This window comes from Manis pentadactyla, chromosome 4 (genome assembly GCF_030020395.1).
Source record: "Manis pentadactyla isolate mManPen7 chromosome 4, mManPen7.hap1, whole genome shotgun sequence".
NCBI classification, from domain to species: domain Eukaryota; kingdom Metazoa; phylum Chordata; class Mammalia; order Pholidota; family Manidae; genus Manis; species Manis pentadactyla.
Genome location: NC_080022.1, coordinates 165,098,705 through 165,217,761, shown reverse-complemented (window position 1 = coordinate 165,217,761; position 119,057 = coordinate 165,098,705). Strand labels below are relative to the sequence as shown.

Here is a 119,057-nt window from a genome sequence, read left to right as displayed (position 1 = left end):
ATATTAAGCAATCAAACAGCTCTGCCCCCATGTGTATCCTAAATCCTTTTTTATAAATTCCTATATATGTGTACATACATAGAAATATAGTTAAAAAAATAGTCAAATGTGTAAATGGTTGTTTTAATTTACATTTTAAAGTTTAGCAAGATTAAACATTCCCCCATTAAACATTTGTTTACTAATTATTGTCCTGTGGATATTTAAGCTCTTTGCTTATTTAGCCAATTAAAGCCTTGATTTCCTGATCGAGTTGAATGAATTATCTGGACAGATAAGGTAGATGTTACAAGTATACTCACTCTTTGTCCTATTTACTGCAAGCATTGCTTCTAGTATGTTATCCCTTTTATCTTCATGGATTTTTGGAAAGTTTTATATAAATTTCAAGTATTTGTATGTTGAACCTATTTTTTGCCTTGTGACTTTTTCTATCAGTTCCAGGCTCCAGAAATATGGTCAACCTTCAAGTTGGCTCTCTCCTCACAGGAGACGCAGCCACGCAGCCTGATTGGTGGCTGGGCCTGCCTGGGTGTGAACCTCCCCTCTGCCACTTCCTACCTGTATGACCGTGGGCACGACACTTCCCTCATCTGAGATCTAGTTTTCTCAACTGCTTAGAGAAGAAGTTGCACGAGCCCCAGGTTCTCAAACCTGTTTCTGCATCAGAACCACCAGCAGCTCCATAAAAGGCACATTCCTGGGAGCCCCTTAGATCTACAGAATCCAAATCTTTGTATGCAGGAATCTATTTTCAAAGGCTCCCCAGTGAGTCTGATGCTCAGACATGTTTCAGAACTACTGGGCCAGCCAATGTCTGCGATTGCCTCCTGCACTGGGTTCCCTAAGTTGTGAGTGAGAGCAGGACACAGCCCTTGGCCACTGTGCCTGCTGAAGCCAGTCAGCCCTACTTCTTCCTCCTGGTTCACAGCTCCCATTTCACGTCCAGCCCGATCAGAAGCTCATTATTGCGGGGAGTGGGTGAGGGCAGTGGTCTGGCTCCTGGGAGGGGGACTGAGTGGCTGTCACAGTGAGACAGGGACCATGGGCTTAGAGTAGGGTGAGGGCCTCTGGAAAAAGCAAGGCAGGATATTTACAGTCAGAGCAATGTAACTGCATGCAAGGAAACCCCCTACCAAAACTCTGTGTTGAACATTAAGCTCTAGAGTCATTCTTCAGTGAGATCAATTAATATTCCCCAGATAAAGAAGAGTAGCACATGTTTTTATTATGCTAATCATTTGTAATCATGTGTAAGATTCACTTTAGCATGCTGAAGGCCCCAGGCCTATGTGCTGTCTTTCCTCTTTCAGATCTGATGAGGTGATTTTGCAAACTGGGCAACTAATTTAGAATGCAGACCCAGCTGTAAACAATATAGTAAAAGGCAGGAAGGATTCTACCTTAAAGATAAGATTGCATTTTAACACTCAGAAAATTTAAGAAGTAAGATAATCTTAACTTACTCTTTAGCAAACAGACAATACCTCAGCCCACCTTGGGAGCTGGGCAGGCAACTTTTTGACATATTCCCAGACCAAGACGCCAGTATCCCCAAGAGGAATCAAGGCAGGAAATCCCTTATGTTAAGTTAATTCTAAATATTCACGGACCACTTAACAAGTCTACACCCCTAAGCTTTTTTTCCTGTTCCCAAATATCCTCAACTGCCTATAAAACCTCTAGACAACACACCACTAGGGGCTCTCTTGTGCCCTCCTGGCTCATGCCAGGAGCTCTGTCTGTCCTCTCGCTGTATCTCTCAATAAAAGTCTCCCTGGCTCTCCTACCTCGACTGTTTGCTAAGTTCATTCTTTGACTCAGCAAACAAGAACCCCGGCATCAACAGCAGTGCCCCTGGGAGGGGGCCAGTGTCACTTACTAGGTGGGTGACTTTAATGAAACCACTCACTCTATAAGTCCCCATTTCCTCACCTTTGAAAGCAGGGCCTGTGGCTTTCTCAAGGTTATGAGGTTGGTAATGATGGATGAATGGATGGATGGATGGATGGAAAGAGCTGGACGCAGTTCCTGGCATGAAATGTGCATTTGACAAATGTGCTAGTTACTACCATTAGTGTTTTCCTTGTGACTTACAGTGCTTGGTCATGCTATCCCTGAAGAAGGCAGGTCTCCAACAGGAATTCCTGGTGCCTGACAAGGCAAAGAGAGACCTGTCATTTCTCTGTGATGCTGAAACTTGTCAATAGGTAGCCTTGAGCTTCTGGGAAATTTTACCCCCAGTGTAGAGCTTGCCGCCTCCCAGGTAGCCAGGAGGGTGTGTACCACAGGGCCTACCGACAGCCTGCAGGCTGCTGCACCCACAGTGGAAGGAAGAGCCCCTGACTAGGTGACTCCTCATCGCTTGCTCCTTGCTCTCCCCTAGCAGGTCAGACAGGAACGGCCCCATTCTTCAAGTGGCTGACCTATGCACTCAGGGACTGTCCCCACCTGCCTCCCAGACCCCTGACGCCTGGGACATACTCCCAGAGTGTTCCTGTCCTTTGTCCCCACCTCTGGATTAGGTCTCTCATGGTGCCTGCTGCCCCTCATCCTTCCCTAGACCTTGGGCCTCCTTACCTCCATTCCTGCTGATCCTGACTCAGCCTGCGGCTTCCTGCTGCCTTGAACCTGACCAACTTACACAGGTTTCACTTTACTTGCTGAGCTTTCTTATTATGATTAAGACCTCCATGAGAGGCCAGAACCCTCTTCTGAGGGCCCTGGCAGCACTGCTGTGGGACAAGGTGGGCAGGGCCTCAGCTGCTGCAGGCTGCTGTAAATAATTTAGACAATGCCCCTTCTCCCAGTCACTATCCCACACTGACCCTTCAGATTAATTTGTGAATAATGAAGTGAGCTAAGAACACTGTTAAGCAGGCAATCCTAATCTCGAACAATATCTGGAGGTCCAAGAACAATTTAAGGATCCTACTCATGTGCACCAATTTGGGTACAGGAGTGTGAGTAATGGTATTTAGATCCCAGCTCTGCTCCTGGTAGCTTCTTAATCTCAGGCAAGGCACCTAAACTTTCTATGCCTCAATTTCTTCATCTGTAAAATGGGGATGCTAATGGTATTCTCTACTCATGTCATTGTTGTAAACATTCAAGGAGTTAGCATACACAGTTAAAACAACCAAAGAAAAATAGATAAACTAGATGTCATCAAAACTAACAACTTTTGTGCATCAAGGGACACTCAAGAAAGTGAAAGGAAAACCCTCAGAATGGGATAAAATATTTGCAAGTCATATATCAGATAAAGGTTTAATATCCAACATAGAGAAAAAATTCCTATAACTCAGCAATAAAAAAGACAACTGAAAAACAGACAAAGGATGTGAATAGACATTTCTCAAAAAAATATACAAATGGACAATAAGTACATGAAAAGCTGCTCAACATCATTACAACCATGAAGGAAATGCAAATCAAAACCACAATGAGATACCACTTCACCCGACAAGGATAGTCACAGTTTGTTTTTTTTTAAGAAAAATAACAAGTGTTGGTGAGTTTGTAGAGAAGTTAGAACCCTCATCCCCTGTTAATGGGAATGTAAAATGGTACAGCTGCTGTGGAAAACAGTCTGGCAGGTCCTCAAAAAAGTTAAATGTAGAGTTACCATATCACCCAGCAATTCCACTCAGGTATATATGTAAGAGAATTGAAAGCATGTTCACACAAACACACAAATGTTCATAGCAGCCACCAAGTGGAAACCATACAAATGCCCATCAGCTGATAAACAGATAAATAAAATGTGGTATATTCGTACAATGAAATGTTCAGCAATAAAAAGAGTAGAGTACTGATACACGTCACGTGGATGAATCTTGGTAGCAACATGCCAAGGGAAAGAAACCAAACACAAAAGGCCACATACTGCCTGATTTCATGTAAATGAAATGTCCAGACAGGCAAGCTGTTAGAAACAGAAAGTATATTAGCGTTTGCCAGGGACTGGGGGAGAGGGAATTAGGGAGTGACTGTCAATGGATAGGAGGTTCCTTTCTGGGTGATGGAAATGTTCTGGAACAAGATAGTGGTGATGGTTATACAACCTTGTGTACACTGCATTGTACACTTTAAATGGCAAATGTTATGTTATATAAAGTGTTATGTGAATTCTATCTCAATTAAAAAAAAAGAGATCAGTATATACAATGTGCTTAGGAAGCTACCCAGTCCATGGTAAGCCCTCAGTAAGGTTAGTTGCCATTTAGTTTAAACTCCACTGGAATTGTGGTTGGCCCAGATCAGGCAGTAAGAAAAAAATTCTAAGTGTTTAAAGATGAAATTCACATATTTAATAAATGCTAAAGCATTTATTTGCATGTAGTTTTTCTTTTACCTATGTTCATACTCATGTTTTATTTTAGATACTTTATACACATGTATAGATACATAATATATGTAAGAATTTGTTTTTGGTTTTTTACATTTTATGTTCGCAAACACTTTAGACATTTAAAAAATATGAAATGTGTTTCTAAGGCTCAGACTGGATTTATTTTTGAAGTCTCAATTGAGTTGCGAGTCCAGGGCTGCTATGTGGCTCAAATAATCTACTCAAGGCCAGGCCTGTGATGGAGCAGGTGGTCACTGAACTTGGCACTGAAACATCTGAGATGGAGGCTAAACTTTGTTGCTTACAAGCTATGGGACCTAAAATAAGACTAAGGTTGCCAGATTTAACAAATAAAAATATAGAGTCCAAGTTACATTTGAATTTCAGAAACACAATGAGTTAAGTTTTTAGTGTATGCCCCAAATATAGCATGGGACATACTTATATTAACAATTTCATCTTATCTGAAATTTTAATTTAACTGGGCATTCTCTATTTTATTGGGCAACCCTGGACATGACCCTTAATTTCTGTGAAAGTTATTGAGAGGAATCATATTTAATTCTCACATTTTTGCCAGAAGAGATTGACTCAGAGAGATTAAGTGACCTAACCCAAGGTCACCCAGCTAGAAAATCACTGAGCTGGGATTTGAACTCAGTTGTGTTGAATTTGGATTCTCTGTTAAAATGGAACTCAAGACAGATAAGCAATAATCCTACTGATAACATGGGAGGCATGAGCTAACTAGGCAATAACAGAAGCTTTCACTGACTGAGGAGGAATACTGAAAAAGTGAGTTGGAGAATCAGATTAGAAACAGCATTCATATGACCCTGTTGACGTTAGTTTGCTATTCCTGATGTAACAAATCACTACAAAGCCACTTAGTGGCTTAAAACAACACAGACTTAGGATCTTACAGTTCTGGAGCTCAGAAGCCTGAAGTGGCTAAAATTAAGGTGTCAGCAGAGCTGTGGTCCTCCTAGAGGCTCTGGGAAAGAAGCCATTCCCTTCCTTTTCCAGCTTCTGAAGGGAAGACTGTGCCATTTCTTGGTTCAGGGTCACAACACTTGACTCTCACCCTCCTGCCTCCCTCTTATAAGGACCCTGTGATTACATTGGGCCCATCTGGAAAATTTGGGGTAATCAGCCCCTCTCAAAATCCTTAATCACACCTGCAAAGTCTCTTCCCTTATGTAAGGTAACAAATTCACAGCTTCTGGTGATGAGGACGTGGACATCCTTGGGGAGCCATTATTCTGCCTACCAAACTGTCTGAGAGAGAAATTAGCTCGTGGGTTTGAGTGTCCTGGGCCTTGACTATAATCCCTTTCATCTGTTCAGTATTCAGAGTACTTAAGCACAACTTTTTTTTCTCCTTGCATTGATCCTGGGAAGTCGGTGAAAGAAGGCAGCATAGAGTGCATTCCATAAGGGAAATAGAGACTGGACCCAGGGCTTTTCATTCAGCCTCATCCCCCAGCCCTGCTCCAGTCCTGCTCCAGCCCTGCCCCTGCCCTGCGCATCTCAGCCACATGCTGCCAGAACAGTGTTCTCACTGGTGGAGCTGGGCAACACCCCGGGTACCTCCCCCGATCTAGAGGAAGGTGCCCCCGAGGTGAGCCAGCTGCCAGAGCCCTGATTATGCCCTCAGCAAGCAGCCTTCCCCTGACCAGGACAGGGAGGGAGGGAGGGTGAGAGGGATGACATGGGCGGAGAACCTTCTTTCAGTGGAGAGTCTCAACACAGAGCCCCAGAACTCCATGTCCATCCATCTCGGCCACGTCTTTGACAGCAGCCCAGGCAGATGGTCCAAGGTCTGTTCTGGAACCCCTGAACCACTCTGATTCTTAGAAAAGTCTTAGAGCGAGCCTCCCAGGAATGTGTCACTGTGGTCTACGGTTTTGCCCTGGAGCACGGCTGCGCAGGAGCGGCCAGGCTCTCTCCCTGCCCCTGCTTCTCCAGGCTTTCCCCTACCCATCTACTATTGCAGCCTTACACGTGCCAGACAGTGTTTCAGGAACTGGGATACAGCTGTGAATCTGACAGACATGCTCCCACCCCCCTGGACCTTACACTTCAGAGGGGGCAGACAGACCATACAAAGGTATGGGGTAAAGATTCTGAGGCTAGCTAAACAGGATGAGAAGATAGAAGGGGATGGCAGCGCTGTGAAGCTGGCACCATCCCCACTCTAAAGAGGAGGGAGAAAATGGTCTAAGAAGGGGCAACAGTGAGGTGCAAACCCACATTTTACTCCAAAGCTCCCCTTGGACCTAGTCCCTGTTTTTTGAGGCATCGGAAACATCAACACTTGTGTCCTTCTCCAGGGAAGAAGAGCAATTTGAGTTTGGGGGTGGTGCCAGGGGCTTCACATAATTCCTTAGGATAAAGTCAGTCCATTCTGGAAATAGTGTCCAGCTGTGGCCTGACTTCAAGGCCAAGAGGAATGGAGGATTCCTGCTGAGTGTTAGCAAGGCTCTAGGAAGGAGAATCGTGATGTAATGCCTCATTTAAGTGGAGTGGTGGCCAGATTCAGCAGAATGAGCTAGACAAGGAGAGTGAGCCAGGTGTGGATATGGAGGTGAGAAGGAAGCAGTGAGATGAACTGGGAGGAGGGAGCCAGAGGTGAGGGGGTGAGCAAGGTGTGAAGGGTTTGAGGACAGCCTCAGGCTTTGGGAGGGTGGCTGTCCTTGGAAAGGAATGAAGCGGCCTGTGGGGGAAACCCACCTTCTATTTAGGGAGTCTGTTTATACCTCAAAGAGTAGATGACAAGATGCTGGGCTCCTGGCGGGGTGTAAAGAGACAGACACGTGACACGGTAATTGATGTCGCGCCCTCTGTCAGCCTGCCGCCTCTCCCTCCCTGGGCTCAAGAAGGCTGCATGGGGTGGGAGACTGCTAGAGCGGTGCTGGCCAAACCATGCTCTTCCCTGAACTTGTCCTTTGTCCCCTTCGTGCCTCAGTTCCTGCTTCGTGCCTCAGTGTCCTCATAGGCAGTGCCTGCCTCCTGACCTGCCCACTGAACTCATCTTTAGTGGCCCATTTCAAATGCCACCTCCTCTAAGAAGGCCCCCCTCATATCCACTACCCACTGATAATCACCACCCCCAGGAGCACATATTAGGGTCACTTTCAGATGGCCCGCTCTGTGTCTGATGCACACTGACCTTAGACCACCCTATCCCAGGGGCCTGAGTTGATTGCAAAATATTATTCAGCCACAAAAAGGACTGAAGTAGTGATATGTGCTACAATCGGATGGAATCTTGAAAACGCTGTTAAGTGAAAGAAGGCAGACACAAGAGGTCCAATATTGCATGATTCCATTTATAGGAAATATCGAATAGGCAAATCAATAAAGACATAAAGTAGAGGAGTGGTTGCCAGAGGCTGGGAGGACTGCTAAATGTATAGAGGGTTTATTTTGGAATGATGAAAAAGTTCTGGAACTAGATAGTGGTAATGGTTGCACAATATTGTGAATGTACTAAATGCCCCTGAATTACATTCATTACAATGGTGAATTTTACCACACACACACCCAAATGCACGTTTCAAAGGAGAGGTTTCTTAGCTTTGATCAGATTCTCAAAAAGTTTAAGCAGCTCCAGTCTGACACCTTCAAGAAGCAGATGGTGATATTAAGATCACAGAAGGAATAAGACCTATCCAAGGTCACTTGGGGGTGGTGGCAAAGCCAAGCCAACTGTGTACCTGCCTGACTGGGCACCTCTCCCACCGCCTTCTTCCTTTGTCCTTTAACCTCCATTGAACCGTCTTTCAACCACCCTCAGGCCTCCATCCTGCTCCTCGCCAGTTGCACAAGCTGTGTACCTTCTTAAAGTAAAAGGCCTTCCGAAAGCTGGACGCTGAATTAGAGTTTCATGAATGTTTGCTTTTACTCTAGAATGGACTCTGAGCACCTAGGGGCAAAAGCAAATGTTTCTTATTTTCCTCCTTGTATCCCAGAGCTCCTGTGGTAGCCATGGAGGTGAGCTGTTCCTATCTTCCTTTAAGGAAGAACATCCTGCTCAGCTGCAAAGAGGGCAGTTAGCTGACAGCATCTAACGAACATTCTTTGCCCCAGAAAAGTCGGAGAGTCGGGAGCCAGGAGCGGCCCCGGAAACTGGCGGACAACCGGGACGCCCTCCTCGCCACGTGCTGGGCTAGGCAGGACGGGTCGCACAGCCGCTCCCGCCCACCTGCCCACTCCCGAGGCCTCGCCCCGCCCCCTGGCTGGTGACGCCACAGCGCTCGCTGGCGCCTCCCGTGACGTCACTGCCCGGGCCCCGAGGTTTTCTCAGAGTCCGTGCTCGTGAGCAGGCGGGCGAGTGGACGCGGCCTGATGAAAAAGGTGGCTTCTAAGCAGTCTCCGCCCAAGTTGTTGGGTGGGTGTGCGCCCCCGCGCCCGCCGCTGGTTGCTATGGACGCAGCGGCGGCCGCTGGCGGGAGGGAAAGGGGCGGGGCCGCTGGGGGGTTCCGCTCCTCCTCTTTATCCCGGGTGCCCTCCGTGCAGGGTCATGCTCGCAGCCCCGGTGGTACCATGAAGCCCCTAAAGAAGGAATCCGGCTTCAGAGTATCTCCAGGCAGATTATCGGAGGTTGAAGAAAACTTGAAAGGTTGGCTCTGGCTGCCTTGGGTGCTTGGGAGAGTCCGACAGGGGCAGGGGCTCTTGGGTGGGATTCACCGCACGGGGCCTGGAGGATGGGGTGACACCAGGATGGAGGTAAAGATCATGGGTGACTGGGGTACAGGACAAGGAATACCCCATGCCTGAGGGATGGTGGACAAAGTGGCGAGCCTTGAAGGGAGGGGGCACAGCGCACTTGGGCCTTAGGGCTAAGGACATAGGAATGGGGGACTGACAGAAGCTCCAGGGATCAATTGCTGGGGAAGATGGCCTTGGGCAGGTAGGCATAGGAGATCTTGACCTCTAACTGTATCTCGGGGTGGGACTCAGAAGGCATGATCCCCCCAACTGGCTGGGTTGCGGAAGAGCCAAGAAACAGTCTTTGGGAAAAACAAATTCATGAAAGAACTCAAGGAAATGTTAAGGTGCTGAAACCAACAACTTGGGAGGTGTCACTTGGGAGCCTTCTGCCCGAAGAACCCAGAAGAAATGCCTGACTTGGCTAGTTCTGTTTCCCACCTCCTTCTCCCACCGCATGCCCTTTCCAGTGGGATGACATCTGTCCCGCTTGTTGAACCTGGGCTAGGGTTAGACTGTCACAAGACAGACTGCTTCCTGGCCTCTGGTTCTGGGTAGGAGAGCCTGACAGTGTCTGACAGCAGACTGACCCCTATGGACATGTTCCCATTTGTAACCCACCCTCCATCTTTTTTTGCTGTTTCTGTTTATTGGGGGCCTGCTGTGTGTGGGCACTGTGTTGGGCAACAGAGCTATCAGTATTAACTGTGTGAACCCAGCCCTTAAGAAAGTCACTGTCTAGTGAACTCCCAGGTACTGTCTAGGGAACACCTGACCCAGGATGGTAGAAGAGGGTAGGTCTTGTGAAGAAGATGACATCTGTAGCCCATCAAAGGAAAAAAAAAAAAAGGAGCTGTTTGCTATTCCAGGTTTAGGAGCATCATAAGCTGAGGCATAGAACTGTGAACGTGTGTACCACTGGTGGCCTGGGCAGAGGTGCTGAGTGTGGAGGAGGGGGAAGGGAGACAAGGGGCTGCACAGGTGGGCAGGGCCAGACCATGAAAAGCCTTTGCATGCTAGGTCAGAAAGTCTGGGTGTGCTTTTGCAGGCTCTGGGGAGACTCAGCTGCAGAGTGAAAAGCTCAGTGTGAGAGGAGGGGCAGGCCTGCAGTCAGTGGGAGCCTATGGGAGGCCTGGTCTTCTTTAATGCATCTTTATAGTATAAAAAAGTCCGATTTAGGCTGGATTAAGATGCTGTTTCATGATATACTTTTTAACAGTTAAGAAAGAAAAACAGCCGATCTCCTTTCCCAAGGGCAGTCAAGGGTTTTCCTAGCTGCTACGTTCTGCACAGCTAGTTTCTAGAGATCTTATCAGATTTTAACTTTCTGCTGTAAATAAATCAAAGAAAGATTTTTTTTACTGCATATTTATTTTTAATAAGGGGAAATTTAGTTTGTTAAATAGCCCTTGAGTTAAGAGCATGCACCAGGATAAGGAGGAAAAAAAACAGTGTTTAGCATGCAAGATACTTTTTCCCCTAAGTATCTCAGAGGAAGCCTCTGATGCAGTAGGGCAATACTTTTCCCCTCTCAGTATAATGCTGCTAATCAACAACTGTAATCTTGTGCTATGTTTCTCCAGGGTCTCTGAATTATAAGCAAAAAAGCAAACAAATATTGTGACTATAAACCTGTTTAGGGACTTGAGCTCTTATAACTCCCAGGTTTCTCCCTGCTGTTGTTGCTAAGAAACTAGGAAGACTCCCAGCAGTATCAGATCCTCCCCGTCACCCCCACCAACTAAAGCACAGCCCCTCCCTTGGTTCCCCCAGCACAACCCTGAAGTGAGAATGTCCCAAAAACCTTTAGCAACTCTAAGAAAGAATCACATTTAGACAAAACAGCCAGCAGAAAAAGAGGCCCAGTTTCTTCTCACTCCATAGCTCCTCCCGTTTCCCCGCAGTGCTCCATCATACTGAGTGCCTTGCTTCCAGCTACCTGGCCTACCTCCAACAGAGGTGTCACCTGACTGCCCCCTGCAGGGGAACTGTTCTCTTTGAACCCCTCATAGCTGTCAGGACCAGGGAGAAATTCCAGATGTTGGGGCTCACCAGGAGCCCCACTTGCCTGGGTTTCCAGACCAAAGAATAGGAAATAGCTGACCTTCCACAGGCTTAGTAGTGTGCTCCCTCCAGAGTATTCCCACAGGTCCTGAAATGACCCCCATGTAGTCATCCTTCCTCCCTAGTCTCCCCAACTTGCCTCTGCCCCCACAAGTCCACCTGGTTTACCCTCATAGGATGAATCATCACTCTGAAATGCTGTTTTCTTCAACTCACTGTCCTGAACCAAACCTCCTGCTGACAGAGGAAGATCAGATGCTTCAGCCTTACTTTACAAAGCTGTTGTGCCCTGGTTTCTTCTTGTCCCCAATACCACCCCTACCTTCCCAGCAAGCCTGTGTCTCCATGCCTCACATATGCCATGCTCAGTCCTGCCTCCACCTGTCCCCTGACCATGACCTCACCTGGAATGCCTCTGTTGGCTGTTTCCCCTGTGCAGAGCCTTCCTACCCTTCAAGGCCTAACTTTTCCTCTGAAGCTGCCTCTGACCCCTGCAGCTGCTCTTCTGAACCTCTCTTTAGGGCCCTAAACTATATGATTCACCTCCATCTGTTCCTCCTTTGGTGTGTAGCCAAATCTATTGTCTGTGCCACTAACTTAGGCCCTTATGATTGGTGTGTGTTAGTGTCTGCTGCATTTTTCAGTTCCTCAAGAGAAGGAGTCATATCTTTTTTATTTTTATTTTATTGAGGTTCATACAATAAATGCACAAATCTTAGTATACAGGAGAAGGAACCATATCTTAACCTTTCATACCATCTTCTTTGTAGTTTATGGCACATAGAAGGTGAATATTCTCTAGGGTGAATTAAAGTTTAAAATCTATGTATCATTTTTATTAGTGTTTTATTAACTAGAACACACCATTCCCTGACTTTATCCAGTACCAGAGCATATATTGCACTGTAGTCAAGATAACCTCAGACCAGAGTTCCCCTATTTCAGAAATGTTCAGCAATTTTGAAGGTTTATAAATTGCACGTGGTAATTATACACCCACCAGTAAAAGCACAGATCTGGAAATATTTAATCCCTTGGGAAGATGTAGAACCAACCAAGTGATGGACAGAGAAAGGAAATGTCCTGGAAAAAATAAATACTACCAAAATATTTATAAAAGCAGACCTTCAACTGGTACCAGTTGTCTCTTGGGCTACCACCAACTTTGGTGACTTTGTGTAGAAGGGATTAGGGGAAGGGGAAGTCAAAACCTGAGGCTGCATCTCCCTGCACGGTGGCTGGTGGGGCTGGAACTCAGGTCAGGCTCTTCAACCCCATGTGTGTTTGCATAGAACTGTGTGGCCTAACCGACAGATAGGCCTGAGTTTCTGCTGACCCCACTGCTGAGGAGATGGACTTTGGGCAACAGGCTAAATTTAGAGTTATGTTTGGAATGATTCTGGCTTGAGTTTGTAGTGGCGGTTTTGTCCTTTTTTTTTTTTTTTTGGCCACTAACTATGTGGGTGTTTCCTAAAAAACAAAATGTGATTTTGCTAAGCAAGATACCTGCCTTGATGTTTTAGTGATAGTGCCTCTTAAAAATCAGAGTGCTGTGAGAAGCAGAGGACAAAGCCAAGTTCTGTTTTAAAGTCCCTGAAGGTAGGACTTAGGTTTTCTTTTGACTATTTTGTGAGGGCCTTACATCAAACTATTCTGAACCAGAGGGCAGCAGACAGGAGGGTGCCAGCCAAAGAAATGAGATGCATTTGCAACTGTTAACCCCCCTCTGAGGAAGGCAGGCAGGGAGCGTGTCCTCATTGGAGAATAATTAACTTCTGTCTCTGGAGCTCTCAGTGTTGTGCCCTGGCATGGTACATGAGAGAAACAGGCTCAGATCTCTTCATTTTCCTTCAGTCCCGTGAGCCACTTTCATCAGCCATTTTATTACTGCAGTAGACTCCCAAGAAATCTCATCCGTCCTCAGTCTTGCAACCCCCAATCCATTTCTTGCCATCTCATGGCCCATGGGGTAAAGCCTGAAGTTCTTTCTGTGGTTCACTAAGCTTTTCATGATAGGGCTTCCCCTTACCTCTCCAGGCACTGCTTCCCACAAACCCCCCACCTTGCTACACTCCAGCTATTTAAAAACACGTGCTTCGAGTTCCAGGTGTGCACTCAGGTCTCTCTTTCCTCTGGGCCTCTTCTTGCTATTCCCTTTGATATACGTGGTCCCAGTGCCCTTTCCCTTGTCTAAGTTCTTCTCTTCATCCTTCAGCTCTTCCTTAGATAGTGTTCCCTGACCACTCCACACAGTGGGCTGAGGCCCCCCCAGATAGTCTCATAGTAACCCTAGTTCAGTCTGTTTGACAGTCTTGTCTCCCATGGGTATGTGTTCTTAGAAGCCTGAGACTCTGCCTTATATCCCCAGACCCTAGCACAGTCCTGGCACATAAGAGATGCTTAAACAGTAATTATTAAATGGAAGAATGAAATAAATAGTGGTGGGTGTTCTGCATCCCCCAGGCCTTCTGCATTTTAACCAGTGTCTTAAGGAACCCGATGCCTTCACCCAGAATGGATCAGTGCCAGCTATGGAGGAGGCTGAGAGAGCATCTAGTCCAGTTGTCCCAAACCACTGTGTCAGAACACTGAGGGCATTTAAAAAAATACAGTTCCCCAGGCCCTGGCTCCATGCAGGAGCCAGGAAACTTACTTGTAAAATGTCCCAGAAGATTCTTAGGCAGACTAGTATTTGGAAACCACTGACTTACTCCAGTTTCTTCTTTTTACAATGGGGAAGACGGAGGCCGAGGGGGTTAAATGATAAATCCAAGGTTGTCCAGCTTAGTAGCACAGCCTGGAATGGCACGTCTGATCTCAGTTCTGGCTACAGAAGCCTTCATTACTGTGGCAGGCCAAGGGGAGTAGGAGAACCTTTAAGAAGGAATTCCAGACCACCTTGGAAACCTCTGCTGTCTGTCCAGATGGTCGGCTCTGCCCGCGACCATGGAATCCAGTATATATATTATGCACTTGTGACTTTGCTGCTCCTCAGAAAAGAAGCGGGCAAAGGTACCTGAACAGCCCACGCACCCCATTCAGGAAGAACCTGAGACTGTCAGTAACGTCCTACAAGGAGATGACATTCTTGCCTTAGCCATTAAGGAGGAAGACTTGAAGAAGGTAAGGATAATGTCCAGGGATCCTTCACTGCAGGAACTTTTCCCTGCCAGCCTGTATGGTCTAGAATATCAACCAGGTCCACCATCCACCACCTTCCTACTCAGAAGTAATTTCTAATTCCATGGATAAATCCACTGAACACAAATTCTTTTCACGTTTGCATCTGAAAGAATTTACTGTGTCATTTATTTGAACACTTCTGAGATTTGTATAGAACCACAGGGAAATGAGATGATGAGGCAAGCACCATCATCCCCATTTCATAGAGGGGAAAGGAATTTAAGATGCAAAGTTACAGATGTGGATAACCCCCATGTTTCTTTACCTGAAAGAGTCAGCCACTTCTCACCCGAGCTGTCTGGAGGCATATTATTTTTTTCCCCAGGACATTACTAAGTCTCCTGTCTGTTAGCTAGGCATTCCTAGACAGAACATGTGGACAGAGCTGGAGAAACAGATTTGTCAGACCTTCAGGAATTCCACCAAGAATTAGGACAGAGGAGATGGGTGGTGTTTTTCTTCCTCCCGATCTCAAGTAGAATTCTTCTGTTTTATTTCTTTTTAGCAACACATTCCTCACTTTATTAAAACAGAAGATAAACCTGTCATCACCCAGAAATTTATCATCCGTAAACTCAAACCCAAGGATCACAGGAAGAAGGTCTGCCACTTAGTAGCACGTCCTGCTACTCCAGAAGCAGCTGCAAAACCCCTGGACTATTCTGGTACGCCCAGCCTTCGTTGGCCTTGGCACCCCTGGTCTCTGAATTCATGGATCAGCCTGGAGAGACAGCTCAGTCTCCATCTGAAACCCCTTTGAATTGTTTACATCAGCTAGCTACAGCTTGCCTTTCCCCTCTTCTCTTTTTCTTCCCAGGTCCAGGTGACAGCTTACTTGGCAGGGATGAAATTCTGCCCCACCACATCTTGGGGAGTCTCCAAGATTTTAAGAGAATTGCAGTTGCTCGAGGGAACACCCAGGTTCGTTAGTACAAAGCTGCCTGGATAAGAGAAGTCCCTGAAGTCATTCAGTGTTCCCACCTGGCAGAGTCAAGCAGCACTGGGGTGGCAGGGGCAGTCCAGTCTCCTAGTCCCAGAGTCTGAGCTGGTAAGGGACTCTGCCCCAGAAATAGTGAAGCCAACTCCAGGTGCCTTAAGGAGCCCAGAGGCAAGAGTGCATCCCGCTCCAGTTTGACTGAATCCAGAAAGGCATCAGGTCAGGCCCAGTCCCACTGCCCTCTGCTTTGCTGTGGGCTTCATTTTCCCTTCTCCAAACACTGGCCTGCTTTCCACCTCATCTGCAGGTGGAGGAAGGTGGCTTCCCACAGCTCCCAGGGCAATATGAAATCTGTCTGTCTTTCCTACTTTCCCAGCATGCTTCTCTCTGCCTCAGTTCCTTTGCTTCCTGGTTGGAAGGCAAAGAATCTCTGATTGGTCAGGAGCTAAGAGGCCTGGGGTCATATAAACTGCCTCAGTCACCCTGTAGGTGAGGGCGTCTATTACCATCAGTTGTGAGAAGGGTGGATGCACTGAAAGATGTTGCCGGCAATATGAGAATAAAGTTCCATGCTGGGGGAGAGGGACCTGATGGAGGCTTCCAAGGCCCCCCATTTCTGAGATTTCTTTTCTGTCACCTGCTCCTTTAGTCCTGAAGAGGAGGGGTGCTCAGCAGGGTGGGAGGACGGCAGGGAGTTGGGCCTGGAGAAGTCTCAGCTCAGCCCAGGCTCAGCACCTTCTCACATGCACACCCTGTGCTTTCCAGGTGGCTGAGCTGATACCCACCCCGCCCTGTCTGATGACCCTCAACTCAGCTGAAGATGAGCCGAAGCAGCAAGCCCCAAAAGAAGCAAAGGCACAGCCCTGGGCACCACCTCCTCAGCACAACTTTCTGAAAAATTGGCAGCGAAACATAACCCTGCGGAAGAGGCAGCAGGAAGCTCTCAGCAGTGAGCAGAGCAGGCAGGCCTCCTGCCTGGCCTCACCTGGCACCAAGGCTCTGCTGCTGTCTTTTCTCCCCCTTCTTCTGCTCATAGCCTGGATTGTGGTGGTCAATCACGTTTGTGCTGTGTTCCCCCAAGTGCTTCCTGTGCTTAGTGGGTCCTAAAATGAACCCAGTGGTGGGCTGACCAGTGCAGAGTGTGAGGGCCCTGTTCTGATTTGGTGAAGGGGTTGCATCCTTGGCCCTCTCTCTCTAGAGCTCCTGAAGAAGCCGGTGGGCGAGCTGCTGATGCACAGCGGGGAGACCTACAGGCGCATCCAGGAGGAGCGGGAGCTCATTGACCGAGCGCTTCCCACAGTGCATGACGGGAAGGTAAGGACAGTGTTCTCAAGCGCCCTGGGAGAGGAGGGTCTGGAAACTGGGGGGACAAAAACATCTGTCCACTGCAAAGCATTGTTAAGCCCTCAAGGCCTTTACTAAATTCTATTCTTGGTCCTACTACTGGGTGTTTGGGGACTGGCCAGTTAGGTAATTTGGCCTGTCGTGGTCATTGGTAGTCAATCTGAGGAGAAAGGTATCACAGGTACTGAGTTACTAGCACGGTCTTAGCGTTGTCTCCTAAAAGCTGACGCTGCAGCTTTCCGACGACCCAGGGCACCATGCTGCATGGGGGTATGTCAGCGCAGTGCCCATAACAGCCCAGCCCGTCTGTCTGGGGTCAGGTAAAGGCTGCAACAGGGTATCCGGAAAGCAAGATGGGAGTGCTTCTCTGCTACTCTCAGGGCAGCTGTAGTCCCTCAGAGGGAGCATCTGCAGTCTATGGTGCTCTTGTCTTCCCAGGTGCCCTGTCAGCCTCTCTCCAAGATGATCTGACTCATCTGCCCTTTTTTGCCAGGCCTGTGAGGAGACCACTGGGTTCTGGGGTCGACTGGAATACCTGGGAGATGAAATGACGGGTCTGCTAATGACGAAGACAAAGTCCCAGCGTGGCTTAAGGGAACCGATCGCTCACGTGAGGAAGCCCCTCTCCATCCAGGAGGAGATGGGTGAGGAGCAGGCTGGCAATGAACCTGTGACTGGCCTAGGAGGTGGGACAGTGTGACCGGCCTGGGATGCAGTCCCTGAGCCCTCTGGAGGTCCAGCCCCATCTTCAGTAAGGCAGTGATAAAAGCAGTAGGAGTCGGGAGGGAGCCTAGGCTCTTGGGCCCTGATGACAGCTACGAGCCACTGTGGCTGTTGAACGCCAGGAAGGTGGCTGGGTTGAACTGAGACGTGCTGTAAGTGTAAACTACGTACTGGGTTCTGAAGATTGATATGAAATATATATTATTAACATGAAAAATTTCATTAATTTTTTTATTGATTACATGTTGAAATAGTATTTGCGATACATTGGATTCAGCTACATTACTAAAATTCCATGTTTCCTTTTGCCTTTCTAAACATAGTGCTGAGAAAATTTAAAGTTAGACACGTGGCTCCCATTTGTGATTTGCATATTTCTCTTGGGTGGCACTACTTTAAGAGACGCTGGCCTTCGGGGGTTCAGATCCCAGCTGTGTTGTATTTGTGAACTCCAGCAAGTTGCTTAACCTCTCTGGCCCTCAGTTTCCCCATAAGAGCTCATAAGAGGGTTAAAGGAGACACTGATGTGCATTAAGAGGTTCTGGTCCATTGTCACACACTCCGTGAAAGGTAGCTGCTATTGTTATTTTTATTATAATCCAAAGTTTGGCGGTTTGGAAGCTAATTTTGCAAGAGGCCTAACATAGGGCTGCTAAACAGTAGCTGTGGGGCAAGAGTATGGGCACCCTGTTGATGAGGGAAGCTGTATTTACACCTTTCTCAGAAATAACGCTGGGATGGGCACTGTCAGAGCCCTTGAGAGTGGGTAGGAAGGGGCAGGGCAGCAGCCTGTGCTGAGCACCCTGGGACCCTGCTCTAGGATTGAAGTTCCAGAAAGATGCTTGGTACCGCTACACGTGGGATCGGAGTCTGTTTCTGGTCTACCGGCGCAAGGAGCTGCAGAGCATCATGGCAGAGCTGGGTTTCAGTCAGCAGGTTGGTAATGCTCCCATGCCCAGGAGCCCCTTAGGGTGGTGCCTGTGTTCAGTCAGCTAATCTTGCCTTTCTCCCTCTTTCTGAGGATATTGATGGCCTGGAGGTGGTGGGCAGAGGGCAGGCTTTCTCGACAGTTGAAGTGGAAGACTATTCAGTGTTTGAAAGCAGCCAAGAAAGCCCCGCTGAGGACACGCTGAGCTTGTGAGTTGGGCTTGGGTCCTAGGCAGAGAAGTTGGAAAATGTGGCTTTCCCTGGCACCTACAGGTATTAAGGGTCAGGCTTCCTCTTCTGGAATCAGGGTACCTCCATCCCAGCCTTTCTCCAGTGGCTGCCACCTCCTCCTCCAGACCATTCCGATACCTGTGTTAGCTTTTCTATGACCCTCCGCTTCCTTCCAGCAACCAGCTCCTCATGGGTATCTCCCAGACGGTCCTCAATGGTAAATGTCCCCCCCAGACCCTCCCAGTGCTGTGCACACTGATGGCTGTGTGTAAAGAGTCTGTACATCTAAGAAGCTCCCACCTATAGGAACAGAGCAGGGTGAAGCTGAGCGCAAGTGGAGCTGACAATACTCCACTGGCGGCCAGAAACGGGCACTTCTCCAGACATCCTGGCAGCTATTTCCATAGGCCATGTGGCAATGACTGGGGCAGCCTCAGGGAAAATAAGTCACTGGTTTTTCTTACAGAGATTTATTAGCCAGCTGCCCTGATGCGGTTCCCATGCCTGTTCTTGGCCCTTCTCTGCTTTTCTGTGGGAAACCAGCTCGCTGGATCAGAGGCAGTAACCCACAGGACAAGGTAAAACTGGCTTCACCCTCACTCACCTGCTGGTAGGGCCTCCCTCGGGTGCAGTGCTGGGGGACCACAGCAGTCACAAGGAGCTTGCATGGCCACCTATTTGCGTTTTTATCTGGTCATGTATTTAGCATGTCTGAAAATGGTAACAGTGACACTAACTTGAGCCAGAGTAAAATCACAAGGCTGAAAAGAGTGTCACAAGCCACCCTCTTTGTACTAGCCCCCAAGCATGTAAATTAAGCAAATCTTCTCAAACAGGTATGGCTTTAAGAAGGTTCTAAAATATTCTTCAGTTGCTAAGGACCAGAAATGTTCATCAGATGTAAAATCAGTTTTATCTCATATTACCATTGATGGCAACCTCAGACACAGCCACGTACCCAGTGGTATCTGGGTATGACACCACTCTGTATGAGGGAGGCCAGGCTCTGGAGGCCTGCAACACAGGGCTTTTGTGCTGCACCCAGAAAAGCCCCTGGCAAACTGGGATGTTGGTCATCCTAGGCCAGAACCTCCCTCAAAGACATTTCTCATATCTCTTCCTTCCCTAGAAGCATGTTGGAATCGCTGTCCGCTTGACCTTTGAAACTCTAGAAGGGGAGAAAACGTCTTCAGAACTGACCGTGGTCAATAATGGCACGGTGGCCATTTGGTATGACTGGCGACGGCAGTCCCAGCTGGACTCTTTCCAAGACCTGAAAAGAAACAGGATGCAACGGTTTTACTTTAATAATCGGGAAGGTATCTAGGAGAAGCTGCCCTGCCCACCTGCTACTGTCTTTGATGTCTGTGAGGAGCAAAGTCTAGCCAGTGCCCAAGTTTGAACCCCTCTTCCCTATCTTGTCCCTCCCATTTTTTTCTGTGAATTTTGTCATCTCCTAACTATTCATATCTGTTGGGGGAATGGTGAGTTCTTAAGAACAGAGGGACATGAGCCACCAGTGAGCAGAAACTTTCTAGGGGTTCAGTGGCTTATATGCACAGGCCTGAGGCTAGGGTGACCAACTGTCTCTGTTTGCTTGGAACTGTCCTACTTACAGCACCGAAAGGCCCAGCTGCCAGGAAACCCCTCAGTTCTGGGCAAACAGGGATGGTTGGTTGCCCTACTGGGACTCAGCTAACTATATATGCATAGGCTTAGGGCTTAGTTAACTTTCTACTCCTACTTAGTGAAACCTCTGTTTCTGTCCCTCTTAGGTGTGATTCTGCCTGGAGAAACTAAAAGCTTTACCTTCTTCTTCAAGTCTTTGAATGCTGGCATCTTCAGGGAACACTGGGAGTTCAGAACCCACCCCACCCTATTAGGGGGTGCTATCCTGCAGGTCAATCTCCACGCAGTCTCTCTGACCCAGGACATTTTTAGGAAAGAGAGGAAGTTAATAGAGGTAAGGGACCCAGGATCTTGGCTCCTGAGGACACCAGATAGGTTACCCTGGTGTTCTTGGCACTGCCTGAGCGATCTTATTTCTCCCAGCCTAAGAGGTGAATTTTTCACAAGCATGAAGATCTTTTTGCTCCACAAACAGTTCCCAGGACTTTGTGATGTAAAAGATGGGTGGGCAGGCAAGAGGAGGGGCAGCTTTGAGCCCCACCTGCATGGCCCCCACTGTGTTAGAAGGAAACGAGCCAACCTTAAGGTACAGTCTCCATAGAAGTACTTCCACAGCCGAGGATGCTTTGCATGCCTACTCTATTTGTTCACTGCTGTCTGATGCTCTCCAGTGGAGTTGCATGTAACTGGTAAGGCTAGAGAGGACAATTTGACTAGTGGGGCTGACACCCGCGAGCATGTGGGGTGGGAACTGGGGAACCAGTCCCCAGTCCGTTTCATAGCTGGCCATTTGGTGCCATTGCTTTGGGGATTCTGTTGAAAGCTGTGCTTTTTTACTGTGGTCCCCAAACATGAGCCAGCTACTCCAGCTGGGGTTCCGTCTGCGGTGATCACAGGTAATTTTGACAAATGTCATGTCTACTTTACTTGGTGACTATAAGACCAACCTCTCACACAAGATATCCCTCCACTGTTCCTGAGACACCAACTATGGCCAAGCCACGTTCTTAGCAGGGCCCAGACCTTGTCCCTGTGCCTTGCCCTTCGTCCTAATCTTGGGGATATGCTGACTGTGTGACCTCCTGATCCCACGAAGGAGCAGCCTCTCTGGGACTGGGGCCTCCTCTGACTCCTTTCAGCCTCAACAAAGATATTTGGGGTTTTGAGTCTAGGAATAGGGGTGTGTATGTGTGTGAGAGAGACAGACAGACAGACAGGCAGACAATGGCACAAAGTCCCGAGAGATCTGGCTCTGCTCGAGGATGCAGCATGCATTTGAAAGCCTGCCATCTTGTCCACCGTCCTTTCCCCAGAACAAGCTAGCTGCCCATGAAGCAGTCACCATCGTGGAGAGCGTGCTGCAGGAGCTGCTGAGGGGGGTCCTGACCCCGGAGCGTGCGCAGTCACCTGTGGACGCCTACCTCACGGAGGAGGACTTGTTCCACCACAGGAATCCTCAGGTACAGGTCCCGTACCGGCTCCTGCCCCATCAGATGTGCCCGGGGTGAAAGTGGTAACAAACACTTCAACGTGCCAGGACCTGTTCTGAGCATCTTCCACCAGTAACTCACTTTCTCCTCAGAGCAGCCCTGTGAGATGGGTACTGTTTATATACCCATTTTCCATTGGGGAAACAGGCCCAGGGAGGTTAAGTCATTTGCCCGAGATAACTTAGCTAGTAAGCGGACATTTGGTGAGAAAAGAGCTTCACAAACTCCTTCGTTCAAACCCCAAATCTTACTTGGAAACCCAAATACAAAAAAAATACGTCAAGTTGGAGATACTCAGCTTGAAGGGGAAGTGGGGAGCCCCTCTGGCCTCAGCAGCTCCTGCTGGCTTCCTCCCTGCCTCCTCCGTCAGTGATCTCAAGGGAACAGGGGAAACAGAGCAGGCCCACTCGGGCTCTGGCCACCCCACACCCTGGCCCCGCCATCACGTCTTCCCTTACCTCTGCTGCAGCTGTATTACCAGCACCAAGTGGTGCAGAACCTGCATGGGCTGTGGCGCCAGTATGTGATGTTGCCTGCCAAGGCCGAGGAGGCCAGGCCAGATGAGGAGGAGCACGTGAGCCCCAGGCCCAGGGCTGCCATGGCCCAGTCGGCCTATCTGGAGAAGGCCTCAGTGAACGTCAAGCCTTCTGTGGCGCACTGTAAGAGCCCAGTCTTGGAAACCCAGCTGCCTGGGCAGGATAATGAGGCCCTCAGCGACTCCCAAGATTCTTTCAGGTCCCAGAAGCCTGGAATGGGGGTCAAGGGTTCTCAGTGGAAGAGCGTCATGGAGGAGATCCTGGTGGAGGGGAGCCCAGACCTGGAGAGGGCCAAGAGTCCCTGGGAGCTGGATGGCCTGCTGCCACCTGAGTGGAACCTCTGCCTGGAGACCTTCAGAAAGGTGCTCCCCTGACTCAGAAGGGGTTGGTGGAGTGGCCTTAGCATAGTGCCAGTGCTCCTGCACCAGCCAAGGGAGAGCCCCCACAGCCCCACATGCCCCTGTGGAAAAGGAGACAAACCTGAGGGCGCAGAGAAGGCAATCTCTTGCATCATCTTTGTCTCAGGTGCCTAGGCCAGTGCAGGAGAAGCTTCTGCTCTGACTCTGGCAAACCTTGGAGGAGGGGGTCAGGGGTACAGATTTCTGGGGGAGGTCCCAGGCTCCCACGGAAGGCACCCCAAACAGATTCTCCATGACTGCAGCCCCTCCTGGCCACCTGTCCTCACCACACCGTGTCCATCACTAGAGGACATGGATCCTTGGTATGCTGGACAGAACAGTTGCCTGTGGTACCTGTGATCCTACAGGCAATGATGGCACTTCCTGAGGAGAACCAGAGAGAAGATGCCCTCATCAGACTCAACAAAGCAACCCTGGAGCTGTACCAGGAGCAGAGGCCGTTGCAGTCAGACTTCCTGCACCAGACATGGTAGGTACCCCACCAGCAGAGCTGGCTCCACCTCCTTGCCTTTAGCAGCCGGCCAGGGGTTCTGGGCAGGCAGTCCCAGGACTCCCCTTGAACTCAGGTGCTAGAAGACGCTGCAGACACTCTATGCCCGCACATCTGCCTCAGCAGTCCCCACAGCTCCCTGCTGCTGTCTGGGGAGCCGTCGCAGCAGAGTAAGCTGTGTGTTTTCTCCCATCTTCTTTCCTTGCTCGTCTTCAGCTGAGGAGAAACCAGAGGGCTGTGAGAAGAGGGGCAGAGTCCATGGAAAGCCTCACTTCTCAGTTGTTAGCCTTCCCATCACCTGTTTGGAACTTGCTTGGATAGGCTTGAGAACCTTTTGTGAGGCCCTCAGGAAACCTTGTGCAGGGTCTAGCCATGGTGCCCAGCTGGAGTTTAGACTGGCCTAACCCTAGTCTTGGGCCATGTTGGCTGCTGCCTGAGGGAAGCCAGACTCCCATTCAAGCGCTTGCACAGGTGCTGGTGAGGATGCTGTCTGGACAGGAGCATAGCATTTCCATACAGTTCCTAGCACCAGTATCTTGGAAGGGAAGGACCCAAGCCTCTGCAGGTTTGAGGACAAATGAGGGGTGATGGCCTTTCTTCAGTACGTCTTGCCCTGTAGTTTGCAGCTGTGGCGGGATATGATTGACAGCCTGGTGAGCTATTCCCTGTGGCTGAGGGCTTTGCTGGGCCTGCCTGAGAAGGAGATCATCTATTTGGACATGCCAGAAGAGCAAGGTCAGCCACTGCACAGCCACATCCCCCTCATGGTCTTCCCCTTCCCTCTGCCCAGCTGGCAGGGGTGCCTCAGCCATGTGTACCCTTCTGGTGGAACTTCCATCAGGTTGATCCTGGGGTAGGTCCCTGCTACTCTTTCTCCTGCTCCTGGGTTTTGGCACCTAGGAGGGGCCTTAGTGATTATCATAGTTCTGCCCCCTTGTTTTACAGGTGGAGTCTCAAAGAGGTTAAATGACTTGTCCTTACCATACATGGGGGAGTGGCAGAGATGGGGCTAGAACCAGGCCTCTTCCCCCTGCACCCCTCTTTCTGTTCCACAAGGTCATGTGCCTGAACCAAGGGCTCTGCTCTTAGTCTGTGTGAGTTCTCTCAAAGCAGCTGAGAGCACTGTTGGCTCAGAACCCTTTGTGTTCTGACTCTTGCCTGTGGGACTAGCTAGGCCACAGGCCACATTGTCTTCAATTCACCTCCCTTAGATCGAAAATCGCCTCCTGTCACAGAGGTGAAGGTAGCTGCTGGGAGAGCTGGGAAGGAGGACCGCCGAGGGGCTGCCCAGGAAAAGAGGCATTTGGGGATCAGAGACAAAGAAGATACAAAAGGAGCCAAGTTGCCAGGGAAAGAGGCACGCTAGCATGGGCTGGCCTCGGGTGGAGCTGTGGGAGGGGGGCGCTCACCCCCACAGGATGCCCCAGCTCTCCCAGTGAGCTGCTCTTGAGAAAGTCCAGGACCTCCCACAGGAGCTCTTGAAGGCCATGCATGTCTCTGTCTCTCTAAGCAGGAACGTTTAAACAGCAAGAAGCTCAAGGCAAAGGATAACAAGAAACCGATGAAATCTTTGAGTCAGGACAGGCTTCTGGTGGAAGACCCTGTCCCTGACTGCACTACCCCTTCTCAGGAAGCTCCAGACCCTCTGGTCATGGAGAAATACACTGAGAGGCTGCACACTGAGGTGAGGGCGAGAGCCGGGCGCCATCCTCCCCTCCCCGGTCTTCCCACAATAATAAGCGCCTACCCAGCAGCGATGGGAGCAGAGCTGCCCTTGTGAAGGGCATCCTGATGTCTGAGACAGACCTCATGAATAAGTAACACATCTGTGTGTTCGGTGATGAGCAATGGAGGAGAGGCAGACCAGGGCCTGGGGGTGGGGAGGGTCCAGGTGGGGGCAGGGGGATCTCACCAAGAAGGTGACATTGAGCAGACTTGAAGGGAGGTGAGAGGTGTCCATGAGGACCTCCAAGGAGGAGTGTCCTGGAGAGAGCAATGAATGCAGGGAAGGGGCTGGGCCAGGAGGACAGAGAGCAGCCAGGACACCAGGAGGAAGTAGGCAGGTGGGGCTTTTTAGGCCATTGTGAGGATTTGGAGTTTTTCTGAGTGAAGTTAGAAGTCAGACAGGGTTTTGAATAGAGGAGTGATATGGACTGACTTAGGCTTTTGAAAAATCACACTCTGGCTGCAGTTTGGAAAATAGATAACAGGGGGACCAGAGCAGACGCCCTTCTCTTTCTCTTGCTTCCTCTGTGAGGTGCGTCTCAGCAAATGTGTTCCTTTGGGGAACGCCATGGAAAGTGAATTTCCAAGTGTCAGGGTTTTGAAGCACTGGAGAGACTTCATAGTGATAGCCTGTTCAGCAGTGGGTCCACAGGGATTCCTCCAGGTGCTGTGTTTTGTTCTTTGTTACTGTCTTTTGTTTGGGTGGGGAGAGCCACAGAGCCATGTTGGACCTGTCAGTGTGTCTAGTGGTGATGCTTGGCTTCCTCTGGTGTGGACAGCTGGGTAGCTGGGATTGCTTCACACGCTGTGGTAACACTCCGGACCTCATTTGATCAGAAGCTCCATTTGCCGCTGGTGACATCACTGAGATTTCTGAAGGTTGATGGAGTCTAGAAAGTAATCAGAGGACTCTGAGGACCATGGGGTAGACTCTCTGTTGGCTTTTTGAAATTAAGAATCAACTTACCAAGGCTGGTGTGGTCCAGCCCCACTGGAGGGTACAGTTTTGGAGACATTTCAGTAAGTGGATGTGTGAACTTACAGGAGGGAAAGTTGGCCTCTGGGCAGCCAGGGTGGAATTGGGGCACCCCCAGGGGCTAGTGGGCACTGCTCCCTGGCCTCCCTGAAATTGCCCCTTTAACCACTCTAAACTCTAATGTCCAAGGGGCAATGCAGGATTCCCTCCTAGACTTGTTTGAAAAATAAAACTATTTTCAAAAACAAAAGTCCTGCAGAAACACCCACACCTTTGGTTTTATTGTCCTCCAGCTGTTCCCTCTTATTATAGGTATGTTCCCTCTCAGCAGGGTGGGCACTTCTTGTGTACACACCTTGCACACAGCGAGCCCTTGCCTGTGATGTGTGTCCCCTTGTTCCAGGTCTATGCGCTGCTAGAGGCGCTGGTGACTGACCTGATGGTCCTGGCTGATGAGCTTAGCCCCACAAAGGATGTTGAAGAGCCTTTGCACCTTTGTACCTGACTGGCTTGCCCAAGACACCTTCTGGAAAACTGGTGAACAAATCAATAAGTCAATAAAGAACCTTTAAGTTCCTACCACCTCCAATATGCTTCAGGGTCTTAAGTGTCAGGTATTGGTAAGTCATCTCATGGCCAGGTCCTCCCCTGCCCTACCTGCCCTCAGATCCCCCTTCTCCCAGCTCCTGGAGCTGTCACAGGAGGTAGGAGAAACAGACCTGGTCGCTGGCCTGTGGGATGATGAATGGAATAGCAAGCTGATAGCAGGGCAGGGAATGAATCAGATGACAGCACAGACATCACCCCTTGCAGTCCCTGCCTCGGGCCTTCCTTGGCCCACACTTTGGGTCATGCTTCCTGGAGCCAGGTCTTCCCAAGTGTCCTCACCAAGTATGACAAAGTGTGAGACTAGGAGAACTAGAGCCACTGGGACCCGGCCCCCTGAGATCCCCCGACTCCAGCCAGGCCCAAGGGCATCATCCATTCCCTGAGGATCAGGTTCACCATAGCCTTAAACTCTAGAGGCCGGATCTCTTTGTCCTCAGCCAGAGATGGTTATTCTGGCTTCTAGTCTATCTCATCCCCCTCCTCATACCAAACCAGCTTGAGCCATTTTTCTGCCTTAAAAATGGCCCCTGGACTTTGTGCTGCCTCTCACGCTCTGAGAAATGTGAAGTAAGAGATGGATCTCGGGAAGAAAGGCGCTGTCAGCTCAAATTCAGTACTGAATTCTCTTCTGTCAACAATCATCATGCTGGGCCTGGCTTCCCATGCAGAATAGGCTCCAGGCTCCCAGAGTTTGACAAACAACTGTGCTAATGGTGGGCTTACTTGCCGTGGGTGCTGATGGAGCAGAGGTGTGGGCAGGAGACCAGGAGAGCGGCCACAGTCTCCCACCCATTTGGTTCTGCATTTGGCGCTCCTGAGAAGGACCTCATGGGCCTCAAGCATCCTCTAGTTGAGAGAAGGGAGAGAGCCAGTCGCTCCATTCCACTGGAGAGGCATAGAGGGGCTGTGCCTGGATCCTGATGCTCCCTTCAAGGTGGCCGAGGGGCCAGCTGTGAGCCCACAGATGGGAGAAACTCCATCAAAGGACCAGCCCCAGGGCATGGTCCTCCTGCCCCAGAGGAGGAGGGGCAGGAGAGGGGTGGGTATTGGAGCCCCCCAAGCCCCCACCCTGTGTCCCGTTGAGGAGGCAGGAGAAGGGTTAACTCACTTCAGGGTGGGAGCGGGCTGTTCGCTCGGTGTCTACACCTCCTGGGGACAGCCAGGGCAGACAGGCCTCCCCACCTCAGAAGGTGCTGCCTGCCCAGCCAGCAGGAAGGGGTTAACCCGCCCGCCCGTGCCCTTCCTCCTGTGTCCTGTTACTGCTGAGGCAGACCTGCCTGGCCAGCTGAGCAACTTTCCCCCGAGTGCTGCCTGCTGGTTGGGCATCTAGGAGGCGTGCAGGCAGGAGGCAGAGCTGCAGCCCAGTCCAGGGATCCTGCTGCTGCCCTTCCAAGGGGTCTGCACCTCCTGGGTCTCCAGGACAAGGGTCCCTGGTGGGTGGCTCTGAGGACGCTCCCAGGGCTGTGCTGTCCCCCTGCCACACGGGTCCGAGGGCCACTGCAGAGGCTGCTGCTGGTCCCGGGGCTGGGACCAAGGAAGCCTGCACTGGAGGTAAGCTGGCCCCTCCCTGGCAGTGGTGGTACCCACATGGAAGGCGTGGGGCTTATTCTCCCTCGCAAGTTCCAGGGAGAGGGGCCAGGATGGCAGGGCCCTACAGGACCCTGAAGGCTTCCCGCCTGCTGCCCCTCCCTTCCTGCTGCCCCCACCCTCAGGAAGGGGAACTTTGGGAGCTCCCTATCCTGTGACTAGCATCTTTGGGGACATTCCCCCCAGGCATCTGCTTGTCTCTGCCCACCCCTCCTCCTCAACCCCTGTTGTACCTCTAGCCTCAGGGCAGCCCCCACCCCACCCCAGTGCCCCCAGGATGGGGTTACCTCAGGGCTGACAAGATTAGAGCTATGGCTTATTGGCCTGCCCTCCAGCAGCAAGAGTTAGATGGGACCTTAGCAGAGGATGGGACAGGGTGGTGGGCTGGTGGGGGCACACACAGACTTTGGACAAACTCATGCATGTGACTTGAAATATCTGGGTTCTGTCCGGCTCCCTGAGCCCCTACTCTGGGGGGGATGCCATCTGCTTCCTTAGTCCTGACAGGCAGTGCAGCCCCTCCTCCCTGTAAAGTTCCCCTTGGGGCCTTACATACAGCAGAGAGCTGATACTCACGCTTTGCCCTCCACGTGTGTCCTACCCCCAGCTGGCCCTTCTGTGTCCCTAGCCTACTCCAACCTCCTCTGCCTCTGGCCTCCCCTGCCCCACTTCGGAATTGGCCTCTCAGGCCCTGCCTTCTCAGTGAGTGTCCTTCCCTTCACTTGACAGGGTCTGGCTCAAGGTCACTGCGGTAATTCCATACCCGGCTGCATGGGCCACAGCCTTAGGGGCTGCTAGGTTTCTGTTTCACTCCTTTTTATTTCTGGACAGATTGTGTTCGATAAAACCCTTTACTCCTAACCCCACTGGCAGCGCTCCCAGCTGCTCCCTCCTCCCTCCCTGGGGCCTAGCCCTGCCCCTTCCTCCTCCCTACCTCAGCCCCTCAGACTTCAGGGGAGGGAGGTCCCACACCTCCTGGGTGTTTCTGATCCCTCCCTTCCCCCAGCTGTGGTGTGCAGAAAAGGCTCCTCCATTCCACCTTCTAGGAGGAGAGGCCGGGCATGGCTGCAGGGCCCACACTGAGGGCCCCTCCCGCTACCCCAGGCCAGGCAGCAGGGCCAGGTGCAGCCAGGCCAGGGAAAGCTCCCGGTGGAGACATGATGCCTGACTGGTTTTGCTGGTTTCAGTGGCCAGCACTGGGAAGGGGTGTGCACTGGGGCGGGCTTTGAGACACAATTATTTCTCATCTTGGCTCTTACCACCCACCAGCCCACCGGTTGGGGAGGTGAAGATGGGTGTGAGTCACTAGTGAGGGGGAGGGCAGGAGTTAAAGGAGCATTGGACAGGGCATCCCCACAGAAGGCCCGCCACTGGCTGGAAGGGACGGCAGCCGACAGAAGGTAGGCAGCCCTTTCAGCCAGCGCTCTCCGCCAGGTCTCCACGGGATCCTATCCCCTGGGCCCTGAAGAAACCTGCCAAAGCCTTCAGGCCAGGCAGCTCTGAACAGAGCCCAGAGTTGGCAGGGCTGGGTGGAGGGAGAGTGGAGACGGGGCTGGGGGTGGCAGGACAGGCTCCTTCTGACTCCTGCTGAGTCCCAGGGTAGAGCTGAGAGGTGCCATGCTGGTGGATGTTGGTGTTGGCGGGGGTTCATGGGCAAAGTGGAGGCCCTGCAGGCCTTGCCAGTGTATGTGCACACCCACACTGGTGTATGCCCGTGCTGAGAGAGGGCAGTGGCAGGGGGATTTCAGTTCTGGTTACTGGCCCCTGGCCCTGGGAGAGCCTTTCTCTGTCTTGGGCCTGAGTTTGCTTTCGGCAGATGGCCTGGTCCTGAAGCGGTGGGGAGGGCATCGGGATGGCCTGGATACCCCTCAGCTGGGCTATCAGGTCTACGTGCACCCAGGGCCTTGGGGGTTTTGGGAGCCCAGACCGGCCTTGCCCTCCGGGAGTTTACATTCCCACTGACAAGGTGGAACTGAAATAATAAAAGCAATCAGATTAATTAAATTGACATTCAAAATAGGTGACACTGACAATAGGTATTAGAATAGTCTTCTGGAGACATAGGTGTCATTCCCAGCTCTGCCACCTACATGCAGGCCATGTCCCCTCAGGGCTCATGTGTACAGTGGGGTCGTGGTGGCTAGATCTCTTTGAGAGGTAGCCTTCCCCAATGCTCCACACTCTCTTGCCTCCTAGCCCAGCTCATTGTATTCCCTCTGAGCCGCCCTTCCTCTCCTCACTGCCTCAGTCCTCCTTACCCTCCCCTTCCCTTGGGATCTCAAGTCTCAGCTCAGCCATCACCTCCTCCGGGAAGTTCATCCTGATTTCCCTAGCTTGGGTACTCCTGTGCTGCCCTCTGCATTCCTACACCAGTGATTGTCTGCACCCTCTCAACTGGATATGGCTGGACCAGGCCTCGTACTCTGTGCCTTCCGTAGTGCCTGGCTCAGAGAAGGCCCCTAGATGTTGAATGACTCAAGCTACAAAAGTTAACAATATGAGAAGAGAGGAGAATGAGGACTGTTTAAGTTGGAAAGGACAGGTCTTAAGCTAGATCCTGGCAGGAATGGGAGAGGTAGCCAAGTGGAAGGGAGGCAGGTAGGCATAGCTGGGGGCCACTTTCATGTTAAGGGCAAGGACTGTGGGGTGTGTCTGCCTGGGTTAATCCTGGCTCCCCACTTACTAGCCCTGGGATCTCAGACAAGTCTTTAATCCTCCTCTGAACCTCACTTTCCCCATCTGTGAATGGAGATAATAATAGTGTCTTTGTAGTATGATTGTGAAGATAAATAAGCATGCAAAGCTAGAAGTGCCAGCTTCTCATTTTACTTATTAAGTAAAATAAGAAAAAAAATTAGTGCCTGCCACAGGCTGTTCTTGGCAGCAGGGACACCCTGGCCAGGGCTTGAGTAGGCGGCCGAGTGGCCAGCAAGGTGGGCCATTGCCCCTGAGTCCCAGACCCTCTCTTCCTCAGACCCATGTGGAACCCAAGGACACAGCCACCCTGCTGAGAGCACAGCAGCCCATCCTCAGAGACCGTGACCTTGCCACGGTGGCCCTCGGCCCTCCGCCTCCAGCTTGGGCAGGGGCCACCCATCTCCAGGTCACCAGCCATGACAACGTCCGCACTGCGGCGCCAGGTGAAGAACATCGTACACAACTACTCCGAGGCGGAGATCAAAGTGCGCGAGGCCACCAGCAATGACCCTTGGGGCCCGCCCAGCTCGCTCATGTCGGAGATTGCTGACCTGACCTTCAACACGGTAGCTTTCGCTGAGGTCATGGGCATGCTGTGGCGGCGGCTCAACGACAGTGGCAAGAACTGGCGGCATGTGTACAAGGCGCTGGCGCTGCTGGACTACCTGCTCAAGACGGGCTCCGAGCGGGTGGCCCAGCAGTGCCGCGAGAACCTCTGCACCATCCAGACTCTCAAGGACTTCCAGCACATCGACCGTGACGGCAAGGACCAGGGCGTCAACGTGCGTGAGAAGGTCAAGCAGGTGATGGCCCTGCTCAGGGATGAGGAGCGCCTCCGGCAGGAGCGGACCCATGCCCTCAAGACCAAGGAGCGCATGGCGCTGGAAGGCATGGCCATCAGCAGCGGGCAGCTGGGCTTCAGCCATCGCCACGGTGATGACTATGGCCGCTCTCGCGGTTCCCCATCCTCCTATAACTGTGAGTCCCAGGGTGTGGCTGGGACAGGGAGGCAGCCTGAGTGCCAATCCTGGCTCTGCGACCCTGAGCTACCCATGATAATACCTACCTCAGAGGGATGTCAGGAGGATCCAGTGCAATAAGGAATGTACCGTGCAAGGCACAATGCTTGGCACTCTGTAGGTGCCCAACAAGCTGGTGTGAACAGTAGTGTTATCATGTACTTATCATTACTGATTGTCAAGTAGCTGTCTGGGAGGATGGTATGGTGGTAGAAGCATAGGCCTGGTGTCCAGCTGCATTCCTTATTCTGTGCCTTCCAAACCACCTCTCTGAACCTGTTTCCTCATCTGTAAAGTGGGGATAATCTCATCCATTTCAATTGTCTAGTAAGAGTTAAATGAGGCTAGGCCTAGGATGCCCTGGGTCCCATGTCCACACAGGGCACAGGGTGCTGCAACAGTGGCATTCTGCATAATCTCCCACTCGAGGGCACTGTCCCTGAAAACAGGGGCAGGGGAGGGGTACTCCAGAGCAGTTCTTGACTCACCTCCTCGCTCCAGTGGGGGCTTCACTTACATGAGGGATACCCAGGATGGCCTTCTCTTCATTCAGCTCTTGACCATGGGCTAAGGGTTTAGAGAGCTGTGACCTTGATTGACAGGACCCTCTCACCCTCCCACCTCACTTGACCCCAAGCAGGATGGGGCCCAGCTGGAAGAGCTCAGGAACTGGAGTCAGGGGACCTGGGTTCAGATCTTACTGGAGGACTCTGGCCAGGCACCCCTCAAGGCTGTTTGCACATCTGTAAAGGAGGAATTGGAACCTTTACTGGGAGTGGAGTGGGAGTCCTTACAAAGAGTGGCATGTACACTGCCAGACCCCTGGAGTCCCCTATTGCCAGTTGCTCCCTGCCTCCTATTTCCCTCTCTGAGCCTTAGCTTCCTTGGTGGGGGCAGGGAGGCCCAAAGGCACCTATGTGGTTACAGAGGTCACCATGCTCCTTGCAGCCTCCTCCTCATCTCCCTGCTACACCTCCGACCTGGAGCAGGCCCGGCCCCAAACGTCCGGGGAAGAGGAGCTGCAGCTGCAGCTGGCCCTGGCCATGAGCCGAGAGGAGGCTGAGAAGGTGAGGCTCCAGCTGGGATGGTGTGGAGAGGTCTGGAGGGAGGAAGGAGAGGTGCCCGGATGCCCTCCACCCCTCACTCCTAGGCTCCTCTACTCTGGGCCCAAAAGCCCAGTCCTGCTTCCAGGCACAGCACAGGGCCCCTATCCACATTCCTGAGACTTCCTGGCAGGGAGGGCCTCCCTGCCTCCAGTGCCTTCTGGCTGGGCCTGCAAAGAACAGTGAGTGTGTAGTGGTTGGGAGAATTGTGTGTCTCCTGCTGCTGCCTCATGGAGGGGAAGTGGGTGTGCTGACAGACATTCCTAGGAGGCACAGAGATATGCTGCTCCCATCAGCTGTCCTTTTAGGGGGCAGATATAACCCCACAATATCATCCTCTCTGCCATCACCTCTGTGGATCCAGAGAGACAGGAAGCAGCTGGGCCTCACACAGCAGGGCTTGGAGACCACACAGGAGACCCAGAAGAAAGGGATATTTAAACTGCGTCAGATCCAGGCAGAGGCCACACCCACATTGCTGTCTGGGGGCAGCTGCCCACACTGAGGGTGGGCACCTCTCTCTCTAACCCCCTTACCTGTTCAGGCCTATGTTGCCCTCCGAAAAGCACTGGGCCAAGTTCACTCCTCTCTTCCTCCCTCGCAGCCGGTCCCCCCGGCCTCCAACAGGGATGAGGACCTACAGCTGCAGCTGGCTCTGCGCCTGAGCCGGCAGGAGCATGAGAAGGTAGTGGGCAGAGCCTCCTGCCCTGGTGCTGGTGCTGGTGCTGGCGCTCCTCGGGCACTAACCGGGGTCCTTCCGCTTCACCTGGTGGCCCCACTGCGCCTGACCTCTTGGTTGCCTCCCACCCTGCACTCTTCTTGACTCTGGCTCACATCCCCTCAAGGCCACCTGAGCTGCTCTTGCTCCCCTCACTCCTTCTGTGCCTTCTGCAGGAGGTGAGGTCCTGGCGAGGTGCTGACTCCCCCATGGCCAATGGTGCTGGGGCCGTTGTCCGACGCTGGCAGGACAGAGAGCCCGGGAGAGAAGAGAAAGAGGAGGAGAAGCTGAAAACCAGCCAGGTAGAGGGGTAGCAGTAGGCCTAGGCTTGCATGGGCTGACAGACCCTAGGAGGTGAATTAATAGTTGAAAGAGTATGGAACAGCATTTGGTATATAGTAAGCACTACTTGTGTTTATTCATTGAAAACCAGGGCGGAAGGGTGGAGCAGCCCCTGGTCCCACACCCCATGCGCTGCAGGACTGACCTGACAGCAAAGTGGGATGCAAAGAATCCTGATGTGTGACTTCTGAATGTGGGCTCTGGATTTTCTGCCACCTACTATGAGACTTGGGGTACATCACTGTTGTGGCCTGTTTCTTCCTCTGTCCTTTTTTTGGATGGTTCCAGCTCTGACATTCAAGGATGATATGCTACTGTGGGTCCAGTCTAGGGATGGACTCAGGCATACGGTGCTGAGAACATCTTGGGCTCTACCTCATTTCCAAGACAGAGGGAGTGGGTAGCTGCTGGGAGCAAGGCCTCCAAAGCTGTCCATGCTAACCCTGGGGTAGCTCTGTTCCCTTTCTGCCCATGTTCACTTTGGCCAATTTCTCTTGGACACTGACTTAAGAAGGTAGACATGTCATAAAGTCTTTTACTACCATGGGATGAGGAGCAGGACAACTCAGGAAGAGGTCAGGCAAGCCGGGGTTCTATCCCCGCTCTGCCTTTCCCTGGCTGTGTGACTTCAGGCAGATCTTTTCCCTTCTCAGGGCCTCAGGTGGTGCATCTGTAAAATGGACACCCCACTACCTGCCTACCTACCACACAGGGTCATGAAAAATCAGGCAATAACTGGATGGGGAAACATTTTATAGACTGAAAAGTACGATACAGAGGTGAAGGATCATGAATAGATGTTTGTGAAATGAATAAAGGAGAGAATGAGCTGGAGTGAGGATGACAGGTCAGGGACCACCCTTCCTCTGGCCCCGCCCACTTCTGAGCCATGGCTGCCTCTCCCCTCCACAGTCCTCCATCCTGGACTTGGCGGATATCTTCGCACCCACCCCGGCCCTGCCCTCCACACACTGCTCTGCTGACCCATGGGACATCCCAGGTGGGCACGCAAAGCTGCAAGAGGCTCCCAGGTTGGCTCCAGAGAGACCCTTTCTTCCCAGCCACTTGCTGGCATCCTCCTTCCCCAAAGCAGACAGCCACTGGGCAGGTCCCTCACCTCCCTCAGCCTCAGCTTCCTCTGTAACAGGGGCTGTAGTGAGGGATGGAGGAGCCCAGTTTGTGGGAAATTCAAGAGATGTTCTCTTCTTGCTCCCGGTCACCCTGGCTTTCCTACCCCCAGCCCTTCCCTGACTGGGATGGTGGCCTGACCTGCCCATGCCTGGGAGTCCAGGCTCCTGGGATACCTTGCTGAATAGGAGCTCCAAGTTGCTGAGTGGTTCTGAGTCAGCATCCTATCTGTGAAGCTGGTCTGTTAGCCTCCCAGCTCGGTCTGGGTAACTGGGAAGGGTCCTGGACAAGAGGGTTAAGGGTGGGTCTGGGGTCATGTCTGTGCTGTTCCTGTTGCAGGTCTCAGGCCCAATATAGAGCCCAGTGGCTCCTCCTGGGGGCCTTCTGCAGACCCCTGGTCTCCTGCCTCCTCGGGAAGTGCCCTGTCCAGGAGCCAGCCCTGGGACTTGCCTCCTATGCTCTCCTCCTCTGAGCCGTGGAGCCGGACCCCAGTGCTACCTGCCAGAGCATCCAATGCAGACCCCTGGGCACAGGACTCCCCCCATAAACTCCCTGACACTGGGGCTGACCCTTGGGGGGCCTCAGTGGAAACCTCCAACATGCCTGGTAAGTGGAGGGTGAGAGGGTATGGGTGAGGGGCTAGAGGGCTTCTGAGTGGCCCCCTTTCAGTTTGAGGGGGCAACAGCATCCTGTGTCAAAAGGGCTGCTTGCTTGGAAAGGGGTCAGACAAGTACCTTACTTTTTTGCCAACTCATCTCCCTCATCCTCCTTGGCTAGCTCTAGGTGGCACCTCGACCTTTGATCCATTTGCCAAACCTCCCCTATCCACAGAGACCAAGGAGGGGCTGGAGTGTGCCCAGGCCCTGCCCTCTGGGAAGCACAGCAGTCCTGTAGGTAAGCAGGAGGCAGGAGTGATGCACCTCTTGGGCATGAAGGGCCCACCCAGACCTGGCCTCTGCCCTCTTCCTCCCACAGTGACCGTCCCCTCTCCCTACCAATGAGTCCTATCATTTCTCTTCTAGAGCTGGATCTGTTTGGAGACCCCATCCCCAGTTCCAAGCAAAATGGCACCAAAGAGTCAGATTCCTTTGACCTGGGTGTACTCCGGGAAGCATTAACCCAACCCAGCAAGGAGGCAAGAGCATGCCGGACTCCTGAGTCCTTCCTGGGTCCCTCCGCCTCCTCCTTGGTCAACCTTGACTCATTAGTCAAGGTACCCCAGGCTGCAAAGACCCGGAACCCCTTCCTCACAGGTAGGACAACCCGTCATCCCTGCAGGAGCTCAACACTGGGGACCCCTGCCTTCTTTCTCTCCATCTCTCTTTTCAAAGCCCAAACCCCTGCCCTAAAATCTTACTCCTCTTCCCTATTTCTAAGATCCCATTTAGGGCTATATTCCTAGGCCCACTCCAAGCCCCCACCCGCTGTCGTTCTGCAGGTCTCAGTGCTCCATCCCCCACCAACCCGTTTGGTGGGAGCGAGCAGGGTGGGCGGACCCTGAATCAGATGCGCAGCGGGTCGCCGGCGCTGGGCCTGGCGGCCAGCGGGCCCATCGCCGCGCCCTTGGGCTCCATGACCTACAGCGCCTCCCTGCCCCTCCCGCTCAGCAGCGTGCCAGGCGGCGTGACCCTCCCCACCTCAGTCAGCGTCTTCCCGCAGGCGAGCGATTTCACACCGCCGCCCGCAGGCCTGCCGCAGCCCCTGCTGCCCTTGTCGGGCTCCGCGGGGCTGCTCAACCCGCCCCAACAGGACGGTACCAACCCTTTCCTTTAAGGGTCTTGCTGAACTGGGCCGGCCGGCGCAGGCGCGCGAGGCCCCGCCCCCGCGCGGGGCGGGGCGGGGCTGCCATCCCAGGACCCGCCCAGGAAACGCGGAATGACTGAGACTCCGCCCCCAGGCCCACCTGGACCCTTGTTTGGGCTTCCGCACACCCTTCGCTACTCCTGGAGCCGGAGACTGACCACTTCCCTGGGGCCGAGACCACGCCCATAAATAAAGACAGGAACCCCGGTCTTCCACTCTCAGCAAGTAGACTTTTGCCGGACGTAGCTGCCCAGTCTGGATCACGGCGGGAATCACCAGCTGTCCACTGTGCAAACAGCTGCTCCACAACATGGGGCTCAAAATGCTGTCTCTTCCCATACAGCCCCCCTCAGCCTGGCACCTTCGCTTCCAGATGCTCCCCAAGCTCTTACTCATTTGGTCATTTATTTCACGTGGGCACTGGGGGTGACCTAATAGCAAGGAACGAGAGGCAATTGCCATATCTTGGCTAAACACTTAGGGCAGATTATTTCATTTAATCCTTGCAATAACACTCCGAGGTAGATAATATTACTTCCCTTCAGGACTGGCTACATAATAGTGGGGCCAAGTGCAAAATGAAAATTCAGGGCCCTTGTTCAAAATTGGGTTAAGAAATTTAAAATGGGGACAGCAGGACATTAAACCAAGTGCACTTGGCCCTGCCTCCATTTTATAAGAAGGAAACTAAGGCTCTGAGAAGTTAAGTGGCCTTCTCAAAGTAACAGAGCTAGCATTGAGTGGGGCTGGGATTCAGTCTCAGTCTGGTTCCACATTCCTGAGCTGGGCTGCACCCCAGATTTAGTTTGCAAATACTGACTGCTTGGACAAAGTGCTGGGCTCACCTGGGAGCGATCAAGAATTGCTAAACTCATAGCCTCCAGGATCTCAGAATTCAGTGGGGCTGGCAAGCCAAGTACAGGAGGTCCCACGCTCCTATTACTGACTCACCTTACATCTAGCTCTACACCCCTCGTTTCCCTCACCAGGGCTGGCAAGGAAGTCAATCTCAGGCATGCAGAGGGAACCTGACCCCTCCTGTGGTCTTATGTGGGGTCCGGGAAACCGAGGGGCAGAACCTGCTGACCTCATCCTGGGGGCCACCATGGTCACCCTCACACCCTTTCTACTCAATGCTCTCTGGCCACTGGACACTGGTGTGTCCTCAGGGCTCAGAGTCTGACTCTGAGGTGGGCTGCTGCCAGCCCCACCCCTTTCCAGGCCCTTGGGGAAAACGGCCTTCCATAAACCAGAAACACCGAAGTCCTGGGGAGAAGACAATGCTGATTTCCTTCTTAGTGGGGTTGGGGAAAGTTGCTGCTTTGTTTTTTTGGAAGGAGGGAATCCTACCATGGCTCTTACAGGCAGGATGGACAAGAACACCTACTTAGGAGTCAGACAAACAGAGTTCAGAATTCTATGGTTTGTACATAATAATAATAATAATCACTTAGTAATAAGTGGTTATGCTCCATGACCTTGAGTAAATTATTTAACCTCTCTATGACTCTGTGCCTCTGTTTCCTTACTTGTCAAACAGAAACTAGATTTCCTTCCTTATGAAGTTGTGTGGCTCCTCCCAGGCCAATGTTCATTCAGCCCAGGGCCCACCCTCCTCAGAGACTAATCATGAGGAATAACCCTACTTTACCCCTCATTCCGATTGTGCTAGGCAGTGCACAGAGGCCAGCTCCCATCTGTCTTCTGCTGTCCACCCCAGAGAGGTCTCCACCCCTCTTGGTTGCTGACCCACCCTTCACCCCTCCCCTGCCTGGTCCCTGCTCTTCTAAACTGGCTATCCTTTGTGGACAGTACCCTAAGGACTCCCAAATGGTGCTGTTTTTTTTTTTTGGACTGGCTTTTATTTTTTTTATTTTGCTATTATTAATGTACAATTACATGAGCAATATTATGGTTACTAGACTCCCCCTATTATCAAGTCCCCCCCACATACCCCATTACAGTCACTGTCCATCAGCTTAGTAAGATGCTATAGAATCACTACTTGTCTTCTCTGTGTTATACTGCCTTCCCTGCATTCCCCCATCCCGCCCCAGCTACATTAGGTATGTTAATCATAATACCCCTTTTTCCCCCTTATCCCTCCCTTCCCACCCATCTTTCCCAGTTCCCAAAGGGTGCTGTTTTGACTCCCACGAAGAAGAGGTTGGTAACCTTGTTCCCCGTAGCTACTTCTGGAGCATCTTCCTCCTGTAAGACTCTCCTTGGAGGCTGGAGCCACAGGCTGTCTTGCCTCCTCTCTACCTGGCGCTGTGCTCCACCTCATTCTTGCCATGCTTCCAGCCTGGATCACAGCCTTCTTCCTCAAATCTTGCTCAATCCTGTATGATTCCATTATCCAAGAGGATGATCTTGCCACCCCTTGACCTCTCAGCTACCTTCGCCCATGGTCACACTTTGGGTCTTATTCCCAGTCCCTCCACATTCAAGGCAGGCTTCCCGTTCTCTGATCTTAATCTCAGCCCTTCCAGGGAGTACCCACCAGACCCTCCAGCCTGCCAACCCTTCTGTCACCCCATCGCCCAACCTTCTCAGATATCTCTTTTCTCCTTGATATTGTCAATTGCCTTCTCTCAACCAAGTCCTTCCCCTTGATAATTGTCATAGCCTCACCCATCTTGAAAGTGTTTCCATATTTCCCCTCACATCAAGCACCCATCCTATCTCTCTGCATCCCCTTTCTTTCTCGTCCCTCCTCAACCCACTCCAACCAGCTTCTCTGTCAGCCTCACCTCACTGAATGCACCTGCCAAGCCTACCAATGGTCTCCATGTTGCTAAAGCCAGTGTACCTTTTGCTTTCCCATCCTAGCGGCTTCTCTGGAGTCTGACCATGTGGATCCTCCCTCCTTGCAAATCTCTGTCCCTTTGCCTCTGGGTCATCGCCCTCTCCTGGTTTTCCCTTGACCTTCTGGCTCTTCCATCTCTGTCTTTCACAGGTGCACTCCTGAGTTTCTCAGGCTGGGGGCCTGAGCCCCCCTTCTCTCCTCATTGCAGTCTCCCTGGATGATGCCCCCTGGTTCCTTCCATGACCTCCCCATTGCATTCCAGAGCCTTGTCATCTCCACATATGTGTCTCAAGGGAATCTCAAACCTACATTCCAAGAATGATCTCATGAACACCTCCACCTGAGCCTTTCCCCAACCCCCTCCTTGAAAATGGCCTCACCACTCAGCACAAGTCCCACTTTGCAAATCACTCTTAGTACCTACCTCTCCCTCACTGCTGATTTTGACGTTTCCTCCTCTACAGACCTTGAGGCCATCTACTCTTGATTTTCACCTACACCTGGTATAGGGCCCCACCATCTCCCCCAGAGCCTGCTATGGCCTCCTGACCATGCCTGCTTCCACTCTTACTCCTTTCAAGTCCATTCTCCACTGGAAGCCAGAGGGATCTTTGTAAAATGTAGGGTCACTCCCTTTACTAAAACCCTCCAACATCTTTCTTCTGCTCTCATCAGTAACCAAAACTCCTTTCCATAGTTCACAAGTCCCTCCAAGACCTACCCTCCTCCCCAGCCTCACAACCTCATCTACTACCTCTCTTCCTTAGTTCTCTGTCCTGCAGCCACGTGGGCCCTCTGCAGTTCCCCAGCACTGACTCATTGCCACACCACAGGGCCTTTGCACATCTGTTCCTCCTGCTTCCCCAGCATTCTTCTCACACCCTGTCTGGATTCCATCCTCTTGTTCCTCAATGGCTGCTACACACAGGTGATTTCCTCAGGGAAGCCTCCACCCACTCCCCACTCCCCCACCCCACCCCCACCACCACTGCCTCTCCCACCAGACCAGGTTTCTTGTCATACCTAGTCATGCCACTAATTACAGTGGGTGGTTGTACATTAATTTGTATGGCTGTCAGATTAGCTTCTGCCTCCCTCATCAGACTGTGAGCAACACAAGGGGAGGAGTCTGGTTTCTCTCTGCCCATCATTGTACCTAGCAGAGTGTCTGGCAGCCAGTGGGCATTCAATATGTATTGGCAGAATGTAGCAAATGGGACAAGGGTGTAAAGTACATGATAGGACATAAAGTTGGCTCATCATTTTTATTCAGGGAAGGCTTCTTGGAGTGCGTGGGATTTGAGCAGAACCTTGAGATAAAGAGGATGGGCAAAAGCAAAACTCACTGGTGGGTGGGCCTGGAAAAGACATGCCTTCTGCTTGCACCTCATTTCCCATTTGTAAAATGGGCAAGGGTTGGACAAAATGAGCTGAGACTGGCATACCGAGGTCCTGGCATCCTCACAGCCCTTCACGTTCTCCTCATGGGGGTTATTCTTCCGCAGGCAGCTGGTTGAGATTCAGCTGAGCCATCCCAATTTTGTGCACAGACCTGGGTCCTGTCAACCCCGGGCTGTCGGATCTCCAATCCCGCATCCAGCCACCGGGAGGCGCTCGGAGACCAGCCTCGCCGCCGGGAGTTTCGGCTAAGACCCGCCTGCGTGCGGCTCGGTGGGTGCTCGGGCCCGCCTCTCGCAGCCTCGGGCTCTCAGTCGTGTACGCGGTGTCTCGGCCCACAGCCGCGAGCAGCCGGGCTGGGCGCGCGGGCCCGGCGGTGCCTCGGCCTCCTGCTGCCCCACCCGGGGCCGGGCCTCCTCGCGAGCCTCAGGTACGGGTGGGTGAGTGGGCCGCTGTGGCGCGCCCTGTGTCTGGGGGGCCCCGGGACCGGTCATCCCGGCGCTGGTCCCCAATGCGTGCCCGATCACCTCCTCATGCCTGTTCTCCCCGCACCCCCAGTCTGCTCCTGCGACCTGACCCAAGCAGCCATGCCCTCCTTCCCCCCACCTCCCCTCGGGGAGCCGCAGGGCTAGCTCCCCGGGGACTCTGTTCCGACACCTCCTCCAGGAAGCCTTCCTTGAACCACAATGCTGGGCCAAGGGTCCTTGTCCAACAGTACCCTGGGCTGGCATGTCACAGTTCTTATTTCTGCAAGGGTTTGCCATTATTTAGGTCTGCTCTGCAGCACCACCCGCCTACGCTGGGCCCCCTATCAGAGCCAGTTTCTGATTCTCTGGGGGTCCTCAGGTCCTGGGGTCCTGGCACAGGACAAGGTTTCTCAGGAGTGCCCAGTGAGTGGATGTTGAGTGAGGAAGTCCCCATTGTTGATTTTCCTCTTGTTGCCCCTCACCGGGGCCAGTCCCAAACCCAACTATGCTTGCCCTGTCCAGCCACCAGCAGTGTGCAGCCTTCCTGCCCAGATGGCACACCCAGTCATGCCAAGGAGACATCCCAAGCACCTCCCCGGGGGGAGGGGCCCTGTTAGGGGGACAGAATGGAGCCTGTGGGACCATTCTACCCGCTGTGACTCATGCTGACCTCACAGTCATTATCCTTGCCACCACCTGGTCTGAGGGGTTGGGGGAAGCTAACCTGGCAGGGAGCCCCAATGAGCCACATTTCTTCAGCCCCCAAAAAACACAAGGGGGGGCACAAGGGTCTCCCCCGTGGTTCAGAAAGGTAGGTGGGGCTGGGAGCCGGATTCTGGGAGGGGTGCTTGGAGTGGGGTGGGGTGGGGCAGGCCCCTGTGGTAGGTGGGTGGGGACCCCTTGCCTGACCCATCTGCCCATGCAGGCGTAGCTCCTCCCGGGACAAGGACCGAAGTGTGACAGTCAGTAGTTCAGTGCCCATGCCTGCTGGAGGGAAGGGAAGCCGACCCAAATGCACTCAGTCCACCCCTCAGAAGGTCCCCAATCGCCTGATCAATGAGAAGTCACCATACCTCCTGCAACATGCCTACAATCCTGTGGACTGGTGAGTACCTCTCCCCAACTGACACTCTCCTCCAGGCTGCTGGGTCTCAGCCCCTTCTCCCTCCCCTTAGGCTTATAAGTGATGCCCTACCCTGCTGACCTAGGTACCCCTGGGGACAGGAAGCCTTTGACAAAGCCAGGAATGAAAACAAGCCAATTTTCCTTTCAGGTAAGACACCTGCCTTCCCTGGGATAGAGGGCGGAGGAGTGATAGGGGATAGGGGAAGGGTCCTCTGGATCCGGGACCCCCAGGAAACTAGAGGTCAGGGTCTCTTCAGTCCAGTTTGGGCCCCTTGACTGGCCTCCCTTGTGGTCAGTCACTCTGCCCACTGGGCCCCCCATGGCCCCATTCTAGTGGGATACTCCACCTGCCACTGGTGCCATATGATGGAGGAGGAGTCCTTCCAGAACGAGGAGATTGGCCAACTGCTCAATGAGGATTTTGTCTGTGTGAAGGTGGACCGGGAGGAGCGACCTGATGTGGACAAGGTGTACATGACCTTTGTGCAGGTGAGTGGTCTTCCCATGGAGGGGTGGGGCGGGGGTTGCCCTTGCACTAGGGCCACTCCCCTCACCCTTGCCCCTTCTCTGCTAGGCCACCAGCAGTGGTGGGGGCTGGCCCATGAATGTGTGGTTGACTCCCAACCTCCAGCCCTTTGTGGGGGGCACCTATTTCCCCCTGGAGGATGGCCTGACCCGAGTTGGCTTTCGCACGGTGTTGCTGAGAATACGGGACAAGGTGGGTGTGCATCAGGGAGTGGGGAGACCAGGGTCAAGGGCGAGGAGACAAGGGGCCCCACCAGTGCTGACTTCCAGGTCTGCCCCTGCCTCCTATAGTGGAAACAGAACAAGGGCGCCCTGCTCGAAAATAGTCAGCGTGTCACCACAGCCCTGCTGGCTCGGTCGGAGATTAGCATGGGTGACCGCCAGGTGCCACCCTCTGCTGCCACCATGAACAGTCGCTGCTTCCAGCAGCTGGACGAAGGCTATGATGAGGAGTACGGCGGCTTTGCTGAGGCCCCCAAGTTCCCCACACCGGGTCAGTGCCCCCCATGCCTTTCCTCCCCCAAGCCTGGCCTTCAAATATCTGTCTTGAACAATGATCTTCTGACCCCTGGCTGGTCATTAACCTCCTGCTCTCCTGACTGGCCCATGACCTCCTGACCTATTGAGGGAACTCCTAACCCCAGCCTGGCCAAGGGCCTCCTAATCAGGGATCTCTGCCCCCTGCCCCCTTATCCTCTTACCTGCTGCTCCTGGTGCCCGCAGTGATCCTGAACTTCCTGTTCTCCTACTGGCTCGATCATCGACTAACCCAGGATGGTTCCCGGGCCCAGCAGATGGCCTTGCACACCCTGAAAATGATGGCCAATGGGGGTATCCGAGACCACGTGGGGCAGGTGATGGGGGCTAGGCATTTCCTGGAGGGGGCAGCAGGAGGCAGCAGGGTTGGAGGCAGAGGCTGGGATTAGCCTCCAGCCTGTCTCTCACCTGGTACAGGGCTTCCACCGCTACTCCACGGACCGCCAGTGGCACGTCCCACGCTTTGAGAAGATGCTGTATGACCAGGGGCAGCTTGCAGTAGCCTATTCACAGGCCTTCCAGGTGACCCCTGACCCCAGCCTAGAGCAAGGACATCAAGCCTGTCCACCTACCTCTTGCTGCCCTTTCCAGGGCCTTCTTGGGGACTTGCAGTTCCCCCATAATCTCACTCCTAATTCCCTCCCATATGCCTGCTATCTAGGCTCCCTCCTCACTCTCCTGGGAGAATGTTGACTGTCTGTCCACCCTCGAGCCCCAGTCCTCTCCTGGGACCTCTGCTTACATCCTCCTTCCCCTAACCCCTCAGATCTCTGGTGATGAGTTCTATGCTGATGTTGCCAAAGACATCCTGCAGTACGTGTCTCGGAACCTGAGTCACCGGGTGTGTGTCCACTGAGGCAGGCGGGCCTGGCTGCGTGGGGTCTAGGGGCATTCAGGGACTCCACTGCTCTGAAGGCTGTGACCAGCCAATTCTCCCCTCCCTACAGTCTGGAGGCTTCTACAGCGCTGAGGATGCAGACTCGCCCCCAGAGAGGGACATTCGGCCCAAAGAGGGCGCCTTCTATGTGTGGACTGTCGAAGAGGTCCAGCAGCTGCTCCCCGAGCCTGTGCTGGATGCCACTGAGCCGCTGACCTCGGGCCAGCTCCTCATGAAACACTATGGCCTCACAGAAGCTGGCAACATTGGCCCCAGTCAAGTGAGGATGCCTGGGGACACGGGAGGGGGTCCTGAAGCCAGATAGGTGAGTGGACTCCCTTGGACAAGGGCTCTTTCCCTCAGGATCCCAAAGGGGAGCTGCAGGGCCAGAACGTGCTGAATGTCCGGTATTCGCTAGAGCTGACCGCTGCCCGCTTTGGCCTGGACATGGAGGCTGTACGGACCTTGCTCAATACAGGGCTGGAGAAGCTCTTCCAGGCCCGGAAACATCGGCCGAAACCGCACCTGGACACCAAGATGCTGGCCGCCTGGAACGGTGGGACCACGGTGTCTTGAGGCTGATCCCATTTATAGAATCACCCTTCACAGGGCCCTTCTGTATGTCAGACACCTGCTAAATGTTAATTCTTCCTTTACCAGGTTTATTCTTAATTTTCAGATTGTACTGAGGTTTAGACAGTTTAAATAACTCACCCATTGTCACGCCTCAGCCCAGCCTTGCCTGGCACTGGAGCCCAAGCCCTTACCTGCTCATCCTGTTGCTCCAGAGAAGTGTCAAGTGGGGTGGCCATGCCTGGAGAGCCAGCCAGCTTCTCATGACCACCTCCCTCCAGGACTGATGGTGTCTGGCTATGCTGTGACGGGGGCTGTTCTAGGCCTGGAGAGGCTGATCAACTGCGCCATCAATGGGGCCAAGTTTCTGAAGCGGCACATGTTTGATGTGGCCAGCGGCCGCCTGATGCGAACCTGCTACACAGGCTCTGGGGGGACCGTGGAGCAGAGGTGGGAGACCAAGCAGCCCAGGAAGGCTTGTCTCCCTAGGCAACCTTGGCTTTTCTCTGCCCCTCTCCTCTCCTCTGGGTAGCCTCCGGTCCTGGCTTAACCATCTGCCTGCTGTGAGCTCTTAACTTCCCTTTACCCACTTGCTCATCTGGGATATGGGTTAATGGTACCCAGCATAGAGGCAGATTTTGAGGGTAAAGTGAAAGAATACATAAAAAGGCCTCCTTTGGGAAAACCCCCTTCTCCCTGGGCCTGTCCGCAGTCCGTCGCCTAATGCCTGTTCCTACAGCAACCCGCCCTGCTGGGGCTTCCTGGAAGACTACGCCTTTGTAGTGCGGGGCTTGCTGGACCTGTACGAGGCCTCACAGGAGAGTGCATGGCTCGAGTGGGCTCTGAGGCTGCAGGACACACAGGACAGACTCTTCTGGGACTCGCAGGGTGGTGGCTACTTCTGTAGTGAGGCTGAGCTGGGGGCTGGCCTGCCCCTGCGTCTGAAAGACGGTCAGTGGTGGGTGTGTAGCTTGCCTGGGGTGCTGGACCCAGTTGGGACTTGGTTTTCCCTGGGGGAGGCACAAGGCAGTAGAGTGGTAAAGAGCTGGTGTGGCAGGGGCTTGGCCCTCCTGGGGCCATCTCTCCCATTTATTAACTGCGTGATTTTGGGCTGGTGTCATTATATTCCAGCACTTCAGTTTCTTAATATGTGAAATGGAGCTAACACTGGTATTACCTTACAGGGTTGATATAAAGATTAGTTATTCTGTGAACATGCCTAGCAGCAGTAACTGGCACATTTGGATTCATTTATGAAACAAAGCTGACTTGATCCTTGTCTTCAAGAACTTTACAGTGTAGTAGGGGAGACAACTAATAAAAAGCCATGCTTAATGCAGAAATGCACACACAAACACATAGCTAGCCCTGTGAGTGCTGTGAAGAAGTAGATGCCTCTCCAGTGCACCCTGTCCCCTCACCTTTCTCAGTTACGCTTACCCATCACCTGACGCATCTGGTCTGTGAATGCTCTCTTTCACCCAACTCAAATGTAAGCATCCTGGGAGCAGGACTTTGTCACTGCTGTATCCCCAGGATCTAGTGCAGGCCTGACACATAGTAGGTACTCAAGGAATGTCAGCTGAACGAATGAAGGGGCCTTGAGAGGGGACAACAGTGGGGTCCAACTCAGCTGTGGAGAGGTCAGATTCAACCTGTGACAACTGTCATCTAACCAAGGGCTGGAGGGCAAGATGGGGCCTTGTGATCATGGAGGGCTGGGGAGGGATTTCAGGTAGAGGGAGCAGCCTGTGAGAGGCCCAGAGGAGAGGGGCCAGAGGCCAACATGTGGGGTGGAAGGAGTGTAAGTGGGTGGGGCTGGCTCCCTGCAGGGTCTTGAAGGCATGGCAAGGAATGGAAGGCTCTGGAGGACTTAAAGTGAACTGTGATCTGCTCTGGTTAGATCTAAGAATGCCACTTGGACAAGGGAAACAGGATGACCAGTTAGGAGACCATCAGTGGCATTCATTCTGGGCAAGGGCTGGTGAAGGCCCAGACCAGGTGAAAGTACAAGATGGGGAGAAGTAGGAGGACTTGAATCTATTCTGGCTGCAGACCCAGCAGACTTGTGGGTAGATTAGAAGTGGGAGGTGAGAGAGATCGAGGGAGCGGCAAGGAGGATGCCATTCGGGCTCAAGCTGCCAGGCGGCTGGATTGGGGTGTCAGCAGTGAGATGGAGGAGCATGGAGACCAGCCATTCAGCCAGGGGCAAGTGGAGAGCAGGAAGTGTCAGAGAGCAGAAGAGGTCAGACCTGGGGCAGGGGCCAGTGGGCAGGGACTCGGCTCCAACCCATCTCCTAGTAGCCCTGGCCACAGTTCTATGGCAGGACCCTGAGACCCAGTGATCCTGCCTCAAAGCCCCCATCCCCTGTGCCCTGCAGACCAGGACGGTGCAGAGCCCAGTGCCAACTCTGTGTCAGCCCACAACCTACTTCGGCTACACGGCTTCACGGGTCACAAGGACTGGATGGACAAGTGTGCATGCCTGTTGACTGCCTTCTCTGAGCGCCTGCGCCGTGTCCCTGTGGCATTGCCTGAAATGATCTGCGCCCTCTCGGCCCACCAGCAGACCCTCAAGCAGGTCTGGGGTGTGTGTGTGTGTGTGTGTGTGTGTGTGTGTGAAAGTGCTTGGATTGGGACCCTAGGTGGGAGTGGAACTAAGGCCACAGTCGGGGGTCGGAGGTGTGGGGTGGGGGTCTGAGGCTGTCCCCCAGCTCAGGTCTATGAGTATGTGGGCAGGTGTCCCCACAGGAGCATCTCTGTAGGTGGAGGCCTCTGTGAGTGTGTGTCTGAGGAGCAATGTGAGTGCCTGTGACAGGGCCTCAGAGTGGCAGGGGCAGGAGGCAGGGGCCAAATATGCGCCCTGTGGTTGAAGTTTCTCTCCATGTCTCTGTATCCATGTGATTGGTCGGGTGTGTGCAGGTATATGCACATCTGCATGCATCTCACTATGTGCATTATGCTGTGTATGCACATCTGGATGTATGAGGCCGTGTCTGCTTTCCTGAGTGTGTGCTGGTGTGAGTGTTCACTTGTATGTGTTTTCCTGTCTACATGTGTTTGCCCCCTGTTCAGGTTTGCCTGCTTATATTTGCACATTTCCCTATGTATCTCTGCCTCTGTGTGTGTGCATGGTATTTCTGTATGTGGTATCTGCCTCTGTATGGGCATCTGCTGTGTGTATATATGACAACTTTGTGTCTCTGTATCTTTGTATGTCTTCCAGTATATCAAGTCTTACATGGTGTGTGTGTGTTCATGTGTCTCCCTGTGTTTGTATCTCTACCACTAGGTATGACACTGTCATTTTGTGTATTCACATGTGTGCATGTGTACTGTGTTTGCACTTGCTGAGCAGTGAATCTGAGGCAGCCTCCCGGCAGCTGGTCTGGGGAATGCTGAGCTAAGTCCTCATTCCTTCTTAGGGCTATAGGGTTGGGGTAGGGTGGATGGAGAAGCCTTGGTGGGTCTGGGTCTAGCCCCCTGGTACCTGTCACTGGGGTCACCTTTCTGTTCTGATCAGATTGTGATCTGCGGAGACCCCCAGGCCAAGGACACCAAGGCTCTTTTGCAGTGTGTCCACTCCATCTACATCCCTAACAAGGTTTGCATCTGTAAGCCTGGCCCCACCCTCTGCCTCCCCTCCTCCGCTCCACAGTATCTCCTGCTCCTCTGAAGGCCTAGGGACAGGAAACTCACCGGTGGGCTCTGCTGGGGTCCCAGCACCCCCAGGTGCCCCTCATCTACTGTGTTGCTGCCCAGGTGCTGATTTTGGCCGACGGTGACCCCTCTAGCTTCCTGTCCCGCCAGCTGCCCTTCCTGAGCACCTTGAGGAGACTAGAAGACCTGGCCACCGCCTATGTATATGAGCATCAGGCCTGCTCTATGCCCATCACGGAGCCCTGTGAATTAAGAAAACTGCTGCACCAGTGATGGGAACCCCCTGCCTTGGTCTGGGGCAGAAGGTGGGGCTTCCAACACACCAGAGACTCAGGCCCTGGTGCCCTCAGCCATCCTTGTTGTCCCCCCCTCCATGGGCACCTACTCACCCTGGAATAAACCTAACAGTGTCCTGAGCTAACCTTGGGCCTCCGCCTTGTTTGTGAGAGAGGTGCCTCAGGCTGTAGCCTGGGAACCAACAGCCCAGAGCCCCTTCCTCCGGAGCCCCCGGCTGACCCCTCTGCCTTCTCACATTCCTCCTTCCCCTTCAGAGGTCCCCAGGCCGACTCTACCCCCATCCATGGTCATTGCAGCCTGAATGAAACTGGGGTCAGGCGAACAGTAATGACCACCAGGAATGGGGATGAGTGTGGACTTGCCCAGGGGGAAAGGCTAATCCTTGCCCTCAGGAAAGTTTAGAAAGGGGCCTGCCCTCCCCTTCCCATTGTCTCCTCCTGTTTTAAGCTGGGGAAGAGGCAGGGGGGTGCTTTCTGTGAACTTTTATTTTTCATGGAATGGCAGCATTTACACACACTCTGGGGCCTTGTGGGAGCTGGTCCTTGTGGGACCAAGGACATTTCTTTTGGGTTATCTAGCCAGCCTCTGGCCTCTTAAAGATACAGCCAAAGCCTCCCTGCAGGCGGTCATATCGTCCACCCCCGTGCTCTCACATAAGCCAGTCCAGGGAATGAGTTCTCTCTCACTTGGAACATCTGTTGGGTTAGAAGTCATTCTCCATATCTGAGTCCTTCCTGCTGCAGGGAAAGCCAGTGCCTTCCTGTGACCTCCTCCTGTACCCTCAATGTTGGGAGATGCTCACAAGGCCCATTCTTGGTACCCACACCTTCAGAGGTCCCAGAAACCCCATCTAGCTTCCACAGGGTGTGCTTTGGGACGGACAGGTGTAGGGTGATGGGGCTGACAGTCACAGACGAGGGGAAGGGGCTTTCCCCTCCCCGCCCTGGCCGCTTCAGGGATCTGCTGAGCCTGGGCACCCTCACAGCACCAGAACCAAGCAGTACAGCTAGCCAGGAGAGGCTGCTAGCGATGGGACCTGAATGCGGCCGCAGCCTGTGGGGATGCCAGCAGTAGGACTGGGGTGCAAAGGAGCTGGGAGGCTGGACTGAGTCACTCTGAGGTCTGCTCAGGACCATGGCCACCCCCTGCGCACTGTCACACCCAGCTACACATGGTTACTGGGACCAGGGTCATCTTTTTTCTGGGCACCTGGGCCCTCAGTGCAAGCCACCAGCCCATCTGGAGGGGATTAGGGCTGGAGCCAACAAGGTCAGCTGGTTCCTTTCTGGCTGGAGGCTGCTCAGCCTTGCCATGAAATCTGAGGACTGGGCAAGCTGAGCCTGGTCTTAGGGGTCAGCTAGGTGGGAGGGTAGAGTGTGGTGAAGCACAGGTGGCCTTTTTGGCAGCCCTAGCCCTGGCTTTGGAAAGGTCTAGGCAGTGTGCAAAGCTCTCTTGAATCTTTCATCCTACTGACCCTCATGAATGAGGTGGTGACCTCATACAGATAGGGATTCAAGGCCCAGAGATGGTAAGAGTGGCCTGAGACCTCTGAACACATCTGGTTCTTTCTGGAGCGTCTAGAAAACAGTAAAAACCACTAAGGCTTCCTCTTCCCCTAGGAGGTGCAGGCATAGCTGTGAAGGAGGATGCACTTGGTGTCTTCTACCCCTCCATCCAGTCTTCCTTCTACTCTGTTGTCTCCTCTTTCCCTGTGACCAGGCACACACCTGACAATAGGATTCTGAAAATGGGTTCAGAGAAAGAAGAGAAGTCCTTAAAGGGTTAGTTCTCTTGCACTTTCTAGAGAGGGCAAGGCTGAACATAAATCTGCTCAAATGTGGGATTTTAAGTCTGTAGCTCCTCTTCCCCTTTACAGTGCCTCTTGGATATGTTCCGTTCCCCTGCCATCAGGACTGTCCTGGAAGAGCCAAGGGCTAGGGCTCTTAGAGACACAGCCTTGCAATTTGGGCAGTCGCTTAAGTAATTTCATCTGAACCTCAGTTTCCTTATCTAAAAAATGGGATGGGACAATCACCACCTAACTCCCTAGGCTGTGAGGTGACTAAATGGGACCATGTATCATCGCTGAGCAGAGAGCATCACAGATGGGAAGATTATCTCAGTTCCTGAGGGAGCCAGCCAGGCTGTGAGGGAGGCATGAAGGGAAGGTTGCTGGAGCAAGCCGGACGAGAGCTCAGAAGAGGTCTTAGACAACACTTTGGCCTGACTTCTTTGTTGGGCAACTGAGGCCCAGAGAAAGGAATTTCTTGTTCCCTTCGTTTCCCCTCCCTGCCTGGAATTAGTCATTCATCTAACAGATTCATTAAGCACCTACTTTGTGCCAAACACTGCCCTAGGCCCTGGTGAGCAAAATGGACAAAGCCCCTGCTCTCAGGGAACATAGAACCTAGAGAAGGAGACAATCATTTCATTACTAACACACTAACATATAACCCCAGCCTGGGTGAGGTGCTGTGAGGTTCTAGGCTCTTGTCTGGCTCAGCTCCTTGGACTCAGTGGGCACTGTGATACTTGCTGAAGACCCCTCTGAGGAGATGATGTCCCAGCTGAGGCTTGGAAGGTGAGAGTTAAAGATGGTTTTGGTTTCCTTTGCCTTGTCTGTGCATCCTACCTCTCCACTCCTCTCCCCTACTCAGGCTAAGAGTGAGTATCTCTGACTAGATTTCCAAGTCCCTTGGTGGCCCCACACAGGGATCACCATGCCTTCGCTGGCAGGTCACCCCATGCCCGGAGTCCAAGGAACTAAATGTGGGTCTCAATTTGTCCCAATGGTGAATGTGTCAGCCCCTTCCCCTTGCTGAGTATATTCTAGAACAGAGTTCAGCTCAGAGAAGGGGGTGGCCTGGATGATGGTTGAAGGTGTGGAGCCTGCTGACCACCAGGAAACCTGACCATTGTGCTAGGCAAGCCTCTCTGGCCTCATTTTCCACTCTGCAAAGAGTGATGATTAGAATCACTACCTCCAGGTACCAGCCCTGGGGACTCCTAACCCTTCCAGGGAGGGCAGGCAGACCAGGCAGACTGTGGACCTGCGGGAGGGAAGAAGGTGTCAGACACGTGGAGTGAACCATAAATAGGCTTCTATCCCAGAAGACTGCCGCGAGTTCAAGATTCTGGCGCAGCACACGCAGAATGAGAGCAGATTCCCACCAGGAGGGAAAGGCACTTAAGGGATCTGCTCATTAGCATGAAATGCAAATGAGCCCGGCCTCATTTGCACAAGTTGGTGCCCGGATTCGGTGAAAGGGCAACCTGGGAGGCGACAGCGCAGCAGCCCTCTCCCCTTCCCAGCGCGCTTCCCGAAACCCGCTCGGGAGGGAGCTGAGACACCCACCCCACGCGGCTGGAGGTGCGCGGGCGCTGCGTGGGTGGCGCAGTCTTGGGACAGCAAAAACGCCAGGGAGTAGGGAGGTCACCTGTCCATCCCTCTGCCTCTCCGCAATGGCGTAAGCTCCTCGAAGTCTCCGGAGAGGGTACTGACTTGCTGGGTTCCGCGTATCTACCTCCCCCAGGGGGTGGGGAAGTGCTTCCCAACTTATAATCCTCGATGCCCTCCCCTCAACCACCTCACCCTCGCGTCCAGCTCTCCCGCGGCGCTCGTCCCCCAGGTACTCACGGCCTTTGGGGTGGCGTCGGCCGTGAAAGGAAGCTGGAGCTGATTGTGCCCCTGCACTCGGGAAAGCGAGGCGGGGCAGGGGCCCAGGACGGTACGTGCATGTGCGCGCTGGGGAGCCGCAGACCCTCCAGGACCCACTCCTGATAGGGAGGAAGTGTGCGGGGAGAGCAGCCCTCTGAAGCGCCTGTCCTGCGGACAGCCTTTCAGTAGCCATGTCAGAATTCGAGGAGAAACTGAGGCACGGACGGGGGGCGTTGGTGAGACTTTGCAGGTTGAGTTGGCAAAGCCCAGCTCGGTGCTTTCAACCCCTCGCACCCATTCGAGGCTCCGACGGGTCCCTTCCTAAGAGCTTCTCTCTACTCCGAAAGTGCTCCTGGGAATCTGGGCTTCTGGGTCCGACGTGACTTGCCTGGGGCCATATGTTCAAGCGCGAATCCCCCGCAGGGGATGCACACGCTCCGAGAGATCCCTAAGGGCAGAAGGGACGAAGCTCAAGGGTATCAACGTGAAGTCGGGATAATGGGTTAGGGTTAGGAGGTCAGGGTCAAAGTCGTATTAGTGGACCTAGCAGAATAACCAACCGCCCAAGAGGTTGGTGGAAGCCACGCCTAGACCTTGCCTGCCCCCGCCTTCCCTTGGCCCCGCCTGTTTCCCCAAGACCGGCCCCCTCCAGCCTGAAGCCCTAACCCCGGGACATCTTGTTCCGCTCCTCCCCTTCCTGAGTCCCACTTCCAGGCTCAATTCCAGGGTGGGCGATTAACCAGGTGAAGACATAGGATTTCGCTCTGGGACCCCACACCCCCGGCATCCTGCCTCCTCTCTCCAGGCCCACCCAGAGCTGAGCCCCGCCCTCCAGCTGTGGTCCCATTCAGAGGTCTTGGACAAAGGACGCCCGGGTCCGCGGCGCTATCCTAGGACCCCTCGCCGAATACTCATTCCCCTGAGCCCGCTCCAGGGGAGTCCCACAGACCCTAGAAGCCAATAGGAAAGTGGGTTCGGCCTGGGTAGCCGTCTAACTGGCTCAGGCCTTCGGAAGCCTACCCACGGGCAATGGGAAGGGAGAGGGGCGGTCCTGGGCTTCGGGGTGGGAACCGGATTCCAGATGTGTTTCTCTCACCCAGCGCCCCCTCCCGCACTGCCACGGCGGCCGGCCAATGGGCGCGCGACTCGGGGCCGGCGGCGTGCGGCGATTGGCTGTGAGGATGGCTGGGGAGAGGCGGGGCCGAGGCTTGAAGTTGGAGTGAGGGATCCAGCTGTGGTGTGCGCCGGGCTCCTCGCCGCCGCTTTCGCTCGCTCGCTCCGCGTCTCGGCCGGAGGAGGAGGCAGTGGCGCCGGCGACAGTACGGCAGCGGCAGCCACCGCGGCGGCTGCGGCGGCGGCATCTCCGCCTCCACCTCCGCCCGGGACTGCCCCCCATCGTCTCCCCGCCCCTCCCAGACCGTGAGCCCGTCGCGGGGCGGAGGAAGGAGCCGCCCCCCACCCTCTTGAAACCCACCCCCAAAGACATCCCTCCTCCCCTCCCCCCGCCGCCGCTGGCGCTGAGCCGGGACGATGCTGACCCCTTAGATTCTGCTCCAGCTGTGCTGCGGGAAGAGGGGGCGCCCCTCCCCGGCCCCCCCGCCCTCCGGCCCCCTTCTTTCTGCCCCTTTCGGGGCTGGAATTCGAAGGTAGCGCCGAATCTGGCGACCGGAGCCTGGGCGCGAAGAGAAGAAGCCGGAACAAAGTGAGGGGGAGCCGGCCGGCTGGCCCGGGGGGGCCCCAGGGACCCTGGGGAAGCGGGACTCGCGTCGGGCGGGGTTTCCCTGCGACTCGGCGCCCCGCGGGCAGCATGCCTCTGCGGGCAGGGAGATCTGGGCTGATCTGGCCCTCCCGGGGGCTCAGCCTGCGCCCTAGAGCCCCCCAGATGCGCCCCCGCCGGGGCCCCCCGGTTGCGTGAGGACATCTCCTCTGAGGGGCGCCGCTCGCCCCTCTCGAGACCGCCCGGGGCCCCGGCTGGCCAGAGGATGGACGAGGAGGAGGATGGAGCGGGCACCGAGGAGTCAGGACAGCCCCGGAGCTTCCTGCAGCTCAACGACCTGTCCGGGGCCGGCGGCCGGCCGGGGCCGGGGTCAGCGGAAAAGGACCCAGGCAGCACGGACTCCGAAGCGGAGGGGCTGCCGTACCCGGCTCTGGCCCCGGTGGTTTTCTTCTACTTGAGCCAGGACAGCCGCCCGCGGAGCTGGTGTCTCCGCACCGTCTGTAACCCATATCCTCCTGGGCACCACGGCCAGGCTGGGGGGTCCGCAGGGGGGCGGGCCGCGCCGCCGGAGGGAACCAAAAGCCAGGTGAGTCGGAGAAGTGAGCCTGGAAGACGGGCAGATGAGAAGGGGGCTGCTAAGGAAAACAGGGGGCTTCAGAGTGGGAGAGAAGATGAGAGCAGGTTTCGCCGATTACCCCAGGCGAGCCCCACCTCAGCACACACACCTCAGTCCTCCTTGGGGGGTTGGGATCCAGGCCAGGAAAAGAGAGGACGGCCCGCTGGTTTGTAGCTGGATGCTCTCCAGATGTGGGCAGTGGAGGGTCGTCATCCTCCAGATGTGGGTAGCTTCGGGAGCCTGGGAGCTCTACTCCGCCCGCCGCCTGTAAGCTAGCTGGGTTTGGTTTCCGAGTTTGGGGGGTGGGGTGGGGAGGAAGCTGCGGGGACGGGGGAGGGGGGCAGCAATCTCCTGGGTTTCCCTCCTGCCCCCACTCTGAAGTTTGAGGTGGATTAGAGGGCCAGATCCAACCCCACCCCCACAGCCTGGTCCTTAAGGGTGAGGTTTTACTGATCCAGAGGGAGATGTTGGGGGGCGGGGACCAGGTCCTAACCCCCAACCCCCACCCCGCGGGTTGGAGGCACAACAAGGAGATTCCGCCGCCAGCTGATGTCAGGGGCGCAGAATGGGAACAGGATGTGGTGGAGGGGAAGCTGTCTGCCCCCAAAGCAGAGTAGAGACCCTTTCAGATGGAGCCAAATGCTCAGAGTGCCTCCCTTCTCCCCAGTTCTTTATTCAGTGCTGGATGCTTAAGGTTGGGTTGGGAGTTTTATATTAGATTTTTTTCTTGTGGAGGGAAAGCCTGTGGTGAAAGCTTTGGCAAGCGGGGGATGGGTTTCGCGGGGCCGAGTTACCCATCCCGTTTCACAAATAAAAAGTGCTCCCGTTCATCGCTAAGCAGGTATGGGAGATCTCAGCCTTCCAAGAAAGTACTGGGGGGCAGTGAGACTGAGCCGGTTGCTAAGGAATACTCGGGTCCCGGCACCAGTGTCTACTAGGATGGGTTTGTGGAATGCAAGCCCTACATTGAAGATAGATTTAGCACTGCCCCCCTATCCTCTGCCCAGTCTGGAGTGGAATGGGAGACCCCAGCCCCCTCATGTCCACGGCCTCTCCCCCTCAGCCCCTAGCACAAAGGTCTGCTTGACTAATGCCAGGCTCCAGGCTCCCGGGTGGGTCCCGCCACTGCCGGAAGGAAGCGGGAGGGGGGGCGGGGGTGCCGCCACCCCAGGTCTTGACAGCTTCTTCTAACTCCTTCCTCGCAGCTCAGAGGCTTTTTGGACCCAGGGTGGGAGACCTCAGGTCTCCCTTGTAACCCCTGAGAGCCCAACCTGGACTCTGCTTTGGTTGGGGAAGGGAGTGGGGAGCTTGGTGTCGCCCTCACTCTCTGCAGCTCTGCTGCCTCTAGTGCGCAAAGCAGGGATGTGAGCTTGGGTCTCCCCCAACCCCCATCCTTTACACCCAGTGGGTCTTTAGGAAGCTCTCCCCATTCCCTGCCCCTTCTTTCTGTCTGAGCTGCAGAAAGAGAGATTGGAGCCTCAGAGGCCTGTGGACCTTTTGAGTAAGCACATCTTGGGCTCTGACTCCCCCTCACAACCCAGGTCCCTTTCTCCATGGTAGAGATGGAGATGGGGAATAAATATCTCTGAGGAGGATGGGCTTTGGGCATCCCTCCTCTCCACTTCAACCACGCAGCCTCTCCATGAATGGAAGAAGCACCAGCCCATCCCTTCAGGGGACCAGGGGAGATAGAGAGATCTCCTTTCCCTCCAAAAACACCAGATCTCTTGGTCAGCATGTCCCCACTTGCCCTATCTCCAGGTGCTAGTGGATGGTCTGAGGACAGATTCCTTCCTCTAAGGGCTCTGGGATAGAGTAAGTGGCGAGGGCTGGAATGCGGGAAGAGAGGCCGGAGCCCATTGGCTGTCTTGAGGGCTGGGGGAGCAGGCTTACCTCTGAGGTGGTAGGACTCTGAGATGTGGGGCGCTGGCGTCACTAGATCTGGACAAGCTTCTAAGCCTGGGTTGGCTGAGAATGGGTTGGGAATAATTTCTTGGCAAGGGGATGCCTAAACTGTGCCCCTACCACTCCCATCACACCCAAGTGTCAAGTGAAACCTGTATTTTCACTGCCAGAGGGGCTTTGAATTGACTCTTGGGCCTGTCTTTTCCTTTTCGTCTATCTGTGAAGCTCCCCTGGGCTCCACAAGGTTCCTTTCTGCATCTCTGAGCCCAAGGGACATAAGAACACCTCCCCCAACTAACAGAAGCAAGTTAGACTTTTCTCAGCCCCCTCCTCACTTAGCCTCTTGAAGAAACCAGGTTTCCTAGAGAGGAGATCTAGACCCAGGTAGGAAGTGGTGTGTGTGTGAGTGTGTGTGTGCTGGGGTGGGGGAAGAAAGGGAAGACAGCCAAAGGACGAAGGACTCAGAAGCGCCTGTTTTGGTGTTGGGGAGACCAGAGGTACTCACAGCCCATTCAGAGTCGGAAAGGCCCCCCTCCTTGCAGGTTACAGGGGGGGGTGTTGGACTGCCAGTATGTGTTTCTTCAAGTGTGAGGGAGTGTGTTCCCCTCCCGGGAAGGAGATCCTGAGCATTCCCTCTCTGGCTGTTGTGTCACATCTGGAAGTTTGTGTAGGAGTTTCTCCAAGCTCAGAGCCCAGCACAGCTTTTTTTCATTTGGAAATCACAGGCTGGCATTTGGGATGCTGAGAGGGGGGAGTGGGAGGGGGCCAGAGAGGGAGAGGGGAGCCTGCCAGGAGTCCGGGGAGAAGAAGGGGGAGGCCTGAACGGCAGGAGCCCTAATGGCTTCCAGAAGTGAGTGTGAGTGTGACTGCGTCACTGTGTGTGTCTGAGTGTGTGCATCTGGAGTGAGGGGACGCCAGGAATTTCTGGAGGTTTCCTTGCCACTGTCCCAGTGCCCCAAGTTTGCCTGTTTGTCTTACCTAGGGAGAAATCTTCATTTTGGTCCACAGAAGAAATGGGAGGGGCTGTCCTTCCTGTCACCAGGTCCCTCCTCTTATTTTCAAACCCAAGGCTCTCCAGAGGGGCTCCTGGGGAGAAGGGGTGGGGGAATTGAACAGGACTGGGGGGCCAGAGCACCTCCTGGTACTCTTTCTGTCCAGGCCCACCTCCTTCTGGGTTACACACCCACTGTGCTCCACCAAACTGTTGGGGGACTCCCCGTCACCCATAGTGCCAGCTGGAGCCATTCCTGGGATTACCCCCAACACACAGCCCCCCACCCGTCTCCAGATCCCGCCCCAGCTCTCACCCCACCCTGCCTGCCTCAGCCAGGATGGCGACAGACACAACTGCTCACACACACAGACATGCGTGCTCGCACACACACACAGTCACAGACATTTGAATCAGATTTCTGGCCTTTTCCCCTCCCAAAGATTCCAGCGGCCGGCTCTCTGTGTCTCTGGGTCTCACGTCTCTGTGTCTGGGTGGGGCTGGCTGCCTTTCCTCAGGCTTCAGTTTTCAGTTCAGCTGGAAACCTCTCTCCCCACACACCCACACCCTGGAGCGGGCGGCTGGGGAACACTGGGAAACAGGCTTGTCCGAGTAGGGGCTTGGCTGGGGGAATCCCCCTTTCGACCTACACTGCATGAGCCATGCTGCTGAGCCTCCATGTCCCACCCCACTCCAGGGAATGTCAAATCTCTAGGCACCAGCCTCTCCATGGGGTGGGTGAGACAAGGATCCCACCTTTCCAAGCCATACTAGGAGGCCAGGATTCCTGGGTCCAGCCCGTATCCTCAGGCCCCTCAGCCTCAGATTTCAGGACCTGGGCAGCTGGAGGGCCTGCTTGCCTTCTCAGTCCTGCCCCTGGAGGTGCTCCAGCCCTCCTGCCTTTCCCTTACAGCTGCCAGGCCAGGCAAGGGCTCTGGAGAATGCCCCATGGAGAGGACTCAGTTGTGCAGATAACATGCTCTATTTCTCTCCTGGAGGGGCAAGAGGAGGAGGATGGAAGTGGGGTTCCTCACCCTGCCATTTCCTTTTTCTCTGCTTGTGATGGTGGGTTGTGGGGAGAAGAAAGATCCTCCCCTCTCCTATCCACCTCCCCCTTTGGGATCCACTCCAGCCCGGACAGTCACCATGGCAACAGTAGACATGTGACTGCACAGGTCTCTCATAGTCACTATGGCAACCAGTGTCCCCCGTTCCCTTGGTTGCCATGGGGATTTGTCACATGGTTCCCTCAACCTGGTAACCTGTGGGTCTTCCGCTTTCTCTTTCCTGCATGAAGACAAGACAGCAGTCAGGGTAAGGGGAGTTCATGTGTAAGGGGGTCCCTTTCATTTCCATGGCAACAAATCCACACCACCTGGTGACACATCCTCCTGTTGTTATGGTAACAGAGGAACATCATACAGTGACATTAGGCCATGTTCCCAAGAAAATGGCCCTACCCTGAGAAGGGTGAGACACCCCCACCCCCATTAATATTTCTCAATTCGGATTCTCCCAGATTCTCTTGTGCCTTGGTGTCTTCCCTGTCCATTTATGTTTACCTGAAGGGAAAGGAGAGAGGTAGAGAGTGGCTGGATGTACCTAGAAGTAGGCTGAATTGCCAAGGGGGCCTTGAGAAGGGGATTATTCTGTGGTTAAAAGCTAGAGGTGGGGACATTTGGAGGCAGTCTCTGGCTATAAGGGCCCCAGTGTGAGCATGTGTAAGGTGGGGACAGAAGGAGGGACAACTCCTCTACAGTGTCATGTCTACCCCTCCTCCCATAGTTAACATCAGCTCATCACAATCAAGGCATATAAGGCAGGAAAACATGAATGGGGAGATACATGTGGCCTCTAGGCTGGGAGATTGATTGATTGATTGATTGATTCACTCATTCATTCATTCTTCCCATGTATTGATCATCTGTTACATGCCAGGCATTACTCTAAGCTTTGTAGGGGATATAAAGATAATTAGTGGCCGTGCTTCAGCAAGGGAGATGAGACAAATGCACAAATGACATGGTGGAGTCATTAGGGGGTCCAAACAGGTGTCCTGGGAGCCTCTCTTCCCAGGAGGACTATCCACCTCCCCCCATGTGGAGAGATCTGCTCACTTGGGTCCCTTTGCTGCTCAGAGAGGAGGGGGCTAGCTGGGGAAAGCAGGCCAGTTCTTGAGGTAATTGTGTCCTTCCCTTTCCAGATGATGGCCCCAAGGGAGCTCCCTCTCTGTCCCCCTTTTTCTAGAGTGACCCCTGGCTGACCCCATCCTGGAAAGAGATCCACGGGGCTCCGGCTCCACTCAAGAATACAGCTCCATGGAAACAGAATACTTTATTTCTACCTTCCATCTACTTATCCCCAAACCTAGAACTTTTCTTGTTTCTTTGTTTGTTTGCTCTTTTCCTTGTAAGAAGGAGGAGGAAGTTGGGAAAATCGCAGTGCTTGGGAAGTTTGGGAGCGACTGATTATGTCATGGACTCCCAGGGAAGGATGTGGTCCGAGGCCCAAGACAGAGATGGGGGATGGCTGGGACCAGCTGGGAGGCAAGTCCTGGGTCCCTGGTCCCAAAGCCTTCTCACTCCAGAAGTGGGGTTGCCACGGAAAGATTCCATCTTCTCTGGGCCTCTCCACCCCACTGTGTCTGGCTTGGTGGGTCATGCTGTGGCCTGCCATGATACCTTTTCCTTGCCTTCCTCAGTCCCCCACTCTCTGCTTGTTTCTAATCTCTTTGCCCTTCCCCACCCCTCTCATATTTTACTTGAGAAAAATAGGATGTTTCAGTGATCTGTGTCTTGTGCCCAGAACCTTCTAAAGTTTAGAGGCCACTTTGTACATTCTACTGTTGATGGGCTGGAAGTGAGGCCCTTAATAAAGTCCACTATGGAGAAAGGCCTGGGATTTAGAAAGACTCCTCTCTCCCCTTTGCTGCAGAACAGAGTCTGTTCTCATTGGTCTGGGCTTGGGCTTTGCTGGGAGGCCCAATAAGGTGTGAAGGCAGCACGGTCTGTGTGTGCAGGGTGTTGTCCATTCTGCATGGGCTGGGGGCTTATGCCCACCACAGGTCCTGGTGAGTAGTGGGCCCCTGTTATTTGAATGTGTGAATGTGTCTAGAGGCCATCTGACGACTTTGAGAGGCTGGGAGGCTAGTGGTGGACAAAGCAGCCCTGGGCTCCTGTGCTGTGGTGAAGGAGCACTACAGCTGTGGACCCTGTCACCTGCCTCTGCTCTTCTCTCTGGTGCCAGGACAGCCATGACAGTGCCTTTCTGGCATGCCTGAGCAGCTATGGGCACAGCTATCCAAGATGAGGAGCTTGGAAACCTCGATCCCATCCTGGCTTGTCCTGTGACCTTCAGCACATGACTTTGGCTCTCTGGGCCTCAGGGTCCTTGGGTTCTGGGGAAGAAAATGATCTAGCCTGGATACTTCATGGGGCTGTTGTAAGCATCAAGCGTGGCATGGTGTGAAAGTGCTTGGTAAACTGTAAGGCAGGCATAATCCGACTTTAGGTTTGTGTCACACATTCACATACATTATCTCATTTGCTTCTCACATCTTGCCTGTGAGGTAGGGAGAGTAAGATACAGATTCGGCAGCAAACTCTTGGTGTCTGGGATTTCTGCAAGCATGATTGATTTTATTCCCCAAATGGCTGGTGCAAATAGACAGGGTGTTTGTGGCTCCTCCTACTTGACAGATGGGGCAGCTGAGTCCAGAGAGGCGAGATGACCAAGGACGGAAAGAGCCTGGGGGCCAGTCTGACATGTAGGCTGGGGCCCTCCCACCGCACCTGGGGTTGGGAGGTCAAGAAGCAGGAGTCACAGGGTGGGGCGTTGGGACCCCTGCTCAGCTCTGGCCCTGGCCAGCTGTTTCCTTGACCACCTGGATACCTGGTTTGAGCGCATCAGCATGCTGGTCATCCTTCTCAACTGCGTGACCCTGGGCATGTTCCGGCCATGCGAGGACATCGCCTGTGACTCCCAGCGCTGCCGGATCCTGCAGGTGAGTGTGGGGGGGTTGGGAGGAGGGACTCAGCTCCTGACCTTAATAATCCAGACACCTTCTCTGCAAGAGGCCCTGGCCCCAGTAGTGGGGGTGGGGCACGGGGAATGCTCCCACACCCGCTTCTCTGTTTCAGCAGTCTCTTGTCCTCACATCAGGCCTTTGACGACTTCATCTTTGCCTTCTTCGCTGTGGAGATGGTGGTGAAGATGGTGGCCTTGGGCATCTTCGGAAAAAAGTGTTACCTGGGGGATACTTGGAACCGGCTTGACTTTTTCATCGTCATTGCAGGGTGAGGACCTGGGCCTGGGGTGGGAGAGCAATGGATTGGACCGGTCCCTTCCCCAGGGCCTCAGTCCTAGGCCGCAGCCCCTGGCCCTAGCCCACTCTAAGTGGCTGTTCTAAGCTTTCTCTCTGGCTGTCCCCTAAGGGTCCATGTCTGTCCTGCCTGTAGAGCTAGAACCTGTCCTGTGAATCCCACAGCCCCTACATCCACACCCTCCTCTGTTTATTCTCTGACAAAGAGTCTGTCTTTGGCTGGGGGGTGGCCTTCCCCCCAGACAGAGGGCCAGCTCTTCAGGGCCCCTGGATGGAGGAGGGGAGGAATTGGAGGTTGTGCTGCCCCACCACAGCAGGATTCCTCATTGACCTCTTTTGACCCCCACACGGCCTCAGACTCAAAGGGCCTCCATTTGGGCCCCTCCCTGCAGGATGCTGGAGTATTCGCTGGACCTGCAGAACGTCAGCTTCTCAGCTGTCAGGACAGTCCGTGTGCTGCGACCGCTCAGGGCCATTAACCGGGTGCCCAGTGAGTGACCCCTCGGCCCTCAGCCCATGAATGGAGTGCCCCCAAAGGAAATATAGAAACCTCAGGCCCCACCCCTACCTCCTGATGACTCACAGGCCTCATTAGGGCCTGGGGCTCTGAGGCAGACCCCATCAGAGAAGGGCTCAGCAGGGAGCTAGTGTCACCTGACTGTGGCACTGTAAGTTACCTGGAAAGACCTTCCTCTTGATTTTTAGACTCATTTGGGGTCAGGGTCTCAGAAATGTCTCAGATGACCCTTTCCCTTCAGCTAGACGACCACTCCCCTGGGTGGGTTGGGGTGGGTGGGGATGGGGTGGAGAGGCCAGTAGCCAGGAGGAGTGGGTGCAAAGTGGTGGATTTGTCTAGCCAGAACAGCCTCTCACACAGTCTGGTTCTCATTGATGGGACCACTCTGGCCAAGCTGAGCATGACTTCTCTCAAGACAAGGCCACTCCATGCCTCCCCTCCCGCCTGTGTCCCCTTCCTCCTTACCACCCCCTTCCAACCCGTTGCAGCAAATGACTGCCGGGACCATTATCTAAATTAAACCGCATTGGTTTCCCGAGCCAGGGAAGCTTTGGCAGCTTTAGCTCCCCCTACATCCTGCCCCCCCACTCCTTGCTCAGGCCCCCTTTGCAACTCCCCAACCTACACAAGCCACAGATGGTCTCCTCTGCAATCCCAAGAGTAGGGGGTGGGGCATGTTTCTGGGGCTCTGCACCCGATGTAGCAGTAGCCCCCCTTTCTGTGTGTGTAAGAGAGATTGAGAGAGAAAGAGAGAGATGTAGCTGCCTCTGGGTAGGCAGAACTGCTCAGTATGTCCTCCAGGCACTGGGGTGTGTTGATGTGCACAGGAGCTCCAGGCAAGGGGCATGCTTTAGCCTCCTCTCCCACTCCAGGTGATGGCTGGCAAATTTATAGGCCTCTGTCTAACCACCAGTGTAATTCCCTTAATGCAAACCCTGAGGAATTGATCTCAGCTGGAGCACAGAGGTGCTAAAGGGGGATGGCACAGGAGGAGGGGGAGAAGGACTCAGAGAAGCCTGGGCAGGAAGGAGCAGGGGCAGGGCTGCAGTCACCAAGAGGACTAATTAGCTGCTGCTTAGAAGCTTCTTCCTTGGAGGGGCTGGGGGGCCAGCAGTGGCACTTTTGGGCTTGAAACCAGGTTTAGGGGTCTGTGTGCTTATCAAGGGCTGGGATGCCTCGGGGCTGGTTCAGACTGTGTTGGCTGGTTGGGTCCTAGACCTGAAGTGGGGAGGTGGGGACAGGATCTCTAACAGGGCTTGCGGGGCCAGGGTTGTGGTGGCTGTCCCCATGGATGGCGTTGTTAATTGATGACTACTTGAGAAGACAGCCTTGTGTCTCTTTAGGCCCTGATGTAGGGATCTACACCAGGCAGAGAGTAGACTCGGGATGAGAGGCTCAGAACCACAGTGAATCACAGGGCATCTTGACTCCTGCTAAGGGGCTGGTTCTCAAAGTGAGATTCCTGCCTGCTAACATCCCTCCTGTCATTCTGCTTTGGTTTCCCCAATGACTGAGGTGGTAATAACTTAGGAAGGTCAGGTGACTGATGAGAGAAGAGTAGGAGAGGATGTGTGTGTGTGTGTGTGTGTGTGTGTGTGTGTGTGTGTGTGTGTGTGTGTGTTGGGGAGTGGATTCAGAAACAAGAAGCCTGGTTTAGGTTCTGGCACCTACATTTAGGAGCCCTGTGAGCCTGGACAAAGGGATGTCAGTGCTCTGGCCTTAATCCTCATCTGTAAATTGGGGCTGGTATCTGTGCCATGAAGGTTTCAGGAGGGTTAGGTGGACTATGTGTAGGAGAGCTCTTTGGAAACTGAGGTTATTCTGGTTCATCCTTGGTGGTGCTGTCTACGGATGAATATGGCAGGTTAAAGGGCTAGTAGATAGGGGTTAAGGGCTGTGAGGGCTTCTGTGGAGTCAGAGGTGTCTGTTGGTCTCCCCTCCAGCTTAGGCCAGGCCATCTCAGCCTCAGAGGCCCTGGTGGGCCCCCTCTGGGCATGCTGCCAGGCTGGTGGCAGCCAGCCTAGCCCGGCCAGCCTGGCGCCCCCAGTGTGGCTTCTGCCCCCACAGGCATGCGCATCCTCGTCACGCTACTGCTGGACACGCTGCCCATGTTGGGCAACGTCTTGCTGCTCTGCTTCTTCGTCTTCTTCATCTTTGGCATCGTCGGTGTCCAGCTGTGGGCAGGACTGCTTCGCAACCGATGCTTCCTGCCCGAGAATTTCAGCCTGTGAGTGGCGCATGGGGCTGGCAGGTGGGGGTGACCTTGTAGGCTGGGACCTCCATCAGTCCCTGTTGCTATTGACATATCTGTTCTCATATCAGTGACATGACTGGTTCACAAACTTGGCTCCACATTGGTGACACCTGAGTAGTTTAAAAAAGTAACTGAGGCCTGGGGCCCACCCCACAGGTTCTGATTTCATTGGTCTGGCATTGGGCTCAAGTGTAAGCATTTGTAAAAGCTCCTCAGTGAGCCTAACATGCTCATTGGAAAACCACTGCTGTAGGATGTAACCCTCCAACATCCCAAGTCTGGAGTGTCACTTGTGGTCCTCGCACTCCTGGCGACCCCCCACCCCCACGCACACATCCCTGTCCCTGCCCTGCTCAGCCTGCATGCCTCCGGACCCTCACCCAGCTCTTCTTTTGTGGGGCCTCTCCCTGGAGGAGGCAACTCCCAGACTCATCCCTGTCCCTGCTGCAGCCCCCTGAGTGTGGACCTCGAGCGCTATTACCAGACGGAAAATGAGGACGAGAACCCCTTCATCTGCTCCCAGCCGCGGGAGAATGGCATGCGCTCGTGCAGGAGCGTGCCCACCCTGAGAGGCGAGGGGGGCGGCGGCCCGCCCTGTGGCCTGGACTACGAGGCCTATAACAGTTCCAGCAACACCACCTGTGTCAACTGGAACCAGTACTACACCAACTGCTCCGCGGGGGAGCACAACCCCTTCAAGGGCGCCATCAACTTTGACAACATCGGCTATGCCTGGATCGCCATCTTCCAGGTGGGGCAGCCTGGGCACCGAGAGCTTCCCCAGAACACAAGCACCAGGACACAGCCCAGCAGTTGATCTCAGGGTTGGGATGGGGTCAGGGTCTCTGGAGGGGACCACAGGAGGCTTTAGGGGGCCCAGAGTCAGCCTGCTCCTCTGCCACCTCCCCAGGTCATCACTCTGGAGGGCTGGGTCGACATCATGTACTTTGTGATGGATGCTCATTCCTTCTACAACTTCATCTACTTCATCCTCCTCATCATCGTGAGTGATTCCTCAGGCCCCTGTGGGAATGGGGGATCATGGGGAAATGGGTAGGGGGATGTCCAGACAGGGGAGACTTGCTCAGTCTGAAGTTCCAGTTCTTAGGAAGAGTTCCATAGAGACAAAGGCAAGATGGCACCTGTCACAAACAGTCAGGAGGAAACTGAAGGTCAAGGCCTCGCTCTTGCTACCGCTTATAACCTTGGGCAGGTCATTCCCCACAAAGCCTCCAGCCCCTTTTTCTTCATCAGTAAAATGGGTGGTTCTCAACCCAGGGTGGTACTGCCTCTCCCAGGGGGCATTTAGAAAAGGCAAAGGGTGGTCCTGTTTTTTATGAGGACTGGGGAGCACTGTTCGCATTTTGTTGGTGGTGCGGGGGAGGGAGATGGTAAACATCCTGAAACAATAGTCCTACAAAGCATTGTTCTACATTCTGTACAGAACGTCATTTGGTGTTGAGAAACACTGCATGTTCTCTTATTCTTTCTGGCTTGGAAGTTCCAAGACTTCATGAGGGCAGAAGACAGAGGCAAAAGTAGCAATGTTGAATTGTTTTAATCACTACCACTCATGCTTAATAATTTAATTGCTACTACTTATCACTAATATTTTTTGAGCACTTACTATGTGCCAGTCCCTGCTCTAAGCACTTTTTATGTGCTGCTGCATTTAATTCTCACCACGATCCTGTTATCATCTCCATTTTACAGATGAGGAAACCAAACTTTCCTCATTTGTCTGACCCATCATGAGCTTTGCCGTGCTGTGGACTCATCTTGCTGGATGGGGTGTCACTGCTGACATGTGCCGTGACATCTGCTGCCTGTGTTACCTCTGCCGTCCTCTGAGGTGGGGTGTGCAGGGTGTGTGGCCCCATGTCCTAAACAAGAACTCTGAGCTTCAGAGGCCTGGTCGCCAGGCTGTGTATGTAGCTGGGGATAATTCAGGCTACTGACTCCAAGTTCAGATCTTGTCACCAAGTGGCCAATGACAGAGCCAGACAGAGATATTGAAAGAAGGAGATTAAGATCTACTCAGGACGTAGGACAAGTTCCAGAGAGAGGTGGGGCAGACTAAGACAGCTCTGGGTGAGTGAGAGACAGGGAAAACCCTGAGAAAGAATAAGTCCTTGAAGCCATTCCCTCCTGCCCTGCAATCTCCGCTGGTGTGGGAAGGTTGTCTGGCCAGACCCTCCGGGAAGCGTGGTCTTCCCTCTGTGCTCCTCTCCCTGGACTTGGGGGAGGGGGAAGGAAGCAGATAGGGAGGTAAGGGGCCTAGTTTTCACCCTCCCACACACCCCCTGAAAAATCTTTCCAAACAGCTCTCTGGAATCACACTAGTGAAGCTAATTATCATAATTACTAGGACACAATTTAGAATTTTTAAAAAGTCTGCCTTGTCACCATAAATATTCATTTCCTTCATTCTGGGTTGTTGTCTCAGCAATGGCTGTGCCAAAGTCCTGGGGAAACTGAGGCATGGAGCTGGGGGGCCAAGTCAGAGTGGCAGCTTGGCTAATCTGCATGGTTAGGGGCTCAGCCCATTACCTGGCTTGGGAGGGGAGAGGCATGGGAACAAGAGATACCAGCAAGGCCAGTGGTCACAAGCATCCTGAGGCCCTGTGGTTAAGGTCTCACCCACGGCTGCACAGCTAGACTGGGAGTAGAAGCAAGAGCCTGTGAACAATGTTTTTGACAAAAGTGCAAAATCTCAGTCCAATGCAAAAACCCCATCTCTCCAAGACTGCATTCACTTCCACAGCTTTCTCTACTTCTAATGGGAATTGGGAAGGGGTGCTCAGAATCCCTGCATATAGGGCAGGGAGTTTGGGAGCTATCCTTACAGGATAGCATCATGATCAATAGCAGTGCCCTGGAATTCCATGGAGCTTGAAGTCAGCCCTGCTGGGCACTCACTGAAGGATCTCAGGCAAATTCCTCCACCTCTGTGGGCGTCAGTTTCCCCACCTGTCAGATGGAGATTATCGAAGTTTCACCTCTTGAGACTGTCATGAGATTAAGTGAGATCATACTTGGATAGTTATTGAATACAGCACCTGGCACATAGAAAGTGCTCAGTACGCGGCAGCTGACCCTCTGATGCCCTTTTCTTCAGGACGTCTCCTCTTCCTGTCCCCACCCCAACAGGTGGGCTCCTTCTTCATGATCAACCTGTGCCTGGTGGTGATTGCCACGCAGTTTTCAGAGACCAAGCAGCGGGAAAGCCAGCTGATGCGGGAGCAGCGCGTGCGGTTCCTGTCCAATGCCAGCACCTTGGCCAGCTTCTCCGAGCCGGGCAGCTGCTACGAGGAGCTGCTCAAGTACCTGGTGTACATCCTCCGTAAGGCAGCCCGTAGGCTGGCGCAGATCTCCCGGGCAGCAGGCGTGCGGGCCGGGCTGCTGAGCAGTTCAGCACCCCACGGGGGCCAGGAGCCCCAGTCCAGTGGCAGCTGCTCTCGCTCCCACCGCCGTCCGTCTGTCCACCACCTAGTACATCACCACCACCACCATCACCACCACTACCACCTGGGCAACGGGACGCTGCGGGCCCCCAGGGCCAGCCCGCGGATCCAGGACAGGGATGCCAATGGGTCCCGCCGGCTCATGCTGCCACCACCCTCGACACCGGCCCTCTCCAGGGGTCCCCCGGGGGGCACAGAGTCTGTGCACAGCTTCTACCATGCCGACTGCCACTTGGAGCCAGTCCGCTGCCAGGCACCCCCTCCCAGGTCGCCATCTGAGACATCGGCCAGGACTGTGGGCAGCGGGAAGGTGTACCCCACTGTGCACACCAGTCCTCCACCAGACATGCTGAAGGAGAAGGCATTGGTGGAGGTGGCTCCCACCTCTGAACCTCCCACCCTCACCAGCCTCAACATCCCACCCGGGCCCTACAGCTCCATGCACAAGCTGCTAGAGACACAGAGTACAGGTGAGAGCTCAGGGTGGGGCATGCTCGCTCCCCTCACCCAGGGACTGGGTGGGGTCCCAGAGAGGACTGGAGGTCTGGAGTCAGAAGGACAGGGCTCAGAATACCATTTTGCCACTTGCCGTCCTAGGGACCTTCAACCAGTCACATCGTTTCTTTGAGCCCTCATTTTCTCGTGTGTTAAAATGGGAAGCTTAGTTCTTACACTATGATAGCAATAACTGTCATGTGATGGGCACCTGTTATGTGCTGTGTTCTATTCTATTTGCAATACTATCTGAATTTGTTGACCAACCATGTTGTGCCTGTCACAGTGGGGCAGGCAAAATCCCATGGGGTCTTTTTAGCAGGTTAGGTGAAAAGCTTTCTTACAATCCCCATTTTTCTGATGAGAAAAAGGCTTGTAATGGTTGCATGACTTGCCTATGGTTGTGCTGTTGGTAAAGGGTGGACTTAGGGTCATCTGAGGCCAATGCTCTTTACTTGCTAAAGGCCCAGTGTGTGATGGTGGCCAGCATCATGCCCCACACTAAGGGGACTCTTGTAAATATGGGTTTCATTCTCTCCCCCTGGGGAGGTGGGAAGCCTAGAGCAGCAAGTCCTCAGGGGGCTGCTGGTCTGATGGGTGGAACACCCATAGTCATGGGGAGTTAGATGCTTGCTGCCTATGGTGCCCCCAAGGCAGACAAGGGTGGTGGGCCTCCTCCACAGACAGACTCACTGTAGTTGGAGCCCAGGGCCTATATTTCAGGAAGGATGTGGCACATGGGAGAAGTGGAATATTTGTGGGATGTTATGTGGGCGTGTGGGTGGGACAGGAAGGTGCCATCACAGAACGCTGTGTGAAGGCTTCTCGTGCCAACTCTTCCACTACCCTGCCACGGGACGCAAGCCAGGCACATACACACATGCAGGTTTCAGTTCACTGCTCTGTAAAATATGGGCTGGGACCACTGTTGTCAGTAGGTGCTTCCTGGAGCCCTCCCGTGTGCAGCTGGAAGGGGAAATGTTGCTGGATGTCTTTCAGGGGCCAGGCTCTGAGCCAGGTGCCTTCATATACATGCTTTCCCAGGGTGATCTCTGAGGTGACTCTCAACTGTCATATTCTCTGATTAAAGCTGGATTTAAATTGGACATTGGTGTCTTGGGATAGGTTACAGTGTGCGTGTGCATGCACAGTCTGGTGTGTGTGTATATGTGTATGAGTGCATGAAGGCCTCCAGTGTGTGTGTGCACGTTTGGTGTTCATGTGCATATATGTGCACATGTGTCTGATTCTGATGTATGTAGATGTATGTCTGCATACACAGGGGTGATGCTCCTGTCTGTTGTATATGCATGTTCTGTGTGCACATGCCTGGCATATGTGCATTGTGTGGTGTGCATGTGTCTGTGCACACTTGTGTTTGATTGTATGTGTATGTATGATTTGCAAGTAGTGTGTGTAGGCACATAGTATTTGAGTATGTACGAGGGTGTCTCTAGTACACATGCTTATGTGTCTGGTGTGTATACATACATGAGAGCATGTGTCTTAAGGATCCCTTAGAAAATGCTACTCAGAGCAATGATGATACAGGACTGGCTTCCCTGGGAAGGAGAGATGGTCTAGGCTCCTTGCTGAAGGCTTCTAGAACATAGGAGTTTTCCAGGACCTCAGAGGACATCAAGGCCACTTGCCTGAGCCCTAGGACGCCCAGCAATGACTGTCAGTGGGATGCTGTTGGCCTTTGGAGGCATTATGTTGCTCAAGACTGCTCATGCTGCAGGGCATTTAGCGCCCCTGGCCCATTAAGTGCCTAGCACCCCCATCACTGAAAGAACCCCAAACTCTCCATTCATTTTAAATATACTCTGAGGGAAGGATCACTCCAAGTAAAAAACCCTGGGGCCTCTAACCTCTACCTCCTGTCCTAGGTACCTGCCAAAGCTCTTGCAAGATCTCTAGCCCTTGCTTGAAGGCTGATAGTGGAGCCTGTGGCCCAGACAGCTGCCCCTACTGTGCCCGGGCAGGGGCAGGGGAGGTGGAGCTCGGCAGCCACGAGATGCCTGACTCAGACAGTGAGGCGGTTTATGAGTTCACACAGGACGTCCAGCATGGCGACCTCCGGGACCCCCACAGCCGACATCAACAGAGCCCGGGGCTGGACGTGGAGCCCAACTCTGTGCTGGCCTTCTGGAGACTGATCTGCGACACCTTCCGGAAAATTGTGGACAGCAAATATTTTGGCCGGGGAATCATGATTGCCATCCTGGTCAACACCCTCAGCATGGGCATCGAATACCACGAGCAGGTAGGGGTGTGGGCACGGGCATGGTCCCTGGGACTGGGAGCCCCTGCCTTCTTCCCTCCCAACCCTGTGTTCAGTTTTCTCCCCATGCTGCTGGCCTGTGTGGTGGGGAGAGGGACAGGAGGGAGATGCATCAATGGTGGGGACTCTGTGGAGGGTGAAAAACAGTAAATGCATGTAGTCTCTGTGTATGGAGGTTGTGCAGGGCAGGGACAGTGTCCAAGTCGGGCCTGTTCTCTCTGGGAAGGACCCCTAGAGGAGGCAGGCTTTGAAGAGTGTGTGTAAAGGATGAGCATCGGCTGTGCGCAAGGCCTCTTTGGAGGGACAAATCTCTGGAAGACAATCGGGTGTTCGGAGAAAATGTCGGGGGAGGGTTGCGGGGATTCCCCCGGCCCTGGGCTGGGCCCCCTGGCGTTCGCGTGACTTAGTAATTAGGGGTGTGACTGACTGCAGGCAGGTAGGGCCGAGGGGTGCAGAGTTGGCGGCTGTACCTGGCTGGAGCGAGGCCTGCGGGTCAGGAGGGAGGCTGTCTGCCCCCGGCCTCCATTCTGGGCGTCTTGCTGAGAGCCGGCAGCGCTAGTGGAGGGGAGCTTCCGGCGTGGTGAGGGGTCTTGAAGCCATCCTTGCTGAGGAATCGTTCTAAGAACCGGGATGTTTAGTCAGGAGAAGAGGAAGCCCAGCAGGGACGGTTGAGCTGTCTTCAAATATTTGAAGGGCTGTCATGTGGAAGAGGGAGCAGGCTTGTTTTGTGGGGCCAGTGGCTGCAAGCAATGGGATCTGGGCCGAGGGGGAGGAGACTGTTCTCACTCTCAGCGCTGTGCAAGGACAGAAGGGTGGCCTGGAGGACTCTACTGACCCGCCCCCCGCCCCCCGCCCCCTCACTGACACACACACTCACTGGGGATGGCAGCGGGCAGGGCAGTGCGGAGCATCACAACTAGGCTTGGCTTCCTCCGCAGCAGGGTTCCTTCAGAAAGGCAGCCCTTTCCCCCACCCCCTTTGCCTTCCAGGTCACCCCTGGCTGATTCTTGGGAAGCAGGGAGGCGGTAGCAGGTGCTGTGGTCCACAGGCCCTTCTGTGCTCATCTCTTTTGGGTGTTTTCACCTCCGTGAGGTGCCGGGAGTGACCAGACCCACCAGAGCCTGACCTTTCCCCGTATGGACCTGAGGCTGTGCTTCCCCCGCCCCCTTATCGAGGGTGGAGGCATGTAAGGGCCAGACGTGTGGAGCCAGCTCGGGTGAAGGGGCGGGTGACCACCAGCTGGGCTCCTGGCTCAGCTTGGCCAGGTGGCACCCATAGGGGAGTGGAGGGAGCCTGGGTCAAGCCTGGAGAACACAGGACTAAGCCGGGGTGGGAGCAGACCTGAGACGTTCACTTTCAGGAGACTCAGAAGCCCCCTCCTTCACACCCTGCTGACCTCTGTGCCCAATTGTCGTGGTCACTCAGCTCCTACCCCAACTGCCCTATCTAGCCAGGTGCACCCCAGGCCCAGACCCTCCCCCATCACCATCACACCCTGTTGGCACCCCTTCCTCCCGCCTTCACAGCCCTCCACCCAGCCCACTATGCCTGGTTCCCTCTGTGGAGGTGAGGTGCAGGAGGGGGCAGGACGCCGGCTGCAATGCCAGCGGGTGAGGAGGATGGCACTGCACTGGGCGTGTTGTGTCTGGGCGCGCGGGGCGTGGGTGTGCTTGCACACAGGCCTGCTCAGCCAGCCTCCCAGGGACAAGCCCTCCACTCTGCCGGGCTGGTGGGAACAGCATTTTCTGCTGCAGGACCCAGGTGGTGGCAGCCCCTCACCTCCCATTATCCCAGCTCCCTGATCCTGAACCTCAACACCCTGTCCCTCACCCCAGTTCTGCTCTGGTCAGATGTGCCTCCCCCAGGCAGTGGTGCACCCGGCCGGATGATGCTGGTGTAGGCTTTGACTGCACTGGGAAGAAGCTGAGTCACAGAAACCAAGGCAGATGAAGCCGCCGCAAAGGGCTTTCAGTTAGATGTCAAGGACACCCCTTTGGAAAGAAAGTAAAGCGATCAGCCAGGGGTGCTGCAGCACCTCCTTGCCTAAGTTCCTGAGGAAAGCAGGGAACGCCCCCTCAAGCCCTCAGCGGCACGGAGTCCCCACTCCGAGGTGTTACAGCTCCAGGGAGGAGTTTATCCCAATACCTGGTTGCTGAGGGCCACATAAGGGTGAGTGGGAGTCCCCAGCAGGCCAGGTAGATGACTGACTGCTGCCCAGCAGGCTCAGGGCTCGGGGCTGGTAAGAAGTCCCAGAAGCAGCCATGGTCTTGTGCTCGCAGGCACTGCGGCGTGAACGTCCCACCATCTGGGCCCTGGAACCTAAGCAGGCTGAGCGGGGGCAGGGCAGGGAGCAAGGAGATGCGGGGGCCGAGAGACAGAGACACAGACAGGGAGGTGGAGACACGGAGGGACTCAGAGATATAGATGGAAACAGCTCAGAGGAGACAGAGAGAGAAAGGGAGAGACTGAGCCCAGAGGGCAAGGTGGAGCCCTGGGGGGAGAGAGGCAGGCATCAGAATGGGAAGACAGACGCAGAGACAAGGGGGACTGAGATCTAGCGGGGGAGATGGAGTTTCAGAGGAGGAGACAGACAAACGGAGGCACAGAGATGTAGGGGTGACTGAGACATGGACCGAGACCAAGAGGGAGCCAAAACCAGGAAGTGAGACCCAGGTGCAGACGAGGACAGCCAGGGCAGGCATGGGGCGACTGAGGCTCAGACGGGCCCTGCAGGATGAGAGCAGGGGAGCCAGCCGGGGCGGGGGGGCATCAGCAGCCAGAGGCCAGGCGCCCGGGCTCCCGGTTCCCCTGCAGTGTCCCTACTGAGGCGATTGTGTTCATCGATCGTGGTATTGATCAGATTTGGGGGGCAATAGAGAAGGTGCCACTGGTACTTTCCCGCTGGTTGCTGCTGCCCTTCCTGGCCTGTCCCCTCCACCGTCACCTCCCTTACCAGTCACCAGTTTCCTGCTGGGGACAGTGACACCTTTCCTCCCCTCCCCACCCACCCCCTGACTGAGGAAGCACCCATCTCGTCATACTCCACCCTACCCGAGGTAGGCCCCATGCTGGCCACACTGTCCTGCTGCCCTGCCCCCACTCCGTAGCCCGCCACTGGCAGGACTGACAGGCTTGCCCAGAGGGACTGATACGGAGGACGAGGACACAGGACACCGAGGGGGGAGCAAGACCATGAGTTGAGGTTGGCTGCCTGACCTGATGGAGGGTGCATGTGTGTGTGCCCTGTCCACTAGGGGGCAGCACACAGAGCCAGGAACTTGGGAATTAATCCAGCCTTCCATCCTTTCCACACATCAGAGTTGGGACCTGAGCAAGGGCATGCTGATAAATGTTTAACAACCAGTCCTTTAAAAAAAAAAGTAAAAATGTCCTGATTTGTGTTGTAGCATCACCAATTACCATAGTGTAAATGCTCCTGTCATGGCCAATCTTAAGCTACCAAAGTGACGTCACTGAGCATGGAATTGGGAAGAGGTGGGCACAGGGCAGTTCCGGCTCACCACTGGGCCTAAGGCTCAGGGTGCTTCCTCTCAATGAGGTCACCAACACGTAAACAGTCTCACTACTTACTTAATATAGCAAGTGCTCAGAAAGGGATGCTCAGAGGAGTAACCCAGACTGAGGAAAGGATTCAGGGAGTGCTCCATGGAGGACCTGACCTGGGAGCTGAGTTTGAAGGAATAGGGCATAGCTGGTGAAGGGTGTATGGGAGGCCCAGAGGCACTTTGGACCCCAAATTTGAGAGTGTTATAAGGAGTTCAGAATGAGTGGGGTACTGGGCAGGGACTGGGATGGGCAAGTAACAGAGATGAGTTTGGAAAAAGCTCAGGGCCAGGTCCTGAGAGGCACAGAAAGGAGTTTGGATTTTATCCTGATAGGTTTCCAACAAAGATTCTAAGCAAGTCAATGATAAAAGTTGATTGGCATTCTATCAAAAGTCCTCGGGAAGCCATGTGGAGAGTAGAAAGGAGGGAGGGGAGTCTGGAGGGAGGGAGGCCAGTGATGGAGCTACTGCAGGAGTCCTGGCAGCTCATATGTCTCTGTTTCTGGAGGTGGAGGGAAGAGGGCTGGGAAGAGCTGGCAGGTGGCTCAATCTGCAGGACTCAACACCAGGTGGATATTGGGGGGGAGGAGGCATCAAGGATAATACCCAGGTTTCTGCTTGGCATGGGAGCTCAGAAGAGAGGCTGCGCCTGGCACCTATGCAGATCTGCACTAGGTCTGCACTGGGACAGGGCTGTTCCAGGAGGAAGGGAAGGCCAAGGGAGGGGATCTTGAGGACTCAGGAGTTTCCTAATTATCCCCTTCCTGGCTCTGGGTTGCTGAGAGCAGGGTGACTCTCATATTCTAGAAGAGGGATACAGCATGTGGGGAGATGGGGTAGGGGCATGCAGCCAGTGGTCAACCTCCTGGGCTGTAGAGGAGACAGAGGGAGGGTCCAGAGTAGATTGCCTTTCAGGCCAGGAGAGGACAGGGTGGGAGATGATTCTGTCTGGTGCTCAGATTCTGGCCTATCCTGTCACTAGATACATGTCCAGGGAGGGTTTCTATTTATAAGTGAGTGAGGTTGGCTGTTCAAGGCGAGGGAAGCTGGGGGTGGGGTGGAGTGAAGGAGAGTCCACCTGCGGAAGGTCTTAACTTTGAGGGGACTCACAGGCCCTTTTTGGATTCTGCTGGAAGCTGAGGACCCTCTCTCCAGAAGATACACACATGCATAGACACCCTAAATGTGGCCTTTGAGGACAAGGGGTATGGACCCCTCCCATCCCAGCCTATCTCTTGAGACTCCCAGGAATCTTTGCAGAGGAGCCCTGGCTGTGTAGGTGGGATTGAGGGCCATACAAGACTTTGGGGCACAGTCATTTTACAACTGCCCTGGCCCTAGACTTTCACAGGACCTCCAGCTGTGAGAGGGAGAAGGGTGCTGTTTTGGGGATGGCCGGCTGAAGAGGTGACCCCATTCCTCCTGGCATCCTCTGGCTACAGGCTCCTTCAGTTGGGCAGATGCCTCTGCCTGTGCACAGTGCGCTAAGCTAAGATCATAAAATGGTGGGGGTTACGGGGCAGAGCCGGAAGCACCTGAGGAACTGTGGTGCTCTCAGAAAAGTCCTCTGCCTCATGAATAATTGCTGTATGGGAGGCTGATGGGGAGAAGAGAGATGCTCACATCCAGGGATTGGGAAGGGCTTCACAAAAGAGGTGACCTTTGAGGGGGATCTTGAAAGATAAGTGGGACCGGCATGTGGGGCCAGGAGCAGAGGTACCTAGGTGGAGGGGTCAGGGGGAATTCCAGTAGCCTGGCCTGGAAATACACTGGGCGGCCGGATGCCCTGAAGGATAGTCATGTTGCTTTCCCTACCCCCACCCAAGATGTCTGAGCAGGAGCAAAGCGATCCCAGCAGAGTTGAAGGAAGCCTGAGATTCCAGTAGGTGCTGGCTGGCCTGGGGGAGGGGCCTAGAGGCTATTTCTGTCTTTCAGATCAGAAGCAGTGAGGGCCCCAAGTGTGGTGGTGGGAAGGGCCGTGGATGGGGGATGGCAATTCCACGGGCAGGGTCTATGGGTCCAGCCCTGCTGCTGGAGGGATGAAGGGCAGGCATGAATCCTGGATGATGTCCATTCTAAGACAGCCTCCTGGAGAGTGAAGGAGCCAGGAAGTGAGGGAAGGGGCAGGTTGGGGAGAGGAGGTGAGGGTTTGTTTTGGATGCCCTGCCTTTGGGCTGGCTGGGGGCCATCCCGGGAAGGCTGTCAGGCAGGCTGGCTCTCTGACTTCGGGGGGGGGGGATAGTGTAGTGTCATCTACACCCCAGTGACAGCTGAGGAGGTGGGAGTGGGGGACATGGTGGAGGGGGAGCCAAGGGGAGGAGTGGTCTTGGACAGAGCCCGGAGGAAAGTTGGCCTGAGGGGAGAAAGGCAGTGGAGAGGAGCCCCAGGTGGGCAGGAGGCGCACAGGGTCAGGGGCTGGCCGCAGGCTCAGATGCTGCCCAGGCCTCCACTGAGAGGCAGGCTCGGAAATAACTGGAGTGGTGGACACAGGGCTCAGGGGCGGACAAGCCTGGATTCATGCGAAGGTTTCTGCCTTAGGTGGGGGAAGGAGGCCCAAGGCAGCCAGAGGTGATGTGGTGGGCTGAGATGGAGGTTCCGGTGGGGGACAGCCCGGCTTCCTTCCAGGGTGAAGGGAGGGGAGGAGGCTGCAGGATGCAGAGCTCTTCGGGGAGCAAAGCAGGGCCCCAGAAAACAGGAGGCCAGGCTGGAAGTGGGGGAGGGGACCTGAGGAGAGAGAGGAGGCAGACCCTGGGGGACAGAGATGAGACCCAGCAGTAGAGGACGATGACTAAAAGCACAGATCAGCCCTGGGGCCCCCAGCAGGCCGTCATTCTGTCCAGTCAGCACAGGTTGGTGACTCTTAGCAATGCTCAGCAACTTGACAGGACAGCCGCAGCAGGGGGGTGTAGGGGGTGGGGACTTACTTGGACCAGGGCTGGGCAGGGCCTGAGGACAGCTTTTAAATGGGAGGTTGTCCTAGCAGGTGAGGGGCAGGGGCCACAGCTCCTGAATTTTAAGTTGCAGGGGTCTTGGGTTGGCTGTGTCTCAGTGGAGGGAGTACTGTGAGTGCCGTGTGCCTGCTTAGCTTGTGTGTTTATATGGGTGGCTTTGGGGAGCTGGTGGGAGATTGTGGAAGGGACTAAAGCTGCCCCCTGGTCAGGAGACCCTGAGGCACAATGACACCCAGCAGTGGGCCCAGTGGGCACGAGGGGCTGGGAGGAGATAGAGCAAAGAGCCAGGCCATGAGCTGTACCATGAGATCTATATGACATCTCCTGGAAGCCTCCTGTCACCTAGGTGTCTCCTGTCTTCCCACACCTCCTCACAGAGGGGGAGGAAGGAGGCAGCCCTGCTGACCCAGTGACCCTCTCCCATCACTGTGGCCTGCCTGGACCACCTCTTCCTGGGCGTGGGGGAGCAGCATGCAGGACTGTCCAAAGCAGAGCTGAGGTGAGCTGAGCTGAAGAATGATAACTGGGGAGCAGAGATTTCAGGGTCAGTGGAGCAGGGGGGAGCTGAGGAGATGGGAGTAGGGGTGGCCCTTGGGCAGAGCTGGAGTGACTTGTACAAGCCTCTGCTCAGGTCTTGCCCGTCTTGTCTACCCCCTCTCACCTTCCCTGCAAAGGACACATCACTGTTGCAGCTGGCTCTCAGGCCTCCCGCCTGGACCTCTGCAGTATCCCCTAATTGGTCTCCATCTCTCCAAGCCATCCACATGCTGCCTCCACTGCAGCCAGATTAATCTTCTTAATACACTGCTCCGCACATCCCTCCCCTCCCCCCAGAAGCTTCAATGGCAGCATCGTGGGCAGAGGCGAGTCTGGCCTGAGTCAGGGAGTAGAGTCAAGGCCGTTCTGCCTGTGCCTTGCTGACCTTGCAGCCTGGGCCCCCACGCGCCCCTCCCCGACCCGGCCCCAAGCGGACCACTTGGCTCTTGGTCCTGGCACATCCTCCCTCGGCACCTTTGCCAATGCTTCCCCCAGCGGGGATGCCCTCCCTGGGAATTCTCTGTCCTCCTCTCCACTGGCCCACTGCCCTCAGCTGGGTTTGAGCCCATGGGGTGCTGCTAGTGTTTTCCCCCAGGCAGTGATTACTTGCTGCTCTGCAGGCACTCTGTCCTGCCACGTGTAAGACCTGCTTCCCCTGTCAGTGCCCTCGGGGCCACCTGAGTGTGACTCTGGGCTGGGTGTTTTCACAGACTAACTGCTGTGTTCTGCAGAGCAGCCTCACCACTGGGTGGTGTTAGCCTGTTTAACGCAGGAGGCCACTGAGGATCGGAGAGGTTAAGGGACTCACCCAAGGTCACACAGGTAGAAAGTCTCAGAGGTGGCAGGCCTCCTGCATTCAGGTTCAAGTCCACTTTTTGATCTCCAGTGTTCTGCACACAGTGGGTGCTTTAGGGGTTAGTTGGTGGAGGTGCTATGGTTTCAGGACAGTCCTTGTGCTGGGAAATATTGAGCAGCTTACCTGGGGCCACAGTTGCTCCCGGGTGATGGGCTGAGGGAAGGGCAAGTGTTGGGAGATGGGTACAGTTAACATCTCAGAGAAGAGCCTGGGGGCCCTGGGTGGGAGAAGCTGTGGCTGCCTGGCCTCAACTCACTCAAACCCTCACCAGACCTTGACATCTGGGAACAGGAGGGAGGATGCAGTCTAGACCTGAGGATGGACTTCCTGGCAGCAGGGGAGAGTCAGTGAGGGCAGGCTGGTACCTGTGTGATGGGCTTGTGTGTGTCTTCAGGGGCTCTGAGCGTGTGGGAGTCGGGGGGGAGATGGCAGTGTGGAACGATGCAGAGGAAAGAGCAGATGAACGAGCTTTGCCCCTTTCTAAGCCAGCAGTGTAGCCTCCATCAAGTTACCACAGCTCTTGGAGCCTCAGTTTCCCCAGCCGTCTAGGAGTCAGGGAGGAAATGAAATCTGGAGAGGAAGGTATTTGCCAGTGCAGGGCCTACAGGGGGTACTAGCAAAAGCTGGTTCCCTCCCTGCCCCCTTGCAGCTGCCACGGCTATGATCACGGCTCTGGTCCCTGGGGCAACCATGTTGCTAAGATTGTGTCTCTGCGTCCTCGTCCTGCATTTGCAGAACATTCCCAGCCTCCAGTTTAGTAACTTGGACATAGCTCTCTGGAGGAGGGGTGAGGGCTTTTTTCCCACAGGTCACGGGGGACACCGGGGCCCTGGAGGGCATAGGCATTGCTCTAAGTGTGTGCGCTGATGGTGTGGAGGGAGAGGCCGGGCTGAGGGGGTGCCCAGCTCTCCTCTCCACCTGCTTCCCCAGTCCCAGAGCCCCCTGGAGGGGTGAGGTGGGGGCTCCAGCTTTCCTGTCACCCCCTCGATGAGGACTGTGCTGCAGGCCTGGGGGAATCCTGGCACCGTCCTTCTACGGAGATTCTTGGTTGGTGGATGGCCGAGCAGGTGTGTGTGTGTGTCTGTGTGTGTCCATGCGTGGCCGAAGACGGACTGTTGCCACCTGGTTGATAACATCAGGAAATGAGGAGAATACCCTCTTCCCACACGCTCAGTAATAGATGTACTTTTAGGATTCACTGACTGAGTAAACACATGATACCAAACCTACTGGGCTTTCGGCTACTTAAAAAAAAGTGTTTTATTAATTTTTATCTTTAGCAGTTTTTTTGAGGTATAATTTAGATGCCATAAAATTCACCCATTGTAAGTGTATCTCAACTATGCTTTCAAATCAACCTGCTGTTTATTCATACACCTATGTTCATATGAAATATAATGTTATATACATTAGCAGACATGTTACGTATTCAGTCCATCCATGTGTCTGGATTCACAGGCCCTGTGCTGTCCCTGGGTTAGTTTTGGATCTTGAATGTTTGGTATTATCAGAGTCAGAATAAAGTGGGATGGGGTCCCACTCCTTGGCTCTCCTTGCCCTGTGACCTTGAACTAGTCACTCACCATCTCTTGACCTCTCTTGCTCGTCTGTAAAATAAGGGCTGTTATGTGGATGGCATGAGGTGAGAAAGACAGGAGCCTGGGGACCCACAAAGCACTGCACCTGCGTGCTCCGAGCTCCACCCCGTCCAAGCACAGACAACTGGGCAGGTGGCAGAGGGACAGCAGGCCGGTTTGCTTGTATCAGCAGACTGGACTTGGGAGCACAGAGTGGGGAACCCCTTAATCAGGAGGGGTCTGAGCCCTGGGCTTTGTCTATCCTGACAATAGCCCCTTCCCCACCACTGGGATCACACTGGGGGTCCAAAAGGCCTGTCTCTTTGTGACCCCATTCACTAGGTCAGGTGGCAGAGCCCTCTCCTGCCCCCAAGGTCTGCGGAGCAAAGACTCACTTAAGATCTGTGGGGGCAGCGGGTTCTGTGTCACAATGATTCCAGCAACAGCCACTCACTCTGGATAGCTGCTCTCTGCCTGGCCCCGGGCTCTGCCTCCAGCACCCCCACTCCCCACCCATGGAAAGAATCCATGCACAGGCTGAGAGCTTCTCTCCTTCTGAGTAGCCCCTGGCCCTCAAATGCCCCTCACCTGCTAGTCAGAAGTCCTTCCTCCCAGCTCTCCCCACTTCCCACCCAGGTTGGCTATACGAATGAGGGCCATTAGGACAGATTTGGTTGTACCCAGGATTTGGCTCCATGCTTGGGCGACCTTCCTAAGCAGTCGGCCAGCGGAGGCAGCCAGGTAAACAGGGAGAGGAGTCTGATGGACTAAGGGCTTCATTTGGTTATTTATTTAACTCAGACTTCTTGAGCAGCTACTATGGACCTTGGGCTTTTGGGTGGTCAAACACCCCATCAGGTGGACAGTGGGTCCCATCGAGCCTGTAATGTCTCACCCCTCACCTCCAGTCGTCACCCTGGGCAATGCCGCTCCCTTTCTCCCCAAACCCTGACTCATTCCTTGTGCTGGACCCTGTGATGCCTTCCCCTCCCCTCCGCCGGAGGGACCCCGCTTACCTTCAGAGTTCATTTCAAATGCTGTCTCCTGGTGAAAGCTTCCCCTGTATGTTCTTCCCTCACCTTCTCTCCCTGAACTCCTGGATTTACTATCTGGATAATTCATTTTGGTACTGAAGCATCTAAGGCCTCTTGTGGTTATTCAGCTGTGTTTTGTGTGTGTACAACTTGTTTCCAGCTAGACTGTGAGCTCTTGGGAGGCAGGAAGTATGGATGGCATGTTTTTCCAGCTCTTTTAATACCTGGTACATTGCTAGGCAGGTAGTAGGCAGTTAATTTTGAAAGGAGGAGGCAGGAAGGGAAGTGACTAGTGAGCTGAAATAGCAAATGAGATGGAGTCTGTCACTAGTTCTGATGACCTTTCTAGAATGTATCCTTGGTCCCAATCCCACACCCTGGGTAGGATCATAAAAGTTTTTGCCTCTGGCCAAAAGTAATTAGCCAGAGAGGTTGAGAATCTTGCTGAAGGTCATACCCAGTGAGATGATAGGATAGGCTGAGAATTAACCCAGGTGTGGCTCAGGTACTGGCTTCAGGCGACTCCCCGTCTGTGACCACTCTTCTTGAGGTCTCCCTTTTGCCCATCAGTGTGTTTTGTGTGTTCATGAATATGTGTGCATGCATGTGTATTTGTGTCTGCGTGTGTGTGTAGTGCATGTGGGTGTGCAGTGTATGCAGTGTCTGGAAGGAAGCAATGTAGCCAGTAGTCATCCAAGAGAAGGTTGCTAAGTCCACAGAGTAAGTGTAGAGCACGTGTGACTTTGTGTGTGGCTGCTGTGTGACTGAGTGTGTGTGTGAGGCCTTGGCGATCACCTTCTGACATCGGCCAGCACGGCTGTGCTGCTGGCCCAGGCCTACAGAGCTGCCGTGGCAGCACAGGACAGGATGGGGCTTGGAGCTCCTGGCAGGAGGCAGGCGGAGCCCACGGCACAGGCCTTGAGGGGGTCTGTGACACTGGGATCTGAGACCCAGGGCAGGGAATGGCCAGGGCCTGAGGGTTCCAGGCACCAGTTGCCCCGAGTGCATTTCTTCGTGGACTCTTTGGAGTAGGCTCCTCCCCAGGAACCTGAACCTGGGTGCCCGCACCACCACTGTCACCCCCCTGCCCACCCCTTCCCAGCTTGCTGGCCCTGCGCCTCCTCTCCCTGCGGCCCGTTGGGGAAGATCGGGTGAGGAGTTCAGGGACAAGCACTGGCTGCCTCATGCCCCACCCTGCCCTCCAGCCCGAGGAGCTTACCAACGCCCTGGAAATCAGCAACATCGTCTTCACCAGCCTGTTCGCCCTGGAGATGCTGCTGAAGCTGCTTGTGTATGGTCCCTTCGGCTACATCAAGAACCCCTACAACATCTTTGATGGGGTCATTGTTGTCATCAGGTACGCCTGCCCCTCCACTGCCCCTTGCCCGAGGTGTCTGCACGGTAGCTTGGACAAGGAGCCACTTGCCTGTTCCTCTGGCGTGGAGGGGTCTGGAGTCAGGCCTCAGTGACCCACAGGCACTACCACTCCCCCCAGTGGGGACTCTCTGTGCCCCGCGTGCTCCACACCACCCTTTCCCTCAACCCTCCCTTACTCAGGCAGAACTTGGCCTCCCATGTCCTTTGGCCGGGCCCCTCTGCAGTCTTCTTTCCACATTTCTACTTCTCATCCTTGACCCCCACACAGGCCTGGGGTAGGTGAGGCCTGGGAAGATGGCTTTGAGAGGAGCTGGAGGAGGTACAGGCCCAGCCAGCTGTCCCTGCTTGCAAAGTGCTAGGAAACCACCTCAGTCACCGGCAACTTATGTTAGGGGTTCCAAGACTTTGGGAAAGCACTCCATTCCCCCAGGCCTGGGGCCAGGGGAACTGCTTTATTGCTTCTTTTGGAATTGGCTTTAGATTTCATTAGAAGAGAACAAAGCAAGTATTCCATAACTGGATGCTGTTGCACTGGCTGAATGGAGGGAAAAGGCTGTCCCCCCGCAGGATGGGCTCTCCGGCCGGGAGGGGAGGGAGGAGAGGGCTGGAGCTGTCACCCAGATCCTCGCCATCTCTGAGGCTCCTTCCTGGAGGCCTGAGAGCCCGTCTGTGCCCCACTTGCTCATGAGGGGCTGCTGGGCCCTCTCAAAGGAGGGCCCAGAGGAGGGTGAGCGTGCAGCAGGCTCAGGCTCCCCGCTCCCCTTGCAGCGTGTGGGAGATCGTGGGCCAGCAGGGGGGCGGCCTGTCGGTGCTGCGGACCTTCCGCTTGATGCGGGTGCTGAAGCTGGTGCGCTTCTTACCGGCGCTGCAGCGGCAGCTCGTGGTGCTCATGAAGACCATGGACAACGTGGCCACCTTCTGCATGCTGCTCATGCTGTTCATCTTCATCTTCAGGTGAGGGCAGGTGTGGCATCAATGCCGGCCTGGAGAAGGGCCCGAGGGGCAGGGGGTGCTGGGTCCCTGACCCCCATCGTGTGGCTCCTGTCTGCAGCATCCTGGGCATGCATCTCTTCGGCTGCAAATTTGCATCTGAGCGGGATGGGGATACACTGCCGGACCGGAAGAATTTTGACTCCCTACTCTGGGCCATCGTCACTGTCTTTCAGGTGTGAGGGTAATAAAGCAAGGGTGGGTGGGCTAGGGGCGCCCCTGGTAAAGGCCCTGACTCCCATCGTCTGCCCACAGATCCTGACCCAAGAGGACTGGAACAAGGTGCTGTACAACGGAATGGCCTCCACATCATCCTGGGCTGCCCTTTACTTCATTGCCCTCATGACCTTTGGCAACTACGTGCTCTTCAATCTGCTCGTCGCCATTCTGGTGGAGGGCTTCCAAGCAGAGGTAACCGCCTGCCCGCAACAGCTCACTTGCTGGAGGAATTGGCTGCCCAACTTGAGCTGTCTTGGCCTGGGAGATGCTGCAGGAAATGCCCTTGACTGGGCCAGGGGACAAAGGGTGGGAGGCCCTGGGTCTCAGGTAGCCCCTCAACACTTGAGAGACAGGGTCGTCGTGGGGGATCCCTGTGTCCAAGGTTAGCAGCCAAGTAGGCTTCCCCCTCAAGGTTAACTAGACCCCTCCCCAAAGAGCTAGACGAGATAAGTGCTGGCACACAGTACAGCTGGATCCCTGAGCACAGGTACCCATCTGTGCCAAGGGGTCCAAGTCATCTGAGCTGCAGCTGAGCTGATGAAGATGCCACCAGGGCCCGGGCCGGGCTCAGCTGCCCAGGGTGAGAAATGAGCCCAATTAGCTACAGGCATGGCAGAGACAAGCATCTATTCCCAGCCCAGGCTCCATCACCTTCGTCACAGGCAGCGTCATCAATTAATACTGATTTACCTTGATCTTGCTGTGCCAGGGTAGCACCCCTGCTCTCCCTCAGCTCTGCCCCTCTTCCCACCCCAGGCCCAGGAACAACCCCAAATCCCAGTGCCTTGTACAGGGCAGGTCAACCCAACCTAGAAACACTCCAGGTTGGGCGTGGAGAAGCTCTTGGTCCAGTTGTCTCCGGGTGACCCGGATGGAAACTCCCGCTGCGGCCTGGTCTATAAATACCCGGCACATGGTGGAAAAACAGAAATCTATTTTCCAACTCTCCCAGCCTTGTAAGGGAGGGCTGTTCCCCGTAGGCCGTGCGGGGCTGCTGGGGTGCGGGTGTGTCTGTCCCACCCAGCCTTCTCCCTCCGCCCTGTTGTAACCCTAGTTATCCATTATGGCATTTCCTCCCTGCTGGGTGGTAGTGTGGGCATGGTGAGGGTGAGGTGGGCCTCACCCAGGGTGTCATGGTGATGGCTGGGCCTCTTGCAGGGAAGGAGGGACGTTGGCACTTTCCCTGGGATAGGACACTCATTTAGGGGTTCTCTAGGGCCTGACGGGCTAAGGAGTGCCACTGTGCTTCCACAAGAGCTAGGGTCTCCATGGAGACCCCCCACTCTCAGGAGCCGCTCTTGGCCTCTGGGAGGAGGCAAAGGGTGGGGACTGGGGTCCTCTGGCCTCTTCTAAACCACAGCTCCTGATGGCTGAGATTCCTTCAGAAGGGTTCCGGGATACTCCATGGAGGGAACTGGATAACAGCCCAAGCCCACTCCCCTTCCCTCAGCTGGCCTTTCAGCCACCTTGGCAGTCCTGGAGGTGCCCAGCACACACAGCCCCCTCTGCTCCACTGGCCCTTTCAGCAAGCACCTTGTTAGATTGAGAGCCGCTGAGCTGCCTGGTTGCTAGGCAGCGGCAAGATCTGCATGTGGGAACTGGAGAGCAGCCTGGCCTGGTCACTCTGGCCCTGCAGCAGGCCTGGGGCTGCTCCAGCCTGAGGGCTCAGCCAGGGCCTGGGGCCACGGCCTCCTCAACCTTCAGAGTACCAGCGCCTGAAGGGGTGGGCCTCACCCAGGGTGTCATGGTTCAGGTCTGGGGTCAGATGGAGAAAGGATTTCAGGATCAACCCCGCTGCATGGAGGTGGACAGTGGCATGGCTCTCAAGTGCCGAATGAGGGGCTGGACCAGCTGCTCAGTGTCCTGCACGTGGTGGGCTGACACATGGGTGGGGGGCAGGGGTGGTCACGCAATACCAGTGACCTGGACCCCTTCAGAGGCACCTGTCCTCTCCTGTAAGGAGTTTCAGAAGCTGTACACATGGCTCTGAGGGAGCCCACAGTCTGGCAGGAGGGGCCGGCTTTTGCTGTTGTGGTGGCCTGCTTTCTTGTAAATGAGGCAACCCTCCTCAGTGGAGGAAGTGGCCACCCCCATTCTGTTGGGCATCACCAGCAGGATGTGCGAGGTAGCCCCCTGCTGGTCTTGCCACCCTGACAAGAGGTAGGAGGGGGTGGCCCAGGGGACCTGGCTGGCTTGGCTGTTGATTTCCTGACTTGCAGGGGGCAGCGTCCTATATCCCTGTATATTAATCATCCACACACCTAATTAAGTGAACAGGCAGCAGGCTCTGTGTGAGGCCATTAATTGATATAAAACAACATCAGAGCTGTCATCCCAGTGTTACTTGTCACATCCCATCCCGGCTGGACCTGTTCTGGTTTGGAGGGATGCAGGCCGAGCAAATGGGAGTTAGGAGGTCTGTTCTTGCCCCTAGCCTTTAGTCCCCTCCCCAGCCTCTGACTTCCATTCACTCCTCCTTCCCACCTTCCGCTCATTCCTCAAGCCCACTGCCCTGGAGCCAGTGAGAGGTGAGCTAGAGACTCGGGTTCCAGGACCAGATGTACCTCTTACTCCGCAGTTTTCTTAACTTCTCTGGTCCTCTAAGATGGTGCTAGCAGGGCCTCCTTCCCACCTTGCAGCAAGGTGAGCCAGTGTTAATGAAGAAACTTCTGGCACCTGGCACACCCCTGGTGAATGGTGGCTGGTATTGTTAGGATTACTGGGGGCTCAATCCCTTTTCCTGCCCTTGTGGGCTCTGCCCTCCCCCTTCAGATTCATTCTGGCCCAAGGGCCTGTGGTTGAATTCTGGAAGGCCATCCTGTCCCATTTCCTCCCTTGCCCCACCCCCCATGTCTTGTTTCCCTGCTGTCAGGTGTGCACCCCTCCCTTTGTCATCCCCTCTTCGGGCACTGCTGATGTTTGAAAGCCCCAGTGCCTGTGACCAGCGCCATCCCCTGCCTCCCCCTCTCCCTGTAGGAAATCAGCAAACGGGAAGATGCGAGTGGACAGTTAAGCTGTATTCAGCTGCCTGTCGACTCCCAGGGGGTAGGTACGCGATCACGAGTCAGCATGCCCTCTGTGCCCGGTGCCCCCTCCACTCTGCCTCCGTGTCTGTGCTCGTGTTCACGCTCAGCTGCTGTGCAAACTGTGGGTAGCCATCGTGGTCATTGGTGTTGTGAGGTTTGCTTCGATTTTAAGTCCCTTCCCCCTTGAGGACATTGAGGGGAGGAGCCTCCTTGTCTGTGCCCCTATCAGCCCCAGAAGGGCATTGTTCCAGTCCCTCCCTGCCAGACCAGTGGAGGGGCTGGAGAACGAAGGGACTTAGAATCCTCTGTGTGCACGTGTGTGGTACACTCGCATGGGTGCCTACGCTGAGGTGCCTGAGGGGTCTGGGTCCTTGGGCCTCCGTGGAGTTGGGGTCTGTGCTGTAGACCATGCTCCCCCATCTCTCTTCCCTCCCCTTGCCCTGAGCCCCTGTTGGAGGTCCCACAAGCTGCCTCAGCTCAGGACAAGTTTTTGGATTGTGGAGAGGTGGGGGTGCCTCTTGCCAGAATGTACCAGAATTTTAAATCCACTTTTAGTCTCTGGCCCCTTGACCACCCAGGAGGCTCAGAAGGTATTTTGGGGCACATGCCTCCTCTGGCCCCCACACTGGGTCCATGCCCTGCTATTTCCTACACCTGGAATTTGGGACAAAGCCAGGATTCCCACGGGACCCCACAGTGCTGCACATCCCGAGCAGCCCCCTGGAGATCCCACTTGATAATTAAAGGCCTCGTTAGGGATGTAAACTGAGTTAATGAAAATGATCCCCTGAGATGCCAATTACACAATATTTATGTCCTTATCAAAAGTAGCAATCAAGTATTTCTTAATAACTTCTTAAGAAGTGTGTAATTACTGGGGAACCTACTGACCTGCTAAGAAGGAAGAAAAAACTGTCCCAGAGACAGGGACAGAGGTAAAAATGGGGCCGGGGAGTGGGGGGAGGGGGCTTGAGGAAGATGCAGAGGCACTGAAGTGGTGTCCATGGGCTGAGCCGCCTTGACTGGGGTCTTTCAATTTCCTTTTGGGGTCCTTGGGTCTGAGGCTCAAGGGAGGGCAGCCATGGAGGGGAAGCACAGGGCACAAGTGGCTTTGGAATTGAGGCTCTAGTGACCACCTCGCTCAGGTCCCCAGCTCCCTCTGGCCTATACCACCCGTCCACCCAGCTATCCCCTCTCCCCTCAGCCATTCTTGGAGCCAGTCCCAGCTAGGCTGGTTGTGCTGTGGGCTCTGAGGTTAGTCATAACCTTCTCTGAGGTGTGGCTGGTGGGAGGCAGAGATGTCAGGGGCCTGGAGAGCCTTGGGCCCCGCGCCTAGGTGGTCCGGCCTGTGCCAGTGCATGCCTTGTGCCGTGGTTGCTGGTTCCCGTGGCCTGTATGTGGTGTGTGTGTGTGTGAAGACAGGGAGATGTCGGTCCATCCCTCCCGCCCCTGCCTGGTCAGGTCCCTAATGACCCCCTGCTCCTCCACCTAGGGAGATGCCACCAAGTCCGAGTCAGAGCCTGATTTCTTCTCGCCCAGCCTGGATGGTGGTGGGGACAGGAAGAAGTGCTTGGCCTGTGAGTATCTATCATGGGTTGCAGCTGTGGGCCCTGGGCCAGCCTTGAGTGGACTCAGGGTCTCTCCCTCCATGCCCCCACAGTGGTGTCCCTGGGAGAGCACCCGGAGCTGCGGGGGAACCTGTTGCCACCTCTCATCATCCACACAGCCGCCACGCCCATGTCGCTGCCCAAGAGCTCCAGCACCGGCCTGGCTGAGGCGCTGGGCCCCGCCTCCCGCCGCACCAGCAGCAGCGGGTCTGCTGAGCCAGGGGCAGCCCACGAGGTGAAGTCACCCGTAAGCGTGCATGTGGGTGCCGGACAGTGGGACATGTTGGGTGTCAAGAGGGAAGAGTGGATGGAGGTGGACAGGCCCATGGGGACAGCCCCTGCACCATGGGCTAGGCAAGCCCCACGGGGGTCAGTAGGGCTGGTAATGCAGGTGGAGGAGCCCTGGCCTTGGGGACAAAAGGGCAGGATTTGAATCCTCTTCTTCTGTTCCCTGAGTGACATTGGGAACTAAACCACTCTGCCTCCTCTGTAAAATGACAGGATCCCTACTTCCTTAAAAGTGCATCATCATAATAATAAACCCCTTGCAATTGGTGATCCTGCACCAGGCACTCTTCTAGACAGTGCTTGTAAGTGTTCTAAACACATTGAATCCTCACAGCAGCCCTGTGAGGTAGGTACCATTATTATCACCATTTGACGGATGGGGACCTGAGTCTCAGATCGCCAGTGATGACGTATGGGAAGCTTCACAGTGAGTAGGTGACAGAGCCAGCATTCTGACCCAGGAGTTTTTGTCAGGGCCCATGCTTTTGCCACTATTTTATATTACCACTCAACTAAATGAGGAATGGGTGCTATTGTTATATCTCTTTAACAGATGAGGAACTGAGGCACAGAGAGGTTTAGTAACTTGCCCAAGATCACACAGCTGGTTGGAGTAAGCCCGAATCTGAGCCCAGGCATCTGGGTCCAGAGCTCTTGCTTGTACATCTATACTGGGGATGCAATGCCAGGGAGACTCACAGGAGACAGGGCCACAAGATCCTGGCTGAGACCACCCTCTCCCCTGCTCACCCCCAGCCGAGTGCCCGCAGCTCCCCTCACAGCCCCTGGAGTGCAGCGAGCAGCTGGGCCAGCAGACGCTCTAGCCGAAACAGCCTGGGCCGAGCCCCCAGCCTGAAGCGGAGGAGCCCGAGTGGAGAGCGGCGGTCCCTGTTGTCGGGCGAGGGCCACGAGAGCCAGGATGAGGAGGAGAGCTCGGAAGAGGAGCGGGCCAGCCCGGCGGGCAGCGACTGCCGCCACAGTGGCTCCCTGGAGCGGGAGGCCAAGAGCTCCTTTGACCTGCCAGACACACTGCAGGTGCCCGGGCTGCACCGCACAGCCAGCGGCCACAGTTCAGCTTCTGAGCACCAGGACTGCAATGGCAAGTCAGCGCAGGGGCGCCTGGCCCGGGCCCTGCGCCCTGACGACCCCCCACTGGATGGGGACGATGTTGATGACGAGGGCAACCTGGTGAGGCCCCTGTGGGCACAGTGACCTCTTGCCCCGACCTTGAGCGAGGGGATCTGTGCCTGACCTGCCGTTGGGCTGGACAACCTCCTCCCAGTTTTATGGCATTCAGGGAATTACCATCACATCCAAGGGATCTCAAGGGGTGAAGGCGAGCCCTGAAGCTGAGCTCGAGATAGCCCCTCTTCTCTCTCTGCCCGCCCCACCAAGCCCCAGATGCTTGTCATGCCTGGGGCTGCAGCTCTGTGGTCCTTGGTGGATACGAATGGTTTTGGGCAGATGCGTATGAATCTTTCATGGCCCTCCCCCTGTGACTCAGAAAGACCCATCACTCATCTCTCCAAACTGATGCCCTCCCCTGCCCCCTGTCTCATCTGGACTGCGTCAGAAGCCTTGATTTCACACCAGTCCTTACCCAGGCACCCTGCCCCCAGCCCTCTCACTGCCACCTTTAACCCTGGGATGGGGTGCAGGGGCCTGGGGCCTCAGGGTTAGCCAGTGAGAACAAAGAGCCAGTGTCTCCTTGTCCCTGGTGTGTCTTTGAACAATCCTGATGGGTACAATGTTTGATAATTGATGTGGCTCCAAGCCCAGCGGGGAGGGCAGGAGGGAGGACAGACCGAGGCTGGGCTGGAGGCAGAGGTGGGAAAGGCATGGGGGGTGCAGGGGAGGAGGGGGGAGATGAAGGAGCGAGGGATGCTCAGGGCACGAGAGGGGCCTTAGAGGGGGATGGGGAGGTGGTTTGGGGAGGAAGGAGGAGAAACAGGGCAGAGGGCTGCTGTGGGAGAGGAAGACAAGGAGCAAGGGCTGTGGGGCAGAGAAGAAGGGGCGCATGGGGGAGCACGGAGGCCCAGCCCTGCTCACAGTGCAGTGATCCTCCTGCAGAGCAAAGGGGAGCGCCTGAGGGCATGGATCCGAGCTCGGCTCCCTGCCTGCTGCCGTGAGCGAGACTCTTGGTCTGCCTACATCTTCCCTCCTCAGTCAAGGTGAGTAGGGAGTCCCTGACTGTACCCCAGCCTCTCTGTCTTGTAGGAAACTGTCCTGTGATGCCAGCCCCAGGGTGCTAGAAGTGTCCCCTGATGTGGGGGCGTGTGGGAGAGGGGCTTCGGGCTGGGCAGGCGCAGGAGACTTAGGGGCCTCGGGGCCCCGCTTCTCATGGCTGCCCTGCCTGCCCCCTGCTCAGCCTTTGCCTCTGTCCTGGAGCAGGTTCCGCCTCCTATGTCACAGAATCATCACCCACAAGATGTTTGACCATGTGGTCCTTGTCATCATCTTCCTCAACTGCATCACCATCGCCATGGAGCGCCCCAAGATCGACCCCCACAGCGCTGTGAGTCATCAGGACTCGAGGCAGGGACTGTTGCGCACCTGCTCTGTGCCAGGCTGCTCCCGGCTTGGCTCTCAGGGAGAGTGCAAGGCGGGCAAGGAGTCCAGAGAAACGTGGGGTCTCCCTCGGGGGTCCCTGACTCTGACCTTTGCACCTGTGCCTGGGGATGCCTCCTGTGTCCCTCCTGGGAGACACCAGCCCAGCTGGGGAGTGGGTCCTGCTCTTCACCTGGGTGAAGAGTGAGCTCCGTCTCGCCCCAGCTGTTTGCAGACGGCATGTTGTGAGGCCCATGTGTGAGTCACTGCGTGTTGGGGTGACATGCACAGTGAGATAGGCCCCAGCTGGGTGGATGGCCCGGCTTCGCCTGCTCCCGGCAGAGGGTCTTGGTCCCCCCCACGGCCTACACACCCATGGGGAAGGCATGTCACCCAGCCTGCCCCAGAGCGAGAGAGGGATGCTGCCCTTTGCTCCTCTTGGTCCTGTCAGGTCACAAATAAGTAGGTTTTCAGGGGCGGTAAGGGTGATGTTGGTCACTTCTGCTTGGCTGTGGGCCTGTCAGCCCTCAGGAGAGGAGAGGCCAGAGGCCAAGTATCTGGATGTACACCAGGGGCCTAACCTCTCCAGGATGAGCCGGCTGGTCTGATTGCTGCCTCTCCCCAGCTTGGCATCACGGCCCCTACCTCCTGACAAAGATTTGGGTCCTAGAGGGGAAGGGTGTGTGGCGGGGGGCAGATGTGTAGCTCTGTTGCCCTGCCTGACATCTTGTCCCACTTGGTTGGAGGTGGCCCCTGCCCCTCCTCTCTACATCCTCCTCCATTGCTCAGGTTTCAGTGCTGCCCGGGCTACTGGGTTCCATTAGGGTGAGCTCCAGCCAGGCAGGGTTGGGCAGAGGGAGCCTGAGGAGTGGAGGGGCCGGCCCAGGAATAGGTGGGTGAGGGAGCCCCACACCGAAGACCCGCGCTCCTGGGGCCTGTGTGGGATGGAGCAAGGGTGGCCTGTCCCACTGGCTCCTGGGCTGCCACCTGCCTGGCCCTGCCGCAGAGCTCTCTGCCACTGCTGCTGTGTCTCCCGCGTCTTCCCGCTTGGCCCCTCCCTCACTGGCTCTGTCATGAGTGGCTTCTCTCTTTCCCCTCTGTTTCTCACTCTCTCTGACACTCCTGCTTTTCCTGCTGCCCCTGCAGCTCTCTCCACCAACCTCCTCTGGCCACCCAGTGATGGAATCGGCCTACAGATATCAGGGAACCGGGCCACCTTCTTTCCCACCCTGCCCCAGCCTCTGCCTAGCATAAACGTGGTGCCTGGGGAAGCACGGCCTGTACTCAGGCCCCCAGCTTGCCCTGTGTCTCCATTTCTGGGGCACACAGCAGGAAAGCGAGTACAAGGGGCAGGGAAGAGAGTGGGATGGGTCAGAGATCAAGGTAAATCCTGTCCTAGTTTTAAGGAAGAAATAGGGATAGAGCCTGGGATATGGGGCTCAGAAGGCAGCAGCATGGTAGAGGTCATTTCTGCCACCAAACCTTCTTAGGGAGGGGTGGGGGGCAGTTCTCTTTGCAGGGCAGAGGTGAGATTGTCCACAGAGCTGTAAGTGAGTCAGGGGGCCTGGTACTAGCAGTGTGTGTGTTTAAGAAAGAGAGAGAGAAAGGGAATGGTGGAGGGAGAGAGTATCTACCTTGCTGTGGAAGGGGGGTAGTTTTTCTGAGTCCAACGCTGGGGGCAGGTCCAGGCTCTTGTATTCCTGGCTTCTGTATGCAGAGCAGACCTGGCCCTAGGCAGGGTCCTGGTGGGCAACACCTGCCTGCTCTCTGTTGCAGGAGCGCATCTTCCTGACCCTCTCCAATTACATCTTCACCGCAGTCTTTCTGGCAGAGATGACAGTGAAGGTGACGGGGGTTGGCACTGGTTTGCAATCATCTGGTTCCTGGGGTGGGGAGGGCTGTGAAGAGGACTGGCCACAAGTGGGGGTCGGGCTGGGGGCTGCAGGGAGGTGGAGCTGGAGGTGACTCCGCGGATGCCCCCAGGTGGTGGCGCTGGGCTGGTGCTTCGGGGAGCAGGCGTACCTGCGCAGCAGCTGGAATGTGCTGGACGGGCTGCTGGTGCTCATCTCCATCATCGACATCCTGGTGTCCCTGGTCTCCGACAGCGGCACCAAGATCTTGGGCATGCTCAGGGTGCTGCGACTGCTGAGGACCCTGCGCCCGCTCAGGTGAGTCCCCAGCCATGCGTCCTCTGCAGAGACGCCTCCAACAGCCAGCACCTCCACAACGGAGTGAGAGCCCCACTTGCCTCTGCTTCTGCCTGTGACCCCCACAGGGAACCCTGTCATCACTCAGCTGAAATCCTGGCCTTAGTTAGTTTCCTGCCTTCTGCACTTTCCTCTCGGTGACACTCCCCACGTGGCATACTGTTCAGGGCTGTTGGGCCCCAGCCTCCTGCAGGGCACAGGATAAGGGGCCATAGGCAGAACCCTCATACCCTTCAGCTGAAGCTCTCCCTTGGTGGTCCCCTCGGGTGGCATTTGGCCCTCCCTGGTAAGGTAACAGACTCCTTCCCTGGCCTCTCCCCACCTTTGGGCCCCTCTCAGGGACCACCCACCCGGTAACACTTCTCACAGGGGATTTGCCCTCTCAGGGAAACCCTCCCCAATAAGGTGATCGCCTCCACTCCAGAGTCAGGACTTGGGGACAATACTGACGGACTAGTGATGCTTCCCCTGCTGTGTTGATCCAGCTCCCTCCCTTTTCCCCTCCCTGTCTGCTCCTCACTCCCAGCACCCACAACACACTGCATGCCTGGTAACACCTCCCTTGGGTTGAGTCCCCACCCCAGCCCCATCAGGTAATACTTTGACATCTTGGGAGGGGAGATGGAAGGTGGGAGGGGGCTCTGTGGGTCCTGTTTTGAGAGAGTAAGGTGGGAGTCCCGGTGGCAGGGGTCCCATGCAAAGAGGACTGCTCTGCGCAGTGAGCCCAGAAAGCTGACCTCTTCCCTCTACTGTATGAAGCCCAGGATGGGGACCAGTGAGCCAAGATGGGGGGAGGGCAGCAGGGCAAGGGACGGGGAGTGTCCAGCTGGAGGTACCCTTCTGACCCCCTCCATCTCTTCCCAGGGTAATTAGTCGTGCACAGGGGCTGAAGCTGGTGGTGGAAACACTGATGTCCTCACTGAAGCCCATTGGCAACATCGTGGTCATCTGTTGTGCCTTCTTCATCATTTTTGGCATCCTGGGGGTGCAGGTTTGTGGGTCTGAGGGCAGCTGTTGGGGGAAGCCTGAGGAGTGGCCTTCCTATTGGTCCCAGATGCTGAGGCTTGAGCTCCTGCTGCTGACTTTATTCCAGGAGGAAATAAACAGGGGCACTTCCCTCTGGCCCTAGGCCTCAGGCTTCTTTGCCTCCTAGGCGTCTTGAAGAAAACTAGGAGCCCAGAAGGGGGCCCCAAAGGAGACAAGGGCCTCTAAGAGGCTTCTGACCTGTGATGGTTGCAGGCTGCTGTTCCTGCCCATCACACACAGTCCTCGGGAGCACAGATGCTCGCCTTGGCCCACAGTCTGCTCCGGGATCCCCTCCCTTCCTTCCCTGCTGGAACTGGGTGGGCTGCAGGCCAGGCCTGGGGATCCAGAGCCCAGACAGCTGGGCCAGGTTAGCGGCTTGCTGGCAGGCAGGCGGGTGCAGACCCCAGACAAGGCAGGAAGTGGGGGCTGCTGGGGAAACTTGGCCTCTGGCCCAGGAAGGGAACTTGGCTTTGGAGGAAAAAGAGCGGGAGCTGCCTGTAGGATTCAGCAGGCACCTCTGGAATCCCTCCGACCCAGTCTTCCAGAGCCCCCCTGGCTCCATCCATTTGAGCTGCAGGGTAGACAGCTGGCTGCTGGGACAGGGATGCAGGAGCTCCTGGGTGGCTACAGCCCTCTCCCTCCCTTCCTTTGCCTTCCTGGTGTGCCTCTGCCCTGGGGAGAGGGCTGTTCCTGGCTTCCTAGAATTCTCTAGCCCCAAGGGCCAGGCTGGGATACATACGCCAAGTGCAAGTGGCACCTCTCTGTGTAACTAATGCCCACACCTTCCCGTACTTCCAGCCCGCTTTGGTGAACAGTCCTGAGCTCTTCCGGTGGATTTAGTCTGTCCTGAGGGGCTTTCCCAAGCACTCTGGCCCTTCCTTCCCTCAAATTCCTTCTCCATTGACTCTCGTGGCCTGGTCTGTTCTGGAATGAGTGGGTTTTCCAGGCAGAAAGACCTGAGTTGGAGCCTCCTTTCTGCTACCTACTAGTTATACAACCTTAGTGAGAGATGTTACTTCTCTGAGCCTTAGTTTTCCTCACCTGTAAAGTGGGTTTGATAATACCTAGCCTGCCCCCACCATTAAACCAGATCCCTCAGCCCTTTCCCCAGAGCGTCTGATTCCATGGGTCTGGGGTGGACCTGAGAATTTTCATTTCTAGTATGTCCCCAGCTGATGCTGATGCTCCTGGTCCAGAGACCCCACTTGGGGAACCACTAGCCTGGGCTTTTGTAGAAAATATTCATTTTTCTACTGTTCCCCTCCTTCTGCCCTTTTGCAGTAGCTTCCCCAATGCCCTTTCCTCCCTCTCTAGGGTCTCTGCTCCAGGGAACCCAGAAGAAGAGGAGCCTGCATGGGAGATTCCTATCAGGGTTTCCCTGACTTGACCAAGCACCCCGCCCTCCCCCAGGGTGTGCTGGTGTGGGGGAAGTGGGGCTGGGAAGCTCTGGGATTCCTGTGGTCACAGCTCTCTTCTTTCTGTCTCTGGGTATGTGTGTGTCCAGCTCTTCAAGGGGAAGTTCTTTGTTTGCCAAGGCGAAGACACCAGGAACATCACCAACAAGTCTGACTGTGCTGAGGCCAGTTACCGGTGGGTCCGGCACAAGTACAACTTTGACAACCTTGGCCAGGTGAGCCCCAGGAGGTGGGGGTAGGAGCTGTGTCAAGAGCCTCGACCGAGAGAATTCAGTTCCATGCTCAGTGATGCATGTAGGGCAACTGACTTGCCAGGGCCTCAGTTTCATCATCTGGCAAATGGATCATAATGGTATCTCCTTGAAGGGTCACAGCAGGATGTGATAAGATGATGTGTGTGTATTTGCTTAGCACAATATGGGCTGCAAGGCATATGGTTGAGATGATTCCTTTTCTTACTCCACATTGGCAGAAAAGGAGAAATGTAGAAAATGAAATAGCTCCCTTAGTTTTGCTGGTTTGTTTCTCAGACCTACCGGTTTTGCTTTCTAGATTTCCAGGTCTCTGGGGTCCCTAGCTCTACCTGGCTGAGGTCAGAGGGTCTGATCACCTGCCGTGGCTCCTCTGGCTTCATACCAGCCGTGAAGCCTTGGGACAGAAAGCTCTGCTGGGGCCTGGAGTGTGACTCCAGCCTGACCTGTGAAGGGCACAGGTCCCTGAGCTGTTGCCAGGGGGTGCTCTGGGGACAGGAAGTGAGCGATTTAGCACTGCATCCTAGGTTTCAGGTGGTCTGCTCTTCTCCTCCCCTCCCCCAAGGCCCTGATGTCCCTGTTCGTGCTGGCCTCCAAGGACGGCTGGGTGGACATCATGTACGACGGGCTGGATGCAGTGGGCGTGGACCAGCAGGTAGGGCTGAGGTGGGCAGGTTCCATCTTTGGGTTCCTGTCACTCAACAGGGGCAGATACCAGGCATAATAGGTACAGACACTGGACAGAAAGAGGGCACAGCAGGTTGGCACATCACCTTTTACAACAGAGGCTGGAACTGGAAGCCTAAGGGCCAAATCTGGGAATGTTTTATTAGCTTGCATCATGGTTAAATTTTTTTTGAATTATGGTGAACATTCGAAAATTGGTGAATTTCACATGAAAATACAGATTTGGGCCTGCTTGGGACAAGTCCATAGATCTGGGAACATGGGGCTTGCGTTCTCTCAGGGTAAGAGTCAGCTGGAACAAAGCAGCAGCTGCCCCCTTTAAAAAGAACATCTACTCTCCACTTTGCCACGGTCCCCACCCCTCCCAACCGCCTAACACCAAACCTACATCATTTATTTACAATCATCTGCTGGGTCCCTGTAGCTGAGTTTGTAGGCCTTCTTTAAGAACCCAGGCTGCGGGGCAGCACCTGAGGTGGTCACCCTCGGGCTGATGCCCCCACCTGTCCTTCCTGCCCCCTGCCAGCCCGTCATGAACCACAACCCCTGGATGCTGCTGTACTTCATCTCATTCCTGCTCATTGTGGCCTTCTTTGTCCTGAACATGTTTGTGGGCGTGGTGGTGGAGAACTTCCACAAGTGTCGGCAGCACCAGGAGGAGGAGGAGGCCCGGCGGCGGGAAGAGAAGCGTTTACGGAGACTGGAAAAAAAGAGAAGGAGTAAGGAGAAACAGATGGCTGGTCGGTAGTCTTTCCACATCTCTCTGAGTGGTGTTTGACATTGGCATTGTGGCTGTGGGGGGCCAGGGGCTGAGGCTGGGAGCAGGGAGAAGATGCTTCCACCCCCTCCTCACCTCCTGGCCCCCCAAAAGCATGTCAGCCTTCAGAGCCCGCATGAAGCAGACCAGTTCAGCCCCGCTGGGGAGGGGGAACTACCCCCACCCTGCGGGGCTCCCCAGGTCTCAGCATCACGCTTCCCAGATGATGCCAGGTGGGAGCTGATGCACAGCCTCTCCCAGCTCAACTCTCAGTGGAGCCTCATGGGATGAGAACCATGCTACCTTGCCTTGTGCCAGTGTCTAGCGGCCCAGGGAATGGCCCAGGTGCCAGCCTTGCCTGCCCCAGGGCTGGTGAGCAAGCGTCTTGAACCTGTGCCTGCTTAGTGTCTATAGCTGCTGAGCAAAGGCCTCGGCAGAACCAGAAAATGGACAGCAGCCCTCAAGAACTCCAGACCCACCACCCTCCCTATCTCCAGCAAAACCCCCTGCCTTCCTGTCATTTTCTTGCCAAGTTGTTTAAAAAAAACTTACCCCTGGTTCAGGGAAGGTCTGAGGTCCCGGAACTCTAAGCTCACGCCTCTCTGGCTTCAGACACTCTGCCCCCTCACCTGGGACCTCCAGCATCTCTTGGCATTGGCCGGTGAGGCCCCCATCCCACCCCTTCACATGCCCTGATGCCATGGGTGGGCCAAGACTAAGCAAAAAGACACACAGATTCCAGGAAGGATGCAAGAGAAATGACAGGCATGGGACCCCTTTGTTCTCTGTGTCTCCAGGTGTGTCTGCACCTGGCTCTCTGTCTTCAGGGTTCCTGCCTGTCATCTGGTACTTGATAATCTCTGTGACTCTCTCTCTCAGTCCCTGCCCACGTCGCTCTGAGCGTCATTATGTGTGGGTTTCTGGAAGCCTTTGTGTGGGTGTCTCTGTTTGGGCTGCGGGTTTCCGTCCCTCTCCCAAACACGTCTTCCTTACTCTGCTAAGGTGTGTGCAGTGCTCTGAGTTTTCCCTTTGGTTTGTTAAAATGTGAGTACTACCAAATGGATTGGGGGCTACCTCCCCTTCCCTCCTGCGCCTGTGAGGGACACCTGGAACAAGGGCTGGGAGTGGGAGCTGGTGGGAGTGGGGTACAGGGGCAGGGCCGATGCTCCCCATGCCAGGTGGGGGCTGCTCAAGGTGGATGGTGTGGAGTTACTGGCAGCCGTGGTGGCGCAGCTCTCCATGCCCCACATCCTCAGTGCTGGCACCCCAAGCCTCCTGCTCAGCTCTGGGGTAGGGGTCCTCCTATCTTGGCTCTCCCATGGATGTCTGGGCTGAGCAGGCACACTGTCCCCAGCAGCCAAGCTCTCACCCCTGTTCCGTCCACCCCCACCCTTTACAGTCTGCCTTCTCAGCAGGGCATCTGCAGATGGAATTATTTTGGCAGGAGGCACTTGTGGCCCTGCCTGACCAGCTGGCTCCCCTTCTGGGGTCTGTAGCCATCTCAGGTGCTGCTGAGACTGTGGTGCGGGTAGGAGTGAACGTCTGTTCTGATGACAGTCTGCTGTCCCTCCCCATGCCTCCAGCTCCCTGCCCCTGTGACCCTGACAAGCTGGCCCAATTGCCCATCTTCCTCGAGTACCCTGTGCCCCGAGTTTAGAACTGGACATTTAGGACCAGCCACCCATGCCCAGCACACCCCATTCACAGGCAGAGTGAGGGTCAGAGCTGAGGGGGAGCCAGCTGCTGAGGGGGCCCTGCCCAGCCCACCTGGTCCGGCCAGTGACCAATGTCGTGTTTCGTTCTTTTAGATCTAATGCTGGACGATGTAATTGCTTCCGGCAGCTCAGCCAGCGCGGCGCCAGGTACTGCGTCTGGGGTTATGGGTTCCAGGCGTGGCCCGGGGGTGGTCAGGCCCTGCCTTTCCCCAGGCCCACCTCATGATGTGGGGACATACTCTTTGCTTGCTCTCCGTGGCTCACTGACTCTATCCCCTTGGGGTGAGGGGCAAGAGTCACTGGGGCGCTGGGCTCCGTGTCATCCCAAAGGCCTGTGCTCTGCTGAGTGCCCCTCCCTCCAACACTTCTCCGAGGGCCCCCCGTCTCTGGCAAGGCCTCCGAGGTGGGAGCTCCCCAGCCCCTGCAGCCTTTCCCACTCCGGCTCCTCCTCCTGTGTCACACCATTCGATTATTACAGCTGCAAATCTCCCCTGCTCCTTTTGTCTGAAGGAGCGACTTTGATCCAAGCAAGCAGGATGAGAGGAGCAGAGAGGGAAAGGATTTGTTTTAAAAATGTAACAATGAATAATTGAACAGACTCTTTAATAGTCAAGTAATCGCGATGGCCACGTCATCGCTACAAACAGCAGGAATTGGGAATCAGAAGCCTGAGTCAGCCACAAACTTCGCCCCCAAAAGCCAAAGATTTGGGAGTGAGTTGGGTTCTTCTCTTCAAGAGCCGCGTCCCTGGGGAGCATCCCCCCAACATCCTGCCTGCCCTTTCCTGATCCTCTGGCCCTTGCTCCCCAGCACTGTAACCCCGGATGAAGGTTCAGAGGTTCAGAGAATCTGTGACAGGGCTGTGGGGCCTGGTCACACCCTCTGATGTCTCCGTCTGGTGGTTCCCAATCTGTTCATCCCCAAGAGCCCTGTCAAAAGACCCCACATTTTAAAAGACTGTCTTTGAGGTTAAGAGCACTTCAATAATGACTTTGTTTCACTCTTTTTACTAATCAAAGGTACATCTGATTGCTAATCAGCTTCTGAGCTACAGAAGTTTCACACTGAATGATAGCAAAGAAAGACCATTTTGCCATTAAATTAATCTGTGGGGTCTTAACACAGGCATATGTATGATTTCTTTCAAGCTTTTAGAAATACTAAAAAAGAATGTAATAACCCCCACGTGGCTGCCTTCTCAGGCTGCTGAGGGCTCGGGACGTCAGGCTGGGAACCATGGGGCCGCACCTTTCTCTGCTATTCCACACTCCCCAGAAGCCAGACTCCGGCAGACGCTGCCCAGTGGATGTTGGGCTACATGTTCCGTGGGGGCTCAGGGACCCACCCAGGGAACACCCCTGAGCCACCATTGGGGAGGTCGTCCTCGAGGCCCTGGGTGGATCGATGTCTCCTGTCCCCTGGTGCCGAGCTATGCCGTTTGGCATTGCAAGACCACCTGCCTGGGGGCTCAGGAGGCTCCAGCTGGGTTGTGTCTGGACTGCCTGCTTCCCCCGTCTCTGTGTCAGGCTGTTTTACAAATCCCTGATGTGTTATTAGGGGATGAGGAGTGGGTAGGAGGAAGTGATCTTGAGCTTTTCCCTTATGGGTTCACCTGGTCTGTTGACGGAAGTGTCCACACGTACACACTCATCCCAAAATACCACCCTAGCATAGGGCTGGCTCACAGAGGCTTCTCCACCAAGAATCAACGCAGGCAGACTCTTTGGCCCCCAAGAACTCCTCCCAAAACACACACTCAACGCTAAGCCCTCTCATTACTCTTCCACCACACCCCATTCTGGGGGCATCTGCTGTGCTCCTATTGGCACATGCCAGTATGTACACTGATCATGATTGTGTGTCTTAGCTTTGCAGTAGGTAATGAAGGCTCAGAGACCAGGAACAGTGGCTCAGATCACCCCCACAGCCCTCTTTCCCAAACCTGGTGTTCTGTGTGGTCTGAACTAGAGCTTTTCACACACTGGTGTGTGTGTGAATCACCCAGAGAGCATAGTAAAGCAGATTCCTGAGCCCCACCCTAGGAATTCTCATGTATGGTCTGGGGTAGGGCCTGGGCATCTGCATTTTGGTGATGGTGATGCTCTGGTTTACCCCACAGCATGGTGGGGCTCAAGTCACACCCCCTACTCTGGGGCTGCTGGAACCAAACCTGCACCACACCTCCCTGTTAGTGCTGTTTCACCCTGTGCTGTGCCCTGCAGGAGGGGCACAGCCAGACCCAAGGGAAAGGTCTTTGGTTATCAGGGGAATGGGCCTGACTGCACACTTGCGTCCAGCCCAGCTTCCAAGTGGAGGGAGAAACCAGGCTGCTGGCAGCCAGGTCAACCCCAAGTGCCTCCAGCACTGATTCCACTCCCCTTGGCCTCTGGTGGCACCTATCTCTACTCACCCTCTCTCCTTCCTTGGGGACCCAATGATCAGGCCTGGCCACAGTGGCCTCTGCTGAGGAGGCCTGCGTCCCTGGGAGTGACCCTGCCTTCTGCCTACTCCCTGTCATTCTCCTTTGCAAACCCTCCGTCCTAGCTGTGCCTTGGGCTCCCAGTGACCCCACTAACTCACCATGCCTGTTGCTTCACTCACAGCCTCGCGTCCCCTCTTGCCCCTCCTCTGCTCCTGCCTCTGACTAGGGGCTGGGCAGGCCTGCGGGTGCCCTTCTCCCCACTATCTGACTCTGATATTTTCTCTGCCTAAGGCAGCTCCTACTGGTGGTAGGAGTGATGGGACCGGGGCTGCCGACACATCAGTGACTGCCAGTCAAGGCCCCTCCCAGGCTGCGGCAGGAGAGCTCAGAGCAGCAGACCGCTCAAGGCCCCTCCCAGGTGCTGCCTAGAGAACTGAGGTCTAGGTGCAGTGAGGGGGTGGCCTCACCCAGAGCCCAACAGCTAGAGCCTTTGGGCAACCCCCTCGAGGGCACCCTCTGGGCCAAAGCCCACAGGCCTTGCATCTAAACCCTTCTGGCAGCTGGTGAGAGACTTGGGCTGGGAGTTTGGGTCCTGGCTGGGTCACTGCCTCACAGAGTGCAGATGACTTGCCTTTAGCTGGGCCTCATTCTTTCCCTCTGTAAAGCAGAGGGGCTGGCCAAGGAGATGCTGATCAGGTTGGCCATGGTATTCACTGGGCCTTTTCTCTAATGGGAGGTTTCTGGCAATCTGGGCACCTGCTGGTCTGGGGTGGGCGCTGAGCGAAGGGGCATTTGTACAAACCTCAGGGACCTGGGACTGCAGCTCTGAGCAGATGCCCTGCGGCAATTGTCCTTCCCTCTGGGCTGCTTGGAGAAGGGTCCCTGGCTGAATCCCAGCCTGCCTGCCCCTCCGACTGCTAGAGCAAGGCCGGAAGGCAGAGGTGGCTGCAGCAGCTCCATCTGGCCTGGGGCTGCCTATACCGTCTGACTGGGGTGACAGAGGAGGGGGGACTCTCCCAACCTCTCCTCTGCATTGCCTCAGCTAATAATGGGGCTAATAAGGAGTCGCTTTTTCTAACCTAATTGTATTCAAACATTTTAGTTAATTCTCCATTCATATTTTAGCATAATGGGATCGGTGCTCTCGGCACTTATGGAGATTAATGCAGAGAAAGAGTTCCAGCTGCTAAGGCGTCGCAGGGCGACTAGCGCCCTCTGATCCTTGTGGGTACTGAAGGAAGGAAGGAAATGGCCCGGCTCGCCTGGTCCACCCTCTCCACGATCGCTGTGTGGATGACCCGTGGCCTCATGTTGTCCCCTGTCCCAGGCTGCTTCACCCCCATCTTCCTGGGGGTCAGGATGGCTGCCGGGCAAATGAACCCACAGTTGCCTGGCCTATCTCTGGAAACAAAAAATGGCCTCACATGCCCTGTGGTGCGCCAGAACATTCAGGACGTCTGCCTCTTGGTTATCCACACCTCAAGGTTGATGTTGGAGAGTGGCAGCTCGTGGGCTGTCTTCTTCCTTCTGCCTTTGGTCGGGGCCCACTGTGGGCCGCTTCCTGCCTCAGTTTACCTCTCTGTTAAATACTCCTCTGCATGGGAAAGGACAGTTATATCTGAGCTGGCCTGGACCCAATGCTTCCTGCCACCCCTGAGCCAGCCACCCCTGGCGTAGGCCTCAGAGGCTGCAGCCCTTGCTAGCTGGCTTCTGCCCTCTACTTCCAGAGGGGGAAGGGCTGTCTGGGACCTGAGGCTACCCCAAGCCTCCCCATGGGGAGCCTCTTCTTTCTTTGTGGCTACCTAGGGGACCAATCTGTCAACCACCTCCAGATGATATCTGGCCCCAGTGTGGCCTAGCCTTTCCTCAGCACCTGGAGGAGGGGCCCCCTGTAATCTCCTGCCCCCGGATTCATTCTGCCTGCTTAGCAGGCCAACCTTCTGGCACCATGATTTTTATAACTAAGTGGTTCACTAATTACAAGAGAAATATTATGCCTCTGACAGATCTCAGACAGTGCTTCCAGCCCAGCCTGCAGTTTAATGCTGCCCTGACACCCAGGAGCAGGCTGGGCAGTCCCTCATTAGAAACTGGGTGAGTCCTTCCGGTGGGGCCCTCCTGGATGAGTCTGGGTCAGAGCAGAGCCCTGTGGCCTTCTTTCTGCCCTCCTGCACATGAGGGTGCAGGAGGCCCAGGCCCTGCCCCCCAGAGGCCCTCTGGGTGGGTCAGTGCAGCCAGCCAAGAAGATGTCGAATTTTCCATCTCTGGTTTTATCTCCAGATCCCAGCTCTGTGTAATCTCCTCTGCTCCCCTCGAGGGGCTGAGCTTGGTGAAAGAGCAAGGGCCTTCGCCGCTCTGTTGATGGAGCTTCCTCTGAGCCTGATAAGACCAGTTGCTTTTCATCTTATTGATCTGGCCTCACTGCGGAAGACCGAGTCAAGGGCATTATGAGGGGCTGGTGGATTTTGGAGGCTGCCTCGGAGAGGGGCTCACCTAGTGTCTAATGTGGGCGGGGAGCTCTGCATGTCCTGACCCCTTCTGCACCTGACTATAGCTGGTAGAACAAATGCTTGGAAGAGGAGACCCTGAGAGAGCTCCCCCCGCATCCCCCCTGCCCCGAGAAGGGCGATGTGTGGAGGGTGAGGATGCAGATGACCCTAGAATGGTTCAGCTCTGGTGTTAGAGGCTGGTGGCTGTGAGGGACTGTGGGTGGAGGCGGTGCAGGCAGCAGAGCCCATGGCCACTCTGCTCTCCCCCTACCTCCCCCCAGAAGCCCAGTGCAAACCCTACTACTCGGACTACTCCCGCCTCCGGCTCCTCGTCCACCACTTGTGTACCAGCCACTACCTGGATCTCTTCATCACGGGTGTCATTGGGCTGAATGTGGTCACCATGGCCATGGAGCACTACCAGCAGCCCCAGGTAGGAGTGCGTGACCAGATATCTGGGCCCTGCCTCCAGCTCTGGGGCTGCAGGGGTGAAGCTAACTCAGCCTGAGCCAGACACCCCTGGAGTGCTGGGCACTCTACAGGGGTTCTTCTTGGACTCATTGGAGTGACTCTTGGAGGTGGGTATCATCTTGTTTAACAGATGAGGACCCTGAGGTTCAGAGAGGTTAATTGACTAGATCAAGTCCACACAGCTAGGAAGTGGAGGACCTGATTTCTTCCCTCGACAAATATTTATTGAGTGCCTACTATTTGCTAGGGCTCTGGACCATTGAGAGTAAAGAAAACAGACTGGTGCCTACACTTCTGGAGTTTAGATTCTAGTATATATCCAGCTCCAATACTCACCAGTGATCTTGCCCACTTCTCAGAACAGCCTCTGTAGGCTGCCCCAGGCCTCAGTTTCCTCATCTGTAAAATGGGGGTATTGAAATGGTAATGCACAAGGCTCCTCCCAGGTTATAGCATTCTGTGCTTTCCAGCATGTTCTCATGTGGTCTCCTCACCATCTCTCAAGGAGAGAGCTCCTTTAGCACAAAGTTTGGATCATACATTGAATGAGGGCCCTACTCTATCCTGGAGTGGTGGCCGATTGTCAGCCATCATGGCAGGAACAGAGAAGAAAGGTACACGTAGACTCCCCTGTTCCCCAGACCTGGGAGGTGTGATGGAGGGGGAGGGTCGCATGTAGTCCCTGGGCCTTAGGAAACCCTGATCTCGCCCTTGGCTCTGCCAGATCCTGGACGAGGCTCTGAAGATCTGCAACTACATCTTCACTGTCATCTTTGTCTTGGAGTCAGTTTTCAAACTTGTAGCCTTTGGCTTCCGTCGGTTCTTCCAGGACAGGTAACAGAGAGGGTAGGGGTGTGGGGGAATGGGGAAACACCCAGAGGGTCTAGCACCTGAAGGCCTTTTTTGATTCCTGAGGTTCAGCCTCCACTCTAGGGCCCATCCAGGGCTGACAGTGGGGCAAGGGTGGGGGCACCCATGACCTGGGAGATGGGAGGGAAAGGAGGGAACTTGACAAGACAGGGCCTGGGGAACATTGGCAGCTGGAAATCAATGTTGCCTAGAACGGTGCTAAAGAGCACAGATGGAGCCAGAATGCTTGGACCAGATTCGAATCCTGGCTCCACCACCTAGAATCTGGTGACCTTGGGTAAGTTACTTAACCTCTCTGTGCCTCAATTTCTTCATCTGTGAGATAGGAGATAATAATAGTATCTACATCACAGAGTTGTGAAGATTATGAGTTCCTATTTGTAAAGCCCTTAAAACGGTGTCTGGCACATAGTAAACACCATATGAGTGCTAAATAAAAAGCAAATGAATAAAAATGAAAAACCCGCAAGCTAAAGTCCAAGCCCTGCCTGGGCCACCAACTACAGGGTGTGACTGCTGACAAGCCACGCCTTCCCTGTAGGATGAGGAGGCTGGACTGGCTGACCTCCACCCTCCTTGCTGTGGCCACTTGTGCTGCTATGACTGCCCCTCCTCCGCAGCGCCCCTGCCCCCACTGAGGGAGCATGTCCTGGGCTTTCCAGGTGGAACCAGTTGGACCTGGCCATCGTGCTGCTGTCCATCATGGGCATCACGCTGGAGGAGATCGAGGTCAATGCCTCACTGCCCATCAACCCTACCATCATCCGCATCATGAGGGTACTGCGCATCGCCCGAGGTGAGTGCCTGCCTGCCTGCCCACCACAGCATCCTCCCAGGGGGACCGGCCCAGCGGGGGATAGTCAGCTCTGTGGCTGGCAGGGAACTTGGGTGTGGGTGTTCCCATGGATCTTTCTCCCAGCCTCTGCCAAAGGGGAAGGCTGGGGGTGGTGCTGAGGGTGGGGGTGGAGCTGTGGCTTCCTGGCTGGCCGGGGCTGGCCGTCCTACCCACCCCAGCCCTGGCTCAGGCCCTGGCCCCACCAGCTGTGTGATCTGGGACCCAGAGGGGCCGGCTCACGACTTGTCCTGTTTCGCAGTGCTAAAGCTGCTGAAGATGGCTGTGGGCATGAGGGCGCTGCTGGACACGGTGATGCAGGCCCTGCCCCAGGTAGCTGGAAGGTGGGGGTGGGTGGAATGGGGCCTCTCAGGGAGGAGGGATGCTTTCCAAAGGGGTGGGGGAGCCCAGGGAAGCTGGCTGGGAGATGCAGCTGCACCTCCTGCATTTCTTCTCCTCTTTTCCAGGTGGGGAACCTGGGACTCCTCTTCATGTTGTTGTTTTTCATCTTTGCAGCTCTGGGCGTGGAGCTCTTTGGAGACCTGGGTGAGTCTGGGTGAGGAGGGGGGAGGAGCCGGGCCTGGAGACCCTGGGGCTCCTGGACTAACTAGGGCCTCTCCCCTTCCTTCCCTCTCCCCCAGAGTGTGACGAGACACACCCCTGTGAGGGCCTGGGCCGACATGCCACCTTTCGGAACTTTGGCATGGCCTTCCTGACCCTCTTCCGAGTTTCCACAGGCGACAACTGGAACGGCATTATGAAGGTGAGAGCCCACGGCGGCAGCGGCCCTCCCCAGGCTGGCGTGGACCCACGGAAACAGCCCCACCTCATGAGCCAAGACGCCTGGGCAGGGTGACCTGGCTGTGAATAAAAGCCCTGCCAGCACCCTGGGAGCTTCCTCTCCCCAGAACATGCCCCGGCTCACACTCCCCAGGACAGCGTCTACCGCGCTTCTGCCCCCAGGACACCCTCCGGGACTGTGACCAGGAGTCTACCTGCTACAACACGGTCATCTCCCCCATGTACTTCGTGTCCTTCGTGCTGACAGCCCAGTTCGTGCTGGTCAATGTGGTGATCGCCGTGCTCATGAAGCACCTGGAGGAGAGCAACAAGGAGGCCAAGGAGGAGGCCGAGCTGGAGGCGGAGCTGGAGCTGGAGATGAAGATCCTCAGCCCGCAGTCCCCCTCGCCGCTGGGCAGCCCCTTCCTCTGGCCTGGGGTCGAGGGCCCCGAGAGCCCCGAGAGCCCCAAGCCTGGGGCCCCGCATGCCGCAGGCCCTGCCAGAGCAGCCTCCCGCTTCTCCCTGGAGCACTCCATGGTGAGCAAACACCTGCCCCTGCTGCAGGGAGGCGTGAGGGCGGGGCGGACGCTCGGGTGGCCAGTGGCTTGATGGGTGGTGCGTGGGAAGTGGGCAGCACGGGCGACCCCAGAGGTCCGCCTGCATCCTCCTGCCCCTGCTGCCTGGATGCAGAGGGGTGCCCAGTCCCCAGCCCGTCCTGAGGCGGCTGCCCGCACACTTGCTGTCCAGGGCCACCCCACAGCAGGCCCCCAGCACGTGTGCTGGCTCGCTCGTCCCCTGTGCCTCCAGCCTGGCCTCCCCTTCCTGGCTCTGAGTTTCAAGGCTAAGTTCTCTGTTTCCTTCCTGTTTCCTTCTTACCCTTGTCCAATTGCTGAACCTGTTTCATTCCCTCCCTTCCACCTGCCTGATTCCACCTCTTGATCCTTTCCTTGTCTTCACTTTCCTCATCCCTCTGGCCCCGTGGGCTCTTCACATCCTCTCTCTTGCATTTCATTCCTCCTCCTACACATCTCTCCTCCCACCCTCCTCATCCTCTCTTGTCCCTTTGTTCTGTGTGTGTCCATGTGTTCTCCTCTCCTTTCCTCCGTCTCTTGCCAACCCCCACACTACTTCCCCTCACTGCCCTTGTGACCCCACTCCCCTGACTCCCCGGCTCCCCCACGGGGTTGGTCCTCCCCAGGACAGACAGCTGTTTGACACCATATCCCTGCTGATCCAGGGCTCCCTGGACGGGGAGCTGAAGCTGATGGATGAGCTGGCAGGCCCAGGGGGCCAGCCCTCTGCCTTCCCTCCAACCCGCAGCCCGGGTGGCTCCGACCCACAGGTTAATGTGCCCCCGTGCTGTGCACCCCCCACCCCCCGCCACGATGCTGGGCTGTGCCATGCTGTGCTGTGCTTCTGGGGGTGGGGGTGTTTCCTGCCCACTGGGTATCTGGACAGAGAGCAGCCTGAGGGCTTCAGTTCAGCTTCGGGGTTGGCAGGAAGCAGCCAGGGGTTCTTCCAGGCTGAGCTCAACCCCTGGAGCACATGGTTGGAAGGTAGAGATGCTGAGACTGCACTTCCAAGGGAGAAGGCTGGATGGAGGAGAGGTCTAGAGAGGGCGTTCGAAAGAAAGAATCTGGAAGAGAAGGAGAGGATGGGGTAGATGACAAGTTGGCAGTGGGACCTTAGTGGGCAGAGGGAGCAAGGTGCCAGACTGAGGGGAGCAGGGCCTCTGGGGGTAGCCAGGGGACCCTCGACATGTCTTAGGCCCAAGTCTGCTTCTTCTCTATGTCCAGTGCCCACCCCCAAGTCCTCTGTTCGGTGGCTTGTTAAGCCGTGCAGCCCACTAGGCATGGTGAATACTGTCAGTACCAGTAGTTTCTGACTGGTCCTGAGAGGGGACGGAAGGCCCCAGCTGGGAGCGGGTTCTGGGCACCTTGTGTGAAATAGGACTTGGTCTCCTCTCCAAGCCCAGCCTCTTCCCACAGCGCCACGTATTTTTCTTCCCTAGTGCCATCTAAAAGGGGAGTCTTCTGCTTTCTGGGATTGTCCTGACCCCTGCTTCTCCCCTTGAAACCTGTCTGGCTGCCCTTGACCCCCTCCACTTGGCAGAGCACCCCACCATCCCTCCTCCTGGGTCAGGGGCTGCAGGGAAGCCCCCGCAGGCCTGGAGTGGAGGCAAGGAGACAGGTGTCGCTGGAGACAGTGTTCTGTGGGCCCTTAGGGTGGAGGAGCGGGCAGGTAGATGGGAAGCGACCTTGCCTCTAGGGTTCCTGACTTCTTGTTGAAATGCAGTCTCGGATAGGCTGTAGTGGCCTGAGCCTGGCAGTGACCTAGAATGATCGGGGGAAGAGCAAATCCCTTCCTGGGGCCTCCTGTCCTGAAGAAGGCTCATTGGGAAAGGCGTTGGGAGAAGAGAGAATGTGATGAGCAGATGATCAGGGCAGCTAGCTGGTCCAGGAGGGATAACCCCACTCTCTCCCTGGGTCCTAGGAGCACTGAAGCCCCCTGCAGGTCCCAGCGAGCCAGCAATTGTGTGGCAGCCCACCCAAGTGTGCTCAGTTCAGCCAGCAGGAGGAGAGCATCTCCCAGAAGCCAATCTAAAGAGGGCGGCTTGCTGCCTGCAGGCGGGGGAGGCCTTGGGAGGGGAGAAGCCAGAATCTGGGGGCAGGCCAAGTCCTGCTAGGCTTTTGGAAGCATAGAGAATAGGCAGAAAACAGTCGTCAGATTGGCGGCTTTGTCCCTAGCACCCCCCACGCCGCTCTTGTCTGTGCTGAGAGCAGAGAGGCGCTTTGCTGGCCTTTCTTCGTTTTTTTTTTCCCCTCTGGTATCATCTTTATGAGAGTCGGGAGCCCTCCCCACTCCCCGCTCCCTCCCTGGGTGGTGGTAGTGTGGGAGGGGGCTGTTAAGTTTCCTGGGGTATCTTTAGAATATGTTTCTGTGTCTCCTCGCTTTGTCGGTGTTTGCTCTGGCTCTTTGGTGCCTGCTGCAGCCTCTCTGATCAGAGCAGGGGTTTGAAGTGGGGCGGTGGGGGAGGCGGGGGGAGGCACTGTCAGTTTACTTGGGAAAGGGGTGGGAAGAGAAAAGGGAGGGCTTTTCTCCCTGGCTTTGTGCAAAGGGGGAAAGGGGAGCTGGCTCTGTGTGTGCACGAGTGCGTGTGCGTGTGCATGTGTGTGTGCACACACGCGGGAGTGTGCACTGTCCTGGTTTCTTATGCCTGATCATCTCTCTCCCTATCTAGATCCCTCTAGCTGAGATGGAGGCTCTGTCTCTGACGTCAGAGATTGTGTCTGAACCGTCCTGCTCTCTAGCTCTGACGGATGACCCTTTGCCTGATGACACTCACACACTCTTACTTAGTGCCCTGGAGAGCAATGTACATACACACAGCCCCTTACTGCTCCCCCGGCCTCCCCAGGGGCTGGGCTGGCTGCAGGGCTCCAGATCCCTGCCCTCCTCTCACTCTGCCACCAGGCCCCACCCAGTGCCCTAGGCTTTGCGAGGTCTTTCAGGTCCCCTCTGTGGAGGAAGGAATCAAATGAGATTGTACTGGAGCCTCGGCCAGAAGGGCCCAGGGGCAGCAGCTGTGAAAGAGTTAATGCAGACACCCAGGGGTGACACAGCCCCAAAACAGAGGTGGCATCAGGCAGCTGACCAAACAGCCTGCCTGGATGCAGAGTCAGTCTCTGTATTTGGAGCCTGTGCAAGCCAGCCCTTCCCCTCCCTCCCTTCCCATCTCCTCCCGCCTCCCCCCAACATGAGCCATTTGCCACCATGTAGTGGGTGAAAGCCACATCTCTGTGCCACCACCATGCCCTGCTCCGCTGGGGTGCTGTCCCTGTCTCCTCCGTCACTGTCTCCTTGTGTCCCTGTATCCTGGGGGCCTTCTTCATGTTTTGACAGCTTCTCCACCCCTGCCTGGCCCCCAGGGCCTCTGACTGCGAGCAGCCCCCTCCTCCCTGTCTTCCCTCTCTTCTTGAGGCCTAAGAAGGGACCGGGCCCTTCCTCACAGCAGAGTTCAGCTGGGGGTACCTAGGGGTCTCGGGGTTGCTGGCTGAGAGGGGAAGCGGAGGGTCCAGATCGTCTTCCAGCACAGCCGCTCCTGGGCCTTCTGGGGCTGCTTAGCTGGCTGGGCCTGCCTGGGTACAGGAGCTGTACAGCCTCTGAGAAGTAGGGATGGAGAGTACAGGGGACCTCCAGGAGGAAGGGGGTCACAGGGACATGGAGAAATCTCTTGGGAGCAAACCTTGGTTCCTTCCAACTGGGGTCAAAAGCTGATCACTGCTCACCTTTCAAATACATTTAAAAAACTCACTCCCACCCCTAGTCTGTTCAGCAAGGGAAGATCTGAGTCCGCAGTACTCAGGCCTTGCCCCTCAACCCCCACCCACGGGAGTCCCTGTATAATTAAAGGTGGGAGAGACAGGTTGGGGAGCTGGCTGTGACATCCCCCTAGTGGTCATCTGTCATTCAACCCACATTAACCCAGCCCATACCCAGTGCCAGCGCCTTAAAGAACTGGGTGGTGACACAGCCCCTGCTCTGCAGGCAGGCCCGGGTGTCGCGTGCCCTGCTCACTCAGTGGGTCCCACCCCACTCCCACTCTGAGAAGGGGATGCTGTTAGCTGTCAGTCCTCCACTGTGCTGCCTCAGAGCCTCTCCATGGGGCCTCAGGAATTAGCTCTTTTCTCACCTACAGGGCTAGGGATGGGGGGGCTGCTCTCCCTCCTTTGGACATCTCCTTCCCGCCCCCACCCCACCGGGAAGCTCTGAGGTGATAGGTCTGGATAGTGTTCTAGGGGCAGGGCCTCCTCCCCCGACCTCCTCTCTGTGTGTGGAGGCCTCATCCATGTGTCTGCCCCTTCTCCCTGGCTATACTCACCCCATCACCACTTTGTTCGGGGAGGGGTTCTGGTTCTGCTGTCCAGCTCTCCCTTGGTTACCCAATCCAGATGCACCCCCTTCCTCTCACTTCCCTCCTCTGTGCCCTTTGCAGATGGAACCCCACCCCAAAGGAGTGCCCCTCACGCTGGGGCCAGACCTGCTGGCTGTGCGCAAGTCCGCGGTCAGTCGAACACACTCTCTGCCGAACGACAGCTACATGTGCCGGGATGGGAGCACTGCCGAGGGGCCCCTGGGACACGGGGGCTGGGGGCTCCCCAAAGCTCAGTCAGGTACCAAGGCTGGGGGCAGGCCCTCTTGGCTCGCTTAGGGAGGCCCCATCCTTGCTTAAGTCCAGTCCTGACCTGGGGTGGGGAATGAGGCAGCAAAAGAGGAGGAGGCCCAGCCTGAAGAGGGGAGTGGTGGCTTTCCATCCAGGTTGAGGGTCATGGAGTGAGGGTAGAGGTCCTGAGAGGGAGCGAGAGTAGAAGGGAGTGGACTCAGGTGGGAGCCAGACCGGCTGACCCTCCAGCTCCTCTCTCTCCTCCCGTCCCCTCCCGCATCCCCTCCCACAGGCTCGGTCTTATCCATTCACTCCCAGCCAGCAGACACCAGCTACATCCTACTGCTTCCCCAAGAAGCACCACATCTGCTCCAGCCCCACAGAGCTCCCGCCTGGGGTACCATCCCTCAGCTGCCTCCGCCGGGCCGCTCCCCTTTGGCTCAGAGGCCACTCAGGCGCCAGGTGAGCAGGTGTGGACAGGTGGGCATAGGCGTGGGCACTGGCCTCTCTGCTGGGAATCCTAGGCTGTTGGGGATGACCAAGGTTGCCACATTCATTCTTCCAACAAACATTTACTGTTTGCCAGTGATGTACCAGAGTCAGTTCTAGGTACCAGGGACAATACCAGGCACAGCAGAACTGGTCTGTGCCTTCTTGCTGTTTGCACACTCCTCTCTTGCTTCACTGAGGAGGCCTGGAGACCAGAGAGGGGCCGTGACTGCCCAGGGACACACGTCAAGTTGGAGGTAGAACATGTCTCTGGACTTCCTTTCTCCAACCCAGAGCTGCCTCCCAATAGTTCTCTGTACTTGACCTACCTAAGGGGCACAAGACATGTTTTAGGTGCCTCCACCTTTGGCCAAGCCCAGGGCCCACCTTCCAAAGCCCATAGTCCAAGGGCACAAAGCAGAGGCTCATACAGCCAGGTGGGGCTTGTCATCCCCCACTGTGACAGAGCCACATCCTGGGCCATGTGTGCCCTTATGTGTGAGCCTGGCCGCATGAGAATCCACTCAATCCCATGCACCTGGGGGAACAGGCACAGTCCTCATCCATTCTGCAAATATTCACTGAGCAGCTTCTGTGTGCCTGGCACCAGGAACACAGACAAATGAGACAGCTCCTACCTCTGGAGCTCACGGTCTAATCAGAGACATACATGCCATCTAATCATTGCAGGAACAGGTCACAGATGCCAGGATAATTATGGTTGTGGTACAGCAGGGAGCAAGACGAGGAAGGAGTCAGCTTTACTTGGGAATGGCATTACTATTGGGCCCATAAAGTTGAGGGGTGCTTGCCAATCAGGAAGGCTATTTAAAGCCAAAGAAATAGTTTATGCAAAGGCTAGGAGTCGTGAAGGCGCCAGCTGAGGAGGAGAGCTGGCCCAGTGCTTTCTTGTATCCTAGAGGTTGGGAACTTCAGATAGTAATTCCTTGCAGGCACAGGGAAAGGGTTGGGGAGGAGGCATGGTGAACAATGGCGGTCAGGATGCTCATGGCCCCCATCTCCCAATAAGAGCAAATATGGACACTCCTCAGGGTGGTTCTGCAGCTTCAAGGAGTCGGGGGAAGGAGTTATCTGTCTTGACAAGTGGGATAGTCCACAGTGAAGGAAGTACCCCAGGCTGAGCCATCTCCCCACCCACTACAGGCAGCAATAAGGACTGATTCCCTGGATGTTCAGGGCCTGGGCAGCCGAGAAGACCTGCTGTCAGAGGTGAGTGGGCCCTCCCCGTCTCTGGCCCGAGCCTCCTCCTTCTGGGGCCACTTGAGCACCCAGATGCAGCAGCAATCCCACAGCCAGAGCAAGATCTCGAAGCACATGCCCCTGCCAGCCCCCTGCGCAGGCCCAGAACTCACCTGGGCAAAGGGCCCACCAGAGACCAGAAGCAGCTTAGAGCTGGACACGGAGATGAGCTGGATTTCGGGAGACCTCCTGCCCATCATCAGCCAGGAGGAGCCCCCACCCCCACGGGACCTGAAGAAGTGCTACAGCGTGGAGGCCCACAGCTGCCACCGGCCTGCATCCTGGCTGGATGAACAGAGGAGGCACTCCATTGCAGTCAGCTGCTTGGACAGTGGCTCCCAACCCCGCCTGGGCCCTGACCCCTCTAGCCTCCGGGGCCAGCCACTTGGGGGGCCTGGGAGCAGGCCCAAGAAAAAACTCAGCCCGCCCAGTATCTCCATAGACCCCCCAGAGGGCCAGGGCTCTAGGCCACCACCCAGCTCTGGCGTCTGCCTCCGGAGGAGGGCTCCATCCAGCGACTCCAAGGATCTCTCGGCCTCTGGCCCCGCTGACAGCATGGCTGCCTCGCCTTCCCCAAAGAAAGACGTGCTGAGTCTCTCCGGTTTATCCTCTGACCCAGCAGATCTGGACCCCTGAGCCCTGCCCCACACTTCCACTCACCTTTTTCCACTGGGTGCCGAATCCTAGCTCCTCCTCCTGGGCTATATACCTGAAAAAAGTTCCCTACGGACACCAAGGAGGCGCTCCTCCCCACCTCACTGGCACTGGGCACTGGCAGGAGGATTTCCAGAGTTTAAGGCAGCAGCCCTGGCTCCCAGCAGAAGGACAGAAGCCCAGTGCTGCTGAGGCTCCTGACACCAGGAGCTGTTGGGAGAAAGCAATACGTTTGTGCAGAATCTCTATGTATATTCTATTTTATTAAATTAATTGAATCTAGTATATGCGGGATGTACGACATTTTGTGACTGAAGAGACCTGTTTCCTTCTACATTTATGTGTCTCAGAATATTTCTGAGGCGAAGGCGTCTGTCTCTTGGCTGTTTTAACCTAAAATAACCAGTCTAGTTATATTCCCTCTTCTTGCAAAGCACAAGCTGGGACCGCGAGTGCATTACAGCCCTGATGGTGGCCCATCTTCGGCGGAGAGTGAGAACCGTTTTGGAAACTGTAATGTAATTTATTTTCTCCTTGAACCTCATCATCACTTTCTGTAGGAAAAAAAGAGAAAAAATAAGATTTTACAAATGAAATGGAACCTTTTTATATATACATACACATCTATATCTATATCTATATCTATATCTATAATAAAGTAATTTTCCAAAATAAAAAGTTAATCATGGTCCAGAGTAAAAGCAAAAGGGACAGAGTTAGGCATTGCTGGATGGCCTTGGAGAAAGCTTCCTGGAGATGGGAAGTGGGCAGCAGGTTGGGAAGGGGTCAGAGCTAAATGAGTGAGTGAGTGAGTGAGTGTGTGTGTGTGTGTGTGTCTGTGAAGAGAAAGAACGTAACCTCCTCTCCCTAGAGTGCTGCAACCTTGCACCTCACCCCCAGAGAAAAGGCAAGAGAAAGCCCCACTGCTGGGTGGAAGACTGGGCAAGCAGGGTCTACTGCTCCTATTGAGGCTTTATCACTTCCTCTTAGCCTGGCAGCTCTGTGGATGTGAGTAATTCCAGATTAACTCTTATTTCTGCTGACAGCTATCACCCGCATATTGAGAGCTGGAAATTGGCATAATGAAGCTGTTTTGGTTAATGGGGCCGACCGAGGCTGGGGGAGGCGGCCTCAGCTGCTTCTATGGGGATCTGTGGTTTGGTGGGGGAGGGGACAAGCGTGTCTGCGTTTTCTTCCTCAGGCTTCAGCCTGATGACCTGAGTGGTCTGGGCTTCAGCCTTCCACCTTGGGGGTCCCGGAGGACCAGCACGCCAGCACGGCCCTATCAGAGCTGGCAATGGGATGATGCTGTACAAACAGAACAGGCAGCTCCCTTCTGAGATCGCAGGCACCAGGGCTGGGAGTCCAGAGCCGACCTCCGGGTGGGGTTGGTGAGGTCAGGCAGCCAGGCTGCTGAGTGCAGAGCTGGTCCCCTGGGGGAGGATGAATGAGCACCATCAAGGTGTTTACCCGGTCTGCTGCTGTCTGCCCAGTGGGAGCCCTGGAAGGGGGGATAGGGAGGGAGGGGTGAAGGCAGCCAGAAGCTGGTGGGGTGGGGGGAGGAGGGACCATGGGTGGCCTGGCTCAGAACCTCCTTTCTGGTGCTTCCACAGGCAATTTTTTCTTGTCTGAAAGCCTGGTACCAACGGGCAGTGCCATAGGCACCAGCGACAGGTTTGTCCAGCCTGTCCCCTGCCAGCCACCCGCAAACACCCGCCACAACCCTACTCCTTTGAACAGACCTAACTCCTCACCCCACAGCGCCTTCACACCCCAGGATTCGTGAAACCTCAAAGGCAGCTGGCTGGCTCAGCAGCCCTCACTCATAGCCCCTGTCTGAACCTGGGAGCTGTGGGTGCCAGGCTGCTGGGCAGATGGACTTGGAGGCTTTGTCTCACCCCATGTTTTCTAAGCTGGTGAAAGTTTTTCTAATTGCTCTTTTGGACAGAAATGATACCACTCCTTAAAGCAAACCTGGGTTTATCCCCTTGGGGTGTGCAATAGCACAAAACTTTCATCTGGCCTCCTTAGGTGGGGAAAGGGAGGTGCTTGTAGGAGCTGCCTTTTTTTCTTTAAAGCAAAACTACAAAATTCCTAGAGTCTTGTCACCCGGGTCTGCAGATTAAGCTTTTATATTTTTGTAGAATTCTGTAGCTGTCTATTCCCTAAAGAGTGTGGGAGAATGGGGGAGGATGCTCTTGAGTCTTTTTCTTCTTGTGGTTGGAGGATTCCGGGTCAGGATGAAGCACAGCTGGGACGCTACCCGCTCCCCTCCATCCTAGGTTTCCCCCCCTCCCCGAACCCATGCCCCCAGGACCCCCCAAGGACAAAGTGGGTATTTTCAGAGAGAGACTGTGACCTCTCTAACAGTGTAACATCTTTATCACTGATGGAAACTTGTGTCTCACAAAAAGGGTTTTGAAGTGGAAATAGTAATGCCGCTGAATTTTATTAACGGTAGTAATAATACCGATGACGCTAACCTCATGATTCTTGCCCGAATGGTTATTTGAGTCCGTTCCAGGATATGTCTGGGTGGGGAGTGGAGGAGGGTGAAGGAGGCTGGGGCAGGGAGGGGCTGGTGGAGGCTGCAGGGCTTGGGTTAAGGCCTCCAGGGACGGGGCTGCAACTGGCCGGGAGTTGCAGGGATGTGTGGGCTCCTGGCCGTAAGAACATGGACCCGGGCCCTCCTGCTCTCAGCATGCTCCTTCAGAGGAAGTTGTGCCAACAGCTGCAGGCCCCCACCTTGGGCCTGGCTGCTACTGCTTCCTCTACCCCAAGACTCCAGGAGAAGGCCTGTTTGGGGGTGAGGGGACTAGGAAGAGGAGTGAGCTGAGCTGGTGCGAAAACAAATCTGAGGCTCATCTGAAGCCTCTTACTTACTACTCATGACATCCTTTCAGGGGAAGTATGCTTACTACCATTTTTCCATGAGGCAATGGGTTCAGAGAGGTTGAGTGGCTCACCTAAGATCACACAGCCAGGAAATGGCAGAGTGGGATTTTATCCTATGTATACGGCCCATCGGCTTCACACTACCCCAGCCTCCTCTCATTGTTGAGGGAATGGGACAAGGAATCCTGACCACCCAATGACTTGCTGGGGAGGCCTTTTCTAAAGCAGCCACACTTGCGCTCATAGAAACGTACACACGATGCTCCCAGCGTGGCACACTCAGAGGCTGAGAGCAGCGCACAGCCCTCCAGCTTTTGTGGGGAGAGAGGTTGGACCCCAAGAGAAGGGAGCCCTCAGCTCCAGCTTCTCACCCAAGGGCTTAGCCAAGGCTGGCTCTGCCATCACTGGGTTTCCCAGGTACCACCTTCCCTGGCATGATGCTGCCCTTGAAGCACATAGCAGCTGCTCTCTTCCTCCTGCTCCCTCCCCCTTGTCTTGCTCTGTCCTCCCACTGTGTACCACCCAGGCCTCTCCCACTTTCCAATTAGCCTTTTGCCGTTTGCTTCCACCATCAACCTTTGTCCCCACACATCACAGCCTCGTCTCCCCTTTGTTGGCAGCCCAGGGCATGGGGATGACAGTAGTGCAGTGAGGGCATCAGACACCAGGTGGCAGCACCAGGCACCTTCACCGGGTGCCACCCAAGTGCCCTTCCAGTAGGGGGACCTGGCCAGGGAGCGGGCCCTGACACTGATGGACACCTCTACAGCCAGGTGCTCTGTAGATCTTCCCAAAGAAGGAAACAGGCTCACAGGGCCCAGCGAAGGACTTGTCTGTGCATGGGGAAGCCGGCCACTGGAGT

The 119,057-nt window shown here is 55.2% G+C and overlaps 4 protein-coding genes and 1 long non-coding RNA gene across 42 annotated transcripts; 4 read left to right on the top strand and 1 right to left on the bottom strand.

Annotated features, from left to right (window-relative positions):
- Nucleotides 1–8,784: 8,784 nt before the first annotated feature.
- On the top strand, nucleotides 8,785–26,330 carry MYCBPAP (MYCBP associated protein). Its single transcript, XM_036879702.2, has 19 exons — nucleotides 8,785–8,978; nucleotides 14,127–14,254; nucleotides 14,820–14,979; nucleotides 15,132–15,235; nucleotides 16,017–16,200; nucleotides 16,450–16,565; nucleotides 17,089–17,239; nucleotides 18,139–18,254; nucleotides 18,340–18,455; nucleotides 18,943–19,054; nucleotides 19,606–19,795; nucleotides 20,252–20,439; nucleotides 21,419–21,565; nucleotides 22,065–22,493; nucleotides 22,898–23,019; nucleotides 23,660–23,775; nucleotides 24,252–24,397; nucleotides 24,554–24,724; nucleotides 26,145–26,330. The coding sequence occupies exons 1-19, from the start codon at nucleotides 8,903–8,905 to the stop codon at nucleotides 26,244–26,246; spliced, it is 2,874 nt and encodes a 957-aa protein (XP_036735597.2). The 5' UTR covers nucleotides 8,785–8,902; the 3' UTR covers nucleotides 26,247–26,330.
- Nucleotides 17,542–29,015, bottom strand: LOC118909337 (uncharacterized). Of its 4 annotated transcripts, XR_005023590.2 has the most exons (8): nucleotides 28,872–29,015; nucleotides 27,074–27,196; nucleotides 24,450–25,655; nucleotides 22,054–23,256; nucleotides 21,527–21,694; nucleotides 19,677–19,749; nucleotides 18,615–18,776; nucleotides 17,542–18,473 (listed from the first exon to the last, which is right to left on the bottom strand). It is a non-coding gene; the product is annotated as an uncharacterized LOC118909337 (long non-coding RNA). The 4 variants fall into 4 exon arrangements; XR_005023585.2 differs by having other exon boundaries at nucleotides 18,615–19,749; XR_005023588.2 differs by having other exon boundaries at nucleotides 17,542–18,776.
- Nucleotides 27,706–36,767, top strand: EPN3 (epsin 3). Of its 3 annotated transcripts, none has more exons than XM_036879705.2 (10): nucleotides 27,706–27,901; nucleotides 30,912–31,612; nucleotides 32,602–32,720; nucleotides 33,361–33,441; nucleotides 33,651–33,776; nucleotides 34,729–34,816; nucleotides 35,284–35,550; nucleotides 35,722–35,838; nucleotides 35,967–36,197; nucleotides 36,383–36,767. In XM_036879705.2, exons 2-10 carry the CDS (start codon nucleotides 31,051–31,053, stop codon nucleotides 36,715–36,717), a joined length of 1,926 nt encoding a protein of 641 aa, XP_036735600.2. In that variant the 5' UTR covers nucleotides 27,706–27,901; nucleotides 30,912–31,050; the 3' UTR covers nucleotides 36,718–36,767. The 3 variants fall into 3 exon arrangements, with proteins under 3 accessions (XP_036735600.2, XP_036735601.2, XP_057357335.1); XM_057501352.1 differs by lacking the exon at nucleotides 27,706–27,901 and adding an exon at nucleotides 29,209–29,337 and having other exon boundaries at nucleotides 36,383–36,763; XM_036879706.2 differs by lacking the exon at nucleotides 33,361–33,441.
- Nucleotides 36,768–41,091: 4,324 nt separating this feature from the next.
- SPATA20 (spermatogenesis associated 20) lies at nucleotides 41,092–49,133 on the top strand. Of its 5 annotated transcripts, XM_036879847.2 has the most exons (16): nucleotides 41,092–41,390; nucleotides 42,347–42,526; nucleotides 42,630–42,694; nucleotides 42,881–43,035; nucleotides 43,121–43,264; nucleotides 43,363–43,564; nucleotides 43,795–43,925; nucleotides 44,026–44,130; nucleotides 44,375–44,449; nucleotides 44,556–44,765; nucleotides 44,849–45,041; nucleotides 45,340–45,508; nucleotides 45,798–46,009; nucleotides 47,440–47,639; nucleotides 48,582–48,662; nucleotides 48,821–49,133. In XM_036879847.2, the coding sequence occupies exons 2-16, from the start codon at nucleotides 42,402–42,404 to the stop codon at nucleotides 48,989–48,991; spliced, it is 2,238 nt and encodes a 745-aa protein (XP_036735742.1). In that variant the 5' UTR covers nucleotides 41,092–41,390; nucleotides 42,347–42,401; the 3' UTR covers nucleotides 48,992–49,133. The 5 variants fall into 5 exon arrangements, with proteins under 5 accessions (XP_036735742.1, XP_036735740.1, XP_036735743.1 ...); XM_036879845.2 differs by lacking the exon at nucleotides 44,375–44,449 and having other exon boundaries at nucleotides 41,264–41,390; XM_036879846.2 differs by lacking the exon at nucleotides 41,092–41,390 and having other exon boundaries at nucleotides 42,419–42,526; nucleotides 42,597–42,694.
- Nucleotides 49,134–54,185: 5,052 nt separating this feature from the next.
- On the top strand, nucleotides 54,186–115,585 carry CACNA1G (calcium voltage-gated channel subunit alpha1 G). Of its 29 annotated transcripts, XM_036879742.2 has the most exons (40): nucleotides 54,188–54,897; nucleotides 61,794–61,905; nucleotides 62,064–62,197; nucleotides 62,616–62,713; nucleotides 64,808–64,967; nucleotides 65,445–65,745; nucleotides 65,905–65,997; nucleotides 68,145–68,928; nucleotides 70,843–71,219; nucleotides 82,963–83,114; nucleotides 83,903–84,088; nucleotides 84,186–84,300; nucleotides 84,380–84,535; nucleotides 87,320–87,388; nucleotides 88,862–88,946; nucleotides 89,030–89,223; nucleotides 90,021–90,452; nucleotides 91,335–91,435; nucleotides 91,656–91,779; nucleotides 93,588–93,656; nucleotides 93,795–93,979; nucleotides 94,883–95,009; nucleotides 96,549–96,674; nucleotides 97,276–97,365; nucleotides 97,924–98,116; nucleotides 99,963–100,016; nucleotides 105,062–105,213; nucleotides 105,976–106,085; nucleotides 106,784–106,917; nucleotides 107,216–107,286; nucleotides 107,421–107,499; nucleotides 107,595–107,716; nucleotides 107,917–108,270; nucleotides 108,932–109,075; nucleotides 110,975–111,109; nucleotides 112,730–112,907; nucleotides 113,190–113,359; nucleotides 113,587–113,643; nucleotides 114,551–114,616; nucleotides 114,735–114,929. In XM_036879742.2, the coding sequence occupies exons 1-40, from the start codon at nucleotides 54,656–54,658 to the stop codon at nucleotides 114,795–114,797; spliced, it is 6,594 nt and encodes a 2,197-aa protein (XP_036735637.2). In that variant the 5' UTR covers nucleotides 54,188–54,655; the 3' UTR covers nucleotides 114,798–114,929. The 29 variants fall into 29 exon arrangements, with proteins under 29 accessions (XP_057357331.1, XP_057357332.1, XP_036735637.2 ...); XM_036879743.2 differs by lacking the exon at nucleotides 113,587–113,643 and having other exon boundaries at nucleotides 54,190–54,897; XM_036879720.2 differs by having other exon boundaries at nucleotides 54,200–54,897; nucleotides 68,196–68,928; nucleotides 114,551–115,585.
- The last annotated feature ends 3,472 nt before the right edge of the window (nucleotides 115,586–119,057 follow it).

Bases quoted from the DNA above. Each gene is read 5' to 3' on its own strand.
- MYCBPAP (XM_036879702.2), top strand. From the start codon at position 8,903: ATGAAGCCCCTAAAGAAGGAATCCGGCTTCAGAGTATCTCCAGGCAGA. The intron at 16,201-16,449 runs GTGAGCAGAGCA...CTCTCTCTCTAG, and splicing joins GCAGCAGGAAGCTCTCAGCA to AGCTCCTGAAGAAGCCGGTG. The intron at 20,440-21,418 runs GTAAGGGACCCA...TCCTTTCCCCAG, and splicing joins AAGAGAGGAAGTTAATAGAG to AACAAGCTAGCTGCCCATGA.
- EPN3 (XM_036879705.2), top strand. From the start codon at position 31,051: ATGACAACGTCCGCACTGCGGCGCCAGGTGAAGAACATCGTACACAAC. The intron at 32,721-33,360 runs GTGAGGCTCCAG...CCTCCCTCGCAG, and splicing joins GCCGAGAGGAGGCTGAGAAG to CCGGTCCCCCCGGCCTCCAA. The intron at 33,777-34,728 runs GTAGAGGGGTAG...TCCCCTCCACAG, and splicing joins AGAAGCTGAAAACCAGCCAG to TCCTCCATCCTGGACTTGGC.
- SPATA20 (XM_036879847.2), top strand. From the start codon at position 42,402: ATGCCTGCTGGAGGGAAGGGAAGCCGACCCAAATGCACTCAGTCCACC. The intron at 44,450-44,555 runs GTGTGTGTCCAC...CCCTCCCTACAG, and splicing joins CTCGGAACCTGAGTCACCGG to TCTGGAGGCTTCTACAGCGC. The intron at 45,509-45,797 runs GTGGGAGACCAA...CTGTTCCTACAG, and splicing joins GGGGGGACCGTGGAGCAGAG to CAACCCGCCCTGCTGGGGCT.
- CACNA1G (XM_036879717.2), top strand. From the start codon at position 54,656: ATGGACGAGGAGGAGGATGGAGCGGGCACCGAGGAGTCAGGACAGCCC. The intron at 62,198-62,615 runs GTGAGGACCTGG...CCCTCCCTGCAG, and splicing joins TTTTTCATCGTCATTGCAGG to GATGCTGGAGTATTCGCTGG. The intron at 64,968-65,444 runs GTGAGTGGCGCA...TCCCTGCTGCAG, and splicing joins CTGCCCGAGAATTTCAGCCT to CCCCCTGAGTGTGGACCTCG.